This window comes from Limanda limanda, chromosome 3 (genome assembly GCF_963576545.1).
Source record: "Limanda limanda chromosome 3, fLimLim1.1, whole genome shotgun sequence".
Lineage (NCBI taxonomy): Eukaryota > Metazoa > Chordata > Actinopteri > Pleuronectiformes > Pleuronectidae > Limanda > Limanda limanda.
Window position 1 is genome coordinate 23,061,352 of NC_083638.1, and position 144,179 is coordinate 23,205,530.

At 39.5% G+C, this 144,179-nt stretch overlaps 2 protein-coding genes across 3 annotated transcripts in view; both read left to right on the plus strand.

The window, feature by feature from the left end:
- The first annotated feature begins 17,805 nt into the window (after positions 1–17,805).
- galnt18b (UDP-N-acetyl-alpha-D-galactosamine:polypeptide N-acetylgalactosaminyltransferase 18b) lies at positions 17,806–113,215 on the plus strand. Its single transcript, XM_061068815.1, has 11 exons — positions 17,806–18,043; positions 53,780–53,975; positions 68,482–68,648; positions 75,130–75,313; positions 75,910–76,107; positions 77,956–78,070; positions 97,640–97,825; positions 102,218–102,355; positions 105,909–106,004; positions 109,013–109,177; positions 113,069–113,215. The coding sequence occupies exons 1-11, from the start codon at positions 17,806–17,808 to the stop codon at positions 113,213–113,215; spliced, it is 1,830 nt and encodes a 609-aa protein (XP_060924798.1).
- Positions 113,216–137,238: 24,023 nt separating this feature from the next.
- The window catches only part of LOC132998562 (eukaryotic translation initiation factor 4 gamma 2-like), an 8,070-nt gene continuing 1,129 nt past the window's right edge, over positions 137,239–144,179 (plus strand). The window contains exons 1-21 of one of the 2 annotated variants that reach the window (XM_061068272.1): positions 137,239–137,438; positions 138,654–138,682; positions 138,894–139,000; positions 139,151–139,207; positions 139,918–140,043; positions 140,182–140,284; positions 140,369–140,503; positions 140,582–140,648; positions 140,737–140,888; positions 140,993–141,103; positions 141,190–141,372; positions 141,479–141,617; positions 141,711–141,874; positions 141,958–142,065; positions 142,187–142,297; positions 142,390–142,494; positions 142,598–142,813; positions 142,896–143,154; positions 143,270–143,474; positions 143,577–143,785; positions 143,899–144,020. In XM_061068272.1, coding sequence (XP_060924255.1) covers positions 138,680–138,682; positions 138,894–139,000; positions 139,151–139,207; positions 139,918–140,043; positions 140,182–140,284; positions 140,369–140,503; positions 140,582–140,648; positions 140,737–140,888; positions 140,993–141,103; positions 141,190–141,372; positions 141,479–141,617; positions 141,711–141,874; positions 141,958–142,065; positions 142,187–142,297; positions 142,390–142,494; positions 142,598–142,813; positions 142,896–143,154; positions 143,270–143,474; positions 143,577–143,785; positions 143,899–144,020 — 2,682 coding nt within the window. In that variant the 5' untranslated portion in view covers positions 137,239–137,438; positions 138,654–138,679. The remainder of the gene's footprint in view (positions 137,439–138,653; positions 138,683–138,893; positions 139,001–139,150; positions 139,208–139,917; positions 140,044–140,181; positions 140,285–140,368; positions 140,504–140,581; positions 140,649–140,736; positions 140,889–140,992; positions 141,104–141,189; positions 141,373–141,478; positions 141,618–141,710; positions 141,875–141,957; positions 142,066–142,186; positions 142,298–142,389; positions 142,495–142,597; positions 142,814–142,895; positions 143,155–143,269; positions 143,475–143,576; positions 143,786–143,898; positions 144,021–144,179) is intronic. The other variant, XM_061068273.1, reaches the window with a different exon arrangement.

Sequence of the window (144,179 nt, forward strand, 5' to 3'; positions counted from 1 at the left end):
TTAATTATTGCTGATGCTCTGAACGTCGTGACAACAGTCAATAAATGAACGAGAGAGTTTCCAAATTTGTATTTGTTGCATTAAATGGTTGTTTAGGGTCATTATAAAGAGAGTGGCCAGCCGACACTGCATTCATTACCCAGTGAAGACAAACAACCACTGTGCTTGTTCTATCAGCCGATCCACTATTCTCCTCTGTGCTCTTGTTTCTTTATCAAAAGGTCCGATCACTATTTGAAACTCTAATTTACTTCGTTAGAAAAATAGAAGACTATGTATTAGTGGCCATGCAGTCAAATAGAAATGACAGTATTCAGATTTTCAACATGTGGAAATTATAACTTTAGATATTAAGAGAATATAACTCTAGATGTGTGAGCCACACAAACACATTTCCAGTAGCCAACTGCAGTTTCTGACGGAGACTCATAGGTTTTTGCCTGTACAGATACACATTAGGTTGTTGGACTGCAATGCATTTTCTATTTTGCATTTGAAAACCCCTACCTGAACCCAACTGTTCAGCACAAAGTCTAAAGGACATCCTTTGTTAGTGTGCTGAGCTTTTTTCAATACCATGCACTTATAGAGGCTTAAAGGGGTGTGTGTGGGTGCAGGCAGGTAAGTAAGACTGCGGGGTTCAGGCAGGTCCGCACCTGAACAAAGCACTGCTCGGTCAGACACGACGTGGTGGGAGGAAACATAATGTATTAAGAGCCCTGGAGGAGTATCAGTGCTCAGTGAAGCACCAGTAACATAAGATCCACTAAGATGCTGTTTGATACACAAGTCTGCCCCAGATGCAGCTAAAGGAAACTGTTTGGTCCAAGTATCAAGGACACCTCTTCAGATTGTATTACTTGTGCAAAAACTGCTCTGAGAAGAGTAAAGCTCACACACACAAGAAACCCTTCATTAACCTTTTCATTTGCTTTCATTAATGTAATTATATTATAATGAATGTGGGATAATTGACAAGATGAAATGTTGTTACATGTCAATATGATAAGACAGAAATGTGAGAATAAACTTGGTATTCAGTACATGCATACTTAGCACTGTGTATTCACATCATATTTTTGACCTAATAATCAGTCTGTTATAGAAAACTAAACCAAACTATTAATAGTAGGGTGTTATTACAATATATTTAATAACTATTAGATTTCTTTTTAACTGTTAAGACTGTTAAATATATATTGTGATTTTATGAATGTTAAGATGATGAGACAGGGCTCAGAGCCATAGAAAAGTATGGAGTATTCATGCAACATTCAGTGAGGTCGAGATTGTAAAACTTCTGGAACTTCCTAGTGTTTAAAAAACAATTTTCTACCAATTTCATTGGTGTGATGTTGTTTCAGATTGATGCTTTTCCGTTCGCTTTGGTCTCTTTTTACCGGCTGTCGGTACAATAAAGATAAAGTCTGTCCAATCTTGATTAAATCCCCTACAAGGAGATTTTAACTGTTTATGAAACTGTCTTGTTTTGATATTGCTGCCACTCTATGACCTGCAACAACAAATGAGACAATCCCGGAGAAAATTAACAAGGAGAAAAACATTTTTTTTCCTCAAATGGCTCTATCACGTATCTTCAAAATGTCATTGTCTGGTACATAATTCTTGTGCTGCACAATATTACATTTTTTCCTTCTTTCCATTTATGTGTGTAAAGCTGAGGCCACATTGTTCTCTTTATAACAAGGTGGAAAACAGTTTCAACAAATAACTTAAGGGTGAGTTTTTACCTCTTAATGCATTTTACATTAGGTGTTAAATAACAGCATATATCAATGTAAATTCAAGTCTCAGCAAATTATATGACTGAAAGTAACCAGAAACCCTCCTGCTTATTAAGGATCTGTGTCCTCAACAACATAATAGTGCTTTGTATCAGCAGTTATACATGAACATAATAGACTGTCCACTGTCCTCTACATCTGTTGCCAGTTGAACAGTGACAAGTTGATTTATGGGACTTGGAGGAACAGCAATGAATCAATTAGGTTCATAGGATGTGCTGCTCAAGGTCACTGTCCAGTTATTCAATTACATCTATTCAGTGGCTGAATGTCAGATTAATATATGCAGAACGAGAATCAATACACAGCAAATTAGCAGATAAAGAACACCAACTGCCATTGTCTTCATCATGTGTCAACTTTGTAATTGATTTAGCTTTATCTAGTCTTTTGAATAGTCAAGAGCCACGTTGCTATTAAGTTAAACATTATTTAACAAATAGATTAATTTAAAACTACAGTAACTGTTATTTTTGCCTCTGGGGGCAGTAAAAACACGACATAGAACAATATACAATTTTAAGGTAATGGAAATTGTAAACTACAGTTTGTCTATTACAGAGAGCTACATTTTATAGTTAAGTTTCTGGCCACATAATCAAACGAACATTCAGTCCTTTTTTGCTCCATATTTGGTCTCCACCAACTCTTTTGGGTAACATTTAATAGATCATCTTTGATAGTGTCTGTCGGGCAGCTTGGTTTGGAACAGGCAGTAAACAGTGGGTATTCAGAGGGGTTTTCCTGAAAATGTCTGTTTGCTGCTGTGCAAACAAAACTGAGTGAATAAACCAGAACGGTAAAGTTGTGTGTTGGAAAACCACAACATTAACTGTTGTGGTTTTGAAGGAACTGGCTGTTTTCTGCACGTCTATGAGCGATACAGAGTTAAGACTTACCAGAGATTGGTCTCTCAGACTTGGAGTGCAGGGACTATGAAGGTTTCCCTACGATACACAAGTCTTCTCCTTCTCACCCCCAGTTCTCCAAAGTTTCCCTCCAGTCGGTGGATTGTATTGGCAGACCAACTATCCCCTCTTACTTTTTTCTAATTTTTGCACCAGGAGAGTGAATTTAATTAAGTCACAAAATGAATCTGTCACCTGCAGTCACGACCAATTTCTTCCATTTAACAGAGGGACCTGCGACTGAAGAGATTTCATTGATTGGTCCAAGGAAAATAAGAACTTCCATTTTGCTCAGCAAAACGCCTCAGACTCCTTCCCGGGAGGCCATTAACTCTGATCAGAGGCCGTAAAGTTGGGCAGATTTTACCAAAGTCAAGGCTGTTAAATAGAGCCTGTCTGTGGGTTGCAGGTTCCATTGATGATGCTATTGAACGTGCTCAAGCTGTGTGAAACACCCGTAGTGACCCAGCGGGGAGCTCAGGGAAAGAACTATTTAGCCAGCTCATTGTATAAGCAGAAACCATTACATCCTATTTGCAAACATAGGTATTTGGATTTAATGCTGTTGTTTGAGTGAGCCAATTTAAATTAACTGCTCAATATGGCTCAAGGACAAACCCTGTTAGTGTGTGTATGCGTGACTTTGCTTGTGGAGCTCCCACCTCTCTCTGAAAACACAACAGAGGATTAGACCAAGGCTTCTTTTTCACATATAAACTATATCGTAAACACTATATTGTTTCAAAACCCTCTCTCATTTATAATTTGCTAGTGTGGAACAGCCACCTGACTCACATGTTGTACTTGTGCTTATATTCATTATCTATACCACTTATCATTTGAGGGAGAGATGGAGCCAATCCCAGCTGCCCTGTTTTGATCATATAATCCTTAAATGTTTTAATATCATAACTGTTTGGTTCCAAATATTTTTCACAGTGTTATTTTTGGACACTCATAGCACAGAAAGTTTCAGAATTGATTGCCATCTTAGTTAAATAATGAAGAACTTAGATGTGACATAGAGGAAAAGACAAAACATGTTCACGGTACTACATTCATCCAAAACCCTTAAATTTCGATGATACTAACCAACTGGACCAATAATTATCCAACATCATCATTTCTAGGAGACAGGGGGGTGTAATTTGACACGGCTTGTTAAGCCCGCAAGTCCGGCTGAGTTTGGGACCACACAGCTTTTACAGGGGAACAGATGTTTGCAGAGTGCAGATCTATGCACATATTAAAATAAGATAACACACTGTTGATAGTGCAGCACAGCGTTTTCTGCAGGATGTTTTTTTCCTTTTTTTGAGATAGAAAAGAAGGCTGTGTTGACACTGCTGTTCCTGCTAAACTTAAAAGGTGAGAGTCGTGAGACCTCTCAGGTTCAGGCAGTGACTGAAAGGTCCCTAGGAACTTCACAGCAGTCTTTGCTGAGTTCTTGTCATTTAACCTTGTTTTACAGGTTCCATTCCAGTCTATGAATCAGATAACAGACACAAATTTATGGGTTTTTATTTCCAAGAATTTTACCCTTGTCATTTTTCTTCAAGAAGAAGTGCATTGGTGTATAATTTAACTGGCAGTGGTCCAAATAATGACATGATGGTTTGCATGGTGTGAAGACAGTAGTGTTTCCATGCAATTTTTTCACAACTACAGACAACTTCAGTATGTCCCTAGTAGAGAGAATGTTTTGTGTGTCGTTATAAAAGCTGCAAACACAATGACTATTTTGACCACTTGATTCTTGTTGTTCTTACTTGTTCTGGGTTTGTACCCTCATGGTTGAATGCACTGATTGTAAGTCGCTTTGGATGAAAGTGTCAGCTAAATGAAATGTAATGCATTGTAATGTAATGATCAAGCCCTGTAGAACGAGACAATACTAGTTACAGTCAAAACCAACAATTCAATGTTGAAATATAATTCTGTCATTGGATTCTTTATCAGGTTATAATGTGTATAGGAGTGACCTTCTTCATCATGCACACAATGATGACCCTGTTGGGAATATAACTGTGGTCAGACAGGCGTGTAGAAGTTAGACGTCGTGCTGACCGATCCATCCCCATCATGGGAAAATGCTTTCAGAATAATCTGTGTGTGCCACTTCCTCTGAGGCAAATATTACTGTAATTAAATCCATGTAAGAAATATGGAGGGTGATAAATATGAGCCTGACCTGCTTATATGGCAACAATCTCCATGAGAGTTTTCTCACTTAAATGTATATATATATACAGTAGGTCTTATTGAGGCATTTGACTCAACAATGAAAGGTCAGTCGGCTCTTAGAAGGACTTGTCATTGTAAATTACAGGCTTACCTTAAACATTTATGATGTAGGAAATAACTATATGCATATGTAATTAAGGAAATAGTAATTGTGTCGCTGTAGATGTAATTTACTGAATACAGAGTTATGAATAAAATGGCATCACTTCTTTGGATGTGATTTCTCTGGAGTGCAAAGCTGTGAAAACTAAGTTGGGATGACGATGAGATCCAGTGGGAATGAAATAAGAAACAAGTCTTTAATGCCAAGATTAAATTAAACCAATATTTGCCTGAGGGCAGACATACCTTGTTTGAAGTTTCATCCTTTCAATTTATAACACCTCATAATTAAGACAAATGAAAAGTAAGGCTTGTTGATTAATGCTCTTATTAGGTTACTGTTACTACCTCTGTGATCATAAATTCAAAACTGAGGGCTAATTGCAATTAGTGGAGTCCTACAAATGAGTAAAGAAGATTACCTGTTTGTTTCCTTCTCCTATAAATAGCTACAAATAGCTCATTGATGTCTCCATGTTTCCAAAGAATTACTTTATTAAGTAAAGTTTCCTTCCAAATTACATTTCATCATAATGACCTCTTTTGTCTTATCCATCTCATTTCTGCACATCTGTGCATGACTGTATACGTTCAAGAGTCAAGCAGCATATGGTGCTAAATTGTTTATTAGGCATGAATGGTTTACTGTATATTAGATGATGAATTAGCGAATATAACCACAAAGCCTGTGAGCGGCTATAAATCTCCTCCAAGAGTCTGTGTGAGTCTGCTGTAATTTATGGATTAATGCTGTTTCCTTCTGGCTCTGTTGTTTTGGGGGGAACCTTGGTCAAATACATAAGAAGTTAACTACTTAAAAAAAAGGATTTCAATGTATTTTTAGTAGAGAAAATGCATTGGATTTTTTACGATGTCTGGCCAAATGTGTTTAAGGCAGGTAGATTAGTGGTAATGCATTCATGAAGTGAGTGCATTACCACCATAGAAACAGACAACGACCATTGATCTGAACAGATGTCACAAGTCCTGCTCAGCTGTAAACAAATGTGTAGAGTTGCTTTACTTTGGGTTTAAAGGGCAGCATAGGTGTAGTGCTGCAGGAGCATCACATGTTTTCCTCCATAGTGAGGAAATCCAGCACTTGAAGATGCAATTGTCACAAAATCGTATGCCATGAAATGGACAATAAAGACAAATTTAATTGTCCAAGTTCTCATACATTAAGATGTGTTTCTGCATTCACAACATCAAATCGTGTACAGTTTAACACACAAGAAAAACATTCCACCTTGAAATGAAATGATTCTTCTCCCAAGCTGGAATATGAAGAAGACGAAAAACATCCTCTCGTTCATCCTTCACTCATCTGATGGTTTTCACAAAGCAAAACCGTTAAACAGCTTGTGCTGCCTCCACAGATGAAAGCTGCTTTATGTTTTCATAGCCTGTAGCTTAGTAGATGAGCCTGACCTCTGCCTGCTCTACAACGCTTTCTCTGAGTTGATGTTTTGAATGCAGCTTCATTTGCTCAATACTGCACATATAAATGGAATCCTTCAAAAACATGAATAATATAATATAATGGATTTTATTTAGACGGCACATTCAAAGCTTCTGCACAAAGAGCTTTCCAGCGAAAAGAGAGAAAAATTTAAGCCATAAACTCATGAATCCCCATGTTGTAGAACGTACACATTTTGGAACATGTCAGTATAGATATCAACATCGGCACCTTACATGGGCCATACATTTATAAATTGATGATTGTTTGGGATTGATTTGTAAGAAATAAAATAAAAACGTTACAGAAAATGAATTTGGTTTAAATCATTGGGAATAATATAACAGCTAATATAATTATATATTTTGTGAATATTAACTGTATCTCTATAAAAGTATATAAAAGCTAATTTAAATGCTGAATGATTGATTTATTCGTTAAATACCACACTTATCACCTATTACCTCCCAGCTATTGTTTAATACTACTTAGCTGGATGTCCGGCTGACAGCTGTGTAATATTCTCAACATGATTGTGTGGCCAGTTGTTGTTTACCGATGTATGTAAACTTGTCACCGTAGAAACAGTGTTTACATAACCTTCAAAATGAGCCATAACATATCCACGTGCATCACTCAACACTACACCTCCTGGAGGAGCTGTGCAAAATCCCAGTCTCCAGAGATTGTGTGCTCACGAACCTGCTTCACTTAAAGTAAATGACGCCTGCTATTTTTATATATCAGAATAAGGTCAGAGCTATTTTAGGTTGGAGCTAAACAGCACCTTCACATTTCAGAGTCTTAGTTGTGTTATATATCGACAAAGCAGGCAGTTCACAATCCTAACTTCATAACAACGTCTGATAAAAGGAAACCGCGTGCACTCTGCATGCGTCTCTCGGCAGAAATAAAGGTTAGTCGCTCCTAACCCCACCACCGAGCAACCAAAGAGACGGAGGGAGCTGGAGATGGAGCCACTAATCAAAGCTGCTCTGAGATCTGTAACAGCAGCAGCTCGGTGTGGAAGGCTCCTCCCTGCTCGCCCCGACGGCACATTCACACTAACCTGCAGTGACAAGCCGGAACAAAGATTCACATTTTAAATGATTTTACTTTTATGTTCTCTTGTCTAATGAACTTCAAATCAAAACTAAACCAGGGGCGAGTCTTTCTTTCTTTCTTTCTTTCTTTCTTTCTTTCTTTCTTTCTTTCTTTCTTTCTTTCTTTCTTTCTTTCTTTCTTTCTTTCTTTCTTTCTTTCTTTCTTTCTTTCTTTCTTTCTTTCTTTCTTTCTTTCTCTCATTCTTTCTTTCTTCCTTTCTTTCCTTCTTTCCCTTGCTCTCTGTCTTTTCGTCTCCCCCCTGTCTCTTGCTGCATTGCTTTGAAGTGCAAATCAGATTCCACTGATGTATGAGAGTGAAGTGCAGACTGTACACCAGAGACCATTTTACAGTTCTGAGGCCACGCACAGTGTAACCAGATGTAAGTGTATCTCTTTCACCAAGGTCAATAAGTCCTTATATAAGCGTATGTGAGTGTGTTTAAAGTCACTTTTCGAACGACTTGCCTGTTAAAATTCATGAGGCTTCAAAGATGTGAGTGTAACACTCTTTCTGGCTTCACCTGCGACTTGTCCTTCATCTCAGCAGCAACTGTAGTGGCTGCAAAAACACAAAAATATAAAGTTTTAGGTATTTTGTGTCAGCCTCTATTCCTTCTAAATACATTTCTTTCATTTCACTTTTAGCTTGAGATTTGCCACAGTTCAGTCGATGTTGTTCCTCCTTTGAGGGTTTTTATAATTAAAAAGCTCTTTGCCTGCATTTGAGTGGGAAGCAGCAGATTCTGTTATGAGACAGCTCTGATCTACTAAATATTAGAAACATCTTCGACTTCCTTCCTTTTTATACAACCTCCACCCAACCTTTAGCTTCACTTCAATTCATTACCTCCCTGGGCTTCACCGAAATGTTATAAAATTTTACAATAATCGCTCTAGCCTGGATGGACCTCATCAGTGTATTTCATAAAAAGAGCAAGTTTTAATAGAAATGTTTTAGTCACTCGGGCAACAGTAATTTCATATACTCGTCAAATGTTACTCACTGTCCAATCATATATGTTCATGTCCTGTCTCTAACACTCAGTGAACAATGTCTAGCATTGGTTCGTATCTGAATATTAGACCTTATATAAAGATTAACATGACAGCTCTCTAAAAGTGAAGCCAAGGTGTCTTGATCTCCCCCTGGTGGTTGGCAGCAGTGTAGGTCATAGACCAAACTAAAAAGTCAAAGTACCTGTCAAACTAATTTTTCTTAAAGATGGTTTCTGTCCTTTCCGACTCTGCTGAGTGCTACAGTCTGCTTTCAGATATGAATTACTACATCAACACTGAGTTTCCTTAAAAACTAACTTATCAGATAGTGGAAATGTTTTGTTTTGTTGACTTCCAATTATTTAACTTTGGATTGAGAATAATTTCATTTTCTGAATCAGGTGCCTGAAACATCGTGGTTGAGTTAGATATGTGTTCATTGGACGATGGGAAATAAGGATTCCTTCACACTTCTAAAACAACAAGGTATTGACAATATTTCTCTTGCCGTTTAAATAAAAATACAGGTTCACCCTCAACAGACAACCTATATGCACTCCTACATCGTATGATATGGAAAAAGGTCAAGTAAAGTAATTCCATGCTCTAAGGTTACATTTATTGATATGCTATGTGCCTGTGGAGGATGATTTACTGGTGCATGTCAAGATGGGTCGTGGCCACAAGACATGTTCATCCTATACTCAAGATGCTCTTCCTGCAAAAGCATGTGCTCTATGTGCATGTGAAAAAGAATCAAGTCTGCTGACTTATGTCTCATGTGTAACAGATATTACCCTGGAGAGCTCTATAGAGCTGCACATTTCTTTGTCTGTTTTGATTTCTCCTCTAATGCATGCAGAGAATGAGCATTGGCCCAGTGCTGTATTAAAGCACCTCAGCTGAGAATCATCGTCTGTATTGAATATTCCTCGTTGAGATGAATCGTCACCTACAACAACTGCATTGATAGTTATGGAGGGTCTTTGCTATAGAGTAGCAAGGAAAAGAAGAGAACAGTTTGCTACGAACATTTTCCATCAGCTACATGGGCTATTTTGTTGTATTTATTCTTTAAATATACCACCTAATTTTAATTTATTGTTTGCGATGGTCAGTTTCACAATGACAGGCACAGAATAGTGTCAAACTACGACACATTACGAGACAAAAATTAACAAAAAGTTTATATTTTAGTTAAATAAACTTTAATTTAGTAAAGGAGGAGTAATGTTGATGTTATAGCTGTTTGAAAATGGTCACATTACAAATTATTACGTGTTACAACTGTTAGAGTCTGCTCTCAGAGTAGATGACTGACCAATAATGATAACATATTCACTGAGTTTTATATCTCCCATGGTGGGTGTTGCTCCATCAGAAGTCATCGACTATATTATTTATATGTAGGATTAAAAGACTTTGATTCATGTTGAAAACAGTGCAGTCAGCATTATGTGTCAATACATGGCAAGGCCTGCATCTGATAGTGTTTTCAAAGACTCACCGTAATTGTCATTCTACACATTCAGCATTTTTGTACACTTCAACAAAAGCAATTGAGGCAATATTCAACAAAAAAAGTTAGAGTTATGTCCTGGAGAAGTTTGATCGGTTCAGAAAACAAAGATGCTGTTTTCACTTCATATATCGAACCATAACCAAACTAAAAAACGTGTGTTCACCTTAAAATGGTTTGCATTATGGAGACTTGCTTTTTGTCCTCATTAGGACAATATGTACCCAAACTGTGACGGTGTAAACAGACTGGAGTAACACACACACACACAAGCGCACACACACACACACACACACACAAAACACACACACACACACACAAACACACGCACACACACACACACACTAACGCACACACAGGTCAATTCTGGGACTTAATTTCCTGTAGTCCGACCCTGACCATAATTTCACCTTAACAACTGACCAAATTAATTTTTCCCAACAGGGGACATGACATTTGTCTCCAGTTGGACAAAGTGTCCTCAATCAACAGTTATTTAGTCTGAAGTGTATAAAAAATAGTCCATGACAGAGTCAATAGTGTTTAATTAATTCTTAGGTCAGTTACCCAAAACAAAGAGTTGCCATCTTTACTATCAGTCAAAATGATTTAAATGGATTTGAAGCATGATTTCCTGCCTTCTACATTTCCTACATTTATATATTTTTTCAGATAAATTGAGGTTTAGCATGAAATGCTTAGATTTGCTTGTAATAGTGAATCATTCCTGGCTTAAAGGTTTATAAACAAAGGGATTTAAAAGGGATTTGTTTTTTTTCTACAAAGCTCGTATTATTAGGATTAAACTTAGAGCACCCAAAGGTGAATACGCTGTAGAGCAGGAGTAAGTGCTCAGGGAGAAAAGGAGTTCTATGCTCATTTGTTGTGATAATTAGAAAGAGGAAACCAATCTGTATGTTAGAATGTTAAAAGCAAACATATAAGTATTCATTAAATACTATATATTCTGGACAATAAATAGTCCTAATTGACATAAATTCACCCAGACTTTCAAACTCTTGACATGACAATGAAACTGTTTACTCATCTTCACCCACAGACACAACAGTATAACTAGTCTTTATCAGACAGAAATCATTGAGCTCTAAATTTGATGGGAATCACTGCCTTATATTAAAATTCTTAAAAACCTACATACAACTTAATGTTAGGGATGTTTCACTGCAGGAAACGACTCTTTGAAATGACTTTTTGTAGCCGTTGTATGAGCTCAGTTTGTATGACTGCCTCAGATATCTAAGTGGGCTCAATAATTGTTTTTTCGCCGCAAAGTGGAATTATCCATGTCAAATGATTCATTAAGCCAAGATTATATGTTAGTTGCATTCCTAATCACTTTTCAAAGTAACATAATGAGATTTGTGAGGGCTCTATTTTTCTCTTCCACTATTCCCCTCATTAAAAATGGGCAAAGGCTGTCCTCAGTAAAATTTCGCTTCATGAATGCTCAGTTTATTGATAATTTTAGGGTTTTAACAAATCTATATCACTTCTACAAACCAAAGAAATAGACCAAAGACACAAAGGTAATGTTTTAATAAAATAATGTTTCATTTTTAGTTTTTCCCAAAACACATTAATAATCACAAGGAATAACCAGCTTTTCACTGTTATACAAGCACAATGATCTAAAATGTGTAATGTGCATTTGTTTGGACATGCTGCCATTGGATTTTGTGACCATTGTTGGGTTAAATCTAGCATTATCATCATTGTGAACTGTAGCTGTGGGGTAAAAACAGACACAGGCATAGCAACAGTAACTAAGATCAGCTGGGTTTAGAGGACAGTCAAGAAATTCTTAGATTTTATCTATTAACTTCTTTGAGCAACTCATTTCCTGCTGTTTGCTGTGTCAGAAAATTCTATCGGTTACAATTCTGAGTCTAGTATTCAACCTGTCCCTGGGAGTATTTTTGATGTTTTTGAAGTTTATCATGAGGTTCAGACATCACAGAACAACTTCATAACAAAGAGTCAAAATCTTTTAATTTTACCTCAGAAAAATAGGATACTTAGGATACAGGGCTTTCATTGCCCATCTTTTGCCCTTTTTATTTCAGCTTCCTTATTTTTTAGTTGAATTCCAGTATATTTTTCTGTCTCACTTTCCTAAATCAGCTCCATCCTACTTCACTCTGTCTTGCTCATGTGGAGAAAAAAAAAACAAGGCGTCATTTGCAGGGCAACAAACTGAGCTTGTAAACTCTGCTTCCTTTGAAAGCCCGTGTGAGTACACCCACCTTTATCCTTCAACATTCTGCCAGAGTTGACTGGTGCTTCTCTTCAAAACCCTCCGCCATCACTTCCTGACACATCAGTCAATTTTTCTACATCAAAAACCCCTCTTGAGTGCCTCCATCTTCTGTTCATTGTTTCACCCAAACAGAGGAGTGAAAGTTAAAATCAGTCCCCTCATTGATTACCGTCTGGGCGTACTTTCTCATTTTCAACCATTTTCCGGGCTCATTCACTTTCCAAAATTAAGACACATATTTCTTACTTTCTCGGTCCATTACAGCTGTGTGTGCCTATACCTGAAAGCTCAGGCTTCTCATTTTTGGTGGTATTATTTGAAAAAGATGAGTTTCTGCACTTCAGGCAGCCCACAAATACAATATGTCATTTCTCAAATGCACAGAGAGATGAGATTTTTAAAATTATTCTAGTTTGAAAAAGTGCTGTATTTCGAATGAGATTGCACCAGAAAGACGCAGCTTTGACTGCAACAAGATGAAGTTAGGGTGGTTTTCTCAAACCTTCCGCCAGATGAGGCTTGGCCACAGTATGTGGACACATTATCATGAATATTTTGTGCAGCCAGATGAGTTTTCGTCCAACTGTGCCGCAAAAATGAATACTTTATAATTTTTAATTATTAAGGTGTTACCAGCTCACCTCTCAACATGTATGCTTGAATCTGATATGAATGGTACAAACCATAATTTACAGTTCATGATTTACCCAGTCTAACTTTACAAAATAACATTATAACCTGAGCTTCTAAAATTAATTATTCATTTAAGGACTGTTAAATTGAATTGCGTTAGGTTGTCCAACTACCTGTGATATCTGTGTGTCTACCTCTTCTTGATTAAATAGACATGTAAGGCTATTCTGGTCCATGTTAGCTACCTTGTATTTCACTTGTTTCATCATGTATTACAGCACTTCATTTTGCCATGTGAATGATTATGATTAGAGAGATCTAGATAGGTTGCCGCCTTCTCTCTGTGACGTCCATCGGGATAGCACTTCTGATGAAGGGCTCTATAAATAAATTAGCTTGAACTTAATGTGATTTTCATCTCACAATTCCTGTGTCCACATCGCAGCCAATTATTGAAATATGTGGGCTCATCAAGAAGTACAAATATTCAAAACACACCAGCTTGGAGTAAAACAAATCTTATCACACATTTTGCCCTTCAGTTGTTGGCAGTGAAGTCTCATAATATCACTTGAATACATCTTTTTTTAACAAAGTAAAGTCCTAGAAATCAGATGTTGGTCACACAGAAAGGTCTGATATATTCTTCATAGACAACTAAATCCATGTGATTTCTGAGAAAATGTGTCATGTGTGATACTAAATTAAGAGAATAGCAGAATACTGTGCAAATGACCATGCTTACCAGATTGAATGGGCAGCTTCTCTTATTTGATATTTTTAAAGTAATTGTCTTTCCTATATCTGTTGGTTGAATGTGAGAGAATTTATGGTTTGGGGTTATATTCGGGTAAATTTTTTCCCCAACATCTGTAGCTGGTTGTGTTTACAGTCACATACAGTCCACACACAGGGCACCAAATTGAATTCATATTTATTTCATTGGTGCTTACGTTTTTTTTTTTCAAACAAAATGAATTGACTTTTGTCAGGCTCCTGTCCAACATTCAGCAGTGTGAAGCCGTTAAACACAGGTTAACTGAAAGAGATCCTGTGTCTCAGGGGAAATTTCCTTTTTCATGTAACCCCCCCCCACACACACATATACACAGAGTTCAGAGTAAAGGGTCATCTCCCCCACTCCATATGAAGGGTGAATTTGTGTCCGCCATTTCAACCATTTAATGGAGGGATTGTGAGACTATCAGGGGGTCAGTCTCAGAGCAGCACCTCTTGAAGGTACTGCTCTGAGGAAGGGATTCTTTTCCAGTCTTCATATCAGCCTCAATGTGGGCAAAATATTATCCATAATTCAAAGGCATGATTTCAGAGGAGGGGTTTAAATTTGATGTCAAATTTACTGTAATTTTTTACTTATCTTTTCTGTGCTGTCAAGGTCTAATACTTACATGTCGAGTGTGTGGTTTTCCAGAGCTGAGGAACTTACAATGGTAGTGTTTTTGCCTCTCATCACTCTGGCCCTCACAGTGATGATTATAGGATAACCTCCAGCATGGTAATTAATCAGCCCAGAAGAAGCCCATTCATTCAGACTAAATGTGACAGCTGCTTGGCTGGGTTGATCATTCAAGGGGAGGATCATAGGTACCTACTACCAACCTCAAAGTGTCCCTGAGGCTGGCTCCGATTCAACAGAAATCAATAGTGCAGGTCTAACAGCTGCAGGTGTATAAAGCGTAAACAGCTTGAAGTGCCTCCCTGACATAAGGACACGTTATTTTTTCAGAAGTGCCTTTACAGAGCAGCAGTCAAAAGTATAAAGTGAAACCAGAGACAAAACTATACTTGCCAATGTCACAGGAACATCACGCAGTGCCACACTGTCAGAAAACAAGCTCATCTTTGAATCTGCCCTTCATGGTGACTGGTGGTATATAATTGTTTCTCAATATAGTTTCAATCCAATTTTATTGTATTCAACGCTACACTGTGCACAAGAAGTGTTTCCCTGATCAGAGAGAAATTTGAGGTAATTTCTAGACCTGAGCTTGAATATTTAAGTATCAACTTTTCAAGTGAAAAGTTGGTCAGAACTTTAGGCCTGTAACAATGTTCTTTTTATGATTGAATAATTGTCAGAGCTCATCACAGTTTGACGGATCAATTAATCAAGGAGTCAATTGAAAGAAAAAGATTAAATTGCAGATTACTTTGATAATTGCTGAATCATTGTCAAGCTCATTTCCAATAAAAAAATGTTTTTCTTAAAAATAAGGATTTGTTGCCTTACTTTATGTTTTAAGTATTGTGCTATGGACTTTTGGTGAAAGACTGAGAGAAACTAACATTGTCTTGGCATTTGACAAAGTAATGGACAAGTAAAACACATCTTTAATTTTACTAAAGATTTTTAAAGAAGGCAGGAGATTTTCACTTGACGGGGATAATATTTGGCTGAGAACAATCATTTTTTATCTTTTCAAACATTAACTGAAGGACATACATTTTCTGTGTATCAACTTCATTGTTATAAGGACTTTTGGTAGAAGACTAGTCCAATGTACACCAATTTGGTGGCTGAAAATCCCACAAATAGTTTATTGACTTCCTGTAGATTCTCTTGAGTTATTAAACGAGCAGTAGGAGTGAGAAAACACTTTTCATCATGTCGATATAACTGAAATACAGAAAAAGCCCCTCTCATATTGCAAACCACAAAAAGTAATTTTTTTCACTCTGGCAGGTCTGTTAGCTGAGATGAATGGGCAGCATGCTCCTGCATTGATCATCTCACAGTCATAAATGGCTGCTGCTGAGGTCGTTACATCTGTATTACACAGGGAAGGGTAATAATGGGTGATGCTGATGCTCATTGTCGGACAAAACAAATTATTTTTACCCACTAATTGTTTTGAATGTGCATTGATTCACATTGGAGTTGAAAGTAATCTGGGTTTTAAGCTTCTTCTTTTTTTTAAGGGGGCATATTTCCAGCTGTCAATTCAATTTACTGATTTCTTCCTGTCGACCGTGCTCAGTAATGGAGGTGGTTGATAACAGCCGACTACAAAGACGACGATTCAATTGCAATTTGCTCTGAAGACTCAGTGCCTGTGGACAATGTGGCAAACAAAGACTTTTCTCCGTGTTTTCTTCCCATAATACTTTGAAAACATGTTGCAGTCATCCAGAAGAACTGTGGTAAATAATGCTGCTCGTTTAAATGAAAAAAATGTAATCATGCATTATGTTGACAGTATTTTATCATCGTTGACAATAATGCTTTCACTCTGTTGTGTTGTACCTGCACATTGGATGACAATTAACAACTGTTATGAGCAAATATTCATTGGCAAAGATGAAACACTGGAAAAATATCTGAATACACAATCAAGAACTTCAGTGGAAGAAGTAAAAAGGCCTGACGTTCCTTAGATGCTGCAGCTTTCATGTGCATTTAGTGGGTCAGTAGCTGCCAGTTGGGAGATAAATATAAATAATAAAAAATAGTTGATCTTAAAGAGTAGGAGGATGACTTGCAATAAATGACAAGTCAGACTGCCTCTGGGAAAAGGCTGGGAAAAATAACCAGCTGGCACATACACAGAATCCAGACACTGTGCTGCACCGTGCACACTCCTGCAGATATGAGAATTAGTGCGTGGTACTTTGCGAGTGAACATGGGCACAATCCACTCCCTTGTAGCTGTGCCATTAAATGAGCCTCTATTCTTCTCCTGGGCCACAGAAATAAAAAGAACCCGCACCAGAACCACAATAAAAACATTTCCCTCCCTACTCTGGGAGGGAAATTCACCAGGTTAAATTGCTGATCCTCGAGTTCACTTTGTCTGCAGTATTTTCCCTCGGAGCCCTTCTTCTGTAATTAGTTCGCTTGCTATCTGTTCCTGCGCTGGTCTAATTACAGACGCATATGAGATGAGAGCAGCCTCCTCTCTGCATCATGTGCGTCTCACACAGAGCTGGACCAGAGCCAGACCCAGAACATGACCCTCTAACACACCGGGGTTTCCCACGGAGCCCCGCTGCCTCTATCTCGTGGTTGAATCCAGTATTTCACTATTGCACATAATTGCACTATTGTGTTTTCTTCAGCTATATATATTGTTTTCTATTTTAAAAATTTTGATATGCTATTTTATACTTTTTCTATTTTATTTTAATTATTAATTATTGTAATTACTTGAGCCTTGCTAGAAGAGAGCCTGTGACTCAAGCATTTCATTGCCACCGACTGCTTAATGTTATTGTTGTGCATTTGATAATAAACTCTTGAATCTTGAATCTCAGAGATTGTGCAGGAAAGATCATATTTAAAGTACGTGCAGAGATGGTGTGTGTCGTGCCCACAGAACCGTGTTGGGAGCCGTGCGCGGAGCTGGTCCGGACTGATCCACTCTCTCCAGAGCGCAGCGGGGGGGGGGGCTGTCGGTCCTCAGCCTCCCTCCCATTGGCTGCAGCAGGATGCTCGCCGTCTCTCCCTCCTCCTCCAGCCTCACATGCAGCTGGATCCGCAGCAGGTTCGCATTGGAGCAGGAGCGGGAAGCTTCACCTGTAGATGTTTGACATTACCTGCGTAAAAATTCACCCACTAAGGCGCATCTGAGGCAAAAGGCAAAGGCGCTTTGGGATCTTGCAGCGGCTGGAATTAACTTCACACCCCCCCCCCCCCCCACCCAGCTCCCCCCAGTTCCTTTTGTTTTTGTGCGGGCTGCTGTCGCCCTGTGCTCCGGTGTCACGGGATAGCGCAGGCTGCATGGAGGGATGTCGGCATGGCTTGCACCAGGAGAACCAAAACTTTGGTGTCCACATGCGTGATCCTGAGCGGCATGACCAACATCGTGTGCCTGCTCTATGTGGGATGGGTAACTAATTACATCGCCAACATTTACATCAAAGTGCCCATGCCTCTGCCGGAGAGAAAGTTGGAGGGGGACAAAAGAGGAGACACTCTCCGGATCATGGAGAGGCTCGATCGGCTGGAGAATGTGGTCAACCAGCACATACAAGGTAAAGCACCCATTAACCAGTTTAACTCACTGCTTGGAAGAGAACTGGGCACCTCCAAGTTCAAGTTTCAGTATTAGGTTTAGTGTGATATGGACAGAGCAGGAACTTGATCTACACCTGGGTGTGAGGAAGGTGTGATAGATAGAGGACAAAGCTGCAAGTCCCCACGAGGATCACACAGAGGCTGCAACCCAACATGTTTGATAAAGATGCTGCTTATACAAGAGCTGAATAGATTTACTGCAATTTATCAAGTGCTATCTCTGCTATTAACGTGCATGGTTGAGTACTCTGCAAAGTAGATATCATCCATCTTCTGATTTACAGGCTATGAACGACTTTGCTGTTCAGTCTGTTAATTACATTTTCAAGGTTAATTACAGAGGTTTTGTTGAAACCATGTTCTGTGCCCCCTGCATCTTTTATACTCCTCCTTAACATGCAGCATGAAGCCTCCTCCATCGTTATTAAGAGCCACAAGCCAATGATGTGATAAAGTTGCATGCAGCAGCAAGTGTTTCGGTCGAATTTCGTATATCTGACTGAACTGGGTTTATGTATTAAGCTGTCAGAGCTAATTCTCTGCACCTCCTACGCAATTTGACTTGAACTTGTACTTTTAGGAATGTATGGAATCCCTTTTTTTTCTCGAATTCTTTCTTGCCTTTTGCCTCCACTCGCCATGTACAGTTACCACACGCTCGATCGCACACTGTTAATTTCTGTCCGTGTCTTTAAAGGAGCTATTCTTGTCATCACAAAGAGAGAGGGAGAGAGAGAGAGAGAGAGAGAGAGAGAGAGAGAGAGAGAGAGAGAGAGAGAGAGAGAGAGAGGAGGGGGTCATTTTTGGGCGAGTCCAGATTTCCAATGGCACAGTGGTGGTGCAGAGAAACCAAATGCAGACAGGAATCCTCACCTGCTCCCTTTGAGCACCATGGCCTGATGCTAAGCTTGAGTAAACATTCCTCCTGGAGGCAGGTCTCCATTTCACCTTGGCGCCCACAGGCCTCTGCGGGGTGGAGCTTTGTTCAGAGGTCCCAGGTGAATCCGGAGTACGTGTTTCTAATATTTCTGTGCTTTAAAAAACATTCACATTGTTGGAGAAATGTTTCGACAATGAATTCCCACTTTGGCACGCGTCACTCTTCATCATAGAATCAAGTAAATCAATGTAAATAATATATTTTGACGCATTCTGCTGTTGGATCTTTGGGAGTTTTTATGGAAAGTTTTGACAGATACAATCACACTCTCTCTCCATCCTCTCTTTTTCCACTCTTTTTGTCGAACTCTCCACCAGAAAGAGAAGAAGAGTGTTTCCCCTACATGTCGAAAGCTTCCCTTTAAAAACGAGCTGAGGCACATTGTCTTGTTATGTCACTTTTAAAACTAGGACAGCCGTTCTGTAATTAGTTTGGGTAAAAAAAAGAGTCATGCATATCAAACATTTTCACTTCTTCCGCACTCAATCTCTCATGAGCTCAAACACAGATAGCCAGCATCATTAACGGCTGCTCTGTGGTGTTTATATTCATTTAAGTTGAGGAACCTGTGTGTCTCCAGGCCCCTGACATGAATTTTCAGGGACATGACAGAAATCACATTAATATCAACAGTGAGTCTCTGTGCTTGTCATTTTTATTTTTTTGAGATGTGAAGTGTAGCACCGTTGTTGAGTCTGTTCCATGGGGCTAATGCAGGAAGACACTGTGGATGTCATATTTGCGACACACCAAAAAATATTTCCAACAAAGTGACCTGTCACTTCAAGTATGAATCATGTTTTCTGGATTTCCCTGATAATTGATGAAACCACTGCAGAAAAACACCCATAATCTGAGTCTGTAAAGGGCTGATGGCATCAGCAGCCAGTGAGCTCTGGGCAGAGTCACACAATCATTAGTGCACTTTTGACATCTCTAAAAATATTTCCTTCCTAAATCATGATGTGGGACAAGTGCAGGAATTGTATATAATCTGATTCAGTGCTATGGCTCACAAAATCACCTGGCCTGTCACCATAACTATTTTAGTTCCATATATTGTAGAAATAATGGCGATAAAATAAAATATTGTCATTTTAAGACCTTTTTTGTCCCCCACAGTCTCAGCGTCCAGAGTTCAGTCCGTGTCTGTAGCAAAATTAAATTTAGTTCAATCCAATTAAATCAGGGCTAAAACAAATACGACAAAAAAATGTCGGTGCGGGTTTTACCACGGATCTTCTCAAAGCAACACATCTCCAGCATCCATGTCATATGTCATCTAAATACAATATGTACAATGTACAGGGCTCTCACGGTACCGTAGGAGGTGAAGTTGGCTAGTCAGGCGGGAATATGGCGTTGGCCTTCAACTGGTAGCTAGGGAAACTCTACAGGGAATAAACAATGATTTCCTCATGACTCCGACTTAAGAGACGAGTCCTCTGATCAACACACTTTTGCAAAGGTAAAACAGACAATCCTCTCCTCCCAACCTCTTCTCTCACTGCTCTGCTGCCTACAGGTCACTTCCATGTAGTGGTTCAGAATACGCGGGGCTATGGTCTGGGGTTGTGATTGGATTATTGACAGATTGGGAACTGTGGAAAACATGGATGAATGAACTCTCTGATAGGTTGGCGGTGACGTGATCGAACACTGGTTGCTATACAATAAACAAACGGGCAATATCGAGGTTGGCAAAATGATAATGGTATTTTACATAGATAGAACTTTATTTTTTTATAACATAACATTTCATATCATCCCTTTATTCTGTTATTCCACAAATCACCTTTTACTGCAATATTTGTCATCACCTAGAAGGTACTTTGTGTTCTTCCACACAATATGGATGCAGGCAGTAAATGTGCAAGACGGCAACACAGACACACATGGAGGAGAGTAAACGTGACACTGAGGACTCTCAGCAGCCCAGACTAAATGCAGAGCTCCTGAAGGAGAACCTACTTTTCCCACATAGACCTGGTTTAACACAGGCCAGAAAGATCTGCTTTGCAAACTATACTGCTGACGCGTCCCCACAAGAGACTGAGACTAACCTCCTTTACCACCTACACAAGAATCACGTCAGAAACAGTACAGGGAGAGTCACAGCAGTTCAGTCGAGTGCTCAAAACTAACTCCACTCTCTGACGTTACAAGAGGCTAAATGGCAAGTATGAATCATCAAGATGGAAAGAGATGGTGGTCAGTAAAACTTAAATCTGCAAAGAGGTGGACGAGTAGTTATCTCTATCGTTATGAAATAATATCTGTTGGGACATGAGATTTTGGTCATATCGCACAGCCCGACCACACAGACACATGATTCACTCAGTTTAAGTGCTGTGGAGGCAAATCACCGCAGAGCAAAGCTTGACGTTGACTCACGGTGGACAGCCGAGGGAGCTGAGAAATCTCTGGTGTCATCTTCCCACCCGTGGACGGTGGAGGAATATTTCACCTCTGGAACCGTTCGATGAAGTGGCCTGTTACCACGACAAAGCAACATGGCAACGGCATAAACCTGACTGAACCTCTTTTTGTATTAAGTACAGTCAGCCGAGGAGAATTTATTGGGTAGTTGCACAGAGCAGGTTCCCACACGCCCACAATGAGGGCTGTTTGCTACACTCTCAGCTTCATGCTACTAAAAAAATGAGTGAAGATTGTTTGCAGCCTCACTCTATTACACTGGAGAGAGTTTGCAGGGAACCTTGCCAGGTTATGGTTTTATAATGTGACTGAAAAATTATGATTAAAGCGCTTATTCTTCATAGTTTTGGCATATTCAGTGAATGAAGTAACCCAATACATATACATAATATAATAATTTGTATGCCTCAAGTGCAACTAAGTCACTACATGTTTTGATATATTATCCAGGTGTTCAGTTTATTATCGGAATTCCACGTTTACTTTTGATTACTTTCGATTTTATAATCAACTGTGATTTTTTCAGCTTTTTTCTGTTAATTGTGTTGGTATTTGTTGACAAGCTGCTGCATACAATTACACTCCCATCGATATAAATCTGAGAAGTGTTTAATTAAAGTGAGCTCTAGCCAAAAGTAATTTTAATGACTCTACAATCATCGCTTATTTTTTTTAATTTAGTTTCTGGACTGGAAAAAAGAATAAAGAAAAGAGAAAGAAATAATTAATTTCCTAGATCCCTCATCCTTTTTAATTTATTATAAATGATTTCTTAATGATTATAGTGTTTTGTGTTTATCGCAAAAACTGAAGAAATTTTTTATTTACTGTCGCGGTTGGCAAAGAAAAACAGAAAATCTGCACAGTTTAGTTAACAAAATGAATTTTTTAAATGACTGAAACAATCACTCATCAAATCAGTTGATTCACTTTTTTGTTGTGATTGATTCATCAGTTGTTCCACTAATCATTATATTTGTTGAATTTAATTAAATCACTTTAATGGCTCCGTTGAATAATGAGAATCATTCATAGCAGTTGCTTTTGCAGACAAATCTAAACGTTCAAAACTGTATGTGAAAATCTGATAACGATGCTTTCAATACAGCATTTGCATTATTAGAAAACAGTCTGAAGTCAGATGTTTGTCAACGACTGGCTGCTTCAATAGAGATTTTATTCAGATGAATTCAGGAAAAGGCAGCTTGTCTGACTCTGACCTCTGAAGATGATTATTACCACAAGGCCTGCGAGAACTGGTCATTAACACAATGCATATTTGGCTGTAAATGATGGTGACAGTTCCCGTGATGGCTTCAAGCAAATGTACCCATCACGTCAATAGAGAAGCTCAGTAAATCAGCACATCCGCCGATGCTCAGAGGACAATTATATTTGGCTATTTATCCGATGTGATTTTCCACAGTGACAATGAATACAGCAGTAGAATAAATGAGCGATAGGGAGAAATAAGAGAGGAGGGAGCAGATAAATACACCTGGTGTGTGTGTGTGTGTGTGTGTGTGGCTGTGCATGTTTGTGCATGCAGGCTATGGTGTGCAGTTCAGGAAAGTACAAGTTAGCCTCATACATATTTCCAGTTTTTCAGTCTTTAGTCCTTTGGGAGAAAAAACTTAAAAAACACAGTTTTCATATAGCTTTTTAAGGAAGGCACCCTTGCTTCTCACAGAATAAATGCTCTTATCCCCATCATCTCTTTTCTGTTCACTAAAGTTTTGAATGATAATGTAAGTTATAAGATGCCTGAGTGGGCGTCTTAAAGGCGTGAAAAAAGGATAAAAGGCAGCCCAAGTTATCAAGGCAGTTTATTGACTCAAATATCTTCAGTGCGGCAGATATCCGTGAAAAGTCTCTCCTTGGCTTCATTTTCAGAGACCAGCTAATTTTTCAAATGTGTTGTTTCAATTTGTCGTGTGTTTTCTTTTGCAAGAAAAAGAAAATCATTTGGCCGCTCTGAGATCCTGTCACCTCAGCAGGTAAGAGACTGGTGCAACAAACTTCTCTCCTGCTGCTATGGTGAAGGTGGAGATGCTGCTTTTTTGAGCAATTTGTTACGGAAGCAGCATGATGGTAGATTTATTTATAATAGGTGTTGATGAATATTTTGGGATTTGTTCTACCACTGTTAATGAGGACGGAACCTCTTCATGTATTATGTTGACAGGGGATATTTACCCCAACTTTTAGTCAGGTTATTGGGTCACAGTGGCTCAATGGAACCAGGCAGGTGACCAGAAGGCAGAACCTGAGTGTCTAATGAAGGTGAATGGGAGACACGTGTTCTGGCAGGTGATGAAGGCACACACAGCTGGGGTCTGCTGCTGGAGAGGAGGAGGCTGCATCTGAGATCACTGGATCTGATAGTGACAGGCAGAATGATGAGGTGAAGATTCCAGCAGCTAGTTGAAGAAATAATCTGGATATTGCAGACACGTATGTACAATTCATTTTGTACACATGTGAAATCTAACACAATCCAATTGAACAATTCATAACTGTCAGAGCTCAGGGCGGCATGGTGGCGTAGTGGTTAGCACTGACACCTTCCGGTTTGAATCCCAGCCTTTCTGTGTAGCGTTTTCATGTTGTCCCAGTGTCTGCGGGGTTCCCTCCGATTCCTCTCACAGTCCAAAGACATGCAGATTGTGTGAATGTGAGAATGTATGGTTGCTCTTCTGTGTATATTGGCCCTGTGATATGCCTGTGACCTGTCCAGAGTGCAGCATGCCTGTCGCCATGTCAGCTGATTGGCTCCAGCTTCCCCCTGTGACCTTCCAGGAATAAGTGATAAATCCTGGATATCAGAGATTAGAAGAAATGTTTATTATTGAGGTTGTAGAACTGGGCTAGATTTAATATATGAGAGTATGTGATATTTTTCTCACTCCATGCACATAAGCAGGGCATAATTAGAAACACTACATAAGATATTCGACAATAGAAAACGCAATTCAATATAATATAGTGCAATACAAGAACACCACTTTCAACCTTATTAAAAGAGGAATTACAATCTCTCATGTTCTCTCAAGTTTAAAAATACATGTAGCATAGCTGCTTTACTGGACTCATTATATTCTATAGCTCTATCTACTAGAGTGCTCATTAAATGAATACTTTCAATATCACTTAATATAGAACAAATCAGATCGCTTCAGGCAAAGGGCCAACTCTCCTTTGGGGAGAATATAACTACCTGGCAACTTTCTTCCTCCTAATTAATTTCCTACCTGTTCTCAAGAAATGCTAATGACTTGGTTCAGCATGTGGCACCACGTCTTGTGTTCGATCAGCCTTAAAGGGCACGTGTCACTCCAGTGCTCGTCCCTGGCTGCCAATGATGATCGGCTAGAGAGCGATTGCCCTGCGAGGCGATCCTTCTCCACACTGGTCTCATCCGTGGTTCCTTGATTGTGTAACAAGCTAGTAAATGCTAACAGAGCAGGGGTGTCGCTTTCTGTCTTTAAGAACCTCTCTTCCAGAAGAACCCTCTACCCCAACACCTCGAACAACCTTAAACTCTCCCTATGCATTGCTTTACTCCATCCTCTGTCTTGTTGAACATATTTAGTGCTTTGATAAAGGCCTCCTAATGTGCTCTTGTCTTCCAAATGAATAACCTTCTGCCAGAGAATGACCAAATGCAACCAAGGTGAAGTTTAGCACAAACAATGTTGAACAGGCCCAACATTTAATGTAACTGTGTGTTTTTTAGTATCATTTATCTTAAGGGGAACGTTGAACGACTCTAACCTTGCCACTTTAGAGCCAACTAAGGGTCCAATTTGTAAAAATCAACACATTACATGAGAAAACATTTTTAAGGATGTGTTTATTGAAGAATTGTGACGAGCCCACTGAATGATGTAACACATGTATGTATGTACAATATTTATTGTTGAAAAATAACTTACAGTCACCACTGTTTCTTTTTGACTGTGATTTATTCCTTTGATATGCAGTTTCACGTGACATATTGATTGATTTGTACGTCTCCATGCATTAGGTACGAGGCTAGCAAATATTTGATATTGACGGGCTGAGTCATTCGTCTGATGTCATTGTACAGGTTCGGCTATGGAGGTTGAAATTCTTCACTTACATTTTCAATGAGCAGCGAGGCTGGACACTGGGGACACTGACACAGGCAAATAGCTGTTTTTATACTTAAGTGCTTATAATAGCTCAACCCTTTATAGAAGTTAATGAATTCATCACTCTGCAGTGACTGTGCTTCATTGGTTGGTTTTATACAACCAACATAAATTGGCTTCTCTGGAAAAAAAGAGTGGGGAGAAAAGGCTTGACCGCTCTTCACGTATAGAATTAATGTAACTTGTGTTTTCTGCTGTAGATTTATATCTAGGCTGATTTATCTCCCAGCACTTGCTGTTTGCACCCTGTTGGCCGAGCTGCAGCTGCTGTGAGGGAGGGAGGGAGGGACAGAGAGAAAGAGAGAGAATGAGAGAGAGAGAGAGAGAGAGAGAGAGAGAGAGAGAGAGAGTCTGAGGTGAGGGGCGTTGATATTAAACCCAGGGATATTCTGGGTGGTAATTCCAATAAATTGAGCAGCTATTGAAATGCAGGGATATAAATGCACTGGAGAAGGTTTGGTAATGAACACAATTAATTATTCTGACTCCAGAGGGCAAAATCATCATGAAGAGAATAAATTAGACACGTAAAAGCCTCTTACAAGAGTGTAGAACCGAAGGTCATCCCTTGACAATTTCTGCTAAATAGATCAGTTCACTTTTGCAAATGTAGTTTTTTCCCCCCCAATGCTTTTTTTGCAGCCACAACAAAAGTATGAAAACAACCATTGTAAGTCAGATGTAAATCTGGTTGAGACGATGCTGAATGAGATTTATTTTACGGCTCAAGTTGACAGGAAGCCATTTATCTCCATACACTGATATACAATGCTGTATTGATAAGTATTGCTTGGAGTTGGTTTAAGAAACACTGTAAATATTCCCAGTAGACTTACAGCTGCATTCAATTATTTTTGACCAGTAACAGAATGTCTCTAAAACACAGAAACACATTACTCATGCACTATCAGCTTATCAAATACTGCTGACAGCCTGCAGGATGAGGGTCGGCTTTTTCTTCCACTTTTTAATATAAAGTATAATACGTGAATCTTTGTCATCTAAATTCTCAACTTTCCAACCTTGTTTCCCACAAATTCATTCAAATACAACTAATTAAATGTATTGGTTACAATATATTTAGTAGGAAACATGATGCTGCCCTCATTAGGTTTTTATCACCGTAGCAAAGACACATCCACATTGAATGTATCATCCAAAGTGCTCCCTGCCAATCCAAAATCTGCAGCGCAAAACATTCACAGTCGATATAATGTGTTCTTTTTCCACAATACCCTGCTCCAGGCATTCAATTTCAATTTTGTAGTTATGTTTAGTCAATTCAAACCACTAAGTTGACATGAGGGAAAGATCAAGGTTTTTATATCAACACTGTATAGAAGCACAGGATGGGAAACTTCAGATTCAATAAATGAGCTGAAAGAAAAATATGAAAAGCCCATCTGTTCCGTCTCCGTCTTTACAAATCAATGAGTGGGCATTTCCTACAAAAGTGCCAAAACTGCATCCACCATCTCTGCTGATCCCGTGATGCTTCTTTGCAAACGCTTCCACGAGGCAACGCAGCCTCACAACGCAACGCTGCATTCTGAATGTAGAAGAGCTGATACAGTGAGTTTGTATCTTCAGCAATAAATGTACCGTCTGATTTTAGAGGCAAACTGCAGCCACCTCATTAGACTCACTTGAATTGACGCATACAAATATTTTGTTTGCTGGAAACAAAAGCTACAATGATATGCACCCATTGTTTTAATTTACATAAGTAACTTAATTATAAGACTGACAAGAAGCTGCAATTTTGGATTCACATTGTCTGTTGGGTTCAATCCCTTGATGGAGGTAATAATTAGCAGGGTTAGGCATAATCTGCAGAATGTATTCAATTGAAATTTGGTGGAAGGAGGGGTAGGGTTCAAAGAAGAACCAACTTTTGGAGCAGATCCAGATATATTTTTTGTCATTATTTAAAATCAACAATTTTGTCAATTCCTCATGAAATAATATACAAATATTTTTAAGGAGGCTGTTATCTATGAGACTGTTATCTGTTAGTGTGTTCAATTTGGTTGATTGAATTTAAGGGGACAGTCAGGCCTCGGTGAAGGTATCCGCTCTAGTGTCATTCTCATTTAAATCCACTAGATCCAGATCTGTAGTTTGATCTGCACCAAACCCACACACTCAACTAAAAATCCCTGATTTGTTTCATCAAGATTCACAAATATTTCCCTGAGAAATCAATGAATATGTTGAACAATGCGCTCAGTCTCTCAATCTTAAAGAAAGGGAAAAGAAATTCCGAAGTTCTTATTCCTTGGGTCATACGCCACAAAATTTCAAGGAGAACAGATAAATAGTTTTTGTGTAATCCTGCTAACAAACGGTGAGAAACTCACTTAGGTGAATTTATTATGTAATCAAACAGTTAATCCTCTGTTGTTTTTTTCCTAGCAGATTTTCTTGTAAAAACAACACACTCCTGCTGATTCATTAGTCAGAGTCCAGCTTCTGTAGCCTAAGGATATAAAAATCCATATTTGTAAAAACAAAAAAGAACAGTCACCCATATTTTCCCTGACAATCAGTATCTTCATGGTCCACTTTGATATTTTTTACACCTTTGTGAAACCTCGTGTTGATGCTGCAGCGTCGTCAGTAAAGGCAACAGCAGGAGAAAATTAAGTGTTTTGTTGCTTCGTGCTTTAAAGTTTTGTCAGCAGTTTTTTTGTCTCGCTCCTCTGCACTTTCGTTTTTCATAATTAATGGCACTAACAGAGGAAGCGTTCTCTGGTTCAAACACACTCATGCCATTATGTACAAAATGTTTTCATCTACTGATTAACAAGTGTATTTCGTCATTTCATGTGCAGCAGAGTTGGTCCGATAGCTTTCCCTTCCTCATTCTGATTTTGATACCTGAACTGTGTGTATCGATAACGAGATCTGATACCAGTGCATTTAAAAAAGATCAACTTTCATAACTAGTTTTAACAGCTGTTTGCTACTCACCTGGGTGGAAGTTACGAATGCCATCATTATTTAGGTCCTGGCTCAGGTTTCACCATAAACGTTCCATTTAGCAACAAAATCCCACATTTTTTAGTCCTGACCGAGGTTGTCGTCCAGATCAATGAACTCCACCGGTTTGTTGGTCATTTTTATTTTGCTTTACAACTCATTCACCAGTTAACATCTTATTTGCAATAAAAAGAGAAAAACATTTCTCAATGTATCATTTAGAAAATTGATTTGAACAATATCACATTTTTGCAATTCAATGCCTCTTTACTGCAAAACGCATCGCAATTTAATTTACATATGTGGTAACACAACGATCATTTCACATGCAGCATCACTTTAATGCACAAATAGGGCTTCAGCTAACTCTTAATGGTAATTATTGGTATTGCTGGTTATTTGAACAATTAATCAATTACCAAAATAGTTGACATTAAATTTTCAATGTAATCTCTGCACAGAATCCTACAAAACCATGACAGGTATTAAAGAAGACGGCCTCTGCCTGGTGAATTCAGCTTCCCATCCATTAATGTCAGATTTATAATGTGCAGCTCACGTTTGCCATCAAAGTTAATCTCTTCAGTTCTTCAGTAAATTCAATGAACTCATATTAACTAACCTCCAAACCCGACCACATTAACAGGAACATCTTTCATGCATTAGATCGATACTGCGTTTTCTCCCACTCAGCAGATCCATGTGGATACGTACCAGGCGGCGGAGTTAAACAGTCCGTATTTGATTCATCTTTATCGAGTCAGCTCTTAGTGATGTGGGGTTATGACGGGGGAGGGTGGAGACGGATCACAGGATAAGACGCAGCAAGACAGAAGTAAATTACTGCAGCCTGGAAACAAGCTCCATCAAAGCTAACTATAATTGAGATCTTCTATCAAAACACATTTTCCCAACCTTCACTCATCATTAATCCATTGCTTATACAGACTAACCCGGAACTTTCTTTATCCTTCACAAAGCGCTGCACTGACGAGCCACAGATCCTGTTTCAGAAATAACCACGTGTTTTCTTCCTTTTAAAAACCGACCGGTCACTCAAACAACAAAACATGTGTCTGAATGTACCCAATATATTTATTTATTTTTCTTATCACTGCAGCTTATTACAGCTCAGCCAGAATTACGACTTAGGTTCCTCCTGTGATTTGGAATAATTGCTGAAGTTGTATTGTTTTCTTCGTCCTATAGAATCTGACAGGTTTGTGATCTGCAAAAGAAAACAAGAAGCTCTATTTTCACAACGTTTATTTCAAACAAGCATTTTAATAAGAAATGTACTGAGCAGTGATTCTTACTCATCCAGAGCGCAGATAACATTTTTTGCACTACCCCACCAATAATTATAGTGGAAATTGGCCAATTACTTTAAAGGGAACTTCTGTTTTCTTCTGGAGTTCCCATTAAAATGTTGTGTTTTTTTGTTGTTTTTTGAAATTTCCAGAAAATAAGCAAGAGAAACTGCATTTTTGTAATATGTCAACAGTTCATTCAAATGTCCTCATTTTTGGTTTTCAATTTAAAATTGTGCATAAAAACAAATGGAGAGGCATTACAGAGATCCGAGGTTCTTATCACCACCACATGCTTAATTTTTCCCCTTTTTATACAACTGCACTTTTTTTACCCTGCAAAAATTCACCCACACAAATGACTTAGAAACGCTGTAAATACAACATCTCATATCTCTTCCCGCAGGTTTGAGATAAAGACAGACACACTCTTTGCTGCAGATAAACAGAGTGCGCTTCAGATCACAGTCTGAGAGAATGTGTCACAAAGTAGGTGCAAAACATCTTAAATCACACGAGACTCCTATAGCTCATTTTATCCCTTTTTGATTTGAGCTTTAGGCAGAACATTTATAGAGTTAAATCAATTATTAAAGTTTACTTGTCCAAAGTGAGATCCTCCTCCTCTACTCCTGAAGTTTTTATGGGTCCGTCATGCTTTAAACCACTGAAAATAATTAACATATTTTCATCTGAAATTAAGAGGTTGTAAAACTGTTTTACTCCATTAAGTTCTCAAACCACTCAAACTTTTCAGCCCACAACTCTGGATACACTTTACGGCTCTGCTGGCAATTAAAAATCATCTGAGTACCTGGAAATCTGGATTTTCTACATGACTCAGTTGTCCTCTGTTATTTCTGACTCATTACGCCTCATTACAAACTAGATGTGATGATTTGAGAACAAATCCATCGCTTTAACTGTGACGGATTCAGGTAAACTTAAATTTCTATAGAACAAATAAATAGTTAATTAATTATGTAGAACATCCAGAAATGTCTCCTTCTTAAATGCAAAGATGTCTCACTTGTGCTTTGTCTTACGATTGTGAACTGAATATTTTGGTCGTTTTTCCACACAAAACCAAATTCTAACTCTTTGATGACATTGTTCAGAACTAGAAATTATGTTTGATCAAGTAATAGTTATAGTTGCAGCCTCAGTTTAACTGTTGCAACCAGAAAATTGAAAAAGTCAATTTCTACTGTGGCACCTCTTAATCCTAAAACAAGTTTACTCGTCTCTTTTTGCTGCTACTACAAAACACCACTTATAGTCCATATAATTATGCTTTTTATCACTGCATGATTTCAGTCCTCTTATCCAAAATGTTGCACATTTAAACAAACAATTGTTATAAAAGAAATACAAATACATCATACATTGTAAGCTATTCGCATTTGCTCAAACAATATAAAGCTAATCAAAGCTCTTATTCAGATACTGCTCCTAAAATGTAAAGACACAATAAAAGGAATAATATTCAGTATACAGCATCTTGGAGAGACTAGAAGTACAAAAAACAAAGGGAAAAAGATAAAAGAAGAAGAAAATCAAAGAACTAGTAAAAACAAAAATGTATTCTCTTTCTGAATCCCGATCTTCTTTAGATTTACAACACAATGAAGTCACAACTGGTTTTGGTGGTATTATGGAACAGTTGATGCCCAAAGGTCTGCACCAGCTTCCCCTGCCTGTCTGTGCCTCTTCTGGTGCAAGTGCAAGCCATCAAATATTCACAGATGCCTCTAGAATGCAAATGCATTGAACAAAAATAGATCCAATCCATTTTAAGGAGGCGATTTGGTGCAGAAATGAAGTCATTACACATTCTCACAAAAGATAATACTCAGAAGTTGGTTTTTATTTGCATGGTGATGTCTCAGCTGAATTATACACTGAGGAAAACAACATTTGCTGCATCACAGCTCCAGAATTATCTCTTTACTCGACTGTCAGTTACCATCTGTAGTCCTCTGAAGGAGGTGCATTCGTTGTTATTGGAAATGTTGGCTTAAGGTGTGTATACTGCATAGTGTTCACTGCAGCATGCAGTCACACTACAATGTGTCTCTTGTGTCTCAATTACTCTTACGAGAAATGTGAAAGAAAGTGATCCAGGTTTTTATTTTCTGATTCACAAATCCATGAAAATCATTGAGAAAAAGGAACTTGGATTTTAATTTCACAGTGTTTTAATATTTTTAAACTCGTGCTTTAATTTACGCTTATGCCCGGACAAGCTGATCTCCACAGACCCATCCCACGTGCTCAGTGTCAACAATATTAAAGTACGCATAGGGGAATAGGTCGACATTTTGTGGATCCATTTACAAATAATGCACCACACAGGTCTACATAATAACTGCATAACCTGGTTTACAGCAGAGTCATGACGCTATAGCTTCTCCAAGTAATTGAATTTCAGCTCCTCAGTCTAAATAATACCAGTGCAAACCTCTCCTGTACACCAGTTTCTGTAAAATACTACCACATTAAATGCACAGGCAGATTAAATCATCCCTAGATTAGAAACTTAAAAAGCAAGGGAGCAGATATAAAGCTTAACTCCCTCTCCAGAGGTGAACAAGTGCTAAAGTTGCAGGTGCAGTGCAAAGGCTTTGTATAAAGATGGACAACACGACTGCTCCCCGAAACTAAAGCCAACACGCCTTGATTACCATCTGGTAGCTGGCTGCAGAACAGGTCGTAAACCTTCCTCCATGTTAGGAAATGGAACATGGCCCAAACCAATAACTCATCGTCCTCAATAGTGAAATACAATTTTCTCAAAGAAGGTTTCTGTCTATCGTGCAGCCTGACTAATTTATCCCTCACCAGATCGTATATCTTACCCCACATTTGGCTTTGATCATCAGGTAATTGCCTAGTTTGCCCTCATGGATGCACCATTGTTGTCTGAGCGCCTCATAAAATTTTTTTTTTTGCATCATAGGGAGGGAAAGTGAAATTGTCGTCAACCAAATAGGAAGAAAAAACAACAAACTTTCATGTGGCTCATAAATACTGAAAAGTTTTGACTCATATATTTTTGACAAATGATTCCTGCAGCTTATTTAAAAAGTTCCTCAACCGAGGGCCCCAGATAGCTGACCCAATGTTCCCCCCATGTCGACAGCCCTTGCCTTAATGTATATTTAATGTGATTTTGACAGTAAAACGTTGCTTCACCCTGTCATCCCCTTTTATAAGATTACACTCTAAAAGCTTTCGGAAAGCTTTTGGATCTTCTAACAAAACATGATAGGGGTTTATGGCCATCATGCAGCGCTTTGTCAGCCTGGTACAGTGGCCAGTGGCTGCCATCAGCAACCAACCAGCAGCCGTTCAGTCGGCCCGGCCAGAGGTGCAAACCAGCACTGTGCAAAAATCTCCCCCGTCATGTGCGTTTGTGAGCATCTGCTGTGCAGCGATAAGGACGAGGCTCTTTCACTTTTTTGCTTCACAGCGCAGGTTTTGGAGCTTATTATTTATCTCATTGTATTATTGTTGGAATAAATGTTAGATAAAATGGTCTCTTAACAGTTCTCTTGTAACGAGTACAGAGCAGAATGTAAAACAAGCATTTTTTGGTGGCGTTGGAAATGTAAGAACACATCTATAGTTAAACCTTCATATTTTGGTGCTGAGGCTCCTTTGCCAGCTCCTCTGAATCAGCAGCCTGGGGTTTAACACATGGACTCACTGGACTTGTCAGCGGTCGCTGTGATTCCACAGGCTGAAATACTGCTTCGGTCCCTGCTGGGGAAAATAACATGAACTGGTGGTTGGTGGGTTAACTCTGAGTGATGTGCTGAGGCAGTTCGTCCGTACCTCGCCTTAAGGTGCAAACAGCTAAATTATGTAGTTACTTTTTCAAGTAGTAACAAAGAAAGTTGTCACATTATGTAATGTATATCCATGGTGTTCGTTCTCACTTGTGGTCGTATTTAGTTAAACTATCCAAGAGTGCAGAGTTTCCGCTTATCCTCTGCTTTGTAATAATAAGTCTGTTACAGCTACAAAAGACGGCGCCCTGTACGTGTGGAACGTCCTGACGGGGAAAGTGGAACGAACTCTGGACCGGAACCACAACTCTGCTATCAACGCCGTGTCGTGGTCGCCATCAGGAGCCTACGTGGTCAGCGTGGAGAAGGGCAGCAAGGCCATCCTGTGGTCTGACATGTGATTGGCTGAAGGAGACAGAGACTCTGACCAATGAGAGGACAGTTGATGAAACGTTTCATCATGTTGACACAGACTGAGGATCAGCAGATGCCTTGGTCTTTAATCACATGTTCATTATGACTTGTTTACTTGTTGTTGTTGATTTATCCCAAAGTTAAACCTAAGGGTTTATTTGGTGGTCATCTTAACATAAGAAGTATTGTATCGAAAAGTGACCAAATCCAGCATCTACTAATGGAATCAAATTTAGATTTCCTCTGTCTATCTGAAACCTGGCTACATGAAAACTCACCAACTGCAGCACTAAACATACCAGGCTATCAAATGTATAGACGAGATAGGGTGAAATCAAAGGGAGGCGGGGTTATGGTCTATCTGAAGGATTGTATCCAATGTAATGAATTACTGCTGTCAAACTGTGATTTGGAATGTATTTGCTTGAATATCACTCTATCACCACAAATGTCTTTTATTCTTATTGTAATGTATCGCCCACCCTCCTCAAATAATGATTTTTATGAAAAATTCCAAAACATGCTCAAGGAATGTCATTTTAAGAAAGAGGTGATAATAATGGGAGATTTTAATGTAAATTGGGAAGATAGATCAATTAGAAAGAACCTCAAACAAATAACCGATGGGCTAGATCTCTCACAGCTGATTAAAGGTCCAACAAGAATAACCCAATCCACCAGAACTCAGATTGATTTAGTGTTCAGTAACAGACCGGAGAGAACCTCAAAAACGTACAACATGATAACTGGGCTATCTGACCACAATCTAACTCTTGTGGTCAGAAAGTTAACAAAAAAGAGATTTAGCTCCTCTACTAAGGAACATGAAAGCATTAGAATCCCCAAGAACATGCAAGAGTCTTTTAAAAACACTATTCATAGTTTTAACTGGAATGATCTGTTATTTGGAAAAAACCTGAGTGAGGGCAGTCAAATATTCTCAAGTAAAATTCAGAGTATAATTGCAGAATTTTCCCGTAGCATTAGGAGTAGGAATAAAAAGAACAGTCTTCCCTGGATAAATGCAGACATTTTGAAACTAATGAAAGAACGTGATCTTGCATTAAAAAAGGCCATTAGAACAAAATTTTATCATGACAAATATCACTTTGCCATGTTAAGAAATAAAGTGATAACAGGTCTGAAGAAAGCTAGGGCTGATTTCTTTATTGCTATAATTAGTGAGGCACGGGGTAATCCGAAAGTAATATGGACTCAGTTAAAAAAACTCATGGGACAACATCATAGCGCAGGAAGGTCAATTGAACTTGACTTGAATGGAAAGCTGACCAAGGACCCATCTGAAGTAGCAGTAGCTCTTAATCGATACTTTGTTGATTCTGTAGCAACTATTGCAAAGGGCTTCTCGACTGATCATGTTAATGTGTCTTCAGTAAACACAATGGAGCCAGCCTTCAGTATAAACACTGTCTCAGAAATAAAAATCACAGGTATTATTAAATCTCTCAAACCCTCAAAAGCTAAAGATTCATTTGGTATGGACTCAACGATGCTTAAAGATATCGGTTCATCATTAGCCAATCCCATCACTAAAATTGTTAATCTTTCAATATCCCAAGGGCAGTTTCCAAGTATTTGGAAATCTGCAATTGTCACGCCAATTTTCAAATCTGGTGATCATCATTCCGCCTGTAACTATAGGCCGATCAGCATCCTCCCTGTAATGTCTAAAGTAGCAGAAAAGTGTGTAGCTGAGCAAATCATACACCACCTGAACAACAGCTCATTCCCCCTTCATCCAATGCAATTTGGCTTCAGATCCAACCACTCAACCGAGACGGCTAATTGTTTTTTCATTGAGAAAATTAAATCACTGTTGGATAAGCGTGGCGTTGTCGGTGCTGTCTTTCTTGATCTCCGCAAAGCATTTGACACTGTGAATCACAAGGTTCTATTATCCAAGTTATCCAATTTTAATTTTTCTGTTGAGGCACGTCAATGGGTTGAATCATACCTTTTTAACCGAACTCAAACTGTTCGAATAAATAACCAGCAATCTGACACCCTCTCCTTGTCCACTGGTGTACCACAGGGATCCATACTGGGTCCACTTTTATTTTGTTTGTATATCAACGACTTGCCGTCTGTGTGTCCAGAGGCCCACATTCAAATGTATGCTGATGATACTGTGCTGTATGTGCATGGATTGACAAAAACCGAAGTTGCTGCCAAACTCACAAAGGCCATGCTGAAAATTACAGCATGGCTCAATCAGTGCTGTCTCCAACTAAATGTGTCTAAGACTGTTGGTATGTTCTTCTCCAAAACAAATGACTGTAGTGAAAACCCAGATGTTCTTGTGTCAGGAGAAAAATTAGAAATTGTTAAGGAATTTAAATACCTTGGCATTATTCTGGACTCCAACTTTAATTTCAGGGCACATGTAAAAACTGTCTGCAAAAGGATCAAATTCAATCTTGCCAATTTCAAATTTATACGAAACTCTATGTCCACCGAGGCAGCCATGATGTACATGCATTCAATGATATTCTCTCACATGAGCTACTGTCTGACGAGCTGGTCTCAGGCTAATCACACAACACTAAAACCACTACAGTCTTTGTATAAACAAACACTGAAAGTTCTGGACAAAAAACCAAGGCAATTCCATCACTGTGCAATTTTAAGAAAACACAATCTAGTGAGCTGGGAAAACATGATTAAGCACAAAAATGCATGTCTCTTTTACAAAATCATACATGGCATGGCCCCTCCTCCACTTAGAGAATTTGTAACTATTAGAACAAACCAACATCGGATCACAAGAGGAGTCATGAAAGGGGACTGCATTATTCCATTTAGGAAAAGTACCTTTAGTCAGTCAACCTTCTCTGTTGCAGCCTCACGTGAATGGAATAACATCCCAACATGTATCAGAGACCTAAACACATATCGGTCATTTAGTTCTAATCTGAAACAGTGGCTGTTTGATAATATGATCTGCCAGCACTAAACTTGACCCGCCTGCTCTTGCCTCCTTGTGTCAGCGTGTCTGTGAATTTGTCCTGCAACTTACTTTGTATGCTTGCTTGTTTGTATGCTTTTTGTAGCTCGTTCTATGTCTCTCCTGTGCTGCTTCATGTACTATTGTCATGTCGACTTTTTGTTAGTTTGTTGTGCATGTACTGTCTGCTTTGGTGGGCTACTGCCTCGATGTCTAACACATATAGATGTCCTCTATAAGTCCTAGTCTACCTTTTCAATTTGTGTTTGTTTGATGCTGACTCTTGTTTGTCCTGCATGCTTCATGTATTTTAATGCTTGAACTACTGAATACTTGTATGTGGTTATAATTAATGTTTTATCTGTTGCTTTTCTATGTTCTTTTTTAAAACTCTTTCTGTTATTTGCTTATTTGCTTTTTAGGGAGCCTATTGTTACATCTGGCCAAGGACTGCAGATGGAAACTAACCTTCTGGCTAAATCTGGCATATTTACAGAAATGTCTATTAATATGCACTGTCCCTGTCAAAATAAACAAACAAACAAACAAATATCCATGAGCATGCATTAAAATCATGTCAACAAACAATAATCTCTACTCGAACTTTACTAAAATAAGGCTTAGCTATGCTATCAACCACTGTCCAAGTGGTTAACATAGTTTGTTAGACAGGGTGAGACCCATCTAAAAACCAATCATTGTCATGGTAGACTCGTATAGGTGATCAGGACATGATGTACATATGTCATACACTGTGTTCCCTAAATTGCAATGTGACACCTAAACTAAACACATTTTTACAAGGGAAGAAAGACATAAACCTTGGCCCATACTTTCAGGTGTGGAAAGTCCTCAATGTTAATAGATCTAACATTAATGTTGGACTCATCCAGCAGCCAAACACAATCACAGAGGAAAAATCACTTATTGTTCAGAAGGTTCCTCCCAACACTGTTGCAGAAGTTGCACTTGTAGTTTGCTTTGTATTCTGTCCGCTTTGTATAAAACGGCTGTGTGTGAGTTAAGTCTGGAGACTGTGCTGCTCTTCCATCATCTGAAATCCATGTCTGCCTTTTTTCTTTTCATGTTTTGAGTCATTATGTTGCTGTGCGATGAATCCACGACCAACCAGCCTGTCTTCCTTTGTTGCTCTTTCCTTTCCTCTAACATTCTGACACTGTAGCAATACACAGAACCACTTCCTGCAGTACTGTGTTTTCTACATAAAGCATTTGAGGGTGTAGTAACAGTTTGTTGAGAGACAGAGGATTTGAAAATCGTTAAAAAAAAAATCTAGAAATACGACGTAGGTTCTTTCCACCGATGCAGGAAAGTTGCAAATTGATCAGTTTCTTAATCTCTGTAAAAATGTTATGTAAGGAAAAAAATGTTGTTGCTCTTAAACTTTTGACAAATATTGTACAGCCTATGACCAGTGCTATGTGGGCATGGTGAAAACGGACAATGTCTCAAAAACTGTTTAACCTCTTTCTAGAATAAGGTTTGACTTGCACAGTAGCTGCAGTATCATAGTTTCTATTTTCTTAAAAAAATTCATATTTCAACGTTAATCTGGTTCCTCCCCTGAATATGAAACTGTTTTCAAGGTTCACAACTGTTCCGATGTTCCACTTTAATGTTTACCAGTGGCAGCCGTCTGTCACTAGAGGCATGATGAGCATCATTACTGGCCTTTAGCTCGTTTCTTCACCCTGAACGGGGGATATGAAAGGTACGACACATTTAGCCAGCTGGTCTTGCGAGTGGAAACAGCCTGGGGTTATTTTTCTCCATTTCCACATGATTGAGCACGCCAGTTCATACTTGCATCTGTGGTGAGGGGTTTTATATGACTGAGGTTAATGACACGTGTGATTATGAAATGCATTTATACTGTGTCAAAGTTGCTTTTATTTTCCAAGTTTCTGAAATGTATTTATTCGGTTTTTACCATGTTGTATTGATTATATTCTGCAAGTCGATTTTGGACGACAAACACATCTTGAAATAGGTTTTACTTTTGCCTCTGGACACAAAACCCATTAACACCACTAACATCTGGCTTTTGACTGCAATGGGAAAAGCTACCCACGTTTTAAAACCTGCATCGCTAAATTTGGCGTAAAAGTGATATGTTTATTACTGACATTAACGTAATGACTACTGGACTTTTGAATAACTTTATCATATATACTTCTACAGGAAAACTTAGATATAAGTGAGAAGTCATTTTTGGAACTTCTTGTTCCCTCGCCCAGAAGTCGACCAATACATCAATGTATCTAACAGACAAAGTGTGTGCATTGTAAATGCTCTCATGTGATGATGGAGTGGTCCACATTAGGAAAAGAAAGAACAAATGAGGTGATAAGGATGTTAAAACTTTAAATGGGGATAACCCTACAGTATTTATTTTATTTTAGAAAATTAAGAATTTAACCCTTAAAAGATGCTAATTTGTAAAAAGTTCTCTCTCATGTTTTTATTTAACAACATTTAACATCTTCTATAGATTACTTGATTTTTATTCCCCATTAAATGTTTGACTTCCATCAAGGTTTTGGATTCTCTCTCTGAACCTTCAGTCAATGACTCTGTCCTTGATTTCCACCGCTCTTAATTTACAGGACGCCATGTTTACGTGCACATGAAAGCGATTAAACAGAAGGAAGGAGGCAAACAAACAAAGATGAAATAAAAAAAACAAAAACCCTCAAAGGGCTCATTAAAAAAAATCCCTCCAAGAAGGGCAAGGGCAACAACAACAAAAAGAGACACTGACTGATCAGAAAAGCAAGCGTGGTGCATCTTACCTCAGGTTAGCGCTGTTGGAAACGGTTCAACAAGGTAAGATAGAAACCATGTGGAGGCCTGTGCAACTGCAGATTTTCATCTCAAACAAAGAAAACACTAACGTTAGAGAATCAAATTACTAACAAAAAAGCACATCTATCTATCTATCTATCCCTCTCTCCATCCATCCATCACAGGCCGACCTGCAGGTCATTTCTCGTCATCTGAACAGAAATGACAATAACTTGACTGATATCATGGCCCCGGCCTTCTGCTAACTCGCAGATGGTGAGAATGGATCATCAGTTATCAAACCTTAAGAGCTGAATCATTTCTCATCTGAGCGTGTATCTACCCCACGAGAGCATTTCTACTCTCACTTTCTCTCACTTCCCGTCCTTGTCAGCTGCTCCAGCCACAATAATGGTTCTAGATCACCGCCACTGATTTAAACCCAGAGCACTGACTCACTCATATCGCACTTGTTTTAGATGCAGACATTTTCCCTCTGCAGCTTTTACATCCCCCAGGAATGCTCTTGGTCATCTCTGCTCTTTATTGTTCATCAAAAAGTCCAGACCAAAGGTGCCAAGTGTCGTGAGGGTTTGTGTCGGAATCCTAATTTTCCTGCAGCTGAGACAGAAACCTCTTTCTTTGTTTAATAGAAGTGTTTTCTCTAAAGTCGACATGCAGTCCAACCTGAGTCAAAGGAGCCCCCAAGCAGGAAAGTGCGGCCAATTTCCACAGTGGGATCAATAACCTGTCATCTTGCCTTAGATTGGAAATTCGTAGCAGTTCTGCTAATTCTTCTTCCACATCCACTTTGCTATTGTTAGATCCTTAAACACCACAGAAGAACACACACATGTCAGCATTAAATCTACCTGAAGTTTGTATTTAGTTGTTTCAAAATAACGTTCTATTTAACCAAAACACTGAATCCATGCATGCACACAAGAAAGACTGTTTCAGGGAAATTATCATTGTTTGACATACACCTTTTACTGTAAATTTGTGTTTACAAGCAGCAGTTCAATAATCAGATATTTCCCTAACCTCCTTTCTAATTGTGGAAGCACGGTTTACGTCTAATCATGATACAAGTAGCTGCCTGCGGAGCCGAGTGGGTGTGCAACACTGTCTCTTTGAAACTCATATTCACAAAGTGCAATTGTGTTTTCTCAATCACAATTTGCAACGTTTTGATTAAAAAATAATATGATTCAAGTGGAATCATATGTTACCTCTAAACATATTTGTTGTTTCAGAGTAAATCTAGTTTATTGGACACAGAGTTTGTGTGTCTCAGGAGGCTGATGGGGGTGCTGGGGCCCGTAGAGATCAGGCTGTCTTGATTCTGTCTGGATCTTTTGTTGGACTCTTTTACTTAGTTATCTTTATTGTGTTTGGTTTTCTGATTCGTATCTCTGTTTGCACCTTCTTTCTTCCGTATGTTCTTTATGTCCTGTGTTACAACTCTGCTGTTAACAAGGACAACAGGATCAGCAACGCTAGTAATTGATTATCCATGTTGCGTTCTAACCTGGTGGCCGAGGCTGATGCTGCTTATTTTCTTCTGGAAGGGGGTAATGTGATCGGAGACCAGCGGCTTTGATCGTTTCCAAACATCTCTTCTGTACTTTTCTGCTCGTTCAGACTAAAACGCAGCCTTTGAGTTCTCCTACTGAAATGGAGCCGGCAGCTTTTCGTTAAGCACATGTACATTCAAAATGTGAAACTCAGTTGCATATATTGTGACTAGAAGAAACGTATCTGGGATAATTACGTTTCTTTGATTCTATAACCTGATGATAGAAATCCGTTTCTGTGTAGATATGATGTAAAAATCTTTTAACTGAGAATAGAGAATTCAGTGTGAGCAGCTCAGTAGCTGCAGCAGACCAAACATGGAATGTCAGAGGACTCATTCAAATATTTTGTTCATTTCCTCTTCATCCCGTTGCAAACAGCGTGAAAGGTACATTTTTCGGACATTATCAGCTTTTCCATCGGGGCAGAGAACCTGCACCGACTAACAACTTGAAAAGAGACTCACAATAGCATTTCGTTTGTTAAGTGACCTGTGGCTTGTTTCCCTCCAAACTCCCCAAATGATAAATCAAGGATCTCTGCACCTGAATAATTGATGTATGCCCCGTAACAGCACGAACAGAGGCCATGATCAAAAACAAAACATAAAATAAAATACTGGATGTCTACGTCTGTCATCCAAATCCATGTAGGCTTCATTAATATAGAGTAAAGACTTCTGTTTCTATGCAGCGAGAGAGAAAAAGACAAACTTGGCAGTGTTTTAAAAATTCTGTTGCTAGTTGTCAGTGAAATATTAAACACAGAATGTCAGAAACCTTCTCACAGCTTAAGATCTTCTCTGATTCATTAAAACATGTCTTCATGGACTGATGCAGTTGTAGGCGAAAAGTCTTTTGCTTTTTTTGAAAGATCCAGGTTCGTCTTTTTGTTGTTATTCCATCCAGGTAAGTTTTTGTTGAAACTCCATGGGGTTTAACTGTGGAGTCGAACCAGCATCGAACCAGAGACCTTTTTCTGCCGGTAGTCCAAGTTTCTGCCACTAGTCCACTGCCTCTCCCTGGCAATGAATTAAAGCAAATTGTTCTCATGGAAAAGTTAAAAGAAAAAAGTATTCTTTCTTGGTTTGAATATTTGAGAGGTCACCATTAAAACATCCTCAGAAACATGAATTCCATGTGTGCAAGATTAATGACTTTCTTCACCCTGGGCCTTTTCATATACCTTCAAGTTTATTCTCTTCTTTTTTCGGGCTAACGCTCTGAAATATCTTTGCTTTATATCCTACACTGATGAGTGCTTTTCTGAGACGAGGCGACACCCTTTATAGAGAAAACAACCCCTGTGAAGGACGGCTGGTGTTAAACGCAGGACGCAGATGAAACTTGTCAAATAAAAAGGGAAAATACACGGATGCTGAGTGCAGAGGAAGTATCAGATCAGATATAAGGTTATAGAAAAGGCATCTCAGCTGACTGGATTTAATGGAATGACAAATCCATCTTTTCAAGTTGAACAGTGGAAATGAGAAATGTGGCGCAGGAGTAAAACGTCCGGAGCTTGATATCAAATAACATCTCATCATATCGTCTGTTGTATAAAAGAAGGAAAATATTGCAGCTTGTTGCTCAGAATCTGATGGATTTAATGATGTTGGGTTTTTCTAGGATCGTGCTCCTCCAGGATGAAAAAGCACAAAGAAAGCTTTTGTACCCTTCTGACGAGTACGAGTGATTTCAGCGCTTTAATGAGGAGAGATGAACAAAAGGGTCGAGATGATAAAGGCCGCTGCAAGTAAACATGACCCTCTTCCTAAATTCTGCCACCGCATATCCCCTCTTGGGAATAAACAGAGAGAAAGACAAAGCCATGCACCCCTCTCTTCTTTCGAGAGGAAAGTGTCAGCGTGACGTGCCAACTACTGATGCGTCCTAATGAGAGAACTTCCCCCCTCCCTCGGAGCAACTCTCAGATTCCTATACAGTGTCTATACAGCAGTGGGCGCAGCCTCCCACCCAGCAACAGACTAATTGGTTATTAGCTGTATTTACTGTCAGTGAAGAGGGTTCGTCAAGTGAGCAAAGAATAACAACATCATATAACGTGAAAGTAGATGTAGAGTGATCTCAGGCAGTTTGTAAGAGCAGCTCCTAGACCAACATGTATGTTCTAACTCTGCATGAATTTGTTGGTCGGGCTTGGGATGTCAAGAATGTTATCCTGCATTATTATAAATTTTAAATAAATATCAGATCTCTATTTATGCCTATTATTTTCATCAAGATCTTTATTATTTCTTTATAAGCTCAAACATGTCAAAAAAGATAAAAAGATAGTGCAAAAACTATTATTGGATCCGCCCCCTGATACACATTCGCACCAAAATGTAACATCTTCTGTCCTTCTGCCCTTTGTTAGGGGAGCTCGGTACCAACAAAGGGTCTGTGTTACGGCAAATTAAAGAGAAAGAAAGAATATTATCGAAATTGTGTGAAAATAAAATGTCAATTAAATAAAGATATACTATGAATAAAGGACTATGTGAAACATTATACCAACATTGCGTGAGCTGATGGAGCGACCGCAACATTCATCTCATAATAATCACCCCAAACTAGTTCTGTGATTTACAACAAACCGTTTGACCTGCAGAACATTTCTCTCATGAAACCACTTCCGTAGTTTATAATGATCTGTAATCTGCCATTTGAGGCACAAATTAAAACCTTACAGTGATGTAGAATTGTCTGACTGAAATGTGGCCTGCATCACTCTGTTCTTCTATTCAGTGCAAATAAGAACAGTTGCTGAATAGATGCAAAAGCAGTTATATAAATGTCTGCATATGAAAAAAAGACCTTGTACCAAGGCCCTAATTCCCCTCGGTCGTTTGTGGACTACTCAGGAAGTTATTTCTCGAAGATCTAAGTCCTTCGCTGTCTCGTTCTTTGGTGATTTGATTTGGAACCAGACGATGCGGTGATCTATTAAATCTTTAAATTGATTCTAAACCTCAGAGGCACACAGTGCAAAGACGATAAAATGGGAGTAATTTATTGTAATTGTGTCATTGAGCTTCCGTAAGGAGCCAACGCGTTACATTTCCTTGCACCTGCAGCTGAAATAGTGACGGCAAGGGTAAAAAAAAAGTTCAGTCATAAAGAGATGAGAGCATGAGCGTCTGTAAGATAAGATCAGTTCTATCTCAACAGTATTTCTGAACTGACACAGAACTGGAACACTGTTTATCAGCTCACCTGTCAAGTTGGAATAAAATAGACCGTCTTTGAACACCGCTTCACATTTAAAGAAATCTGTGTGAACGGGGCCGTCTGTGTCAAACTGTTCCTAAATACAAATCACTGTGTGTTTCCATTAACGTCCTTTATGTCAGTAGATTAAAGAGACACAACGTTGTGAGGTGGAACAATGTAACTTTGAGTTGTTGCTGTTAAAAATAGAAAAGAAGTAAGAAGCTGAGACATTCACCACAATGGTATCATTTATTTAAAGAATCTGTCTTCATCGCTGTTAGTTTGAAAGTACTGGAGGTGCCAGCACAGGGTCCTGCAAAGAACTTGAACTTTTTGTGCTGGGCCCCCTGCAGTTGCACACAATGCAAAAACTTTGCACTGGTAAGTTGCATACAGGCATTTTGTTAATTTTAAACTGGGAGAATAATAACATTTTTAATGGTTCTCGTATGGGCTTCAATACCCAATTGTGCTCACCAGTGAATGTGTGTTTGTGTGTGTGTGTTCGTGTGTGTGTGTGCCCGGATGAATTCTCACCAAACTTTGTTTGTATATTACTTAAGAGGTATATGATCCACTTCTTGAGCTGATTGGTTGAGAGCCTGGGCGTATATATGCTTGCTGCATGAATGTTTACCGTGTAAGCCTTATCCTTAAGTTTATGCTGAATCCTGCCTGCCTGCCCAAGACTGCAACACCTTTATGGATGTTTTAACGGCCACTGGCGTGTTAGTCCTCTTGGTGCTGCTGATGGTCAATCTAACTGTGACGGAGAGAGAGAAACAGAGAGGCAAAGACCGATGTTCACCTGTTCTTTTCGATGCCTTTCTGGCCAGTATTTACTTTGCGCCTCTGACGGCGTCCCGGCTCTGACCTTCGCTCGTTTTGCTTTGGGTCCCATCCACGCAAATCTCGCAGGAGCAGGCGCTTTCAACTTTTAAAAAGTAAACTGCTGATCCCATGAATTAGTGAGCAGCCTATAACTATAGGATGCTCACCTGCACATCCAAATGTGCTATCTGCACATGCAGCACTCTTCTCTTGCTCCTTTTGGGGATGGGGATGGCTGAGAGGGGCTGGCAGATTAGGCAGGTTATCAAGGGGGTCGGCACCCCCCCACGCCTCATCCACCTACAAATCTCCTACTGCATACAGGTACATGCAAGCTCAGGTTAAATCATTTTGTAAAATGAGCACTGATTCTATTGAAAAAGCGACTGGAGCCCTGATAACCTTCCATTGTTCTTCAGTATCATGATTATTAATATTCAAACTGTGCAGGAAACAGCTAGAATGAATCGACTGAAAAAAAACGATGGTAATGCATCTGGAAAAATGATCGAACGTGTCTGTGGCAGAATGTTTGGGGATTTCTTCACTATTCTTAAAACTGTCTTGAACCTGAAGAGTTGTGTTAAATAAATGATGAAGCTGACAGCGTCTTTGATAACAAGTTGTAGAAACACCTGTGTCCTGAAAGTTTCATGTGGCTGATTTGTTTTGTCGTTCAAATATATATTAGATCTTCTCCTCCTTCCCAGTCAGTGTGAATATAGAATGAATACTCTGACTGCGCCACAGCCTTTGATGTTTCGGCGTCGTGCTCCGCTCTCATTAAGTTGGATGTAAAATGACAAAACCACTGAGGATGAATTGCAAACTGTCTGCTTTAATTGAAGGGCGTTTACAGACAAAGGAATCTGTAAGAAGCACTGAAGCACTGAGAGGAGTCATTTAAAAAAATGTATCTGGTCCAACAAAAATCCTCATCTGACTTAAGTTAAATATTCAGTTTTGTTACTTTTAGTTTGTGGTTGAATAAGACCGAGAGAAGCTGCGAATATTAATATGGTAAAACAGAAGTTAACTGTAGTCTGGTTTCTGTAACAACATGCATTTTATATATTGTGGGGATGGTCAGAAATGGTTTGGCTCTTTACATCAGCCCTGGAATTCATGTTGTTTTGGTTTGATTAGATTGTTTATTTATCATTTCTATAGTACATGCCAATAATTGTTTTAACCTTTTACAGCAGCCAATTGTGTTTAATGTTAGAACATATCATCGTGTTACAGACAACTTAAACTTGATCCCAGTTTCCCAATAATGAATCATATTAAAAGTTGAGAGTGCACTTAAATATCTACACATGTTTTCTAGAGATGTTTTTAAAAAAGTGTGAAGTCACGAGCTTTAGTCAAACTGAAATAAATTGATTGTCAGCTATATCATATTTATCAGTTTCCTCCTTCAAACATTTGTATCTATTAAAATGAATCACGAACCACAGCTGTTCTATAAAAGACTACGAAGTCTGTTTGTGTGTGATGAAAATACATTTCGTACAGCTCTTAAATAAACATTTATAGAGTTAATATGAACTTTGATAAAATCGTTTTAAAACTTGAACTTAAATCAAATTTGCAGGAATATTGTCCTTTACTCATGCAGACACATGGGAGATGTTCTCATACACAACAAAACAAATGCTTATATGGTACTTTAACATGGCAGAATTAAATCCCCCCTTTCAGTACCACGGACAGCACCACCCGTCCAGGCATGTCAAAATACAGTTTTTACTTTCCTTCAATATTTAATAAAAAAGTATCTACTATTTCATTATAAGTAACAAAACTCAATACTAGGGCTATTAAAAAGCCGACAGTGAAAGTCTATATCTAATTTTCGATTATTTTCATTCATGCTCGATACTGTTCTCAATTCACAGCGTCTTACTTTAACATGTTTTGAAGATATTTTGTTGAATTAGCATTAATCAATATGAGTGGGATACATTTTGTCCCCTTCGCTGCTGACAATAATTCTGCAGAGGCCGGAGTTTAAACCCATCCTCCTGGTATGTAGCTCAGAGTAAACACTTTCACCAGGGGACATGCGTCGCTGATTAGCTTCTTAGATTCAGCACATTAAACAACATGTAAACGTATATCTGCAAATGTGGGTTAGGTCTTGTTGGATGTTGATGTTTTCTTCACTCTTTAGTTCCACTAACAACAGGATGCCTTTTCCTGACTTGTGCTCCAGCTGCAGAACAAGTTTCTTTCTTCTCTGCTCTGCGGTGAAGATTGCAGACTGGCAGCAGCTGTCAATCAAACAACCGACACCTACACACTTAGAACAAGAGCAATTCTGATGTTTCCGCAAAGTTCTTGTGTTTCTTCTTTTTGATCATGGAAACCATTGAAATAAATCTAATCTGACATTATTTTTGAGGACACAAAGGAACAACTGCAGTGCTCACCTGAATAGTTCATGGTTCTGGCTAAAAGTTAGTTCAAAAAGAAAACTTTGGTTAATTTACCTGCCGCTTCCAGAAGAGATTCCTCTTAAACCTGCATTTAACCTTAATGTGAAATTTTGAAAAAAAGGATTTAAATTGCGTTAGAATAATTTATTTTTCTAATTTCTACATTATCACTCATTTTATTTTAATTAAAGCTTATCAAGAAGAACATTTGGGTTCAGGACAAAAATATAGACTTACACAATTATAATGGCCTAACAGTAAAATCTTTAATTCAAAATGTGGTGAAAAGCTTCTTGAGATGTTAATCTTTGATCATTGTGCCTTCAGTTATGCTTAAGTATACACTTAGTTAGCTTTAACTAAGGTCAAAAAGCCTAATAGCGTGGAAATTACAATGAGTTAAGCATTAAGATGCTTCTGGGAAACCAAGTTTAGTCAAAAGATGACAATAACTAAATTCACAAGCAAGGAAAATTCAATTGCATCTCGTGGGCATGACAGTGTCTCAGCGGCATCTCTTTTTTACTCTCAGGTATATTTATTCTGAGCCATTGCCTTTATGCCTTCATCAAAAGTATCTGTCTGATCAATAGACATGAAAAGTCTTCATCAGCTGCTTCGGATGTGCTTTCATTTTCAGACGACATCAAAACCCACCGGTAACAAACAAGTGCTGGTCTGCAATGTACCGGACGCACTGGCAATGATCCATTATGTTACTGTGCCTTCAGGCTATAGCATAAAGACACACAACATTACCTGTTTTCACCTTTTACCTACATTCTGTAGAAAAGCAAAATACACACACTGTATCTCGGGCCTCTAAAAGCCCTATCAAATATATATATATATGGGCAACTCACACACTTCTGATATTTTGACAGAGGAAAAAATGGAAGATATTTAGCCCTAGTTGAATAAAATGAGTAAATACCCACCTTGTATCTCTTAAGTCCTGGTGTGTGCATTGTTGGGTGAGTGAGGATCTTCTACCTCCAGCATCTGTTTGACAGTAAAGATCCTCTGACTGAGATTTTACCTTTTCATTGATTTTCACTGAAACTGTTACGTCGGCCAAATGTTTCCCTCCGACCTCGGAGGATAGAGCGTCGGCTTCAGAGTAACCAACAAGTAAAGAATTCAGGCATCTTTGTAAAAGGTCTGCATCTAAACCGCCGCGAGTTAGCATAGCACGAGACGGAGTTATCTAATGATGTGTTGAGATTGATAATTCAAAATGCTTTCCTCTGGACTGCCAGGAGGGGATGAATAAATGTAATTTGATAGAGTCTTTGTGCGTACTGGGCAGTTGCATTACCGTGGAGTTAACTTTTATGAGATCCAATTTAATAATTTACCATGGGCTGCCGTGCATTTAAAAACACAGCTAACGTAGGACCCGGAGGTTTGTTGTTCCTCCTCAGTTTGTTCCCCAGCAGTTTTGGTCTTTGCCTGTGTTAATGACAATGAGTGTGTGCACGTTGAATGTGCATATTCTCCTGCGCCTCTCTCTCTCTCTCCTCTGTGGCAGACAGTCGCCTTGCTGTGCTGTGCACGCAATGGAAGCACACTTAGTGCTGCTATCCACACACGCCTGGAGTGCTGCTGGGAAGCTTAGGGACTACTTTCTCTGTCTGCACGCACACACGCTCACACACGCACACACCAGTTTCTGCCTCAGGTATTTGGCTGCGCTTTGCTTGAGTTAGCACCAAGGTTAGTTTGCTGAATGTGTACTCAAGAGGAAACGCTTCTCCAAACAGCGAGGTTACGTAAGTCACATGACCTGCTTGATGAAAAAACAAGTCATGAAACAGTATTTTCTTTGATGTGAACCATGACGAAGGTTGCACTAACATGCTTGCCGGACATCCATTGTTTGTTATGACACGGACACAACATGCTAAACAGACAGAGTTGCCAAGGTTACCTTGTCCAAACAACACTAACCTGGTGTAACCGCTGCTTCAGGGATTCACTGCTGAGCGAACTGTCTCTGAGGCTTAATTAATCACCACCACATGAATGGGCCTTCAGGCGAACTTGCCAGGACTGAAAGACTCAGAACTTTTTATCTTGTCCTTAGTCTAATCACAGCGTTGCCTTCTAAAGAGCTGAGACACTTTTCCTCTGCTCCACGGCAGAGAACTTTGACAGCCGTGTTGAATGTAAGCAGCTGAAGTCTTTCTGCCTCAGGCTTGAAACGTTCATGCTGCACTTTTCTCTCAACTTGGATGTTGGTTGACTTTTGGATTTTAGAATGTTTTTAACAGATTTTGTTTTTTTCAGCTACGTTATTGTCAAATTCATTGTAAAAGATGAATAACTGTTTGTGCACAACACGGGTCCACATTTGGTTGTTGTAAATACAGATTTTGTTTTTTTTATTGTAGCTGTAAGCCTTTGGACTTAAGAGCATAAATAATCATATGAATCAGTTTGGTTTTACAGGAATGTCACAGTTCGTATTGCACCTTAAGCTCTGAATATATTAGTGTCAACTTTTCACTCAGGCTGCACACAATTTGGAGCTTAAATTTATATGCAGAGTATATCACTTCAATCTAACATTATGTGAGGAAAAGTAGTATCTTTATATTTGTTTACCCAGCTTCCAGTTTAGATGTACGGAAGAGGATTAGGGACACTGTGGAAAAAGCAAGTGAGTTCTGAGTTTAAACTCAGAATTCTGACTTTAATCTCAGAATTCTGACTTTAAACTCAGAATTCTGACTTTTTTCTCAGAATTCTGAGTTTCAACTCAGAACTCACTTGTTTTTTCCACAGTGGCCCTAATCCTCTTCCGTATAGATGCCATCTCCTTCACAGGACGTTGTCTTCGTGGCCTTCATAGAATGCAAAGGCCAAACTGAGAAGAGATGGCCTGGTCTGCTGAGGCTCTCCATGATTGCCGTCACAAGCTTGTGCCGCCCTCTGTCTAGCAACAGGGCGGAAGTTGAATACAACAAGAAAGTCACATTCCCCCTTTTTTTTTACATTCGTTCCATCAGCTGTTGGGTTGGATTTAAGCATGATACTAGCATTGGACGTCTCGTTACTTGCTTGTGCCATCAGCTGAGATTGGTTGGGCCCGGGAGGGGGATCCATCCATTGGAGCCTTTATTTCTCAGGGATGAAAGGAACCATTTGAAGAAGCTTGCTACTATGAAGCATTGGTCTTCAAATGCAGCCGCTGAAGGATGCCCCCCCCCCCCGCCCCCCCCCCCCATCACTCACCTGCCTCTTATTATCTGTGATACTTCCATGTTTCTCATGCCTCTTTGCTAGATGGTCTTTGTTTGCTTTATATTGTTTATCCTTGTGTTTGCTTCTGTGTTTGTTTGACTTCAATAGTTTCCCTGCTTTTTTAATTGCTGCCACATTCCCCTTGCTTTGTTTGCATTTTTGGACTGCCTACCTGTTCATGACCTTTAGGACTGTCAGTGAGAACTTTTTGAACTCAGCCTTGCCTCCAGTGAGTTCTCTGTCTCAGAGTCTTTGTCTTCTTTGTCTTCCAGCTAGTGAAGTGATGAAGCCAGGAAAAAACCCAGTCATCTCATTTTCCTCCTTCGCACTACCCTGTTAAAACTTACATACCGTATTCCAGTAAGAACTTACATTAGATCACACATTGTATGTGCAACTGTACTGATACATCCTAAAATAGTCACTTACTTCTCAGACTCGGGATGCCATCAGGATATCTTCACATAAATATTGGCAGTTCTTTTTGTTTTGGTTCATAATGTAACCTCCTCACACCGGCCTCCATATTGCTGTCTTAGTTCTTATTTGGCTCACACAGTATGTCACTCGCATTTTAAGACAATCTGCTCATGAACATCAACCTTTCCCAATCTGCTAAAAACACACACACACACACAGACACACACACACACAACTTAACCTTATTCTCTGCATATGGGCTGAAAGTTGTGTACCTCCTCTCTTCACAGTAATGTTGGTATTTGAAGATTGTAATTTCATGTTCATTTGTCACTGTTTAATTTCATGCCAGAGATAGAAAGATTTTAGTTGCAGTCCTGAGTGTCTATTCCTCTTTAATCTGATCGTACCCTTTTTCATCACATTTTTATCACCGTCCTTCTTGTTGTATTTTATTAAACTCACAAGAAACAGATGATTTTTTATATTTGGCAGTTTGGGAATTATTCTTGATAATTTCAGTCTGTTAGCAACAACCTGAAATACTACAGCTTTGTAATGAACCTGGTATTTTTTTTATAACCTTATACATTTTCAATTAGGTTTCATTAGATTACATTTTTTACTGATTAGAATGTTTTTAAATAACAGTTTGCCATTATTATCGATGATATCAAAGTCTCCTTCACTAAGGTTTTTTCATTCAGATAAATTATTATTAAAAAAAGTTCTTATAAATGTTTAAAATATGTATGCTCTGATTCACTGGCAGATCTAGAATTTTGTTTGATTATATGTCTAACGTCTGTGCACAGCTCCTGATTCAGTAAGGTGCACATTTAAGTCACTCCCTGTTAACTGTTAGCTCTGCAGCTTTGAGCAAAGCCTCACATCATTGAGCGTATTTTGATAATTGTTCCTTGTTCATGGACTTTGTGTTCTTCAAAAAAAGATTATTTCCTTCTGTTTTCAGTAGTATAGATTATATGAGGCTACATTTGTTTATATACACTAAACAAGAGCAACAATCTTTGTGACCATTCAGTCCAAATCAAAATTTCCCATCTTCACTGAATCATCAGCCACCTCTTACTTCCACAGACTAGACATATCAGTGTGTTGTGCATCAACAGTAAAGCTTTGCGATGTTCAAGTGTGACTGTGACACGTTGCATAATGTCCTAACAGCTACAAGGCTCAGTGAAACTGCTGCATTCATTAAAACCTGTGAAGAGCTTGTTGTGATGTTTTTCATTTATGGAACAAAGAAATAATGCTACACATAGATTTCGCAAACAGATACTGTATTTATGCAAGTGCAATTGTCTTAACCTGTGCATGTACTCTTCATGATGAAACCACTTTGTCTTTATTTACTTTCTCTACTGCATCCTTGGCATTTAAAGCACCAGCCTGTGGGTAAAGCTCCCGACTCCCTGTCGGCTGTTACAATGTTTGCTTCCATAAAGTGCATTAAAACATCTTGGAAGCGGGACAGAATTTTTAACAGATGCTACCAGTGCTTTTATGGAGTCTGGACATGAACTGAGTCTATCAATAAGGACCAGGAGCAGTAATGTTGTCACACTGAGCTAGTGTTTGTTAAATGCCTCTGCTCGCTGCGCTGTCACTGCTGCTCGGCCGTAAAATGAGTCAGGACTGGTCTCATTTTCAGAGCTCTCTGTATTAAAGGGGTTCTAATGCACTGTGAGAAAAACACGGAGACGGCGACAATGATCACACTTTAAACTTGATTAAAGGAAGCTGGTGTGTCTCACTCTGGAGATAAAGTTGAGGGAAATTCAGTTCACTTTCGGCTCTCTGTAGGTCAAAGAGAAAAGTCTGCTACAGAACAGTTCACGCAGCTGCTGGAGATTGAATCTTTTGTTCAAGGGCACAACAGCTTCTCGTCATGCTTCTGTCGAAGGACAGCCAGTTAGTCCCTGTAAAGAAAAGCCCTCACCTGCGACCTGCGTACTAACATTTCAGCGCAAGGAAAACAGCATTTGTCACAGTGATTTTATTAGCACCATCATAATTCCACATTCCTGAAATGTCACCTTACGCACAAGCTCACCGGCAGGTTGAGAAGCCGTGGACCAGGCAAATACTGATGCTATTTGTCTTCCTCTGCCTCCTAGAGACTCCAGGGAGGGGAGAGGATAGTCAGGCGGACACGTCCTTCTCTGATTCGTCGCTGTTCGCTCACTGGGGTCAGGATCTGAGTCCGGAGAACCGGCGAGTGGCGTTGAAGATGTTCCAGTACTACGGCTACAACGGCTACCTCAGTGATCGTCTCTCTTTAGACAGGCCAACATCAGACCTGAGGCCTGAAGGGTAAGAGGGAAGGTGGAGTGGTGCTCAAACACTGGTGTCATCTTTATATACCAGCACACACTCCTTCTACACTATATACTAACAGTAGCCTGAGTAGATCAATTATAACACCGTGGTTTTCTGACATAATCTGAATTACAGATAAAACATTATTAAAGGCAGATTTTTTGCCTCACTTGGTGGTTGAACTTTCACTGAAATACATTGAAGACTCTATTGTGAGATCAATTAATAAATATGTTTTGTGTCCACATAGGAGTTGTTTACATGAACATTTCCTCTGTTACTGTAGTTTTATGTTTTGCTATGATAATGATTTTAATGATCCAGAAAAGTATGGCTTGAACACTAATGGTACAGCATCACATTGATGACACCACAATGAAGCTGTGCTTTGAGCTAAATGCTAACATCACAATACGAAAATGCTGGTGTTACATAAACATAATGTTTATACTACCCATTTATAATCCTCTTAGTTTTACATATTGTGACATTTGTTAATTAAACACAATGTGCAGCAAAGGCTAATGGGAATCTAATGAAATCTGCAGGTGGTGGTGGCAACATCGGGGAATAAAGTCGAGCGATGTGCAACAAAACTTATATTAGCACCTCAAGAAAAGTCAAATGATTTAAATTTAAAAGGATTCATGATCGGGGAATCATGTGCCACCAGTAGATTTTGTGCCAGTTCTTCAAGTAGATCACAGACAGCAGGTGAGATACACTGATCAAATAGTCACCAAAGTCATGATGATTCATCCACTGAGACATTGAATGTCAGAAGATTTTGGTGACTCATTCAAAAGCTGATGAGATGTTTAAGTCTGGACCAACTAGCCCACCAACAGACAAACATTTTTCTGTTATTCCCAGAAGTGTCGTAATGATCAAATATTGACAAATGTCACTGCTGCTCATTATGCAACATTGACCCCAATGGTCCAACATACCAAGAGCTGTTTAAGTCATAGCTGGCTCAATATAACCAAGGATGTGTCTATTAAACGTCACACAATTGTGAATGCATGCCCATTACACTGTCATTTCCCAGAGCCCACTGTGTCATCTTCAAATTGCTTGTATTGACTCACAAATAGTCAAACAGTGAATGGATTAACTGCTAGACTGAGAAATTCTTACATTTGTGAAGCTGGGATCAACCTTAGAATTGAACAGTTTCTTCCTCAGGTCCACCCGACCTAATGTCCTGGAAATTGGTTCATTAGTTGTGGAATAATCCTGCTGACAGACAGACAGACAGCAAACAAATGGGGTAAACAACAACTGCCGTGGTGAATATCAAAATAGTTAATTAGGTTTATGTCAAACAAGTAACTTGCTAATGATTTTGGCTCCAGCATCAGTGGATATACTCGATCTACCATTCGACTGCTCTGTGTTTGTTATTGAGTTGTCAGGACCTTAGAACTCAGGAGACAGTTACTTCACAGGAAAAAAAACACACTTGTGGTTCCCTTTAAATCACTGAGTAAATCTAATTTAAAACCAACAACAGATTATAGCCTGTAGCATTCAGTAGAGCTACCTGCAGTTGAGTTACTTATATGTGGACAGATGAAAACTCTTGATAGACTTGATTAGGGTTCCTTCTTCTTCTCAGATCCTCATGGCTGCCTGAAGTCGGCAGGACAAATATATGTGCATCATATCTGCAGCTTATGAATTAATGCACATGTCCTCATGTTGTTATTTATGCACTGCGGGCACTTTGATCAACTAAGTCCTTCACAGGGGATTTTCCACACCATCATGCTGGTTCACTGCGACACAGATTTTAACCCAGCTTTCATGTACACATCACCAAGGTTACGGCAGCACACACTGCAACATCTTGGCGCAAACGTCTGCACAGCTCAAAGATCTACAGGACACTTTCTCCTCTGCACATCCCTCCCCTCACCCCATCCATCCACACTAATACTGGCTCTGTTATGCAAACTGTTCCAGGGATTATTATCAATCACACACCTTGTACCAAATGTAGCACCATGTTTTTCTGTAATTAGATCATGCCGTTTTCAGAGCAAGATGTGGTAATGCCCATGGGTAAGATGTCAGAATCCCAGAAAATTAACTCTTTAGAAATGAATCAAATGGTCATATCAATAAGATTATGATAAAACAATCCACATATATCTTAATGGAGGAGAACATGATATCTGATTAAAAAACTGTCATCCAGGCATTACCTCAAGCTTTTAGGTCATTTTTCTACAGAATTCTCTTTCTGCATTTAAAAAATAAACAGGCATCAGCTGCCTCGAAGAGGTGGTTGGACTGCTGATTAAAAATGAAAATGTAGGAAATTTGAGGTCACATCCGGATCCGGACCAAGATGGACGCTTGAGACATTTCTCCGCTCCAGGCTACAAACAAATTAATAACTTTTTCCTTTTAAACTTAGCACCGTCGGTCGAATTGTACCCCAGCGATGCCCAAACCCAAACCGCAACGCCATAAAGATTTTGCTATTTTTTCACCGTCGGGCGCTGCCGCTAAGAAGAGAACCACTCGACAAACGGCCCAGTGTATCCCGAGCGAGGCCAGCCAAGGTGAGGCCAACGTTCCAGAGCTAACGCTAACGGATCAAGCTACCATGGAGCAGATCTTAGCCGAAATAAAGTCTGTGGCCTCTCGGGTGAACCACATGGATGAATCAGTCAGCGCTCGCCTGGACACCATTGACAGTGCACTGAACGAAATTAAAGTATCTGTCACTTCAGTGGAGAGCTCCTTGTCGGCTCTGTCTAACCGAGTGACGGACCTGGAGAAGCGCATGGAGGAGGTCGAGGAGAGGGTCTTAATCGGCCTGCCTGCTGATTACCCCCCACTGGAGATTGAACGCGCACATCGGGCCCCGGCTCCCGCTCCGGCCCCGGGTAAGCCCCCGAGAAGCGTCCTGGTCCGCTTTCTGCGAGACTCCCAAAGAGAGGCTGTGCTCAGAGCAGCGCTAAAGAAACGCGACATCCACCATGGCGGCTCCCTGCTGCGGTTCTCCCCCGATCTGTCAGCGGAGGTCCTGCAAAGGCGGCGTGAGTTTGACACCATCGGGAAAGCGCTGGCTCTTCATAACAAATACCGTGGATTTGCCTACCCAGCCCGCCTCCGGTGTCTCCACGAAGGGCAAATTCGCCTTTTCGACACCCCTGAGTCTGCAGCTGCATTTCTGGATACCCTTAAATGAGGTAATTTGTTACCAGTTACAATGGAAAAGAACAGACTTTACATGCACACGGAGCCCCCGCTGAACATTGTGTATTTTTCTGTGACCACCACATGAACTTTGTGAGAATAGTTTAATATCAACGGAGCTGATTGATCGACTCGTAGTTTTTTCCCTTGGGAATAAGGTGTTTTTATTTTACTCTCATTTTGTATTATACTTAGAGTGATTTCATACTCTACTGCAGTGCTTTTTTCCCCTTTTTTTTCTCTTTTTGCTACAAATACAGCACTTGCACTTTTAATTTAGTTTTGTTAATTCATATATCTTTATCGTATCAGCTCTGTGTGTAGTCTGTATTCAAAGAACACTTTGCACTAATGTTGTGGTCCAGGCAAAACTTGGAAACCCATTACTCGGGGGTTCCTCATAGTGCTGTATATTATTCAGCCTGGGGTGTGGATAATGTTTTTGGTGTCCTAGTTGTTACTGTGATCTACCTGCTAAACTAGGATTTAGACTAGGCTTAGTATGCCCAGTGACTTAATTTGGGGTAGTTTATTCCTGTCGTTCGGGGACAGGATAGGGGAGGGTAAGCGCTGCTGTTTATATTTTTCTTGTTTCATTTTCCTTTTGTTGGATGATTGGAGTCTAGGTTTATTTTCTCATACAACTGCCTGCATTTTGACTCATTCCCCCGCACTCAGCACCTGCTATTTAATCACTTTCTGGCTTTGCGGCTCTCATGTCTAGTTCACTTAAACTTATAACTTGGAATGTCCAGGGTCTGGGCCATGTAATTAAAAGGAAGAAGATTTTAACATATTTGAAAAAACAAAAATGTGATATAGCATTACTTCAGGAAACCAGGCTATCTGATACAGAACATTTGAAACTTAAGAGGGACTGGGTAGGCAAAGTTTACTTTTCCTCCCATTCACAGAATAAAAAAGGTACAGCCATTCTTATAAATAAGAACCTTCCCTTCATCTTGGAACATGAAGAAAAGGACTCAGAGGGGAGATTTATTTTGATTAAGGGTTCGATTCTTGGACAACATATAACTATTCTCAATATTTATGCACCAAATATTGATTCACCCCAGTTTATGTCGCAAATGATTTTGATGTTTAACCATCACTGCAAGGGCTTGGGCTTCCTAGCCGGCGATTTGAATTGTATAATGAACATCTCTCTGGATAAATCCTCTCCTGCAAACAAGTCTAACCCGAGAGCATCTGCTGTCCTTAAAAACTTATGCACAGATACCGGATTGATAGATATATGGCGACATTTAAATCCTAAAAGGAGAGACTACACGTTTTATTCAAATCCCCATAACTCGTATTCTAGACTAGACTATTTTTTTATTCCCAAAGACTTTTTACACTCTGTCCAGACTTGCTGTATAGATTCTATTGTCTTATCAGACCACGCTCCGGTACATCTATGCATTAACCCATTATTTAACATTCCTAGAACTCCCATTTGGAGATTCAATTCGTCATTTTTAAATAGTGACTCTTTTTGCGTTTTTGTACGGAACAACTTATCACAATTCTGGCTCGACAATAAAAGCTCTCCAGTGTCCTCTGCCACGATTTGGGATGCAGCTAAAGCCACTTTACGTGGTTACCTTATATCCTACAGCTCTCATCAGAAAAAGGTTTTAGAGGAAAACAGAAAGAATCTTGAAAAAGAATTGACTAGGCTGGAGCAGATACATAAACAGTCACCTACTCTAGCAAACTTAAAGGCGCTAGTCGCTGTTAAGACTGCACTTAACTTGGATCATACTCGCCATGTTCAGAAACTGTTACTTTACACTAAACAGAAATATTATGAATTTGGCAATAAGTCCAGTCGCCTGCTTGCCCACCAACTGAAAAATCAAAATAATGATCGCTCAATTAATGATAAGAACACAGAATGGGGATGTCACACATGATCCAACGATTGTCAATAGTACTTTCCGGGATTTTTATAAATCCCTGTATAGTACAGATAAGGCTGACGAGGCTGACATTGCTTCATATTTGAACAATGTCCCTTTACCTACTATTGCGGAGGAGGATCGCTACAGCCTAGACGCTGCATTCACTCCAGAGGAGGTCTGGGCTGCAATTCAGTCTATGCCAAATGGGAAGTGTCCAGGCCCCGACGGGTTTCCACTGGAATTTTTTAAGAAATTCTGGCCAGAGATCCGCACAATTTTTATGCCTGCCGTTAATGGTATCTTGAGAGATGGCATGCCCCCCTCCTGGAGATACGCTTCCATTAGTTTACTTCTAAAAAAAGATAAAAACCCTTTAGATTGTTCATCATTTAGGCCTATTAGTCTCCTCAATGCGGACTACAAAATTATGGCAAAGGTACTGGCTCGGAGATTGGAAAACATCCTTCCGAAAATAATAAACCCAGATCAAGCGGGGTTTGTAAAATCAAGATATGGCACAGACAATGTACGTCGCGTTCTTAATATTGTTCAATATCTTAACGCACACAAAAATCCAGCACTTATAGTCTCCCTTGATGCCGAAAAGGCTTTCGACCGGGTTGAATGGTCTTTTCTGTTTCCGGTGTTAGCAAAATTCGGCCTGGGCTCTAATTTCATTAACATGATTAAAACCTTCTATACAGACCCAATAACCTGTGATGGGAATTTTGTATTTAGACATGTTCAAATGTAACAGATTACATTTATATAGAAAGAAGTTTACTGAAAGATGTATTTCTGTGTTTAAGACTCATAGTCAGAGTTTAGCTCAAGTTAACACTATGCATAATACTCTTGAAGGGCCTTATAGACGTGGCCTTCTCAGTCTAGTGTGAACAAAAGGTTTCTCAACAGGGGCCAATTAAGTCTTCTGCAGCATGGAGCTTCAAAGGCTAATAGGTGTGACCTGCAGAGACAGGAGATCTCTGAGAAACTCACAGGGTCTGGAACAAGATGCGTTTAGCATCTTGTTCAAACTTCAAAGAGACCGCCAGAGACCAATGTCTGGTCTTCCTGTAAACGACATGGAGAGAAGCTGATTGGACAAATGTATTTTACTGTGGAGAGGAGGGATCTGATTGTATAAATGGAGTGTACTTTTGAGAGCTCATTGCCATTGCCCTCATATCTGTCACCGTGATGTTTGAGCTCTGTGCCATTGAGGTCAAGTCTGTTGTCGTGACTTGACCTTTGTAAACCGTCCGCAGACGGTTTGAATTAAACATCCAGAATTGATAATTGCTTGTTGTGTCATGATATGTAATAATTTTTCCATTACATTTGGCTGTTGTTGGCAGTGACATCCACGTGAGCGACTCTGGCTCTCGGTGCTGAGGGTAGGTAATTGCGCCGGGGCAGTACGTTTGGAACTAAACCTTTATTATTTCAGTGGGCCTGATGTTCTGAGAATCCGGAGTGCTCACTGAGGTGGGCTAAAGAACCGACTGGGACAAGCAGGCAGTTTCATTCTGGTAAAGTATAATTCTTGTTTTTAGATCTTTTAAGGAAAAAGGTCCAAAGAAATTCACTCATTCAGGGAAGTGAGTTACAGACGTGTATATACTAAGGAGGTCTTAGAGACCGGTATAGGATTCACAATAAGCTTAATAGGTTAAGATTCTTTTCAAAAAAAGATCAAAATGTTAAACAGGGTTTAGCGAAAGAGTTTAATGCTAAATTACTTTAATATTGGGCGCTGCGGCATGCTCATAGTTATTGTAAACAAGCAGAAGAGTAGAATATAAATATATAATAGTATTATTATTTTGAAATGGAGGAAAAGCTGTGACAGAGAGACCTAGGCCAGGTCTGTATCGTCTCAGCATAGCTATCTGTTGAAAAATCTGATAAATTCCCATACATTTTATACCTGCATGTGTCTTGTTTAAGAGAAATGTGAAATTAAGTTTTCTCTAAGGCGATTTGATTCATGCAGAGTTTTAGAATTGTATTAGAGGAATTAAAATTAAAACTTAGTAATTACAAGAGGTGATTACAGTGGCAATATTATAACTGAAGGGGTTTTTCTCATTGTCTCTTAAAAAGTGTTTTGAAGGTGAAAGGTTACTATCAACGTTACACAAATGTTGATGATTTGATACAAGTAACATGCATGATTTGATGAGACTAATCTGAGAATTACAGCTGAAAAAGAAAAAGTGAGGAGTGAGTGAGAGAGGATTTCTTGGAATTCTCAACACTGGAATAAGGTGAGTATAATTTCAATCATATTTGGGATATATGTGTAAGTTTTAAAGGCTTATATCAAAAGAAAGAGAAAAAGATTCAGATCAATCTTAAAACGAATTTGAAAATAGACGTTTTTTAAGAAATAGGAAAATAATTGGCTTTAGAAATTAATTCTGAAACATTAGGGTCTTTTCCATATCAGTAGAACTTAAATTCCCAAAAGATTCGTATTCTACTGAATAAATCAGAGTTTAAATTGATAAACAACCATTACAGAGATGAATTTACCACAGATTTCTTCTCCTACAGTTCAAGATATGGTTCTGAAGTATGGTCATTATAGTGTTACACAGTTTGGCTTGTGGGTAAAAAACTATGATTTTCCAAACACAGGGAACATAACTTTAAATCAGTTGAAGCAACTTAAGATCAAATTGCTCATTGAACAAGAACGAAGCAAAGAAGCAACAAGAGGGAGAGATGTGGAGCTATTTGTGCCAGACTGGAGAGCATTTGAGTGTTGGTTGACTGAAGTCAACATAAGAGACAGTATACAGAAGGAAGTAACCGAAATAATCTCCAGGTATCAGTCTCTCCAAATAGGTTCTGATCTGGATACATTTCCACTGAGAGGGAGATCATGGAGACAGAGCAGCCATCAAGAGCAGACCATGATGGAGAGAGAGAAGTTCAACAAAACTTCATATCGTAAGAACACAGCTGCAGACACCATGTGAATTAATGTTACACATAAAGCATATGGTTAACATTATTATAGTTAAAGTAGAAATCAATAAAACTAATTGCTAAAAACACACAAATTAAATCTATTTTTAGGTTCAGGAACTAAAAGCACCAGTAAATATGTGTGAATAGTGTGATATTACTTTTAGAATGAATGTTATATAGCTCATAATGATAGAAAAACATATGCAAAAGTTGTAGATAGATCCATTTTTATCATTGGGGTTTAATAATGTGGTTAGAGGCTAAATGCAAGACAAACATTTATCTCTGTTGTCACTTTACTGCTGGGTAAAATTTAGGGGGAAGATAGAATAGTATGCTAAATTTTAAAACAGCAGGGCAGTAGTGGAAGACAGAGTTGAATAACATCTGCATTTATTTAAACGAGAAAGGGGGATCTGACACAAGCGTATCAATGGATGATCCGAGACAAATTTCTCACCTCTAAATTAACATCCTCTTGCAAAGAGCAAGGGGAGAGATCAAATTAGAGCACAAATGGTATTTACTTAGATTTATCTAAACACTTGGTAAGACAAATTTAGTTTAAAAGGTTATATAGTAAGTAAATTAAGGATAAAATAAGTTTGGTTGCATTTACAATAGTAAATACGGTGTTGTCTCAGTAGTTTTTGATAGATACATTGGCTATAAGAAAAGAAAATACATTTAATCAAATTAAAAGATTTTAAAAGGAAGGTTTAAAGTTAATCGCAAACGATTTTCTTTCATGCTAAATCACATTGGGGTTTCTGAACACATTTCTGCATGAAAATGTATTTCTTTGATGTAATTGAATGACATTTTTAGTTTTGTTGTAAACATTATTGATTTTTCTGAGTTGATAACAGGTACTATCATGTTTGTGAAACGGACACATATATGATTTTGGTCTGATCAGAAGAGCAGACGCAATAGAAAAGAATATCTGAAATCTTCTTGTGGAATATGAGTAATCTTTTGTTTAAACAGAAAAACTTTTTCCTTTAGGGGAAAAGCAACAGATGCAAAGTTTCAAGCAAGTCTCAGAGCAATGGCAGCTTCTGAGAGAACAGAATAATGTGATATGTGTGATACTTTGAAATAAGACTTTACTAGTGTCATATGCTGTAACAATGATATTTGCTGGAGAAAATAACGTTCACTTTTCAACAGCTAGGAGGTTCAGCTATGATACAGTATTGTTTTGGATGATAGACATTACTATTTACAAATAGAAAGTTTTTAACTAGGAAACTCTTAACTTTATCAGTAGAGCAGATTTAAATGGTTAACAGCTGATTACTGTGAAACTGAAGTGTTTGATGACAGGTTTTCAGCATCACAGTGTGATAACGAATGACAGAGGGGTTTTACGACTCTGTTTGAAACAAAGGAAAACCGTCCCCATCATTACATGCATGGACCAAAGAGATGCAAATATGCTAGTGGCGAGAGTGTCAAGATTTACACTGATAGCTTGTTTGCATGGGGGTTCTGCATGTGATTTGGGCTGAAGAAGAAATTCATGAGATTGACTTCACACCATTGTCTTACCTTGACTGTGTTACTGGTTGCAAACAGTATGCAGTCTGTAGAGGACATGGAAGGCATTTGAATGATTCTTAACACTGACATTTAATGTGGGTTACAGGAGCGGTTAGCAAGACTACATCGAACTAAATTTTTTTTAGAATGCAGATTTGGGTTCATTAGTTTAGGAATTACGTAGTCTTGATAGACTGTGTTTTGTTTGGTGGTCGATGGACTTTTGATGTGGGATATGGATGATTTTGTTCAACCTGTGTATGTTTTCTCATTAGGTTGGATTGACACATGACTGGAGTCAGTGTGTCAAGAGAGAGGAGTAACATATGCTGGATATAGATGAATTGGGTTATTGGGTGTACACAAGAAACACTCTAAATAATATTCAATAAAACTTTTTTAACAGAGTTATGTAATTTGAGTTACAAATAAAATAAGGACATCCAGATTCTACAAGATTGACATCCACCTCAAAACAAACGGTTTAATCATTTATAGAGAGGTTTAATAAAGATTAAGTTAAATAAAGTAGGTTAGGGAAATAAATAAATACTGTTTTGTTTTATGACATGATTTCTATGCAAGCAGAAGTGTTTCCCAAACATCTAAACAGGATTCTCCAGCGGTGAAACAGATACTGTTCGGAGAACTCATTCCATGATGGAAGATTTCAAAAGGATGTCCGCTGACAAGGGTAACATATTCATAAGTATAGCATTATGGATACTGGTGAGTATGAGTATCAACACAAGGCAACATCATGCCACATCCCGCCAGGGATGGTATAGTGGAGAGAGAAGGAAGTAAAAAACAAACATAGCAAACACATTGAAAAACACATTGAAAAACAAACTGGTAGATATTGTTTTAAACTGTTTCCTGTACTCTTTAAAATCCACAGGCAGACGAGGAGATTCTATCTAAATCCATGGAGAGAGGACTGCGTGACCTGAAACCAGGAGACTGGATTGTGCTTAAGGACGTGCGGATGGAACGAGTGCAAGCCAAATGCCTCTCAACACAGATGACAGGAAGGTCGCAGAGGTCAACCTGGAGATGAGGGCCAACGCAGGAGGATTTCCAGAGCCAGGGGTGGATCTACAGGACGGGAAGTGCTTTGTGCCAGTGTGTGTGAGCTTCAGTCTGAAATTTTTAGGTGTTGCAAGGAGAGTCAACACATTTGAAGAGCTACACGCTGAACACAACCGCACCAACAGGAGATCAGCAACACATGATTATACGACTGAGAAGCATTCAAGGGAAAAGAGATGGTTTCCCTGCTCACGAATGCTTGGCAGGAACAACATCAAATTTCTGATCATCAAAGTCAGAGCATACAAGATGTCTCTGAAACAAGATGTTCTTCAACAAGGAGGTGTTCGACACACGATCAGGACGAAGTGTGGCACCAACACAGTGAACATTTTGATAATATGATGCACATCATTTTAATAATTGTAAAATACGTTATTGAAGTTTGTAGAAACTGATCATTTTCAATTGTGTAACTCTGTTGTATTGTTTTTGCACTAAGACTAGTGTTACTTCTTTAATTCACATATCCTGGAAAATTCCCAATCTAAATGATGAGATGTTATAAAGATGTTGATCCCAGATTGATAAAAAGGGAGGAATTGTGATGGGAATTTTGTATTTAGACATGTTCAAATGTAACAGATTACATTTATATAGAAAGAAGTTTACTGAAAGATGTATTTCTGTGTTTAAGACTCATAGTCAGAGTTTAGCTCAAGTTAACACTATGCATAATACTCTTGAAGGGCCTTATAGACGTGGCCTTCTCAGTCTAGTGTGAACAAAAGGTTTCTCAACAGGGGCCAATTAAGTCTTCTGCAGCATGGAGCTTCAAAGGCTAATAGGTGTGACCTGCAGAGACAGGAGATCTCTGAGAAACTCACAGGGTCTGGAACAAGATGCGTTTAGCATCTTGTTCAAACTTCAAAGAGACCGCCAGAGACCAATGTCTGGTCTTCCTGTAAACGACATGGAGAGAAGCTGATTGGACAAATGTATTTTACTGTGGAGAGGAGGGATCTGATTGTATAAATGGAGTGTACTTTTGAGAGCTCATTGCCATTGCCCTCATATCTGTCACCGTGATGTTTGAGCTCTGTGCCATTGAGGTCAAGTCTGTTGTCGTGACTTGACCTTTGTAAACCGTCCGCAGACGGTTTGAATTAAACATCCAGAATTGATAATTGCTTGTTGTGTCATGATATGTAATAATTTTTCCATTACAAACCACAGTTAATACAAATGGTTTGATGTCTGATGGCTTCCCGGTGCGCAGGGGTTGCAGACAGGGGTGCCCCCTGTCACCTTTACTGTTTATACTGTTTATTGAACCTCTGGCCGAGGCCATCAGAACTAACCCTGATATATTTGGGATTGGGGTGGGTGAGGAAAACCACATTATTTCCTTATTTGCAGATGATGTCCTTTTATATATTTATAAACCTGAGAAATCAATTCCGGCAGTTTTGAAATCTATAGCCACATTCAGTGCCCTGTCGGGTTATAAGATTAACCTGGGGAAGTCGGTTGTTACACCCTTTGATATCCCCCAGGATATGTCTATACAATCTCCTTTCCAAGTGTCCAGGAGGGGTTTTAAATATTTAGGTATCTTTGTCACCCCTGATTTAAATAATCTGTTTGAAACTAATTACTCACCTCTAATTCAAAGGGTTAAGAACGATCTGACAAAATGGGCCTCGATACCAACTTCTTTCCTCGGGAGAATCAACACTATAAAAATGAATATTCTTCCTCGATTGAACTATTTATTTCAAAATCTCCCGTGCTATCTGACCTCTGCATTTTTTAAGTCTCTGAATTCTCATGTATCTCGCTATATCTGGAACGATAAACATCCAAGAGTTAAGTTCTCTACTCTTACTAAGCCAAAGGATCTCGGAGGCTTGTCATTGCCTTCTCTACAACTATACTATTGGTCAGCACAACTTAAAATGATGTCAGAGTGGTTTTTGAATAGGAAAGATTCCTTATGGTTGGGTCTTGAATCTCAATCTTGTTATCCCAGAAAACTTACTTCCCTTCCATTCATCAATAATATAGATCATTTAAATCATCTCAAGAATAACATAATTGTTTATAACACACTACTAGTCTGGCGAGACGTGAGGAAATACCAGAATATCCCTCCTGTCCTCTCTCTCCGATCTCCCCTGGCTCTGAATCCAGATTTACCAGCACAGATTAGGAGTATTGGTCTGATGGAGTGGGCATCTAAGGGCCTATCTAACTTTATGGACCTGTTGGACTCCGACTCTGTTAAACCATTTGAGCAAATCAGGGCTGATTTTAATATTCCTCACAAAGACTTTTATAAGTATCTCCAAATTCGTCACTTCATAGGGTCCCTTCTGAGGACAGGCAAGATTCGCATGGGACTGTCAGAGTTGGAAAACACAATAATTCTGGCTAAGTCTCCCAAAAAACTGATATCAAAGATTTATGTTTCACTTTTTTATTTTGAATCTTCAGGTTATGACTCTTTGAAGCCGGTATGGGAGCGCGACCTGGAGGTGACGTTTAACCCTATAGACTGGGACAAGATCTGTAGTGGGGTTTTCCCCAAATGTACCTCAATCTCCATACATGAACAGAACTTTAAATTTTTTTTTAGAACCTATTACACACCTGTTCGCCTCCAGAGAATGTTCCCTGACACCTCTAACCTTTGTTATAAATGTAAAGTACATAAAGGTACATTTATTCACTTGTTTTGGTCATGCGACCTTATACAGACTTTCTGGAAGGGGGTACACTCTGTAATTCAGGAGGTCACGGGTAAAATATTCTTGCTGACTTCCTCTTTCTGTCTCCTCAGTCATACCCCAGACAATCTCTTTGATGCGGACACTAATTCTTTGTTGATAATTCTTTTATTTTTGGCTAAAAAATGTATTTTGCTGAGGTGGTCAACCCCTCAGGTCCCTACAGTCGACATGTGGATATCGCAGATTTCTGCTCTTTTCCCCATTGAGAAGTTGACCCACGACCTCAATCACAAATCAGTCAGGTTTTGGAAGATCTGGGAACCGGTGCATTCATTCTTACAAAAGCCATAACTCATATTCTTTTTCTGGAAGGGGAGGACTAACTGCTCTTTTATTTTATTTGTTTCATTCTTTTTATTTTATATACGCTATTCCCTTGTCTATCTCCTGTCATCCTGCTGATTGTGTATGTATGTATGTTTGTGTATACACGGATGTATGTGTGTATGTATGTATGTATGTATGTATGTGTGTGTATATATATATATATATATATATATGTGTATGTATGTATGTATGTATGTATGTATGTATGTATGTATGTATGTATGGGTATGTGTATGTGTGCATATAAATATATGTATATATGTGTGTAAGGATATATACTGCAGTGCTCATTGTTAGTTTGGGGTGGGATTTTTGTTGTTGTTCTGTTTGTTTTGTTGTCTGTTCTGTTTTTCTAATGTTTGTTCTATAAAATGGTTAAAAACCAATAAAAAGAATATAAAAAAAAAAATGAAAATGTCAGCATGTAGCAAGAAACAATATCTTGAAAGGGCCTGACCAAACAATCATTCATTTACTCCCCCACAACTATTGCAGTAGCACAATTATTTTATTTCTTGATTTCTCGATTTATCCCATCTATGAAAAAGGGGTCCTGTTCTCATCTGCCCAGTACCTGGGTTGGCATGAAAAGCTGACATTGCCCTACTTTCTCTGGATCAACGTCAATTTGATCTGTGAATACTTTTAGACGAGATGCAGCTCTAAACGTCGCCTCACCACAAATTTGTTGTTTGTCGTTCACAGGTGCAGAAACCTCACTTATCCTTTAAACCTTCCTCAAGTGAGCATAGTGTTCATTTTTGTGAACGAAGCCTTGTCTGTCCTCCTGCGGTCCATTCACTCTGCTATCAACAGGACGCCTTCCCATCTTCTCAAAGAGATCATCCTGGTGGATGACAACAGCAGTAACGGTAAGCAGCACCATTTTATAATACAGCAGTTAAATTCCTGTGTTCATTTATGGCACAATGCGCATGAGTTATTTTGGTTTGTTTAAATGCACAGTTTATGTGGCAGTATAATAAGAAATGTACTCTTTATTTAAAGTGTTTGCAAGGTAGTGAAAGTGTAAAAGTGAATAAACCAGTGTGATTATCTTTTTCAAGATGGGTGTACAAATGTATGTCTCTTAAATTCATTGAAAGGGTCACTTCACCCAAATCAACCAATATCTAAATATAGAAATACAAAAATATGAAAATGTTGCTTTTCCATTCTGCTATCTAGCCACTTAGATAGTTAGATGTAATTTGAGAACATAGTATTGTATTAATGTCTCAACAATACAATACTATGTCTCAAACAACATTTCACTGGAACCACTTTCTACGGAAAAAATAGTCCATATAAAAACTGTCAGTATTATGTGGCAACCGTAAGCAACCTCTGCAGCCTCACTGGAAGACTACCCTTGTCTCTGCTTGTCAGAGTTTCCAACTCATGGAGCTACCTTCAGTGTTTAATCTCAGCTGTAAAACTGACATGTTGAAAATAGAAAGTCTGCTTTTGTTTGCGTGAGGGGTGGGGAACGTCCAGCTACTGGGTCATATGTGGCCCATAGCACATTTCATGAATATAAAAAGAGAAACACAGATACACAAAACTAATTCCTGTGACAGCGATATTTTTTTCTTTAATAAAAGACAATAGAATAGTAGACAAGCATGTCCTAGATGGTAGTCCCATCTGGCTTTAAGCTTGCAGGACAGATTCAGGATAAATTAAACTCACATGTCAGCCTCAATGTTTTATAGCTGCACCGCAAGCATCATGGCAACTGTCTGAAAAACAAGAAAAAACAAATGGTTCAGATTTCAGGAAATTTTAAGAAATTGTAAGAAAAAAAAATAAAGATTTCACCCAGCTAACCACTATTGTGCATTACATATATTGCTGAGGGAGGGACATGATGTATTTGATGTGATCTCTGAAGACATGTGTGGTACTGCTCAACCAGGGGTGAGGATTTGTTGGAGAAAGTTGTTTTATGGCAAAAATCTGCGAGTAGCATCATGATTACTGCCATCTGACATCAGCCACTTTACCAAAGAGAAGCAGAATTTAGTGTGATTTATGTTTTCAGTACTTTAGTATGTCTCTTGAATGACGTTATAAAAATGGAAATGGCCCTTAACAGGAAAAAGTTTCCCCACCCCTGGTCAAGATCCTTCGGAAAAAAAGAATTCAGGTTTTGAAAAATGTATAAACCTTATAAACTCTGCATTAAATGTGCTGTGTGTGACTCAAACCGTTGGAATCCCAGAAAGTAATATTCAGCATTGTTATACTACAGGAATCTATAGTTTGAATATCGTTGCCTCTTGTGAGGTGAAATCTGTATCTGCGGTATGTGTCGCTCACGGCCTATAGACTCCTTAAATGTTTTTAATTAGAGGCTGTGTTCACTGGATTTTACCGATAGATGAAAAACATTAATTAGCTGCAAAGCCAGGATATTTTCCCTGAGGCAGATAACAATCCAGCAAGGTGATGGAGTGTTTGCACATATCTTGTCTGATTTGCAACCCTAAGTCACACATTTGCATGCGTTAGATGTAGAGTAAACAGCATCGGGATTAAATGATTTCCAGAATATGCTGAAAATTAAAAAAAATGCTGAGCTCTGTTAACTTGTGATTGCTGAGATGACTGATGAGTGAAAATACAGATAGGTGAGTCCTCTGCCATGCAGACCACAAGAACTAAACTCCACTTATATTGTGAACAGGGTTAGACTTAAACTGCATTACAAAGGCAGAAAGCAGGCTATAAAGGCTAATGATACTGTGCCAAGGTTATAGGCAATAGAGTTTTAAATGGGCTGTGCCGCTTGTAAAAAGGACTGAGACAACCATTAGGGGCAATCAGCATCGGAAATACTAGAACTGGGGAGAATATGTTTATCAGTCAATAATGCAAAGAATATAGTGCGGCCTGTAGCTTTCTGGAACACAATATAGACATTGGTTGTCTTGGTAACTTATCTCAAAGCACTGGAATTTGAATGATCCTTCTGCGTTCAGGCTATTTTCAACGAGAAAGTTGAATATATCTGAAGTTAACCACTTATTAAAAAATCTAAATTTGCGAACCCTAATGTTTACTTTCACTCCTTCTAACTCAGGCGAATTATCACATCACATCTCATAATAATTCATATTTCACCAGATAATTGAGAGCTGTTGCCTTCAGCTCCTTCAGACATCCAAATCCTGCACTGACATTTTGCTCATGGCATTTCACCCTGTGTGCCTGAGCACTCTGTCACAGTGCGACTGATAGGCCCAGTGTTATCATTATTACCATGACTGTTAATCTTATCTGTGCTAAATGTCGTTAGCCTGTTGACCCGTGATGCTGCTGAGATTGTTGAAGGGGGTCATCGACCACAGCCCCCCTCCCAGGCATCCTCCGCTTTATATTAGTCATCCGCCACTGTCATGGCTCACCTCCGAGACGCATTAGCATGCAGGGGAATGTGTCGCCGTCAAGGGAGAGAAGGGCAAATTGACCTAGCTGATTCCGCCGTAATTGGATAATGTCCCAAGCTGTGGCCCGAGAAAGGCTCGTCTGTGTACAAGCAGGGTTCTGAGAAGGGCTCACTTATTGGAGCAGCTATCAGACGACTTAGATTTGTTACTTTCAATGAAACCTTAAATCATTCAAGACTCAAAATACATTTTAATTATTATTGTTATTGTAAGGAAATCACAGAGGACAGAGTTGTGCTGAAGGTTTGCTGAACTGAATCCAGTCCAGTGCTTTCTACATGTCTTTCAGTCATAAGTAAAAAGTTCTTCAAGTAATAAAGAGGAGAAATCTGCAAAATGAGGAAGCTTTCGGCTGCTGCATCAGCATCACCATGGTAAAAAATTATAATAATATAATAATATCAAGGAGTTTTGGATTGAGGTGAGAATGAATGTTTTTGTGATGAGCATCTAAATTAAATTAAAATATGTTTTGTCCATGAAAAATGGCCGGAAATTGTAAAATTGTCACTGAAACTCGGTTTCCATCTAAAATGGAAAAATACTTCCTGGTTTACGAAAGCAGGAGAAAGAAAGAAATTCATCTTTTTACATTTTTACTGATTATTTTTCTGTCAATTTCAGCTTATCTTTTCAGCTAAGTCTTTTTGTCGAGAGTGACCTGTATACGAGGTTAAGCTTTTCAAGCATGTGACATTTTTTTACTGATCAGATTCTTTGGCTTCTCATAATCTCATAAAGATGATTCATTCATCACCTCAGGTGTTCAGAGAAGGTCCAGCAGCTGTTTGAAACCAGACCGATTTCCAGCAAGCAGTCGCTGCAGGTGCAGCCAATGAAACCTGAAGGTCACGCAAAAGCTGGAGGGGGGTCAGCAAAAAACAACTAAGCTGTGTGTACTGCACTTGCTGCCAACTATGAATTACAAGAGGTGCTGGAACTTGAGCAACATGAGTTTCACGTTTTTTTAACAAACTGCCAGGGGCCGTACAAGACTGGAATTGTGGAGGAAGGGTGAGAATCAGTCGGTTATTTTAGACGGATATTTTCACAAATGCAGAATTGAGAAGTGATAAATTGGCAGGTTGGGTTGTGCAAACGACACAGCAACCGTGAGACTTGCATTCATGTCGATTTACCATCTGCTGTGCTAGCAGTAACGCCTGCATGGTGATGAACGATTTTAGTTTGAAAAGGCGTGAAGGGAACACTGAGTATCCAGCACCTCGACAGAACTAGTTCAGACATACAGTGACAAACAGCAGTGAAGCAGCGAGCGAAAAGCAAGGTTTCAAAAATCTTTTTTATCAATTAAACATCCTATGTATGGATATACACAGAAATGTATATGAAATGTACAGTATATATATATATGTTTATGTATAACTACAGTATATATGACACAATTACATTCTCTTCACGTTTAGAGAAAAGCTGAACAAAAAGATTTTAAAGCCATATCAGGTTTGGAAGACACTTCAGTCTGAATGTACAGGTTTTACTTCATGAATTTCATACTCAGGTAGTTATACATACACATTTTGTATATCCCACTTAGGGGGATAGAGGTAATTAAATGGTGTGTTATTTGTCATTTTGCCCCTCACCAGTACCTTTGTTCTTTATCTTCTGAGACAAATTTTCTGAATGTTTTCCTTCTACTGTGGATAATGGAGCTGGATTGGCTGCACGCTGATTTTAGAAACTTGTTTGCATGTTGTTCCGGTCCAACTCGATCACAAAGCCTATTGCTTTCCAGCTGAGCTTCAGCAGGATATCAGTCCCGAGAGATTGATGACTGTTGGCCATCAGCCGTTCCTGGCGTAATGAACTGTGCTTTATTTTGATTTGCTGCGCGGCATAACACTTCATATTTCTTATTCTTAATTCACTCGCACAGCAGAATGTCTCAATTATTAATGGATTAAGAGTTATTATGGATACAGTAGACTGACGGAAGGTCGTCAGCAGCAGGCGTGCAGCTACAGCAGCTTTTCTTTTAGCAGAAGAGTCCAAAATTGTTATCATCATAATTTTTACCCCAAAAAAACCCTGTCAGCCCTCGTTCTTCTGATTGAAGTCTTTCATATCTAATAAAGGGCAGATTTCTACTTGCGGATGTTAGCTGATTGCAGTTCAACAGGAAGGCTCGAAAACGGCTCATTGCTCGCCCCTCCCAGTGGGATACTCTTATACTTCACCTACATGTAAACCACCACAGTCCCGTGTTGCATGTAGTGTATGTGAGTGACTGTTATTCTGCTCCAGATAGCAGCAGTAAAAATCAACATCCCCTTGTATGATTAGCATCTCTGACTCATATCTTTCTTTGACATAATGTATTTATTTCTATTTTCATTTAGATGACTCAAGAGATCAGTTTTTTGCCAGAGGGAGAGTTAGGACATATTATTGTAACAGATATAACAGTATATTGTAACTTAAAAGTACCCTTACATCTGTAACGGGTTTTAAACAATGATATTAAGTCACAGTTACAGGCAGAGGTACCGAGTGAAGTATAAGTAAAATTAATAAAAAGGGAAAGAGAAATGAAAACAACAAAAACAAATAACTGGAGCCGTACAGGACTTTGACCCACATTGCTCTTACGCATATAGAAGTGGAGGAACAATAAAGGCAGTGAAGCTGCACACAGCAAAACACGGCTGTGAACAAAGCACAGTTGTAATGGTTTTGTGGGGATGGAAAAATATCCAGCATTTGTTCAATACACCGTGTGGAGGAGCAGTGAATGTAAAGATATAACAAGAGAACTCCACAGAACTCAGGTCCTTCATATTGTTCTTGACATGAAAAGTCAGAATGCCAGTCACGCAATAATACATTGATTAATGATTAATTTACAGGCACTGTGATGTACTGTGTTTTCCCATATTCCTAAAAAACAACACATGCTTTACCATATTACGTATTATTAGAATCAGAAGAAAAATCTCCTTAACAGTGGTAATTTGGGACAGTGCAGAATATTCATTTTCAAGGAACATATGCTTTAGGTATTTCCTGTAACCCGGATGAAAGGATGTTCACAATTTTTGTGTAACAGAAACCTTCAGTGTCTTAAATGATCAGATTGACTACTTCTTCACAATTTTTTTTTCCAGTATAGCTGTACTGGAAAGCCAAAGTTTTTCTCCACTCCATAACAAGGCCCTCACCAGCAGAATTGCTCTCTGGCTGCCCGCAACTGCTCCACGTTCCCTTTGAACTGTAAAGGCTCACCACGGGTTAAAAGTTAAATAGTGAGAACACCGCCTCAGGTAATTTATACAAGGAATGATGAAACTCTGTGCTGATTTAAGTTCTCAAACTTTGTTCTGGTGGGAGTAAAGTATACAGCTGTGATCTAATGGTGTTGCGTATACTTCCTTGCGGCCTCCTGCTGACATTTCACACCTGAAAAGGTATTTTTGAACCTCTAATGCACTGCAGTAACTTATCACATTTTCTAAATGCCAAAAATATTGCTACCTCATAGGACTTGTAGGGGGAACAATGATTCTTTTATCCTGCAGGGTATGTCATCATGCAATATATTGCTCAGGTAATAATGGAGGTAAACTCGGAAGCCAAACATTAAACTGGATGGACTTCCTCCGCCTTCTCCCCCGTGCTTTGAAAAGCATTGCAGGCTGAGTCCTCAATATTGCAATATCCAGTTATGACTGCTAAGCCCCATGGAGGTGAGCTGTGCTGCTGGAGCTGCTGGTCCAGTGTTCAAAACAATGAAGCATGAGTACTTTTGACCCTATAATATACTGCCCAGTGAAGGAGGACATGACAGAGTCTCTTGGGTGGAAGTGTGCTCACAAGCAGCAGCGTCTTAGTGTGTGTCTCTGAATGTTTGTCTTTGTGTGTGTGTGTGTGTGCTTTGCAGATGAGCTGAAAGAGAAGCTGCAGGATTTTGTTTCTGAAACCAACAGCCAGCATCCAGGATTCATTAAGATGGTGCGGCATGCCAAGCAGGAGGGTCTGATCCGGTCCAGAGTGAGCGGGTGGCGGGCCGCTACCGCCCCGGTCGTCGCCCTGTTTGATGCCCACGTCGAGTTCAACGTCGGCTGGTGAGTCACTATCGCAACGTGAGCAGCATGATGTCAAGACGAGCAGCGGGTCTTGAGTCCTAATACTGTGACGGTTTGGGGGAGAAAATAGAAAATCAGTGCAGTCTGTTTTCTGTGTCTTTGACAAAAACGAATGAAGATACAGACTTAAGCTAATGTTGTTTTAAATGTCTATGATCCGAACATGAACCTTTTGCAGACATAAAGTATATAAAGAGGTATACATCACAGAGCCTTTCCTGATATTACTTGAATTTAAACATTCTATATTTTTAACTATCTTTAACTATTTTCTTTTGAATCAGATTATTTTATTACTTATTTATTTTAATTACTGCTTTGAGTTTGTATCTGGACTTTTTACGAGCGCTGTATACATAGAATAAAGACAATTGATTTATTATATTGACTATAATAATACCATCTTCACAATTAATGCATTATTATCTTGTCAGACATGCTTCTCGAAGGGGAAGACGTGCATATTTTGTAATATTTAAAATTAAATGTTTGCAGAGATGATCACCAGAGTAATGGATCAAGTCTGTCAAAACAAATCCACAGTGAAATGACATCCTCTATCTGTGCATTTGAAGGGCTGAACCCATTTTGCAGAGAATTCAAGAAGACAGAACCCGAATCGTCTCGCCATCGTTTGACAACATCAAGTACGACACGTTTGAGATAGAGGAGTATCCGCTGTCTGCCCAGGGCTTTGACTGGGAGCTGTGGTGTCGCTACCTCAACCCACCCAAGTCCTGGTGGCACAAGGGCAACAAGAGTGCACCGATACAGTAAGTGAACTAAGTCTTGAATTAAACATGATGTGATTAATATGATTTTTAAAACTTAAAACAAATATCTCTGATCATAGGGTAATTTTTGTGCAATGTCACATATCTGCACTTGTTGCTGCTGTCACTATAGCAACTGGGCTAAGCACAAACATAACCTGCAAAGAGAACAAACAAAAACTGATCCACTCTTATCACATAATAACCACTTGAACCTTAATTACAACAACAAACCAGGAGTTTAAAAGGGGATTCTAAAAAAGTTTACTGTAAGAGAATTGCAGACAGATTTGTTTGTTTGGGTGGCGGGTTCTCACAGATAGAGCAGAGCAGTGGGTCGTAGCATCCTGCAGAACTTAAGAGTGGGCAGGGCGGACTGGGGAACTGGCTGCTTGCAAATGAGGACACTGCTGGATGTGGAAGGTGTAGAGGCGGGCAGGCGTAGTGATGCTGAAGCACAGGCAGAGCACAGGATTAGAAAAAAGAGCTGGTGAACACAAAACATCCTCGCAGAGAGCAAAAGACTTGGCCTTGATGTCTGTCCACGAGCCGAAGGCTTCACTGCAGCAGCTTGTTTGGATTAGAAGATCAACTGCTGATGCCCAGGTTGAACTGGCAAGAAAAGCAGGAAGCCACAAACACACACAATTACTCTAACTTTAACCAAAGTTACTACATGCCTCACCCAAACATTAACCTAAACCCTAACCCTTACTCTAACTCTAACTCTAACTCTAACCTTAACCTAACCTAAAAATATGTCTTTACTTACGTTACGGGGACTTGCTTTTGGTCCCCATTAGGAAGACAAGCCCCCATAACATGACTGTAACAATATTTACCACAACCTGGATCACACACACACACACACACAACCTTGGAGTGCCGCTGCTAGCCATTTTGGTGCCCTAAGCATAACTCCTTTATGATGCCCCTACCACCCCCAAGTTAAACATTTTATTAAAACGAAAAAGGAAAATCTACTTTGTAAACACAGTACACAGAACAGCCAAAACATACATACACACAAGTATTGGGATGTGCAAAATCTTCGAAGGAAATTAAATAGTCATCCCAGATCTTCACAGCTTTGCTTTGTTGCAAGTAAACAAGCCAACTTCTCATGATTTTCTCTCTGTTTGACAGTGTTTTAAATTGTAGGCTACTATTAAACGCCCTTCCATCTAGTCCCCTTGGAAAATTAAAATCTAATGGGATTTTAAATGGACCTCTTCATACTATTTCCACACGATCCGCGTCTAAAACTTGTGGCGGCCAAAGAGCCTGTTTTGTGATATATATGCCCAAAAGGTGCCTAATATTGCTATACTGAAATAATATCGGCATTATAATTGTAAGCTATTTTATTTAATGACGTTATTGTTGAGGGTTGATTTGTATTTCCTGTTCTAAGCGGGTTGTTGGTAGTGACTCTTATTTGGAAAGGGGGTTTTAAAGGAAGTGGGTTCTGTGATGAGTGAAGTTGCAAAGTGAGCGGAGAATAAACGTGTGTGCTCTCCCGAGTGCATGACCTGCTCTTGTGTCCTCTGTCGGCTGAGGCCGGACCTATGATACAACCAAACGCTCAGCTACATAATTTTAGAACTATGATGATTTTTCAGTTGCCTATTTCTTGGTGCCCCCTCAGGACTTGGTGCCCTACACACAGCGCGTAGTGCGCGTTATGGGAGCGGCGGCGCTGCAACCTTGTACTTCTCTCTTGGGGAGAATACTCATAGTGCATGCCCTAACTCTACAGTATAACATTTAGAAATTGGACAGAAAGACAGAGGGAAAAGGGGAAGGTAAAACCAATACCCTGACATCTATTCACCTTTATTCCCGCAGGAGCCCGGCCCTGATTGGCTGCTTCGTGGTGGATAGGCTGTACTTTGAGGAGATTGGTCTGCTGGATGAGGGCATGGAGGTGTACGGGGGAGAAAATGTGGAGCTTGGCATCAGGGTGAGTAATAATGTGTCTTGCTGTGGCCACGGGCCATTGTTCATCTCTGTAATGTGTGTAAGATTAACTATGATAATGACACTCAACAGTGGGCTGCTGCGATATTTATTGCAAAAGTTACTCAAACGAATGTAAAAGGATAAATACACATTTTGTTAGAGATGATATATGTGTAGCAGAAGGATGGTTTATCTGCACTGGCTCAAAGTAGAGTACAGAGCCTGTGGCCTGGCTTCATTTTTAAATGATTATTTAATGATATCTTTAATATCTTTGGTTACAGTTGAATTATATTTGATGTCATTTCTTTAAATAGACTTCGCCAACAATGAAAGGATAAAAGTTTGTTTTCGATTATTTTTGCATACTGACGGGAATCAGACTATAGAAAGAATTTAATAAATGCTGTTCATTTATGTGTATTATTTATAATTATGGAGAAGAATGTAGATCTATGACATACAGGAATAATCAGACTTTTACCACCAAGGTAAAAAATGTTTGATCAATTTATTTTTAGTGTTAGTCTTTTTGGTGTCATATAGATCATTTGACAATTATATAATATTGCCAACCAGATCCTTTAAACACAGGGTAATAATGTAATGCTAGGACATACATCCTCTGAAAGGAACAGGAACAAACGGGAAAGAATTATCCCTCAGCAAGTGTGCCCTAAACCCACTGAGACGTGCTCTCTCTCTCTCGTGTAGTTTTAAAATAAATAGTCACTACTAATTAATTCTGAAGTCTGAACGATCACCTTCATCCCCTGGTCATTCTGAAGAGACACCTCTGAGAGTTGTCGGACTTGTTGTCATTGTTGCTGTCAGCAGTGATGTGTGAAACATTGTTCTGAGCAAATACACGTACAACGTGTGTAGTGGTGTTGTTCTCACAGTGTTATATTTCATTCGTAAACCATGGAAGTCGCTTTGTGTGCACTCAGTGCAGCAGTACCACAGGCGGCTCGACCACGGGAGGAACAATCCTCCTCAGGGAACGCTGATGATAGCTCGCATCTACTGTACAAAGATCATTAATGAAGCTATCAGCCTGTTCAATGGAAGCAAGGAGTGAGAGACGACTCCTCCCCGGCGCCACCATCACTCGATTTGCACCGCGAAGAGGAAATGGAGACAGGCTTGCAACAGGATGCCCAACATGGAGATATCCGTCCTCGCTAATGACAGAGATGCAATCATCAGTAAAGAAAAGCAGATTAGCCCCTCAGTCATTTTTCCTCCAGAAATTACATGCTTTCGAATTCCTGGGCCTGATAATAGCCTCGCTGGCTGCTTTATGGTCTGACACTCGGATGATTTTATCACAAGCAGTGGGCTCCATAAGTCTGAAACCAATTTCATATTCACATCGATGGGAATGTAGACCTGGGTCCTAGCTCCCTTATCAAACAGTTGGATGAATAGTTTTGGGTCATTGCTTGGTTTCTCATTTCAGAGTAGGTGTCGCTGTCCTTGTTGTTTCCTGGATTGGTTGTGTTGGACTGAAGGAAGTCGCCCCTCGTCTGCAGGTTCATGTCGTTTAGAGATCAGAAATTCTGTAAGAAAGGGTGAAGCATTAAGCTGAGGACGACGAGATGGGAGAACCCTGGGTTGGCCTTTGATTAGCATCCCCAGAGAGACTCATCAGGGTTGGTGGATGGGTAGGCTCTGTCTGCCTGTCTGTCAGTTTGTCTGCCTGTCTGTCTGCGCGTTGGTCATGCCTCTAGACCACCTGCCAGCACGCTGACTGGCTGCTGACAGATCCTCAGAGACACTCAAACTAGGCCAACAGCTTCAGGCTTTGGCTGAGGCTTGAAAGGGCTGTCCTGGGTAGTGTGAGGGTGAAACCAGCCGCTGCTCTCAGCTCACATTTGGTCACAAAGTGGAAGATGAATTTTTCAACCACGGTGTACAAGAATTTGTTCCTTCAATAGTTACAGTGACACTAATATCTATTTTATTATATGAAACATCCTTCTGTTCTGTGTGTGTGTGTGTGTGTGTGTGTGTGTGTGTGTGTGTGTGTGTGTGTGTGTGTGTGTGTGTGTGTGTGTGTGTGTGTGTGTGTGTGTGTGTGTGTGTGTGTGTGTGTGTGTGTGTGTGTGTGTGTGTGTGTGTGTGTGTGTGTGTGTGGAAAAACGTATCAAATGCTGATGTGCTGCGTGATATGAAATAAGCAATTAACATCTAATCATGCTTTTGACGTGTATAAGAATGTTAAGCAGACCCAGGTCTTTCTGATTTTCTATCTATATATGTTAATGTAAGTAGATATCTTTATGTACAAATGTAGAATCTGTTCACATTCCTATTGACAAAACTAGAGAGAGGGCCGAGGTAAACAGCTGCAGAGGCCCAGTTAGACCCACACACCACGTAGTTTAGAAAATTAACTTTTTACTGCTGCTGCCACAATCTATGACATTAAGATCTCATAAAACCATCGGCATGTTGAAAATAGGGTCAAGCTAGAATGGCACTCAGTAAAGTGCATATCTCGGCCAAGTACCAGCAGACCCCTTAAATTCAATCAAGCTGCACCAAATTGCACACTCTCATAGAAATCAGGTCCTTAAAATTGCCTGATTTGTTTCATCGAGACCCATGAATCCTGGCAAAACGGTGAAAATGTGGAAAAAACGTCCAATCTCGCAACGTTAATGGAAGTGGAAAAAGTCCTGGATCTGTACCAAAATTCTCTGTGACCCATATCACATCCCTTTACCAAGTTGCCCGGTAATCCATCCAGTAGTTTTTGTGTAATCCTGTTGGCAAACAAACAAGCTATGAAGGTAACAAATAAATACCATTGAAATTATGGTAATGTGTCAAATGTGAATTTTATCCAGTTTCAACAGACAGCTACACACCTGGAAGAAAAACCCTCGGCAACATCCACTTTGAATGATGCTGTGCCGACAAAAACCACAAGGATCTGCTACATTAAATCATTTCACTTCAATACATTGAGTCCTCAGATTTGCAGTGTAGTGACACACCAACAAAAGTCCAGTCAAAGATCATTAGAGACTGAGTCATCTGCCTCGGAGGTTCCACTCATCTCTTTTTAGCTGGGTACAATGTGTCCTGTCGGAAATGACATATATCAAATTGTATACTGATTTTTTTCTTTCTTCTTTTTTTGAATTGTACCACCATGTTCCCTTTCAAATACATAGTTAGACCACAACACGAGCTATGGCCTGTTAAAGATATCCTGCTCCACTGGCTGCTTGAGCTTCAAATCACAATGTTTTTGTCATTTGATTATCTGGGATGCCAAACCTAAGAAATTGCAGCGAAACACACAGAAAAGTAGACAGGATCCTGAAAGTGAATTTTAGTACAAATGATTTCCTGAAACGCCTGTGAATGGTGGGTAATTTGCCAGTTACGGCAGGCTGCAACAATGCGTCACTAGAAAGACCAAAGCACACATCATCACTCTCTCCAGAAAGGTTGTGTTGAGGAAGGAGGATCATTGACGTGTGGGAAACCAATTATCATGCAGCTCTGTGCACAGTATTCATGAAAGTTGCAATAAAGCATCATTACTGTCACGGTAATGATGTACAGAATAGAACTTACCTGTATTTGGAATATGCGGTTGGACTATACATTACATATACACAATGTTTTAATATTTTATGACCATTTTAAATAGCAAAGTGAAACATGATTCTACTAAATATTACATTGTCACTCAGATTATAATTGTAGAACAGCACTGATTCAGTTTTACGTTGCCCCTGCTGCTGAAAATCTATTGCACCACCGCTCTGAATTTTCAGACCCAACAGAACAATCAATGAGAAATTATTTTGTTGGACAGAGGTAATGTGAAAAACAAAGCTTTCTAGTAAAATAATGTGAAATACCACAGCTTACATACAGCAATATGTTATTTAACTTCAGCAATAATTAAATCCTACTTTAATTAATCCTGATTTACGGTACACTTAAGGACACTTGTACTATTTACCTACTTCAATATCAATGTTAATATTTAGAAAATAGTATTTTGAATTTTCGTATTCGTAGCCATCTTAATCGTATGCAACTACCAGCACCATGAATGATAATAAACCCCAGTCCGCTCACATAACTCTGACTCACTTTAATTACTCGTTTAGAAAAGAAGAACAAAATTGAATTGCCTGAAAGACTCCACAATAGATATTAAAAATTTCAAATAACTGTTTTAAACCACAAAAGGCTTTTATTTTGTTTAAACAACGTTCATACTTGTTCCTCAACCTCTGTTTTCTGAAAGTGTTAAAGAAATATTAATACAGTAATACAACTGTATCACAGCTCCCTAATTATTTTGATCATAAGAAAGAACTTTCACTGTCACAGTATGTATTGAGTATAAGCAACGATATTCTTTTATATACATCAACTATAGGTCATTTCAAGTCATTCTCAGTATAAGGTTGTGTTTAATAATAGAAGCAAAGTTTATTTTGGCTTCTTTGACCATATCATACAATTATACTCTAGTCAAATCCTGAGTTTTTTCATGGAGAAGACAGAAAATCGAGCGGATGTTGGCAGCTCAGTTGTTTCACCTGGCATCGAGAAACAAGTGCACAGTGGGAAAAAAAATCTTACCGGAGCAATGACAAATCTCATCCAGGGAAAGAAGTTTTGACAAGGGCGTGTGTTTCCTTTATGGTCTGGCTGCCGTGAGCAGGAGGGGGAGTGATCTACAGTAGGAGGGTGAACACACTGTGGCTGCAGCCGTGTGGATGAGTTGTGGCGACAGAGTTTCAGGAGCACAGAGTGGAGGCTTTTTACACTGTCGGTTGTGGGTTTCGGGTAAAATGAACTCCTATTTAATATTTCAAGGTGTCTACTCCGAGCTTTCGTCCTTTATGTCTGAATTCAAGAGGCTATTTATCAGCGGACAATCTTTCTGGATTCACCTCCCTCCAATGACTAATTATTCATGGTTTAATTTTACCCTGCTGAAAGTTATGTATGTGGAATGAAAGTGGATTTGCCTTGATTTACTTAATGTTATACTTAAAAACCCACACAGGTGTTGTTGTCGTTGGGGATCTCTAAAGCTTTCACCACTCCCTTCTTCTTCTTCTGCTGTTGACCATCACGATGTCTGGTTGCTCAGCTATTACCATTTCATCCGTCTGGATCTGGAAGTCCCACAGGATCGTAGCTCTGTGAATCTCAACCACCTTATGCAGCTCCTACTCAGCACAGATGTTCCTGTACACTATGCCAGCCACTTGGTAATGGCATTTCATCTGCCGCGTACCAGCTTGCATCCTACACCCTGCTGTTCTGAGCTGGACTGTCTTAGTGACATCTGTACACAGCCTGCATAAGAGACCCTGTCTGCTGTTGTAGACCTTGGCCTCTATTTATCTAAGTGCCTGTTCTTATGCTGCCATGATGAGTGCCTCTTCCTTTCAGACCAACCTTTCTGGCCACTGGTAAAATTTATTTTTATCTGTCGATGGTACGTGCCGTGCATCCCTCTTCTTCCTCCTCCTCCTCCTCATCATCATTTGATCTATTCTATCTGAGGTATTCAACTTGACTCTCTTCGATGCCGTCTGTCCACACATATCAAGCCCGAATGATATTCTAATGTCATTGCTGTAGATCCCGGTGATGAGGGTCAGTCAGAGTCGATATCTTGCTCATTCCTGGCATACAGCTTGATGTCATCCATGTAGAGGAGGTGGCTGATGGTTGCTCCTCTCCTCTTCTTCAAACAAAACCATCAAGTACCATCCGAGTGATGGTACTTGGTGATGTTTTATGAGTCTAGTTAGTTAGGAGAAACATTTTGTGGTTAAGGAAATTTTATTAAAGACAACTGTGTAGGTGTAGGTTGAGTACCTGCTTGATTAATGTGGAAATGTGTGACCTCGGAAAAAATATGTCACATGCGCGAATGTTGATCTTGTCTTGAATTCACACTTTCTTTTTGTGCTGACGATAACAATTCTGAGGAGGAAGTGAATCGGTCTTAAAAATAAGTCATGTCCCTCATTACAAAGCGTTTCGTTCTCAGTGGATTTCATTTCGCAGCCACGCAGCAGAACTGTACTCTGGTTGTTGTTCCGACTGCAGCTTTTATTTGATAATAAGCACCTCTCATGTGGTTGTAACTGGTGGGATTACAGATGTGCCAAAAGATGCTTGTCATTTACTGCGTTTTACTGAGTTAATTTCTTCATTTTGTTGCTCCTGGAGGTAGAATCTGTCTGCAGCATTACAGCAGTGACAGCGTGGTTTTTTTTTATATTCTCAAATGTGTCCTGTTCACTCATTTTGAGTGAACAGGATTGTGAATTACATAAATTGCTGCCTGGTTAATTTTATCACCCACACTTTATGAAAGACCTTGAATTACAAAAACATGAGCAAATAAATTTTTCTGCAAATACAAACTCAAATGAACACACCAGTGGTTGCCTGTGCCTTCATATGTGAAGGCAGAAGGCCTAAAGACATGTAAAGAGAAAAATAAAAGGTTAGTGTTAGTCCAACAAAAACAGCCCCTGGATAATTAGACACCACAACTAGTCAAGAAAGCCGTCAACAGCACTGCCCTTCTAGAAAACTCCATGTTTTCAGTGAGATAGGATGTGATGGTAAGTGATCCATTAATAATTCAAGGCTGGAAATCTTCACTTGGCTGCCTGTATGCATCCTGGTTTCCTGCAAATTACATTTATATGCATTTATTCTTCATTAGCAATTTATGTTCAATGGCAACATACAGAGCCAAGTGAGGGTCAGTGAAATCCAAAGGATGTAGGATGAGCATGTAAACTATTAACCCTTAACACTGGCAGTCTGTTTATGGGGGGTGATTTTTACAATTTAGGTAGTTTATCAATTAATCAATATAGGCTGTTTTTTTCCGTCATGTTTATACATTTAATATCAATATTCTAGATTCTAAAAGTAGATTTAAGAGGTAGAATAAAAATCCAAATGAAGGCCCTATATTGCAGGTATGTCTGTAAAGTGAGTTCCTTTCTGTGGAACGGGGCAGACAGTAGATCCAGGTCAAATACAGAGTTCAGCAGAATCTTTACATGGAGGCAAACGAGGCCCAGGGTTCCGCAGATGCACTTAGAAAGCAGGAGAGGACGAACCTGGAGCTCAGGCCAACAAAGAAATAGCCAGTGCACAAGATAACTACTCCTCTCCTGTTCTGGATCATCCAGAGATCTCACTGTCTGTCGTTTTCATGCTGATTCCACATAATGAAGAAGCAGTGGCACTGTATCTTTAATCATATCCAATAGGGAAAACTTATATTTACAAAATAATGGACTGCCAATTATGAAAGTATGTTTATTATAGGGCTGAATCAATTTTTTTTTTAAGATTATTCGTTAAATAGATCATTATCCCCATTTTTACATTTGTTGTTTGGCTCATGAACTGTCCAAAAAAAATCCCTGATTAAGATGATGATTCAGATTTTGACAGTGTTGTCCAACCCACAGTGAAAAAACTAATATATTTATTTTTTTGCTGAAATAAAAGAGAAGCAACATGAGTTAGAAGCAAATTTGAGCATTACTTATTACTTCTCATGTAATACTTGATTGTCAGTTCCAACATATAATCTGTTGCACTGCTGGGATCATATATCTTTCCCAGTGATGATATGTTGTCTAAGATGGTTCTATATATTTAAACATGATAGGAGTCAGGTGGTCATACTGGAGCATAATGACATGGAAGACGTGGGCGAGTGGGTTTTGTATATTTTTTTGCATTTGAATCACTCTTTATCTTGCTGGTTCAATTAATGGCTCTAGTGGGTGTGAGGTACGTCCACCGTGTTCTCTCTCTCTCGTCTAAACAAGCCAGTTGATCCCTTAATAATTTTCTCATCAATGCCATCACTTAATAGGGTTTCTTTCTTTGACTGTTAAACATAATGACAGGGAATTAAAAAAGGGTCCATTTACCAAATTTGTGTAGTTATAAAATCCAGCTTCCTGTTCACATATTACATTTCTGTATGAATGTGTGATAACCAGCCGGAGACACTCATCTCAGTGAGTTTCTGTAATATGAGTTGTTCAAAGTTTCTTAATTAATTCAAATAACATAAATTCTGCTCTGAAATGACGAGACAACTTTAGCGTGTGGAGTTTTGTGATGTTTAGGATTTTTCCTGTCTGTTGTCTTAATGACACTTTAAAATGCTTGAACGTTTTCCTCGTGTAAAATGAACATGTATTTCTTAATCCAATCAGGCTTTAATGTAGTTTTCACAGTCAGATTTGAACCTTGAATCAACTCATTTTGAACATTTTCCTTCTTCCTTCATCCAAAGCTTCGAACTCTGATAACGCTCCTGTCAGCCATGGCTGCTTGCATCAAACATATATGTGTGGTGACGTGATAAAGGTCTCTCATGTATAGTGATCTGTGTCAGGTTGCTTGGAAACTGAAATTGCATTTATATAGAGTATGTCTATTAAGAATTTGGCATTTAAAGAGACTAACGGTGTTCTGTTGAGACAAACATTTTAAATATTTAACAAGAAAAAAAATGAAACAATATCAAATTTTCATCAAGTGAAATATAACAAAGGTTCAATACACATCAGTATAATACTTTTGCATTATGTAGGCAGCCGAAGGAGGTATAACACATAATTGTTCTTCCTCTGATTTATAAAATGTCCTGAACACATACCACCACCAAGACCCAACATCCCCCTTAGATCCAATCAAGAGACACCAAATTGCACACACATAGAGATCAGTTCCCATAAAAATGCTTAATTTTTTTCTATGAGTATTCACTGGGAAAAGAGTGAAAAGGTCAAAAAATGCCTTCTCTCATCTCTCTACTCTCTCTGCACCCTGATCTGGATCCACACTATCATTTAACGGCTTCTTCCCTGACCCCAGGGGCGTTTCTAGGATTGAAAGAAAGGGGGGGCTTAGCCCCCAAGGATGGGTAATGTTTGCGTGCGCAGCGCGCGCCAATTTTTTTTGGGCTCATTTTGGGCTCTGGATATCCATTGTTTCAGACAGTTAACTGATTATAAACAACATTCTATAGGCACTGATATTGTTTTAAAATACTAGAGATAGATATTATTGCAAAGAATAGAGAGCTGTCGATAGTTATTTCTTACATTTCAAATTTGCTCGTTCACACTCTTGCTCACAGGAGACATTTTCTAACAAAATAGCTAGCTAGCTAGCTTAGTGTTAACATAGCTCATTACAATATTCCCTTTCATTTGCCTCAAGTAAACCTAAATTTAAGCAGGTAACAATCGTTAACAACTACAGATAGCCACATTCTGTAACTACCTGTACTTGCAATTTCACTCCGTGCATCATTTACTATGAGCTAAACTCCTTGGCTGTAATCCTGCGGTCTTGATGAGAGACGTTACTTGGCAGAGTGAGAAAGCCAGCGCAGCAGCGATGCAGACTCCCCAAGGTCCTAGTGCCCGGCCTTTTATTGTTAAGTATGATGAGAGGCTAGTGGGTTGTAATTTGAAGGGGGAGAAAACATACAAACCAGAAACACTCACATATGTAGCATGTTAGAGTTATAAATAACTTGTCCATGTGTAAAACAATAGTTTAATTAAAAAATATAAAATTAAAAAAAAAAAAATCCCAATAATTATTTGGGGGGACTGAAGAACATTTTAGGGGGGCTTCAGCCCCCCTAAAACAGGCCTAACGACGCCCCTGCCTGACCCTTACCTCGTCTCTCCTCCAAGTTATGTGATATTCTGTCCACTATCTTTTTTTGTAATTTTGCTTAAAAACAAACAAATATAAACATAATTGTTTACGTTATATCACCCAGCCAGACAAAAAATCAGGAATTGCTCAGATCAACACGAGTACACGTCTGGGTTTTGTCACAGTTGTGGTCCGGTTTGAGAGACGCAGGCTGACAAAAGAAACACATCACTTTTCTAACTCAGCTGCCCAAACTGTGTTTGTGGAGGCTGAAGATCGGCAGCAGAAGAAGAGAATAGAAGTTTTGCGCCTCTCTTGCGCTACAGGTGGAGTTTTTTATTGTCTGTAAATGTTTTAGTTTGCTGCGAAGAGGTTGGGGAATTTATTTCTTTTCAGACAGCAGACGGACCAAGCTGCTTCACATTCAGTGGAAACTCTATAGGCCAATTGTCTGCACCGCTTCAGCTCCGTGCTCTGGGCAGCAGGGGAGGAAACGATAGCTTCACCCCAGAAGTGAGTCTGTGCTTTGATGTGAAGGGTTTTATGATCACAACATGCTGAGGAAAGGTGAAATGAATGCAGTGGGAAATACTGTAGGCATTTCAAGTTTCGGTTTCTGGGTGGACAGCAGAGGTGATGCAAGGAGATGAACGCAGATAGCTCCAGATAGGAAGACGGAGAAGGTATCAAATGGGGAAAAAAGGGGAACTTCCTGAAGCGGAATATTGAATCACAAGAATATCTGGAGCAAAGAAAAAATCCTATAGTTGTGGTTATCTTGTCAGGAGTCTGTAGGATCATATGTTTCCTCTGCTGCTGCATTTCTTTTCAAGTTTGACAGTTATCATTGACAAGGTGTCACCACATTTTCACATCACATTGCTTGTAACATCATCGCTACACATATTTCCTGCTAAAGGAACAACGGAGGCTGTGGCCATGTGGCTTTTTAAATCCCAATTTGCAGCATTGTCATTATATTTACTGCTAAAATGTTTTTATGCAACATATGACACAAACTTTCTTCCTTTGTGTCCACCTATATTTTATTTGCACTGTCTGGTTCTATGTCAAAATGCGTTTCGTTTTACTTGTACTTGTGCAATGGCAATAAAGTTGAATCTCATCTAAAGAACAATGTCAAGACCTAAAGTACTAAACTGAGCGACTTAGAAAACTGTTAGAAACGCTGCAGCTTTTTTGAATCTCTCCTTTGCTGCTATAAAAAAGTATTTTCACAGATTTATGCCCTGCTCATCATATCCTTAGATCTTGCGGTGTTCAAACGTCTGCCAGCTTTTATTAGGGTGTCTGATGTTCATAATGAAAATCCACCCTTCCTCATCATACCCCACCTCCAGCTTGCAGTGATGACTCATGGCATGACTGATGCGTGAACTCGTCGTTCTGCAGATCTCCGTCCACTGCGGCTTGAAATGAGACCATATCATCTTTTTTAAATCCTCAGGGGTCTCGTGTGTGTTCACGGCCCTTACCGAGAGATAACACGTCCCATAAGTCTCTATCTCTGACTAGATGTGTAATTCATGGTATACAGGGGCCGTGAAAATACTTTTCAGGAATGCATTGGTTTTTTTATTCTAGGGAAAGAAAGAATATATTATCATGTCATCACCAGATAATGTACGAAGGGAATAATCTAGGTTTTGTAATAGAGCATTTATGTGGGAAAATATTTCAAGTAAATGGCCAATGATATTAATCATATGCTAATGAGGGGGTATTATGAATATAAAAAGAGCTCTTACCCATTTCAGGGACCTAGTGAGCCACTTGGACCGCAAAGGCCAAACTGGAATCATGGTGGTGTGGCAGATTTCCTATTTGAGTCACCAGCTTGTCCCGCAACATTAGCTACTTTGCTGCAGGTCAGCCACCCACATAGCTAGCTCGTTAGCTTTGTCATTAGAATTCATTGAATCCTGGGATATGTTGGCCCAAGAGAGATCCACCCATAGTCATTGGATCCTTCGTTGCTCAGGAATGGAAGGATATGTCGGCCATTTGAAGTAGCCTTTGAGATGGGACAGCCTAGTGGTGAAGCCGAGACGCAATACACCCTTTTCACAGCAGCCATTTTATTGGGCTTCAAATGCAGCCTCCAAAGGATGGAACCCCTGACTTGAGATAAAGGCTAAAGTTACTGTTGCTACATGTCAAACTTATATAGTATCAAACGTTTATAATATCTGTGATTGGTTGAAACACTCTGCCCCCTGCTTACTGTCTTTAACAATGCACTTGATGGTGCAAACTGGAATTTGCTCTTTATTTATTAGTGTAGGTCAAAGAGGTCATTGTCAGTTTCTGTAAAGGATAGAAATCTACTTACCTAGTAAACCTGATATTTTTTTAACTATTTTGATGTTATTATATTATTCTGACTCAAGAATTTCCTTTAGCACAATAAAGTCTTGTCTTGTCATAACTGGGTAATATTGTTGTAAAATGTGTTCAGTTATACATTTAATTTAGGGTATAATTAGATTCATTTTCTATTAAAAAGCTTTTCTCCTTGAGTTTGTTGGAAATGCAGAACTTAGAGGAGGGGAACTGCACAAACAAAGATGTGTGTGTGTGTCTCAGCAGAACAATACTGAGGATAAGAATGAGCAGCAGAGAGATGTCTTTTGCTGCAAGACAGGATTGAGACATTTATTTTCTATCTTCAGCCACTTTTTTTTTGTAAATGTTGAAATCCATTCTTACTGACAAAGCTTCATGCTGCTGCTTTTCTTAGTGAAGAAGAAAAACAAAATCACGTAACAGGCGCTTTTCAAAGCCGGCAAAGACTGAGTGGCTGACACTCCAAAGACAGATTTTAGGTCGAGTACTTTCAGGCTGTGAACTCTACACAAACCGGAGGTTGTGGAAAGTTCAGGGAATTATTAAGAAGATTGGCAAAACAAACATTAAGTGCAAGCTTGAATTTTTCCTGTAATTGATTTGCTGCTGCAGCACAAGGCTGCATCATCATTATGACTCATATCTGCACAGAGTTTGTGAAATAACCTTGTGAGTAGTCCCATCAAATTCCACTTACATTCACGAGATGCTCAACTTGTAACTGATACCACTCTAGACAGAATAAATGAATGAAGTACTTCCACTCACATTACATCTACATTAAAGCTATTTAGCTCTTGCTTTGATCTAAAGCAAATTATCATGAGGGCAGCAGTAGAATTAGCTTATGGGATCGGCCTGATACGGCCCTGATAATAGATCCAAGCAAACACTGCTGTAATGTGAGACCGCTTCTCTGCCAGGAAAGTTCGACAAAAAGAAATTAGAGGAAGAGTGGCTCGAGAGCGAGGAAGATCGGATTTAGACAGGAGGATATTTGCGGGAGGGTATGGAGGAGAGGGGCCTGATACAAGAGGGATGTGGGTTATTTCTTGAGGAGATGAGTTCCGAGTTTACAAGGAAAAGGCGAGGTTGTGCCGCGCTGACTTAGAGTGTTCCATGCCATGACGACCTGAATTTTAATAACACAATGTGGACTCTAACGTGGAGTGGTGATTTGTTTGTACCTCAATGCTGATCCACTGTGATAGCAGCCGCTAAACCACACGGAGCAGGTGTCAGAAGTTTGGTTAACCTGATTATTATTGGACTTTTGGTGCAGGAGGGCAGTCGTTCTTCCCAGCACCATCTCAAAGCAGTGAAGTGTAGTGTGATTGTTTGCTGAAGTGCTGTGAAGTGCTTGAATGAGTCACAGTGCAAATTCAATGATGGGTTTGATCAGAAATATAACTTTAAAATATGAGAGCGTTTTGAAGAACATCCGAGCCCTCCATAGGAATGGTCGACTCCCACTATCTTGACACTAATGACCCATTTCTTGTAATTAATTTGAAGAAGGCAGCAGATAATTAGTGGTTAACTACAGGGATGTCACACGGGCAAACACTCTGAGGCGTGTTTTTCATTGTCACAGGGGAAAGATGACACTGAATTATATCCGTGCTGAGGTTGCACACAGTGAGAGGGATTCCGCTAATGTTCCAATGTTTTAGCTTTTTTAGCTTGAACGAATATGGTGTGGGTTTAGTTGGGTTTGATCAAGGAATAAGGTTTTTAATCACAGCAACAATCCCAGTGTCATCCTTGGGACACTCGACATATCCATCTTTTAAACTAATGTGCTGCTATCAGCACAATGCAGTTCAGCAATGCACAACGTGTTCCCACTAAAATGGAACTGGCAGCATTTCGGTAGAAGCCTCCAACACAGAAGCCTCAAGTCTTGCATCAGTCACTTCAGTCCAGACTGAAATATCTCATGTTGGAGGAATTTCAGAAATACATAGTGCCCAGAGGATTAATGCTATTGACTTTTGTGATCCCTTTACTTAGGAGCCACCAAAGTCACATCCACATTTTTTGTCATTTCGGTTGTTCGTTTTTTTGTCAGATGATACTGCGTTTGATGTTATGTTCTCTGACAGATGGTGATTAAACACACATTTACTTTAAAAAGAGAAGGATGTCGGCTGTGCTTTCTGTTCTTCACATAATGACACAGTGCACACAGGGGTGTCAAAAGTCAAGTCAAACTTTATTGAAATAGCCCAATATGCCTAATCACAAATTTGCATCAGGGAGTTTGACATCTGTTCAGCTTCATGTTCTGTTCCGAGACCCTCGAATTGGAGGAAAAAACGGAAAAGCAACAGAGGAGGGATCCATTCCAGGACGGACAAAGAAGCAATAGGTGCCATGTGCACAGAATAGAGCAACAGAGTAGATTTATAGTATGGACAGCCAGGATGGCAACGTTATAGACTGTACACATTAGTGAAGAATATGATCTGTGAGAACATTGTGCATCATCCAGGTGCTGGGAAGAGATAAAACCTGAGCCAAACGACCTCCTCTCCCACATTAAGACCTGGAAAAAGGAGTGATGCAAGAGGCAAAAACCAAACACTCGCACAGAACACAAACACACAGAGGGAGAGTAAGTGAAAAGGAGGAGGCTGGAGGACGAAACACCCAGAATTGAGGCAGGAGAGGGAGAGAGGTCTCAGGGCAGCATAGGGTCCAACACTGCAGCGTGGCAGCCCACCAAAATAAGGACATTTGTTTTGAGGTATTTGTGGAACACTTCGCTCTCACCAGTCAAAGGGATGATACTCAGATTTCTGTGAATCACATATGCTGTGACTGATACATCAGGGAAGCTTTCCCTCTGATAGTCTGGACTCTGAGGATTTCCCTGGCTGGACATATTAACCTATGCCTCCTGCACACTAGAGGATTTTCATATCAGATTTTAAAACCATGGAGGACTAAAGTCATTTCGACAAATGTAACACATTTTTACACACAGTAGAAGATCCGGTGGAAGCGCAGGACCACACGCTTGACGTGACGATTTCATACTTGGAAACTTGGAGAAACTTGTGTGATCAAACGTGACTTCAGAATAAAAATAAACATGGAGGGGAACCGCTTGCATCATTAGTTGTATGCATGTTTTTGTAACATTTTGCACAACAGAACTCATTAAACAAGGACTCATACCACTGGCACAGGAAAATAGTCTTATTTATGCTCTAGGCATTATTTCAGATCGAAACACAAGAATGCAACATGTTGCTGTCGCTTTCTGTTCAGCTCACTCTTATCGGCTGTTGCAGCTTTCTGAATCATTGTTCCCGTCATACTACACAAGTCTCCCCGATTTTAGATTTGTAAATATCAAACATCTTTAATACACACAGCTCAAAACAATTCTGATTCAGTCTGTTTCTTTAAGACTTTTAATCCATCACAAGTCAGGATAATTTGGCCAAATAACCAGTTCCGTTCAACGCCCCACGGTCGTCAAAAGGGCGGAATCTGACCCCTAATCGTCCCAATTATCCTCTAGCAAAAGAGAGAGAACTCCAAAACCACACTACTCGTAATCGAGCAGACTCTAGTCACCTTTAACCTGCCGAGCACTAAGTCTCAAATGTCAAACCTCATTTAAACCCCTGCGTACAGCTCTATAAGGCTGCTGTACATCCAGTCTTCTCTCAGCAGAAGTGATGTAAGCTGTTGATTAGACCGGACCGAGAAGGAGCCGGCCGCAGCGGTCAGTCTCTCAGAAACTGTCCCGGACAAATGTTCATCTCAGCACATATAAGTGATTTCTGAGCCTCCTCCGCAGGCGCTGCTCCTGACATCTCTTTTAACAACTCCATAAAAATGTAAGCCTGTAAATAGAGGAGCACATCTTCATTCCCTCTGCAGAGCGTTTGAATTGCTTTGAGATACCATTCAAATTCTTCAGATACTAATCAGCAGCCGGATTCATTTCCTGATTCATTCCGCTTCAAGCTTTAATTCAGTTTTTTTTTCTTTATCCATATCCTGTTTGACGTTTTCATTTGAAATGAAAACAGAAGGGATCAAATAAACGTTAATAACTTACTTGTTACGGCTGTCAACAAATGCAGGAGAGAATGTATATAAGAAATTCACTCAAATGGGTTCTCATTAATAACCATTACCACAGAACAAACTACATTAAATCTTGATTTCATGATGATTAGAAATACATGAAGGGAAGCACGGGTTAGGCTAATAATGCAATTATGTGAAGTAGTGATGTAAAAAATTTATAAAGCTGCATTGGTTTGTTTGTCCTTCATTGACTTACAGACATGATGCTGTAAAGCAAATAAAGATAATATAACTGTATATACACAAAATATTTATCATGCCGACGATGTCAGTAGCTGGAGGCATGTTATTTTCGGGTTGTCTGTCCGAACTATTCTTTTGAACTCGGTATCTGAAGATCTCCTTGAGATATATTTTCCATTTTCAGTTGGACTCAAAGCGGAGCAGATTAGATTTTGGTGGTCAAAGGGTCAAGGTCACAATGCCCCAATGTTCTTGTGAACATGATATATCAGCAACTCTCAAAGGGAATTCCATTAAAACAGACACAAACTTTCACCTGGACCTAGGGATCACTTGAATCGATTTTGGAAGCACTGTGACCTCACACACCATTTCTGCCTCGTGAACATGTAATCTGAAGAGCACCTCGAGAGGATCCTTTTAGATTTGACACAACTGATCACTTTGACTCACAGACTTTCTTAATACCCACTTACGCAGTTTTTACAAAGGTTCTGACATTCACCAGTAAATCTTCTGAGATTTGTTATGTAAGAACAGAATCTACGCACCCTGAAGAGCATCTCAGCTGTCAAGGAAACTGAGATGCTACTGTAAAATAATCAGTTGTTCTTTTAATTTTACAGCTGTATAATAAGATTTAAGTTGACACAAGGTTTTATTATTTTTATTCAGGTTTTTTGTGTTATTTCATATCCACTGCAGACACTACAAAATATAACTTTTTTAGGGTTAGAGTCCGGTGCAGCCTCGTCTTTTGATGTTGTCACACCTGACTTCTTTAATGTTCTTTTCAGTTTCTGTTTTCTGTGTGTGCACACGACACTGCAGTCTCACGCCCTTTTAGTGGCTTTGGCAGGGTGTTTACCTATATGCTTATTGGGAAAACTCGCTTTAGACTTACGAAGACACGGCATTCATCAATATAAGAACACGATTGCAAACATTTCTGCAGTTCAAGAACGTGTCATGAAACGGCCGTAGAGTTTTCTAAAATAAACTTCTTAAGATCAAAGATATTTGTGAATGAGGCCAAATGTCATGTTGGCCTCATAAAACAGGTTTCTTGCCTCTTCAAAATGATAATTTTCCAATTATAACTAGTTGTCTCTCGGACTCAAAGATCAACCGATTAGATTTCAGTGGTCAAAGGTCATGTTGACTTTCTTCGTGTGAGTCTGGAAGAAATTCATGTAGACTGAAACTGTGGTTGGCGAAGGTATAAAACCGCAGGGCGTTTTTTTTTCCGTATTTATGAGGGAATTTGTCATCATTAACATTTGCTCAATGACGGTGTCACAATTAGAAAGGCTTTGTCTAGATTCTCACCCCGGGGTCCTGACCCTCCCAGGGGTCTTCATTATGAGGCGAGTGAGTGCTACAGGTCTTTAGTCATCAAGGACACAGACTTCTCCTCCTGGATTGTGGGACATTAACATTTCCCATCATGGGGACTCATTTCTCACAGCGGAGAATACATTAGGTTGCAGAGGTGATGAATCACTTCTGCTTATCGGCCAGTACAGTACATGATGTACATCGCTGCACAGCTTTTCACTCCATAGCTAAAAAACTAATTTGATTCTTGTACAGAATTGAAGGATGTTTGTCTTCTGTCAGCTGTGAAATGATTGTGTAGTCCACAGTCATGTCCTTCCTTGGAGATATGGAGATATTCTGTATCTGACGCTGCCCCGTCAACACCTCAGCAGTTAAACCCTGCGTATCACAGGGCGTTAGTTTTGTAACAAAGGACAAATCTCACACTCACCGATGTCCTCTGTTCCACTTGGTTAGCTGGACGTCCTCACAGTCAAGAAGAAACAGTCATCTGACGTTATTCAACCATAACGCTCTACTGATGAAACTCCCAAACTTCTCTTTTAATTTTCTTTTTTTTGCACATTTGTGTTTGCGTACAAATGTTTATTCTTATGTACAAAACAGATTGTTATTTGCTCGTACAATCTTTCTGTGCCACTGCACGTCTATTTAATTGTAATTTTTTTCTTTTTTTTTCTATTGCCTTTTTCTATTTCTCTATTCTCTTGTCTACCTCATTCTGACGTGCCTGCTGCTGTAACAACTGAATTTCCCCGGTGTGTGGATCAATAAAGTTTAATCTTATCTTATCTTATCTTGGCTAAAACTGGTCACTTCATCCATCCAGTGACTACCTAACCTTGGATATCACCTTCCCTTGATTTTGGCAGAACTGGGTTCAGGTATTTTTCATCTTTTAAATGGAGTGAGCTGCAATCTCCTACGTTGGTGATTTCAAATATTTGGTTTCTGATCTTTTTCACAAGTCTTCCTTGTAGTGTTGCTTTTATCTTTGTTGTGTGGTATTTATTTGCTGATTGTGAATGTCTGCTGTATTATATAAACAGTGGATACAATTTACAAAAATTAAATAAACCCTCCAGCCCCATGTCTGTTTTTCATTCTGATCAGTGCAGCACTGGTCCCAAGGAGCTGATTCCTGTTTGTATAATTTATGATCTCGCAGTGCACAAGTCCATGATGTTAAATGTCTGTGACACAACCCAGGACACAACCAGGGTCGTCTCGGAAGCCTCCGTCAGCTGGATGGTTGCATTGATTATTTTGGATTTGTACATTCGATTTTCTCGACAACCGCTCATCCAAAAAACTTTCCAACAAACTGAACTCACTTGAATCCTCCGAAACACGCTCACAAAGTTTGAAGTTGTTCATAAGAGACGAGGCAGACAGAGATTTTCTGTTTATAGTTTGATGTTCAGATCAAAACAGAAATACACAACACGCACTTAAAAAAACAGTACAAAAAAAAAGAAAATATTAAAATTATGTTATTCACATCATTGTGTTTCCCGGCAACACGAGGGAGCGAGTTCAGCTCAAACTTTATACTTTATAAAGTGCAGTTCAGACATTTCTTCCCTGAAAACTAACTTGTACTGTATGAACATCAGGTGCAAGGTTTACACACAGTGTCACAACAACATCTGTGCGGCCTCTGTTACAGCTGTGGTTTCACATTTGAGAGCTTGTGTGTCTGTGTCGTGACTTTTAACTTAGTGCGAGACCTCGGTTGAATGTTTTTTAACCGAACTCTTAAAAGTAGAGCGGACTCGTTGCTTGGCTTTTGTTGTCAGTCGTTGACAAATCTTTTCTCTGTGCTTGTGATGTTTAAAAAAAACAGGTGTGGCAGTGCGGCGGCAGCGTGGAGGTCCTGCCTTGTGCTCGCATCGCCCACATCGAGCGCGCTCACAAACCCTACACGGAGGATCTAACGTCGCACGTGCGGCGAAATGCCCTCAGAGTTGCTGAGGTTTGGATGGATGAGTTTAAAAGCCACGTGTACATGGCCTGGAATATTCCCGTGGAGGTGAGCGATCATGTTCATCACATCTTTGTTTTTCTATCCTGTTAAATTTGTTATTGTCCTCTTCCAAGGTAGGTCTGAATTTAATGTATTATCTTGTTATGCTTATCTGTGTTCAGTCATCTACAAAAAGAAGGTTTCATGATGTCGTGCATTCTCGTCTTAACAAAACCAAGTAATCAGATTTTAGAGAAATGCAAAAAACTGTGGAAAGCAGGGTTTCAAGAAATGACTCCTTAGTTGTTTGGTCACTTTGAAGGTCCCTGGTTTTTAATCAGCAACTGTTTTGGAATCAGTGCTCAGCCTGTTAAGAGTTTCACTGCATATCCTATTTTCATATGAACTGAGTGTAAATGGAAGTGTGTTATAAATGTTTTTACCGCACATTATCTTCTTGGAACTGAAAATATTTATTTTTAAACAATATTTGTGTTGGGATTAAATCTGGATTAAGAAAATGTTAATTATAGTAAATAAATATTGTCCTTTGAAAAAAATATTTATCTTTTGCTGACAACCATTTAAAATACAACACCATAAGCTGAGAGTTGAATTACTGAGGAGAAAAATACCCTTAAAATTGCAAAATGTAAAATAGCATTAAACCATCAGGAGCTTTGAAGTTCCTTCAGTTTCTAAGCTTTACAGACAGTGAGGCTGAAACAGCCATATTACCCAGCAAATTTCAGATGTCAGCTAAAACCATTGAGGCATTGTTTGTTCAGAAAAGGAGAAAAACAGAAGCCGGCCTCAGTATCACCTGCTCCTGTCTCACCACAGATGGGTTGACTCATGTACCAAACGCCTCCAGGAGGCTCAAATGTAATGATTTCTCATCACTTCACAAAATTGTCTGACATAAAAACATGCCCCAGAACAAATCTAGACTTAATATGATTCAGTAAAATTTAAACAATAGCAGTAAAGGAATTGAAAGAAATAATAACATTTTAAAAGGTCAATTGAAGAAACTAACTGCTTTACAGATGTGCATTTAGACCACAATGATATGTACAGAAATAATAGAATATGTGCATAATTTGTTTTACTCAGTTTTATATTTTATTACATAAAATATATTCCTTTGAATCCTTTTATTTGAGGATTTGTGGTATTATTTCACATATTGGAATAAAGCTATCTTCAGTGTCAACATGAATATGATACAAAATGTACAAGCTGCACACTGTCTCCTGCTTTTCACAGCTGTGGAGAGGATGCATGTTTTTATTTGATCTTCTGGATCATCTGGATTGACTGAATTAAAATAAATAATGGCACCATGTTGCCTAATGTTAAATGTAGGATGGCTCAAAGGCTAAGTCAAATGTTTATTCACTGAAGCTTTTTTTACATCTTCTGCATAATCTGTTTGAATATGTAAATCCGTGTTATGAATAGATGAACATCTGCAGGCAATTCACTCAGTCAATAATGAGGCATTTAACACAGTCCCTACTTAAGAAGCATGAAAATTTAGCCCCAGCTTCAGCCCCTGGATTTAACTACACAGTAAATTTGGTTTGGGTAAATTTACCTCTGAGATCAACACAGTGCCAGCGTTCATATTAACCTTTGTGTCTTGTTCGTTTCTCCCCCCTTACTTTGGTGCTCCCGGTCAAATTTGACCGGCCTGTTTTAACTGCCCTTACATTAACACAAAAACCATTGATCGTCACCAAATTGTATTTAACTCCCTTTTAACCTGTAAACAATGTTTCAGACTACTGGTTACATGAATAACTGCAGTGAATAGACACAGAAATTGAAAGTTGTATTCCAAAATCCCCTCTTGTTCTGCCTCCTCTGTCCTGGGGGGATGAATACCAGAGCAAGTTGCCATCCTTCGACTGGAATGTCACCTCAGGTGTGTCTTCCACAGGGGCCTCTTCCCCAGGTGCCTCTTCCTCAGGGGCCTCTTCCTCGCCATATGTTGACTGTTCGGTCTCATGATGGTCTGGATCAAAATCAGGATCGTTGTCTTCTATTTCTGAAACATCCTCCTCTATTTCTGGTTCAACTCCAATCCCGTCTTCATCAGTTTGAAAAAAAAGGTCAAGAGCCTCTCTGACAGAAAAACGTCTGATCGGGCGCCGACTCATTGTGTTCAGAGTAAAATAAGAGCAATGCACAAGCAAGCTATATATAGGGGATCTGTGAGAAGATATCATACGTTTTGTATCGAAAGTGTGGTTCACGTGGGGGGATGGACACATTAGCCCGGGAAAGAGCCAGGTTCCCATAACAAACACCTAATTGGTAACTTTGAAGTGTTACACGTTTAGTCTGGAAGGTGTGGTTCACGTAGGGGGACAGGCACATAAGCACGGGAAAGAGAGGACACATGGTCAGTCTGAAAGGGGTTCACGTGGGGTGGAGTGTGTGTGTGTGTGTGCGTGCGTGTATGTGCGTGCGTGTGTGTGTGTGTGTGTGTGTGTGTGTGCGTGTAGGTGTGTTTGTGTGTGTGTGTGTGTGCGTGTAGGTGTGTTTGTGTGTGCGTGTGGTGGTGGTGGTGGATTTGTGGTTGTGTACTATCTGATGAATGAACACAATCTAGGGTCACCAATTCATTTCCTATGGCGGTCATTTTTGACCGGGAACACCACAGGTGTTACAAAGTTGACTAAACAACTAAAAATTCAATGAAAGTAGTGATCAGCAATTGTAAATGTTCAAATGCCTAGTGTGGAGGATATCATAAGCCCTTGAGACAATAAAATGTAAAACACAATATTTATGATTGATCGAAATGGAAATCGGTCAGATTTGACCCGAACACGACACAAAGGTTAAGTTATAACATGTAATATTATTTGTTAGAATTCTACTGCTATATTTGTTGGAGATGCTAACCTCTAAGATGCAATTACGTTTTTTTAATACAGGGTCTAGCCCCTCCAACAGGCCACAATTTTATTAAATACATTTTCCTGTGTGCCAATAAGTGAAACCATATAAGTGGAGAACAACCCTGGGAGCCCCTGACTTATTCCTAGCAATGTGTATTTTATGATCTTATTAAGTTTGTCTATGTACGATCTTAATCTCAAGAGTAACCTAAGATTTATTTATATCTCATATGAAATTCATATGAAAACAAATCAAACTAAATGAGTGCAAAGGGAAAAAATCATGTGAAAAACAAGTGGATATAAATGGGTTTGGAGAATGTCAGTGCTAAAATCTGATGCTTTAATATCGGAGGTTTCAGTGTATATTTAAGTAAATATCCAAAAAATCACTCGTTAAGTCACAGCGACATGTTTACCAACTTGAAAAAGTACATAACACACGAATGTGAGTTTTTTTTTAAAAAATTGTCTCTGTTTAACTTGTCCACTATAATTGAAACTTCACCAAATAAAGCCGTTTTATTTCAAGTTAGTAAAAGCAATTCCTATTGTAGTGTAGTTTTCTATATGGGTTCATCAGTGTATTTTGGGGTTTCCCTATGTAGAGCCAGAGAATTAATAACTATGATTTCAGAGAGACAGGAGAGAGACAGCAGGACCAGTTGTTTACCAAATACATGTATCCAGGTCAGATCTATCTGGATCATTGATCTGCATCAAATTCACCTGTTCACAGATGTTTGCACTCTACATATGCCTGAGTCTTTTTTTAAACATGAATAGAAACAGTTTTGCTGTAATCTCTGTGTTGTTTGATATTCATGGTAAAAGGTCCCGGGGTTTGCCATCAGGGCCAATAGTGAGAACATCTGTTTTATCCTCATCCAGTTTTCTAAAGTGTCGACACATCCAGCCTCTAATTGCTTTCATGAATTAATTTAGTCTGTTTAAATCACTGAGATCCTCACATTTCACTCACAAGTAGAGCTGAGTGTAATTTGCATATAAATTATAAGATATATTCAAAACAGAGAATTAGAAAGCTTCATGGAAACATACAGATAGAAAATAACACAGGTCCCCGAACAGACCCTGAAGGGCACTTCACAGTCCAATCAGTACCAGTCATTAGATTAATGTCGTAGAATAAAACAGAACTTGTGCCTGAAACAGGTAGAAATCAAAAACACTATTAAGTGGAAATAACGTCCGTAAGTGCTTTAAAACCGTAATTACAGTCAGGAGTCTCAGGACTTACCGGTGATGGAAATTTACTTTTCCATCAGTGTTAACGTGAGAGTGGGGCTGAGGCGGGTTGTGTGAAGGAGCTGCTGCCATAATACTGTCAAGGGTTCCCAAGTCTGAAAAGGAAAAAATATCCAAACCCTGTAGAGGATTAAAATACACAGCAAATGGCTCTGAAATGCTTCTTAATGGACCATTGTCACTTCTTCACAAACATTTTAAAACATTCTTATGCTTTGTGTGGAACTATTTGTCTGCGTGTGTGTGTTGGTGTGTGGTTGTTGTTGGATGAATGCAGGACTCGGGGATTGATATCGGCGACATCTCTGAGAGGAAGGCCCTGAGGAAGAGGCTGCAGTGTAAAACCTTCCGATGGTACCTGGTCAACATATACCCCGAGATGAGGATGTACAGCGACACCATCGCATATGGAGCAGTAAGCCGCCTCCATCTTCATCCCGAATTCAATTCAGTGGCAGCAAAAGCTCAAAAAAGGCTTTTAAAAAAATGTCTGTAAATCATTCTAATTCCTGCTGGGATCCGGATGGCTGCAGTCAGGAACACAAACAGTTCAAAGACGACAACTTTGACTCTTTCCTTCCTTAAAATCTTACTAACTTTGTTACAGTGGTTTTTTTGAGACAGCTATAGACACATATATTCGTGAATTCTAAGCTGACTTTAAATATAGAGGCAGAGGTCTTTCCAGCAGAATTGTTTTACTCGGAGACGCCAGAGGAACTATCAACCAACAGGGCACGTTGGCAGTGTTTCTATTTTCCCCCTAGTTGTTCTCAAACAGCTTTATTTCCACGGTCCTCCCACCTTGCATTACAGTGACGCACCCTAATACACGGTGACACACATACCGCAGTATTACTTCACTGCTATATGGGATCTTCCCCCCATAGCGGGGAAACAGAACGACCTCATTACATTCATGTCTCTGACACTGTTGACCTCATTATCCTTTATTTGTGACATGCATCTGATGGGTCAGCCAGTCCCCAGTGGTTTGAGGAGTTACTGCCTCAGAGCAGATCAGCGTCCGTGTTCAACAACAGAGCAGTAAAAACAGAAAGCACCTACGAATAAATTATGTTACAGAAAAATACATTTTCCAAGTCCTATTCGTTCCGTTATCTCTTGATATGCTTCGTATATGACAACAAGCATGTTCAGTGGTTTATATTGAATCCCTCTCGTTTCTCAACTATGTTTCTCTATTAGCTGTCAGAAGGGTGTCTTGGAAGAAGTGTACAGTATCTTCAGACGATGATTAAGAGGCAGAAGCCATGTAAAACATCTCTGTGAGGTTGAACACAGGCAGAGTGATGCTTCGAGCCAACCTCACCATCTTTATTAAAGAGTGTGGTCTTTCAGTTTGATAGCAGCACTTGGTTTCACGTTCAGATTCTGTAAAAACCCTGCTCTCACACTCAAACATACCCTGCTTGCTCTCAAACTTCTTATTCTCGAGTTTACAGTTACAAACATAATTAATGCACCTGACCTGCAGGGATCCCATTAAATTAGTCAAGTTTTTCATTCATGGATTTTATATTTCATTGCCAGCAACTGCTTAATGTTATTGTTGTGCATTTGATAATAAACTCTTGAATCTTGCCAATGAATATAAAAATTACACCTCCTGGGTGGATCTGCCTTGACACAGCTGGTGGCAAGCTGCTCTTCATGTCAGATTATGTTAACCTGCTGCGTATTGTATAATATTACTGCGGACGTAGATGTGCTGATGCAGCACCAGCAGAAAACAGTCCAGTGCGACATCCCCTGTTATGGTTGATATTTGTTCCTCCATATCAGGGGCAGAGACTTTACCTTGCTCTCCTCCTGTTGCCGTTCGTCAGTGGCCTCGCTGTGTGGAGATGATGATGAGACTTTTACTTTCTGCATCTCTGCATTCAGGATTTCAGTCTCTGAACTCATAAAGCTCTGCTTTTTACTCTTCAATGTCATTTTTCATGATTGAACAATTCTGACATTGGGCAGGAAATGTAGCCTTGTGTGGTTTTATACTTCTTATGCTAATTTGGGCGTCTTGTGCACTGACTCCAAAAAGAGCAGTTGGCCTTCATCATGTATGTCATTTGCACATTTTTCTGAAGATGGAAGTTGATGAATCTGACATGGCATGTTTATACTCACCATATGAACAAAGGTAGGAGAAATTTATTAAAAGAATAAAAATTTCTGCTTGCATAAGACCCGTCCTCTTCCTGGTGATCCAGCGTGTGTGGCACAGCGGCTTCATATTCACCAAACCATGCCAACATCAGAGCAGTCCAATCTGGATTAAATTTGAAGCTCTTTTAATTCCCCTCCGTGCATCTCTTATGTTTTATTCAGAAATATGTCACATTACAGAAAGCAAAGAGGCTCTAACTGCTGCTTCACTGTGGTTGATTTAGTCTAATCGTGCCTCCACAGGTGTCTCTCATCGTGTTGCATATTTGTTCGCCCACACAGTAGAAATGTCGAGACCTAAGCTATTGCACGGGACCATGTGCTGCCTGTGGATTTAATGATTATCAGTCAGATGTAGACGCTTCACGAGCCAATGGGGAGATGAATCATCACAAACCGTTCTTTTGATCTCACGTCTTTACCTGATACACCACTCACGCACACACCGCCGGCCCTGGAACTCCCTGCGGTGCAGTGTGCATCTCGCAATCAGGCAAACCTTTGTCATGAAACGCATGAATAAACCTCTGGGCCTCAAAGTCTGAGTCATGTTCATCAGGCGGAATGGATCTGATTTACATTTTCATAAAGAAATAAGCGGATTCAGATTATGATTCACATGTTAGTTTGCTCAGGTCCAGCTTCCTCTCAATGTTCTGTAAATATCCTTTCATATTAATATCCCAGTGAAGATGCTGGTTACTACTGTTTGATGTCAGCATCTTTGGTTCGTAATGCTCTTTTCTCTGTAAGCATCACAGCAAGCAGCTTGGATAGTAATTTATTTCCTCTAGTAGAACGAATGCACTGCAGAGGGCATGGGGTGCATGTGGTAGGTGTATCTCCCACCTTTATTTGTAGAAATCATATGAGCAGCACTGCTCTCCAGGGCACCATGATGCTTTCTTCATCTAACGACTTCTTGCCTTCATCAGAATGGTGTCTACAGTTATTTATAGTTTCCTTTTTAAGTATTATGTCCATTAGTCAGAATGTTCATTGTTTCAAAATGATTTCAGCCTCTCTTATATTTCTATTCAAAGTGAGGTGACATTTTTCAATACAAAATCTCTCATAGTTCATGTATAACCCCAAAGTTACTTCAAAGACGGTTCTAAATGTTCCGAAAACAAAACCCTCTTTTATGACTTTATGTAATTGTCACAAAATAAGCAGCAGTAAATGTAAAAAGGGAAATCTGAATCTTTATTATTATTTATGAAAGAGGTGGTGAACAGAGAGCATGGTAACACTAAATGTAACATTTTCTGTTTGTAAATTAAATAAATTGTAACCTTGGTATCTCTTGATCGTACTCCCATTAATAATAATGTTTATTGCAACCGAAAATATTTGTCTGACGAAACCACATAATTCTGTCCACTTGAACCCACGGAAATCTGTGAAGAATCTACAAATACTCTGAGGTCTATCTGTGGATACATAGACACAGTGCTGCCACTTCTAAATCAAAATATTTATATATTGAGATCTTTGAACTGTTTTGTATCCAACTGCAGCTGTTGATTATTATTTTCCTTATGGATGAATCTGCTGATTATCTCTCAATTAATCAATTGATTACTGACTTTGCCTCCTGAAATATCTTTGTGTGTGTGTGTGTGTGTGTGTGTGTGTGTGTGTGTGTGTGTGTGTGTGTGTGTGTGTGTGTGTGTGTGTGTGTGTGTGTGTGTGTGTGTGTGTGTGTGTGTGTGTGTGTGTGTGTGTGTGTGTGTGTGTGCGCGCGCGCGCGCGCGCGTGCGTGTCTGTCTTTCTTTCAGCTGAAAAACTCTCTGAAGAACGACCTGTGTCTGGACCAAGGACCTGACAACGACAATGTTCCAATCCTGTATCTCTGTCACGGGATGACGCCTCAGGTTAGAGCCCTCCTGAGCCCCCTCCTCTCTCTCTCTCTCTCTATCTCGCTCTCTCTCTCTCTCTCTCTCTCTCTCTCTCTCTCTCTCTCTCTCTCTTTCTCTCTCTGTCTCTCTCTCTCTCTCTCTCTCTCTCTCTCTCTCTTCTCTCTCTCTCTCTCTCTGCACCACAGTTTCACACAGCGAGCAGCATATTCCCAGTTTTAATATATCACCACTATATTTTACTTGCATCTTGGGCTTTTCTTCCTCAATAAAACCTGTTCCGTCATGAAAAAAAAATGACTTGTCTTTCCGCTGCTTTTTCGATTCAATCAAACTCAGTAGCCTTACCTTATGAAACAAGATTGAGTTTTCTCTTTTGCCCTTTGCAGAAACCGTCCTTGTTATTTTTGAATACATATTAAACTCTTCTCCATTTTTCAAACGCCTTCATTTAGGGGTGGCATGTCCTAGCTGAATACTGAACGCTCAGAATAAAATACCACATTATGGAAAACACATCATGTGAAATCCTGCTTTAGAGGTTAGAACTTTTTCCTCTCTCTCTCTAGTTTTCTTCGGTTTAATGCCAGTGATTCAGAAAAACGGATCCCTCACAGGTTTATTTCAGCGTTTTCTCCCATCACATGGTGTTTTGTTAAGGATGTTAAGGAAACATCTCTGTCCAAATAACTGCGAGTTTAAGTGTTTTCAAATGTTAGCTCTGCTGATGATCATTTACAGTCTCCAGCCTCCTCCAGCTCCTATCGATCCGTCCATCCCATTACGTCTGAGCAGATTGTTTTCAGAGATTATTCAACCTTGCTGTGACAGTTATAAACTTGTCTCCCAGAGTCAGACTTGATCTCACATTATCCCTCTCAGCTCAAGTGAAGCTATTGGCAGTTCAGTCGCTTAATTGACGTTTGCGTTGTGTAAATTAAAACTCTTTCAGGGGGAAATCTTTAGTTCAACGCTTGTATTAATCTTGTGGAATCTCACTTTCTTGAAAACACTCATTAGTCAACTTCTGCTGTCCTTTATGAGACCTTGATAACTTGACTGGTTGTTCATTATAAATATGTTATGTGCTATAAATCTCTCATGCATCCAGGCATATCAAACAAAGATTGGAGCAGCACCAGCATTCCTAATGAGAATAGGGATCTCTTTTACAAGACAAATCTAGTCTGCTCTATTTTTATATTTCAGTGTTACATCATCTGGAGGAATTAGCCCAATTTGCCTCTGTAATGGTTCAGACACACAGAGTGGTGCAAATATTTGCTGTAGTCAGTCAAAACGGGATATTGTCAGTGCCAGTTGCTTTTCAGTGCAGGTGCTGTGGGAGAGCTGGGTTTTTGTATCTGAAGCTGCTGCGGTAAAAGCAGAACATCAACGTGCTGAAAGAAAACTGCACAGGCATGCGTGCAGGGATGAGAATTACAAAGCTAACAATCAAAAGCGTGGCTGTCTTTACAAGATCATGTTGTCAGCAAAGCGACAGCGCGGCACTTCAGCTCGAGCAGAAATAAAACATACCGACTTCAGCACAGCGACAATAAGAAAAACCTCAGACACATACGGCCTGGCAGCCTGCGTCGCATAAACACAGAAATCACTCTCGTCAGACTGTTCAAACGTCTGTGAAGGAGGCTGCTGGAGCGTTATCAGACAAATAAGAATGGAGTGAAAGGATAAGAGTCAAAGACGGATAAGCAAATGGGGCACTGGTTTGTTATATATTTTACTAGATAACATTTTGGGGGTCCTGAGTCAGAAGTTTCCAGTCAGAAAATCCTGATCCCACTTGATGTAATGACTTCTACTTTAAGAGACTCTGCTAAATCGCTCGCTCGATATGAATCTGACTCCCCCCCGTCTCGAGCCTCTTTATCGTTCAGATTCTACAAACCAATTAATCTGCCCACTCTTGAATTTTGCTTTAGTTAATTTGTTTGCTGAACTCGCTAGTGGCCATCAAAGTACTTTTTTGTTGAGGTAAATGTACCAGAAAAACATTGTAAAATCCCTTTAACTGTTAGTTTTGTGAAAGCAGAGTATTATCAGTAAATTGTGCTCCAAGTAAGTAACATAAAAGCACTCACAGCATATGTGACATTAATAGATTGTTGTTACAGATGCATCAATATTTACGTCTCAAAAATCTGTCTTTTTATGAAATGTTGGACAATTTGCCTCTTTTGAATGTGTCTTTGGTGAAGCGGCCAATAGATCACAGCCATGTAAAGGTGCCCCTGACAAGATAGTGTTTTCCTAAAGGGGGACGAAGCCAAATGGGCCTGGAGAAACTGTTTGACCTTTAAAACTGCTTTGCTTTTCATAAGCTTGTGCAAAACCGGAGGGAAAGGTACAATACTACATCTTAAAAAGCTGTACGTCCTTTGCACCAATTACCAATCTCATATATTCATACACGGCACATCCTTGTTGTTCACTTGTTTATCATTCCGTTCGCACTACACCAAATTAAAGCCAGTGTTACGCCATTAAACTCTGGGCACCGTGATGCAAATACAATAAACACATTCTCTCTCTCTTTTCACTCTCTCTCTCTCTCTCATGCTTACGTCTTTATTTTTGTCTTTTAAATGCCCGACATGCTCGCCCTGCAAATGTTTTTTTATGTTTTTTTAAGCTTCATTTGAGCAAACTGTCCTACAGGAAAGCAAGGATTCCGTCATAGAGGGCACCGTTATTTGGGTTTCTCCCCAATTTCCTGAATTAATCATGAGCTGCTTTTGTGTGCCTCTCCTTGTCTTCCCCTGTCCTCCTTTCAGTCAGGGTAGCTGTATTAATATGCATTTTTAGTGTATGTAAATCAACCTCATGGACGTCTCTTTCATAGTCAAGACAACCGAAGAGCCTCATTTACTGCATAATTTATCACCTGTATGGTCACATAGAGCTGAGGAGAGGCCATTATCTAAATGTCACCTCGGCCTTGTGAGCATTCGGTGTATCGCAGCACACAGTTTGTTCACGGCAGGATGTGGTGTTTGTTGCAGAATGTTTACTACACCAGTACCCAGCAGCTGCAGGTCGGGCTCCTCAGTCCCACTGTGGACGATGACGACAACAAGTGCCTGGTGGATGTGAACAGCCGACCTCGCCTCATCGAGTGTAGCTACGCCGCGGCCAAACGCATGAAGCTCCACTGGCTCTTCACTCAGGTGACCACGCACGGCCCGGCCCCTCCCACACACACACACACTTTCAGATTACTGCCATTAAGCATCCTCAGTTAGTGTGATCTGTCAAAGCAACAAGTGGAGGATGTAGGTCGCTTAATCGTGCAAGTGGTTAACCGTCTGTCCGGAGTTCAGCTCCATCCGGCAGCTCATTCACATGAGTGGAGCCATATGAAACTTTGTGTTTAAACAGAGCGAGCAGCCACGTTGCAGAATGCCTGATGACAGCGAGTGAATTCGATTTATAGCAGGCTTTAATTTGGGCTCAAAAGACCTCATATTGTTGCCTGCTAAGCTGTCAGTGCAGTTTTAATTATAGATGTATGTTCCTCTTTTCAGCCAAATGTGTATGCAATCCCAAATGTGCTTCACATTAAACGCTTGTTATAATGAATATAATATTCTTTTGACCGTATCTCTTATGGACGGCTGCTATAGATGTGTACATATGGTTTTGTAGCATAATTGGCAGAAGGCATGAAAGTGTTTTATGTGCTTTTACACATCTCCTCACTTATTATTTAGTTTGTATAATTTAGTAAGAGGGAGTCGGCAAGCCTAGAGCAAATCATGTCTCTGAAATAAGGCATCAGTTACTGGATGAAGGTTATTTTATTTATTTTTTATTCAAATGTTGCTGCATTCTGCACAGAACCTGATTAACTGGAGATATTCTTAATCTGCCTCCACTGTAAATAACTCAAAGTGGTTTTTAACAGCCTCGGTTTGTGGATTTTGAATGTGGAATTAAATATGTGCATGGTTGCATGTTTATTAGTCACGAGTTAGTCCTCATTAGGAAAAGCAAACACATGTTCAGTGGGTGGGACTGTACGGTTCGGTTTGCTCATGGATATGTGTGGGTAATACCTGGAACAAATATCTGTTGTTCTGTATATAGCATAGTGAATCCAATGTAAACCCCATACCATCCTAACTAAAATAACAATGCTCTGTGCTGTACATCATATATACAGTACATTCATTATCTAGCTCCTGGAGGCTGTTATAAGAAGAACGCCAAAATGTTGTATGTCCACGACTTGGCTGAGAAAATCCCAGAGCAGCTCTTTCTATCAGTGTTTCACATTTTCATAGATTCTCGGTTTCATTTATCTGAATAACAGCCCACAGCTTTGATTCAAACAGATCTGGTGTCGGGTTTAGTGATGAGTTGCCTCCTGTTGGAGAAACAATGAGCCAATCAGAGCTCCGTAGGCAGGATGAACAATGCTGACATCATCGCTCTGTGCAAGATAAAAAAACTGGGTTCACTGTAAAGGCAAGTGGAAAGACAGATCAACAAGGTTTTTAGAAAGATTGACCAAAATGTTCAATTCAATTAATACACTTTACCCAATTAACTTGGTAAATCTCATCTGGGAAACAGTCCCAGAAGCTCCAAAAGAAAAGTTTCTAACCAGAGGTGGAACAGTAGAGCAGACACTATATTTGACAACTTATTAATTCTAATCAATGTTTTCTGAAAAACTCTCTAGTGAAGCATGCGGCCCTCACCTTTGTGTTGCTTGTTGAAGTTTTTCAGTGCAGAATTTATTACAGCCGTTGTTGCTTCATTACTACGGTCAGCTCCTGAATATCAGGGGCAAACCGAGCGTCTCTCTGTGGGAACCATGTTCTGGTGGCCTCCAATTACTTACAATAGTTCAGTTTTCATAGAAAGTTTACGTCTATTTAATTTATTACATATTTTTTAGAATCAAAATGTATTTTGATCACAGTTGGCTGGGTGGGCCAGTGGGTACTGTGGGGGGGCTGGTGCTGCCCTGACGTATTACTGCCTACACATCTGCCTTATTGGCAATAAAAAAAACATGTAATAGTTCTATACATTCCAATTTTTCAGTTGAATGTAATAATAATTGAGTTTTTAGTTTTTAGTTTTTTTCCTATGCATACAGTAGTTTTTAAAAAGAGTGTCTTATCGTGTCTGAAGCTTTCCACCACATCTTTGGGTTGCGGCAGCACATGGAGTTGCTCTGTTGTCATGGCGATATTATCATCTTTGCAGTTCGCTCATTCACAGCTCGGCTGGAAGCTGTTGTACCCAGAATAGAGATTCAATACACAGAGGATCTAAATGAATCTGGCTTCCTACAAGTGATACACTTTAGTTTAATGTCTTGATTGCACTTATGAGCTGGCTCAGGGCGTCGTTACATATTGGCCCATAAATGCCTACTTACAGCAGTTAATACCAATCTGCTATGTATAAAGAAAATGTCTCTTGGAGCTCAGTGACAAAAGAATAATTTAGCTCACAGTCTGAACAACCAGTCCCATCTTTAGGTCTTTTTCTCCCCAGTCCCTCTTCATTCCTCTTGAGCGATTGGCAGGAGCTTCCTCCTCAGAGCTCTCTCTCTACGCTGTACTGAATGTTGATGGCTTCCTCTTCAGTCACACGTCCTTTTTAAACCTTGACACTGTAATAGAAAAAATGCCTGACTCATTTCATCAGGAATGAGCGGATGTGCTCCCTCAGCTCAGACAGGCAACAGCTGTCTTACTGAAGTTTGTAAATTGTTGGACCTTATTTTATTTTTGCTCTAAAGGTTTTTCCTCTTCCTTCAGGCTCCATATATATCAGACCTAGGTCTTGGTTCCACATTTTTCTGTTTGCCACGTGCCCCTACATATTCACTTTAAATTAAACAATAGGCACTATATTAACGTACTTTGAATGCAAAGTGGCTAAGGTTTATGGGTTCAAAAATAATTGAACAGATACACATGAAGTGAGCAAGTAGATTGCAGGTCATCATTCAGCAGGATATGAATCTCGGAGGTAGGGTTGGTAATTTGTTCCTGAAACACGTTTTATTTTATTTGTTGGAATCATGTAGCCATCTACATATGGTATGAAAGTCAAAGTTCAATTAGCCATAGCTTTGACGGGAAGGCAGATTGGAGGGGGTGGGATGTATCAGTGAAGCCGGCTCTCACTTGCTTTTCCAGGATTACCAACCCGAGCTTTAAACATACAGCCATGACAAAAAAAAGAAGCTTTTCAGGATCAGGAGAGTGAATATACTCAACTGCTCTAGTCAGTGTCATGATCTCAGTGCGCCTGAGGAGAGCTTCACTTGCTGGAGACCAGATGAAACAGAGCGACCCTGCTACATGCAGGAGCTGAAGGAGGCTTCAGTGAAGCTCTGAGAGAGCATCACCAGGGATTCTACAAAGTGTCCGCTGAAACCTGTGGGCCATTCACTTCAAATTATTTTTCCTCAAAACATTAAGTGTGATGAATCTCTCTGACTTCATGCATCTGTCTAAGTATTTTGAGCCCCTGCGTCTGTGGACACCCTGTGTTAAAGGAGCTGTATCGCCGACACAGTTCTTTCTGTACTGATGTTAACCAACTCAAATTAAAGCTGAGACTTGGCACTTTAATGCAGCGCCTGTTATTTGATGTCACACTGAATGTGCTGAAGCTCAGAGCCCGTAGAATAAAAAATGTGTATCTGTCCAAATACCACTTCAGTACCAGATGTTTTTGTTTCTGTCGATCGCTCTGTATTATGTCTTTTTTTTCTTTTTCGCTCTTTTCATTCGGTCTATTCATCGTGTGCATGCTCTCACAGTCTTGGCATTGCACAGAAGAGGGCTAATGACTACACTGGCAATCGCATTGTTGTGTTTGCCTGGAAACCATGTTGATGTTATTTGGTGGGCCACGATGAGGGCGGTTTTGAGAATCAGCCAAAAACGCCCAGAGCTCAGGCCTCTCCGGCAGCTCCCATCCGTATCCATTCACAACAGAGTGGGTTTAAGAGGAGGCAAGTTACATAGATGTTCTAATTGTTCTTCTGGAGCTCGGCCCCATTTTAACCAGCCTGTTTGTCTTTTCAGGGAGGATCCATTCAGAACAGGAAATCAAAGAGATGCCTGGAGCTCGTGGCGAGCAGCGACAATGAGTTCGGCTTCCAACTGGCTCTGCAGAAATGCTCTGGACAGAAGTGGTCCATCACAAATGTTCTGTTTAGCAGCTTATTATGATCGACTGCTGAAAGGAACTCCTGACCAAATAGCACATCGATTTTTGGAGGGATGTGTGCACATGTGTATGCGCGTGTCTGCGTGTGTGACTGGTGCATGGTTGACCATGTTTTTTTTTTAGCATTGCGATTTCCTCTGATGAGCAGCCAACATCACATCACAAATGTTAACAAATTTTATTTTGCCTAAAGGATCCGCCCTCGTTAGGGGACATTTTGCAGATTTGACAAGGTAGTATATTTAGTATATTTTGTGGTAACAACAGTACAGTCAGATTTTTGTTGACTTGAAAGATGTAATGGGTTCAGTATGTTTTTGTACTTTGTTCATATTTGCTACTGTGTAGCGAGTTCTCGGAACCGGTCCCTGCTGTAATTATGTTCTTCTTTTAGTGTCTCAGGTTTGTAGGTTTATTATGAGATTCATCTGTACAGTTGTGGGAAAACGTTGGAATAAATCTGAAAACATTAGATAATTTTCTAAATGTAAATATTTCAAATGTTTGTCATATAAAACAGTAAATTGATGATTACTGATGTAATCTACTTAGTGCAAGTGCCTCTTTTCTTTTGTTTTTAAGGCACAATTTATTATTCACACATTGATAAGAGACGTACCCTTGGCATTTAATATGAAAGGACTGGAATCTGCCGTCAGTTTCAAATAGATTATTGACTCTCAAAACTTACTGATGTGAACCGACAGTTCAATACACTGTAAAAGATAATAACGCTGGGAAATATTCAAAACACAAGGAAATCACATCTATGAACAAATTCATATGCATCAAACCATAATACCAGAAAAAAAATCAAACAGCACAAACAAACAGAGCAAACAGAAACAAATACAGAAACGCTGCAAATTGCACAGCAAAGATTTATTCATCAAAAGCCATTTTCCAAACATACTCAGTGTATGCTAATTCATAACAGATATGATACAGTATATATCAGCCATTTCACACATACAGTTATTCACATGTAATTGTCCTATATCATGTGAGTTTTGTATTCAGAAACCAGCGCAATTAAATAATTATTTTAGAGCACAACTGGTCAACTTAAGGATGAGGTTCACATACATTTTTACATCTGTCTTAAAAGAATAGTCATGTGACCATACATACCAGCTGTTTACCCTTATCTTAATTCTGTTTATACTGGCTTTAAGAGAGTGTAACTTAATCCATAATAATTCCCATAAAACCATGTTTTCTTTTACTGTTCTGTCAAATTGGTGGTGATTTCTTTATTTGTCTGTTGCTCTCACAAAACCACCATAGATTTGTCTACAAAGTTGAGCCTGTTGTTGAATAATGTACACACACTCTCACTAATGTGCACGCACATCTATAAAGCACAGGGTCGTGGAAGTGATGTCGTCGGTTTGTATCCACAAATGCAGGAGCTGAAGCCGAGAAACGGCGGCGACTTGTGTGTGCACCTGGGGAGGAGACGAGTGGTACAGCCTGTTTTCGACATGCCAGTCCTTATTACTATCCACATTCAATCAGCGCTCGGCAAACCATGGCATCAAATATACATGCAAACCCACTTTCATCAAAAGGCCCACTAACACAGCTTGATATATGCAATGTGTGCGCCTCTGCCTGCTCAAACTTTTGAATGAAAGAAATTCAACAAAGCAGTATCCCCATGCACATCCCAGCAGTTTCTTCTAGTTGACCTCCCATCCTGACTGCCTGCTGGTGCACTTCCCGAACATTCCTTTTAGCTTGGAAATAACTGTAGATACAGAGTCTGTGTGTGTGCATTTGCTCAATATTCTATTATCATAAATACATTTATCACCCTTGTTGATTTAGCACTTCTTCTTGTGCCATAAAATGACTCGAAAAAGGGGGTAGTTTTTTTTAGGTTTGGCACAAAGTACACTGCAGAGACTTCAATTCCCTGTAAATCTGGAGTAAAAGACACATCTAACTGTATCCCATGGTGATTGAGATGTGGAGCTGTTTCTGTGTGAGCATGAGTCACATGCACTATCTCAGAAAAGTGCTGTCCTGATTTCGATGAAGGCGTCGTGATAATATATCTGCTATGCCTTCCAGATCTAGCTTTGCAAAATTACAATAATTTTCCCTGTTATGGTAATTCCATTCTGACCTTTAACAGATACACCCCCTTACTTCCTTCCTGAACGGAATGGTGTGAAAATTGTGTTAACATCTCCACATCGTCACAGGAGACAGTTTTTTTTCTTTTCAACTTAAGCATTTCTTCAGTTGAAAATTGCTAGAAATGTGATTTGGCCTCATGTAACACAAAATGAGCAATAACTGCATGGACCGAAAGGGCATAGTGCACTATTTCTGGGAACTAGATGTCTACTGTGCATGAGAAGAATTTTCTCTCTGGAAAATAATCCTTGAATCGCAACAGTTATGTGTTTTCCCCTTCAATCAAATCTTTTTGCTTTGCTAAACTAAGTGAAGACTTTAAACATGCTTTTGAAATAGTAGGCTTTATTTCAGGTGAATGTTCATATCACTTAATGTAAATTACAGAGTAATTACTTGGGACATTTGATTATCAGTGAAGTACTTTGCCTACATCAGGTCAAATGTAAGTTAAGTCAAGTCAAGTCAAGTGTTTAGGAAATAATGAGGTTACAAATTAGTGTTTAATTAGGAACTTTATAGTGTTTTTAAATTGACCTTCATAATATTCATTATCCAGTTAATATCTAACATATTAACATCCTGCTCAAACATTCAAAAATCTATTGACTTGTTTTAATATTTATTGATTTTATTATACTTTAGTTTTATTTGTACAAAACCAAACTGTACAAATTTGAATGTGGGGTTTTACAGCAGTTTATACATCCTACTGTTTTTGGCTGAAACTCCAGCATAGTTTGGAATGTCTCGTAATAATATTGTACCGACAACTTTTTGGGGGGGTTAGACAAACAAATATTACATGTTAACCAATGAGTTAAGAGTTGCTGTCGGGCAGGTTTGTTTTTATTGGACAGAACAGGTTTATACTGTTTCCAGTCTTTATGCTGAGCTAAGCTAACTATAACTCTAGCTCCGTATTTGCCATGCATACATAAGATCTATGAGTCAGACACCATTAATATTCTCATGAATCTGGACAAATAAACATAAAAATGTCAAACTATTTCTAAGAATAAAATCTCAGTCACTTTCCATCTCTCTCTCTCTCTCTCTCTCTCTCCCCCCATCAATCTCTTTACTCTACCTCTACGATTCATATTTTGGTGTCAGTAGGCTCTGAGAGGCTTGTCATTATTTTCTGCCGTATGACGCAGAGACATGAAACACAGGGTAACGTGTTGCTCGCAGCCTTGGGCGATCAGGGGAGTCAGCTGGGTTTTGGATACCCCGGTGAAAGGAAGCTGGTTGTCAGAAATGAGGAAGCCTGAACACTCCCCAGGATCCAGAGACGCATCTGTCTCTGTTATCTCTCCTGCAGGTGAGCCACAGGTAGCTGAGGGGAAGCTGTCAGTTCCGCAGGGCGTACGGGATAACACACACACACACACACACACACATAAACACACACCAAAACAGGCTGTGTTATAAAAATGAAAATAAACATAAACCCTGCCAAAGATGAAATGACTCTTCACTTACAATCTAAAGCAACAATAGAATGTTTAAACACCCAAAAAAACGATTTGCCAAGAGAATGCACGTGGATGTGAAATCTGTGCTGGCTGCACAGACCAAATGTTCCACGTGTGAATAAATGACACTGTTAATTGTTTTCTGTAAGAGCGAATCTCAGCTGTGCCCTCGTTGCCATGGCTACAGGCCGAATGCTGCATATTCCCAGATATCCCTCAGGCGTCAAACCACAGGTGAGCATATCAGCTGAAAAAACCTGACAGGGTTTAATTGCCTGTAGGGGTATATTTAACTTTAATCTTTGGAAATTTTTTGTTGCAGTTGCAGTTTTTGACCTGTGCAAATGAAGCAAGTGTCAAAACTATTTGTTTTGTTGGATATCTGTCTGTGCCGTACATGAGGTAAAAGTGCAAATCAGAGATTTACAGCAGAAATATAATTCTTGACAAGAGTAAAAATGAAGTGGAGGTTGAAAATATTTACCGGGAAGATGTGTTTTAATACAGGACATTTTAAATAGGTTACTAGTATTTATAGCATATTGTAAAAACATTCATAAATTGTTAACGTTCAACCATTTATATGCTTTAAATGTAAGCACTTTAAATTAAACAGCTCTTCATTCTTTCAGATACTATTTAGTGTATCTATAAACTGTAGTAGTCTAGTTTTGTGATGAACTATATTGTCTATAAGTGAATAATAAAATCACCACTCAAGTATATTAAATAATGTATAATAGTATAAATGTTAATAATTTTAATGCGAAAACAAATTCTAAACTACAGACTACAATGGAATCATGTCGTTTTATTCTGTCTACAGAATACTTCAAGCAGCTTTATTCATCAATAAGAAGAATGACCAATACGTTTATAGTTATAATAGCTTCTAAAGCTGCATTTATATTCGCTTTGGGAAGTTATCACATTAACACAACTCTGACACTGTTTTCGTCTCACACCAACTTCACAGAGAAATATCTGTTCAAACTGCTTTAACATTTAATAAGTCGCACTGATCAGCATTGATTCGATTCCCAGTTGTGGAAATTACTTTTTTTGTCACATAGAAATTATATTAAGACCTGTCAAGATTTTATTTACATAATGATGAATATCAGTAATTACTTTTTCACTAAGTTAACAAACTTCACTTCCACATTTTGAAAAAGGATCGCAATTAACAATTCATAATTTTATCATTTTAAGAAATAAGAATTCTTATTTTACAATCAATACATCGACCACTTTGCAACAGCTTTTTTTCCCATTGTCCCTCATAGTCATTTTGTTGATCCACCAACGAGCCTGAATGTTACATATCTCAGCTCTGCTAGTCAGTGAAGTCATCAACACTGAGAAGAGATTTTCAAAAGGCTTATCGCCTGAGCAGCTGGGATCCCACTCTACTGCTCTTGTTATATTCCCTAAGTGTTAACAAGTGAGAGGATGTAGATAGTGTGACACTTCATCCATTGCAATCAAACTGTCTCCTGACAGTGATAGATGAGGATCCACGAGGAAGCCTCTGAATTAGATTAAACTGTGAAAATGACTATTGACTGTATTATCTTAAGTCTATTTGCTTTTAGCTCTCAGGACTTTCTAACTGGAGTTAAATCTTTCTTCCTCTGTGGAAAGTCTTTGTTAGTGTTCTCCATGTTTCGAAGCAGACATCCTCTGCCACTGAATCACTCAGGGTCAGAGGTGAGGGCTGGCTTCTCAGAGCTGAACACAGGAGCAGAGCCAGAGTTCAAGATGTTTTTATCAGCATCAAGAGAACAGAATGTATGATACTGGGAATGTGTCTCTGATTCCAGCGAGTTTGTTGTCCGGACCAGTCCAGTAGATCCACATCCAGAATGGAGAGAGTCAGACTGAGAGGCTGACTTATATCTGATTGAATACATGTGACAGTGGCTGGCTGAGTGTAGCAGGGCTGGCAGGGTGATCCTGGATTCAGGCAAAATCACAACAGTTAGTTTCAGGCAGACTAACCCAACAGAGTACAGGAAGCAACAGAAGTAACAAAAACATACCGAATATTATCAGAGGGTCAAACAATCACAGATGATTATCTTGATTTACTTTGTTTAAATTAAAGCTGAGTCTGTTGAATATATCAGGCTCAAGGAAAACAACCTGTGTTGCTCAAACCTTGAGTAAAGAACCGAGTGAGACTGTAATTCCTGACATGATGTTCCTCTTTAGAAGTTCCCTTAATTAAAGCACAATTAATTCAGTTATTCTGAAGGGCGGCCTCAATAATCTATCACTGCTAGATGCAGCCACAGAGCCTTTATATTACACCAACACACAATCACTCCAGTATAAGCTGGTGAGTTTTTTAAATAATTCTCTTATGTGGGTTATTTTACAAAAGAATCACAACATGTTTGGAGGTGTGTGGTTATCTTAAAAATGGTCTTATAAATAAAACTACACGCAGATAACCCTATCCCAGGTTAATTGAGTTTTTAACTGATATATTTAAGAAAAATAAATAAGTAAGTCCAATATTATCTGATTTGATCGGAGAATAGCTCTGACTTTGGTCTTTACTATCTATATTACTATCTGTTGCTGAGCAGAAGACTTGCAACCAGCTGGTTAATGTGGCCAAAACCAACATAATGAACCAAAACTGTGAATTTCTAGTCCAGATGTTTAAACAATGAGCTGAAGTTTGTTACAATTCATTTAAAGCTAAGGGGAGCTGTATATTTGAGTGATATTGTAGGCAACTCCTTCCATATTCAATATTTTTTTTTTGTCATGCGTTAGTGTTATGAAATATTGGTTATGGTCACTAAAGGGTGTTTTTTTCTGAAATATAACTCATTGAAGATAATGGAAAAATAACTTAGGCTCAAGAAAAGGTTTTGCAGTAAAAAAAGTACGATAATTAAACATGTCTAAGCATTATATGTAAACATTAAAAAAAAGAATTTCTCACACTAATGTAGCTGTATACATGTTAAGAGTTTTGTAAATATAACATCTGCTTGTGGGCATATTTTGTATCATCTTTACTGTTTTGTACTATATTGTTGTTCATTATCTGTTTATCCACTTGACTTGTTGATTAATACATTAGTGTTAGATAATTTTTTACTGTGTATGTCTGAGGACAGAAGTCATGGAGACATGTGGCTCAGTGAAAGCCTGTTAGTCAAGTCACACAGGAACAAGGAGAGAGTGGAACTGCACAGGTCAATGAAAATTTAATCACACCTCAAAGGCTTATTCCATCTGTGTCACACATACAGTACATTTTCACATTATCGTTTGTTTGACGTTTGAAGCTGCGAACAAACACGCTGACCTTGATGCAAAATGAATCATTTATTGGCAAACGGCATCTGTCAACCAAAGAGCGGCGACAGTTGGAGCTTTGGAAGGAGAGAAGCTCATTTCTATGGCCACCTGGCTCTAAAGTTATCATGGTTACACGCAACACAATAAACTATAATCCTCAGTATATTGCAAGACAAAATCCACCAGTAGTCTATTCCTGAATGTCCTTACAGAACTCAATTAGATGAGCCCTGGAAAACAGATTGCTTTCCACACCGAAACTCACAGAAAAAGATATTCACACCCCCCCCCCCCCCCCCCCGAACAGCTGGCTCACACAGACTTTTAAAGATCAATTTCCTGGTTCATAAAACAGAGGTTACATTCATTTTAAGAGATAGAAAAATAAGATTGCTCTCGTGTTGCCATTTTCGGTAAAATTATTCATAAACGGGAAGAACATATTTTTGGAGATTCGGTGTGAGCCTCCAGGCTACACTGGGGATCTTGTTTTATGAATCAAGTACTTGTAAGATACTGAGCATGTCTAAGTATCTAAAAAGTTCTCAACTGTGGGCACAGTGGGGAGAAAAAGGAGGAAGAATAAGTAAACAAATAACTTGGAATTGATAAGAATGTTCTCTCCCCCCAAAAGAAAGATTTTCTTCAGAAATGCATCTTCCCACAGGCACATTACAGTGTCAGCTGTGACTTATTCATACAATTACCCTTTGCCCTGTAAATCACAGGCTGCAAGTTTACTTACAGACAGATTTGTTAAGCTTTACCTAGAGCTGGGTCAGCTCCTGTTTGCAGTCGGCTGGCTGTAACTTCACATACATGCTATAGGTTTTCATTATTAACCACAGAACACTGTATTTTATTCTAATGAGAAAATTACAAATTATTACAATTAATGTCATGTATTCTTATGGAATTATATACACAACCAAAAACTTATTTAAAAAAATAATATTGGCATTATTATTATGTTACTATGACACTATGATAATGATGTCACAAAGAGATGCATATTATTCTCATTCCTATTGATATTCCTATTAATATTTACTATTAGTCATTGGTTCTGCATTATTCTGTGTAAACTTTGGATTTTTATTTAATTTACGGTACACTTATACTTCTTTTTTTTATTTCTTATTATTATTTTAACTTGTATTTTTAGACTTAATTCTGTATTGGTTCATTCACTGTATTCTATTTTAATATCAAGAATTTTCCTCGGAATTAATAAAATCTTATCTTATATTATTTGCAACCAATCTGATTATAGGCACAATCTCCAGTTTACTTAGATCAAGCATCATTCATCATTATATGATATAAATAATGATGATGATATCATAATGAAATGTAGCTATTACAATATGAAAGTTAGAACTGCCTGATTGGGCTGATTACGTCAACTATCAGATATTCTTCTTTTCAGTATGTTTAAAATCAGGCTTTGCTAAATCGATACAAGCTTTATCACACAGTGATAGCTTTCAAGTACAATATGGCAGCATCAAAACCAATGTAACAAAGAGGTAAGTAACAGGTATTCCTCACTTTGACCAGCACATAGCTTTACCAGTTCAGTTACAGCCTGTTTATTTGCTCACAAAGTAAAGAAACAAAGCAGATTCCCAAAATGCAGACAAGAGATTTTAAAAAGGAGGGGTGTGCACGGATTGATCAGTACCCAGAAAACCCATTTGGAAATTTTAGATGACTCTCTTGCTCCATTTGTAAACAAGGCCAGGGATTAATTTGGGAGAACCCGACACAGTTTGTTAACAATCGCTTGTTTAATATTCTTCACACGCTGCCATTCTCAATGAAAACAAATGACCTGAGCGGCAGGAGACACTGGGGTGAGCAACTCTGATCTTGTTTTCCTGGAGTAGGAGATGTGACAGATTTTTAGATGCTGAAACTGTTTGAAATGCAAATTGACTCCGTGAGTAAGAAACAAACACCCACGAGCGAACGTACAATATGCAAACTCACAAACAGGTGCAGCCTTGTGTATTGTAATGGTCACTGTTGCGTTGCGCTGTGTTCTTGTGAGACTACAGTGACTCCAATGAGCAGAGATGTGTCCTGCACAATAAACTTCAGCTGAACCCCACTCTCCAACTTCCAGGTAAGGCGGCTGATCGGGGCTGTGTTTGCACAGCTTGACGGGTCACGCTGGTTCATGAACGAGGCGAAGGTAGGATTGTGTGATTGATGGCCGTGGTGAATGACTGTTTTGCAACTCAAGCACCACACACCCTGCTATCAGACCTTGGTTGTAAAGAAAGAACTAAACCATAAATCAGAGTTCTGGATTTACTGACCGCTCCTTTTTATGACCATCACCTATACAAGCACCTGGAATGAGATTCGTCTGAAAAGGAGCTGGTCATATTCTGAGTGACAGGATGAGGAATTTGCAATTTCAGGGGACCTTGGCATCCGGCCAGTGTTCCTACAGATAAAACCAGCAGAAGTGTTTGGAGCTCCAAATAAAAAGTGCTCCATCGTGGAAGGAGATGGCCGGGCAAACTCGGTCAAGACATCCTTAAGGGCCGAAATATTACTGCTCTCCCCACTTCACCTCAGCCCTGACCTGGATTAATGTATCGGAAAGGGACAGACTCACCTTTTAAAGCATCACATCAAGGATATGATCTGATTGGATTGATTCTTGTTGTTCTGGGTTTCTACCCTCATGGTTGAATGCACTTACTGTAAATCACTCTGGATAAAAGCTTATACAATTTTATGCAGTGTTTTAGATTAAACTACATGAAAATAAATACATAAAGTTAGTGCTGCTGAATTAGTAATCAAATAATCACACAAAAGAAAATGTATTGGCTTTTTCTCAGCAAAATGTCGAACAATTGATAGTTTCTGCTTTTTTAATGTGAGATTCACCTTTTAACGAAACACAGTTCCACAGTTTTGGATCAGTTCGTTGAGCTCTAAACATTTACTCCACCTCATCCACACACACCATTAACGTGGAACTGATCACATTTCCAGCAATGCAAAACAACCTATATGGCCCTTCCTTCTATTCTTCTTCCTTCCTTCTATGCAAAACACGTAGCATAATGAAATATACATAATAGCAGCGATATGAAAGAAAGTAAATGAATAAATAAATGTAATTGAGGGGACAAGGAGGCTGTGGTGAAATACATGCTTGTCATCTTGTGATATCATGTTTTGGGTTGAGAGTGAGTATCAGAAATGTTGCCTATTTAACCTTAAAATATAATTAAATTTCAAAACTGAAAATATTGTATATTCTTGGATATATCTGGATTACATATAGTGCAGGATGTCTTATCTTTTAGAGACTGAAACCTGGTGCAGCTTTGTGTCGTGATGATTGGAAACCGTCTCTGCTTAACACGGAATCAGCACAGTCGCACAGTCGATTAATTTTACCTTACAGCTTGCAGCCACTCAGGGTCAAGTGAGTAAATGATACATAATACGAGCCTCTCGTCTTAGAAGAAGGGTTGGTGACATTCTTCCATTTCCATTTTCTTTATACTGTCCCGTCCAGTAATTCAGGCTGATTATGAAGTTGCACTGAACGCATCAATCGTAACAGTCTTGTTTAACTCTAGTTCAAATTAACCAATAGATAATGAAAGTCATCATTCTGCGATAAAAATGTCCCCTCGGACAGCTTCATCATTATTTATGACATGATTAGATTTTTTTAATCCGGATAAACATCTGTTCTTGGTGATTATATTGGATTGTTCATTCAAACTGGAGAGGGTCATTACAGAAGTAATGAAGCACAACAGACTAGTGAGCTCCAAATCGAAGGAGGCTGATTTAGTCACAACAGCCAAACGAGTGGGAGGTGCGGAACTAGTTTGAGATTAGGTCGCATTTTTTGTCCTGACGCCACATAAATCTCAAATCAGACCTGAGGAGGAGCAATACAATAAAATTTACCTCAATCAAAAAAAACCCCACCAAGGTCTAAGTTTTGAAGGAGCAATGATTTTCTTCTGTTTGCCAAGGTTGCTGCAAACCTGTCAGTGCAGTGTTGGTTACGTTGTAAAATGGTTTACTTATTGCTGCCACTGGAGCTTAAAGCCTTGAGCTCATTTAAACTCTAAATCTCCCCTCAAGGACAAAACAATGCTTACGTTGTGTTTTCACTTGCTTCTAGCGATGTGGTGGAAGCTCAGTAGATTCTCTCATAATTATGCTTTCACCAGGAGAAAAGAAATTAAGCACTTTTTTCATCTATGTTTGGCATCTGCATTACACTGAATATTCATGGTTTAATTGAGTGAGTAATTAATGAATGTCTTATGGGAGAGGATAGAGTAAACATGAGTTCAAATAAAAGGTTACAGGGAGGTGAGCAATTAGCACAAGTCACATGTTTAATTACCACGGCCACACTGTGTTGTCAACACTTAATTCCTCAAAAACTGAACCCTGTATATTCAGGTTGTTTGTAGCAAAATAATAGGTGATACTGGCAAATGTGCAAAAGTCAGTTTGTTTTCACTAAGACTGGACTGATTCCCACAAAACTTGGTGGAAGGATGCAGCATGGGTCGGAAAACAACCAACGATATTTTGCTGTGGCTCCAAATTAGGGATGCGGATCAAGGATTTTTGATATTGGTTTCCCTTTCATCAACATTTTCACTGTTTTCCCAGGAAATACTTCATGAATCTTGACTTTTTTTAAATCAGACATATTTAGGTGACATATATCTATGATCTTTGTCAGACGTATACGCTCCACTGTATGCCAATTTAAAGTTGTGTTGAATTTGAGTTAGTGTTTTAAATAGTGTAACTCCACAAACATAATGAGAAACAAAATTAAAAAGCAAATTTCAATAAAATCATTCATGAGGAGAGCTGATCTGGTGGAGCTTCCATGTGCACATGACTCCTCAAAGGGATGAAATGTTGTGAAGATTTCAGGGGTCATCTATTTACAGGGAATAAGAAAAACGTGCCGACACTGAACTATCTTGCTCGTCAGATATACTGTGGGAGCTGCTAACACCTTAATATCCACACCTAGAAACCCTTTCGTTGGAAAATGCTGCTTTCACCCTGCTTGAAGCGACAGCTGCTGTTCAAATAAAAAAATTAAAAAAGTATTGCACCACAACAACAACAGGAAATCACAGAGCTGCAAGAGGGTGTTAAGAAAAAATCAAATTAAAGAAAGGAACAAGAAAAAAAAATGTGTTGTTAACATTTATTCACACATTTCTTTAGCAAGAGAGGTGGGTGTAATGTACAGATGTGATCCACTCGTCTGTGCAAAAAAATTGACTCATTAATTTCACAGTGCTGTAAAAACCTTGTGCTCCGATCCAATTTGTTCCGACAGAAGAATCTGGTCACAATATTATAAAGTGTACTTTTTAATGATCACCTGAAACAGCCGAGCTCTGTAGTTTTTTAATTAAAAGGGCCAGATATTTGGTGTGTAATCCGTACCTATGGCAGCAGGACAGTGTTTATGGGATCAGATCCAAAAAACTACATTGCCCACATTCATCTTAATGAAGTGTGGTGTGTTTTTCATAGTCTCACCACGATGGAGGAGGAGACAGCGAGGTCAGGTTCTGGGGACTCCCACGCAAAGCTGAGCAGGATCAGTTCACTGTTTGGTGGAGCCACAATTTACACAGAGGGGCCAATTATACATCCAGCAGCTGTAAGGTGCACGTGTTAGTAACGCCTTGTTTACCATAAGCTCTGTAGCTCTCAGCAAAGCCACACATCCCTGAATATGTTTTGAAACGTTCTCCATGGACAAGCACATTGTGTACTTCATAACATCACATGTGTTGCTCATATTGTTGGTAAGGGACCGTTTTGTAAAGACTGCTCACAGGAGAGGTGCACTTCAAGGGCCAATTAGATTTCAGCTGGCTCCACCGTTGGATTCGCCCTGGAGTTTGTTTTTTTCATGGGATTTATCAGTAAAAACAAACAAAAGTGGATTTGGACCATAGTGGACAGTTTAAAGTTTATTAAAGAACAATTTTTCTCAATCATCATGTTCATATTAATGTGGTGGCAAACACAGATGATCATTTTGTCAATTGCTCCTCCTAAGCAGCAGCACGATCGACCGCCAGGCTCACAGAGTTCAGGTTACCGCACTTGGGTTAAGTGCCACAGGCAGTGATCTGTACCGATCACACAACCCTGTTACATTTATAGTTCCTGTTCTCCCCCCTCTCTTACACCCCTCTCTCACTGCTCTCCTCCTTTCACAACAGAATTACAGCAATCTCTCTTCCTCCCCCTGTTGCATTGTGTGGATGCCTGCAAGCGAAGAACATCCACAAAACCACGGCACAAGTGACAAGTCAGCGCCGCGCCACGCCAACAGCATAACACAGTGCCCGGGGAACAACCTCACATCCTGTCACACAGTGTTGCTGCGCTAACTGAGCTCAGAAGAGTCTGGTGCCTTTACATGTGATAACTATCGAAAGTGACACAAAATCTTGCCTCCACAATAGTGTCATTGTGAAGCCGACACGTGATAACACCTCTGATCTGAAGGGGGCAACATGTTGTGTGACACCACCACAGCATCCTCTTTTAATGGATCATAAACTTCACATGACATTTCTTTGTCACTTTGTCACTCATTATAACGGCAGCAGGTTTATTAACAGGTTATTATTTTCATCCCACCAGACAAGATGTTCTTATTGTAATTACTCATTCCTGCATTTTTTTAAATAAATAAATACACCCACAGTGATACTTTATGACTTTAGATGAACAAATTCTAAGAAAAAAGACAATCCCATCACATCTGGGGTGAAAAATGTGTTTTGTGGGTCTAACGATACATATTTTGTGTAATTATCCAACTGCAAATTCACATTGTTTAGAATATTTCAAAGATCCATTTCTAAAACAGAGCTTGATTACTTTTTAACTAATTCACACATATTACTATTGCTGATGATTACTGGACACGTATAATCGAAAGTGCATTTCTGAAGAGAAAAGTGTCATTTTTTACCTAAAGGTTCTGAGATTCCAAAAAAATGAAATTCCTCTTTGAACAATAGCTGGCAGGCTTTCAGAATTAATACGATTTTGATAAATCAAAGCTGTCAAGTCTCCCTGACATTCATTTGTGGAGAGAAATGATGTGATGTTGACTCGTGTTGACTTTACAATTTGCAGGGAAATAATTAATTTTCAGCCTCTTCCCATAAAAGTGAATATGAATGAGAGTGCTGAAGAGACCCTCGTCCTCCAGCCAGAAGATGAGAAATTGATTGCCAGAGTCTTGAATCATTGATATTGATTATTGCCTATGTGCCAAACTAACAAGCCTGTCCTTGATCGTGTATTCAGTGCTGACAGAAAATAATTTTCTGCCGTTCACATTCATGTGCTCACACAGATGCACACAAACACACATATATGCAAACAGACATGTCGGTGCAAGTTGGACATTCGTGGAAAAAAAACAAATGTCTCCAGCTGAAAGATCAAAGACGGGCTCTGTGTCTCCCTTTGTACAAACATTAAGTTAAAATATCCCAGATAAAAGTTCAGTAGTGAGGGAGGTTTAGAGCCCTGCATTAAGACCCCCCCGACCAATCACCTGTCAGTCTCACCCGGTTTCTATTGTTGCATCAAATAACTAACTTAAACCCAACTCACCAAAGAAATGAACCCTTGGACATACATTAGTGTGATAAGTGTGATTACAGAAACCATCTTTGAAAAAAATGTATTTAATTTGCTATTTGAATTTTTTATTTGGTCCATGACCCATCTGCTTACTTGGAGGAAGCAGGTTTTATTACCCCCCAGCCAGGGTGCGATCAAGATGAATTGACTTTACTTTCCATCTTTATACACAGTCTATGGTCCAGATGCTTTACAGGTATAGAATTATACCTTGTGTGTTAACATGTTTCTCTAAATCCAGCCAATGTGCACATATGAGCATTCACACACGGCTGGTGCATATTAACCCTTCAGGATGATTAGAGCTCCATAGCCATTGGGTGAAGAGGTCAACAGGTTTAGAAACCACCCATTCATGATAGAAGGGGAAAAATATATTATTTTCAATGCAAATTTACTTGAGTGAACTCTTGGCATACAGAACATGAATCACATTAAGAACAACCATAACTTGGCTGAATTATTCATTCATACTGGCCTATTGAATCCCCTCCCCCAGGCACTCCCACCCTACAGCACAGTGTAGGTTGTGTCAAAAAGCACATCTCTGACTCGCTGCTGCTGTTACTGTTCTCCTGAGCAAGGCTTATCCAAGACATGCCTCTCATTTAGTGAATGGTGGTTTACCCTGTGTACCGTATAATTGGCTTTTATTCACTGCTGACGGAGCAGCTCATACATGTCAGAGAGGATGTGTGGCTCCAGATATTGTACATGAACATATACAGGACTCTCAAACTTACTTGTGATGAATGTGTATTTTATATTCTGTGCACAGGCTGCATGAATATGCTGAGGCAGAGCAGTGGTGGCCGTCTTGTGAGCCAAATTGTGTTGGGCTTGAGGGACTGTCTGAGTCATCAGTGACAGACCCTGCGTCTGATTCCAGCTATGCTTACTCTCCGGCAGGGTTCTACCTGGGGCCCTGACGGTATTAGCATGAGATTTGCTGGAGAAGAGAGTGCTCCCCGGGGTGAAGTTAAAGTGTTTTCTCTGTAATAAGCCAAAAGTGGAAAAGAGACCAAACACTGAAAGTCCAATTTTGTGATTCCGTAAAGCAGTTTCATCAAGAAAAACACTTGTTTTCATCCTGTACGGTTAAAGTACTTTTTTCTATTACACTGTTTTCGACAAACCAAACCAATAGGTGTAAAATTCAAATGCAGTTTTTTTAACTTTGCACATCACAACTATGAGAATCACATTGTTGGTCATTGTCAGCAGATCAACTTTGTTTGTATACGGAATGAAATATCTCAATAACTGTTAGAATCAACGATCAATTATGTACAGACATTCATGCTCCCAGAGGATGTGCTACCAAAAGACTAATCTCTTTAAACATATTGTAGATGATGTACATGCAGATTTTGTGGGCGAGGGACAAGATTTTGGAGCCAATAACATCTGCTTAATTCATCTATACGTTCATATGCTGATAGCTATTACTAGAGAACGCCAAACTGTTATCTGGACCTAAAATGGCGTAAAACAATTTGTATTTTGTGTGGAGAAGTGTTCCACAACGGAAGCCCCAAATTATTGGCTGTTGCCCCCAGAGGGGCAGATGATAGCTGATGGGCTCCGAGACTGTCAAGAGGTTGAAATGTGTTAGTTTAAGCTAAACATTTCATCTTATATATTTGAAGTTGGTAAAGTTGGTACCTAACTCTGTCAGAGTGTGAGTGAAGGATGGACACCAGCTGTCATGTGCAACCTTTGTGCGACCTTGCTTGGGACAGTGTCCCCACTCATCAGACCATCAGCCAGAAGGTGACCAAGGGTTTATTCCCCAAATAGCCAAACCCACTAATCCAGGTGACAATGTATGGTACAAAGGCCAGAGGCATCTTCGTGGGACAAACAATTTCTCAGAAAAATAGAGAAGGTGCCTCTTCCTCTGCATGGGACCAGTCAACGTAATGTACTGTCCGCCCTGGGTGAGATTTACTGGCATTATTCTGTGAGGACAAAAAAACTAATATCATGGGCGGCAGAAAAACCTCGTCCCTCAACATCCAAACAAGTAATAAAGTAATTTATCAAAATCACAGTATGGCAGCAGCTCTGAAGCTCGGTGCTCTGGTCCGGGTCTAAAGAAAATGTGTAAAAGCTTTTCAATGGGAACTCATCATTGCTTTCAGATCAGGGTTAAAATACAGAAATCAAAAGTACAATATGCAACTTCAGCCGCTAGGGGTCTCTCAATCAAAACAAAACAAAAGAGCTAGTTGGATGATGGGATCATGGGATTTGGAAGGAAAAAAAACAGCCGACTACCTAATTGACAAGCAGTATGATTTACATTCATCATGTGTCCTTAGCCACAGAAGTTATGGCAGAGATGGACAAAGTCAAAATGGAAATGATGCAATTAAAGGGCGTCCAAAATGTGCCCGAATGACGAATGAGATGTAAATAGAATTGGGGATATCTCTGGATTTGCACATGTTTGGAATAATTTAAGGGTTTTGTATTTTTGGGGTAAGGTAAGTTAACAAGTCAACAAAATATACAACATAATCGTTTTTAGACATTTAATGAAAAATTGTTACATATTTAACAGTCAGAATGTTTTCATGTCATGACTTTGAGGAAACTTAACGTGGTTGTTTTTTATAAATAATTATGAAGGAAAATACATTTGAGAAGAATGTGATTGTGGCCTTCAGGCCTCTAAGAACACATTTCAGAGCTTGATTAAATTTAACCATATCAAGGAGAGTTATACAGGGGAAAAAAATAATTTGTCTTTGAAATATTTCAATAAACACTTAATGAAAAAAGAACCAAATTGCTCAGAGAGTTTCAACTCTTAGATCCTTAGACCCGAGCTTAACTCTGCTAAATAAATTAATGAGTGAATAAATAAACAAATAAAAGGGTTTTACCCCGACACAGAGGATGTTTAGCTGAGGGGTTCGTCAGTCATGCGTCCCCCCACAAAGTAAATATAAAGAACATTTAAGCTTTTTGATTGTTTGATTTTTTGTGGTCTTTGTGATTTGACCGTCACGTTTTTGTGGCCTCCTGTTGAAAAGGAGGCAGTGTGTGAGTCTATCAATCCCACAGAAATTAGACGAAATAGAAACGTTCCTGTTCACTGGTTTCCTTTTTTTCAAAGGTTGTGCACAACAGGTGAGATTGGTCAGCCCTGTCGCCTCAGTGCACAAAGGTTCCCAGTTCAAATCCCAGGGTTGGTTTCGCTGTCTGACTTCCTTGGGGCTCGAGCAATGAGCGCCTCAAAAGTCAAGTCCACCCTCAAGGACTTTGAACCGCAGGGCCGTCCCACTGGGAAATCGCCAAATTTTTGAGGGCTCTGCTGCAGACTTTCTGAGCCCTTCATGCAAAATTTCATGCATCAATGCAGACTTTGCCAAAGGGAATCACCCACAGTTCATCCAGCGAGGGATCCCCTGCTGTGTTCTCACATGTGATTCTTCTGTCTCTCTTTATATTAGTGGGCCAGGCAGAGACAGTCCGCAGAAAGACTGAAGGCTCTCACTCACACATTTGCGTTCACACAAACACCTGAGGGACAGCAGAGGACCTCCGGAGTTCAGTTCATGTCTGAAAGCAGCTCAGGGTGTAGCCCGCCAATTGACTAATGGCCGCGCAGATTGGCTCTGGCTATCCCCTGGGACCCTTAAGGGAAAGGCCGTATAGATAAATGGTGATACAAATACAGTATTTATTATTATAAATATTGACCAGATATGAGCTGGAACAGACTAAAGATGCCACTCAGCATTAACTAAAGAAAGCTAAGGTTTTTTGACAAATCTCTGAAGTCTGAGGATGTTAAAAGCCTCAGACCATCACTCAATCCCTTACTCCCGTTTGTTCCACAGTCTTTTCAGCAAATTGCTCAATATTCATTATCCCATACTGTTTACAGCAGAGTCTTCAATGTTGTTTCTGGTAGGATGGAAACAGACCAAGATTTTGACATAACTACATTTCACATGTAAGACACCATTTCTCTTTCAGCCCACATACTAAATAAACTGTACAGAAGCTGTTGTGCTTCATTATGCTGCATATTGTTCATTGCATCAACATGTATTATGTTAATCTGCATCAAATTATGGAAATTATGTTTATCCTCTATGATGCTTTAACACATTAAATCATTTAATGTATTTAATACCACATAGCGTTTCCATCTACATAAGGATTATGAGATTCATTAAAGTTCATGAGACTGAATAAGCATTTACTTTGTATTTAAACAAATGTACGTGAATTCACTTAATTCAATGTTTTTCTTTTGACTGTCTCTTGCTTTCTTCTCATCGCAAATCGTGTTTCTCTGTGCAGGTGGAGATTTATTGACACTGATAGCCTACTCCCACATGTACCAGCTTTAGTTTAGTTCCTGGAGCGTGTTACACATGTTGACAGATGTCTCCCAGCATAGACTCAGTCAGGGAACGATCCCTGTAGACTGGAGTGACAGGGTGACGTCTCAGATGAGGAGCTGGAAGTCAAACTCTATTCAGGCTGAGGTAATGTGACCAGGCCTGAGATGTGTTCTCAGGGAGGGAGAGCTGAGACGTGCTCCTGTGGGTGTGTCTGTGTTTCTGTCTGTGTTACTGTCTGTGTTTCTGTCTGTCTATGTCTGTGGCTGTGTCTCTGTTTCTCTCTGTCTGTCCGTCTGTGGGGGTTTTTCTGTCCGACTGTTTCTATGTCTGTGTCTGTATTTCTGTCTCTGTCTCTGTCTGTCTGTCTGTCTGTCTGTCTGTCTGTCTGTCTGTCTGTCTGTCTGTCTGTCTGTCTGTCTGTCTGTCTGTCTGTCTGTCTGTCTGTCTGTCTGTCTGTCTGTCTGTCTGTCTGTCTGTCTGTCTGTCTGTCTGTCTGTCTGTCTGTCTGTCTGTCTGTCTGTCTGTCTGTCTGTCTGTCTGTCTGTCTGTCTGTCTGTCTGTCTGTCTGTCTGTCTGTCTGTTTTTCTGTGTTTCTCTATGTCTGTCTGTCTGTCTATGAGACAAAGAGGGATATAAGATGTAATAAAGATGTGATTAACGTTGTGGTTATGTTGTAGTGTATGTGATACAAACATATGACAACAGACTTCCCAACATCACATTTAAATGAATGTTTAAGAGCTCGTTCCAGTTGTCTGGTTCTCACTTGGTCGATTAAGATATATTTAGGATATGATATATGTAAAGGAATTAGTCCGGACGTCTTCATTAAGCACAACATGCTTGGACAGAGCATCACTAACCATGCCTGAGCTGCACGATATCAGTCCAGTTGTTTCTCAGAAATTATTCCATATTTAACTCTTATATAAAATAAATGAGACCCAATTATACAACCACCTATCTGATTGTACTGTTGTATTTTTTTCCAAAGTCTTTAATAATCGATTTAAATGATTATCAAAATAAATATTGCATCAAATCATGAAAAGGCCACAGAGAGTATCTCCACGCTAAGAGAATGGTCATGTGTGTTTTTACAAAGACCTTCTACTACCTCACAAATTACCACTTGGAAAGTAGGATAAGTTGCAGGAAGCACTGTACCACCATCTACTGGCGGGAATGTACAACTTAAATTAGTGATTAGTTTTCATGAGTCATTTGTTCAGCTTATTCAGTCCACATAAGAATGTTCAAACCTCAGGCTTGATAAACATAATTATACTTTGTTTGCTTTACTCAAACCAACTTTAGTTTAAAGAGGCTCAATTGATATTGATTGATGACGACAATTAAATTCCAGATTTCCTTTTTGTAATGTTGTTGTCATAACATAATCTTGTTCTCATTAATACAATTGTCTCATAATAAGCCACAGAACAGGGAGAATGATCAAATAAACAGCATGAAACAAACATCTCTGAACAGGATGGGATTAGGTGTATCAGAGTGTGTCATGAGAACGCCTGCAAGGAGAAACATTTTAATTTTCTCTCAGTGATTAGATAACATAGCTGAATAAACGCTTTGTGTCCTTATTTTTATTCTCATATATTCATCAGACCGAGAAACATTTGTGGATTTGAGGGGTTTGACGAGAAGTAATGATCTTAAGATCTTAGACATCAGACATAGTCACAAGACAAATCCAGGCAGTTGTGAGATGATTCAAAATAATAAGCTGATTTCTGTGTTACGCACGTAAATCAGGTCACATTGTCATCCACAAATTACAAGTAAGTAAGTAAAGCTTATTTGTAAAGCACTTTCCACAGACAAGAGTCACAACATCCTGGAATATTACATCCATATTTAAATGTGTTTAATTTTCTGACTATCTTTAAATTTGAGATTTTTAGGAGTATAAAATACTGATATGACACAGCTCAGACATATACAACCAATTACAAGAGTAACAAGTTAAGTGTCATATGCCAACAAAAACAAGAACCACGGATCAAAAGAAAGGTCTTCCCCATTTAATTATGGGGAAGGCCTTTCTATTGTGTGTTTCACATCAGAATCCGGCTACTGCTACACTGTTTAGTTATGTCAATACAAAGTGTTCTAGACTATCTGGAACTGCAGGTCTGACCATGTCACAGCAAGTCAATGCAAATAGAAATGCACTGACTAGACACAATCAGCTTATCATCATACATGCAGGTTCAATATCTTTGCACTACAGTTGCTCAGAGGCTCAATAAAAGCTCACGAGTCCTCGCTAATGTATCAGTGTCTTCATTATTTTCATCGTCATGACAGCAGAGGTTAATGTTGCTCTTATCTTGCGCAGTGGGCGGCACAGTGTAACCTGAGCCTCACCAGCCCGATCTCACCGAGTAGTCACTTACTGGCAGATGGAGGAAGTGACTCATTTCGACACGTCAACATGAACGGTGATGTGGGTATCAGATACTCCACACAATGCCCAGAACATCTTGTGAAACTGTTCAACCCCTCCCCTTCAATTCTACTGTAAATAGAAGCCTGAGGGGGGAAAAAAATTAGGTCATGAGATAAAGTGCAGACTGAACCAATTGAACACAGAGTGTAAAAACTCTATAAACTGTGCTCTGAAAGGAGTTGAAACAGATTGGCCTGTCCTCCTAATGGTGGTGCTACAGGAAAGGTCAGGTGATCACTAGCAACATCTCTTGGGACACATAAATATTCACTGAACATTCAATGGAAAGTTTTCCATTAGTATTTTTTTAAAGGTCAGGTCGTCACCAAAATAATTTTCCTCTGGGGATTATTAATATCTGTCAAATTCTTGCAATAAGACGAGCACTGGTGAAGACATCTTGCTCTTTGCACAGAAGTAGTTTAATCCTTTATACACAGTAAAGTCAAAATGCTACCTCCAAGCTGGTTCTTATACCATTTGGGCTTTGACTAGACTGAAAGATATGAGTCCTATAATAGACTTGATCCTCCTGTTGCATCCATGAGGTAAAATACTGAATCCCTTCTGGCTCCTGGGTCAATAAATTGTACTTGTAGATTTACAATTCAATCAGTTTTGTTCTGATTTGTTGGGGGTGTCTTAAAAGAAAGAGAAAACAATGGATCGTTTTTATAGGCTGTTTTTAATGGGGAAAATCACAAACAAACAATAAATATAACATTGAGTTGTCAACATTTTGACACACTGACATTCTTCAGAGCCTTTGCTAGAGAAAAAAGGAACGCAACGATACATAATCTAAAGCCCTGCAGAATTAACCACACAAACCCCAAAAAGACTCCCTTAATTTGACTTTAAACATGAAAAACAAATATTATTAAATATTAGGGTCTAAGTTTTATAATATTGCTTAATGAGTCAATTTTGTATTTTTTAAACTGGCTCCCACTGTTTCCAAATGTAAGAAATGTGACAGTGCAGAGTGCCTGACATGAGCATACCTCTACTGGGTAGTCTGGACATAGACTGATCAAATGTTATTTTGGGGGTTTTAGGCCTGTTTTGGTCAGACAACAAAAGCAATATAAAGGGAGCTTTGATGCACGACTGGAGATGATCCGAGACACATCTAAATATCCCTGACAACAGGATGGAAATTGACACCAAAAGAAGCAACTCAACTGGCAAAAGCAGAACTCCAGCATGCTGACGTTGTGGGCCACGTTCAACAGGGAAGAGAGGTTTGGGCCTAGGTCGTGTTAAACTAGGTGACTTCTTCAGAGCCACAGAAATTGGTAGCCCTGGAACTCCAGCGTCAGGAAGAGGTAGCAAGATGTGCAAAGGCTCAACTCCAGCTACCCTCAGGCACATCCTTACTGGTTTTAAATAAAGTCTCTCTCAGGGTATGTATACATGAAGAAACAACCAGGTACTCGAATACCTTCAGCAACAAATTAAACAATGAGAACTGTTTCCAATGCCTTGCTTGGATCAGGAGGAAAGATCCCAACTGGGCCACAGGATGCTTAGGACAGGCACCCAGATCTGCTCAACCTGTGGTGGGCCTGCCTTAGAAGAGTGGTCTTGTGATCTTAAGGCCGAAACACCTGATTACACTAAGGTGCACAACTGAAGATATGTCCCTAGCATCCTCTGGTGGTCACTAACATCTGCTAACATCCAATGGTTGTAGGCAATAATTAGTGTGGTAGAACATACTGTGTTTAGTTAAAAAAGGCAAACAGGTAATGATGCCCGATCTACTGAGCGTGCCACATGGCCTTCATAGTGCTGCCATACAAGCCAGTAGCCAGTCAGATTTACCTTTAGCCTCTAGTGCACACTCAAGTTCGGCCTCTATCATTGATCACAAGGCCAAAACACTTGATGGTGCACAACTGAGGTCATGTCCCTAGCATCCAGGTGGTGGCCACTAACACCTGCGGACATCTCCTGGTAGATGAGAACCTGATTTGTGCAGAGGACCTTCAAATGTAGTTTCACCATCATGTCCTATATTCAGAAAAGAAATATGGGTTTTTCATTATTTTGGGGATATTTTTGGACACTGATCAACGAGAAGAAAACTGTGCATGGATGGTTTCAATAGATCGGGCTGTCAGTATTACAGTTATTATGTTGCAAATAGTTCCCTGCCAGAGGGGATTTCTAGACACAAAGAAAACAAATCTGATAAAATACAACTTTCAAACAAATGAGCAAACAAATAAACTAAAACAATCACGATCAAAATTTGAGCCGATTTTCTAATCACTGGCCCAATCATGCCCCCTCCGCGCAGGGCCTCGGAGAAAGTGTTTCCGGTCCTGCGTGTATCGGAAACCGCAGCGAAGGCTTTAAAAACGGGGGATAAACTCAGATGAACTCCGGTTGACGTGCTGCGATCACGTCTCATGTCTGAATTGTGAAATTGTCGGTGCTTATCAAATTTTTTTCTGTGGCACCGCCGGTCGTGACATCAGTGGGGCGGGCTGCTGACGTAGGAGCCGGGCGCCGTACAAAGCGCAGCTGCATGTGACGTAGCGGGCCAGTGTCTGTTCTCTCTGGAGCCGCTGCCACCTCCGATCCGTCGTGCCGCTGCTCCTTTGAAACAAAAAGCCTTTCAGGGTTAAACACGACCTTTTCCGCACTCTCCGTTTCCCACTCTATCTGTATTTATTTATTTCTCTTGGGTTGCCAAGACAACAACTAAGCTGTCGTCCCCTTTGTAAAGGTGAGTAGCTATTTGCCCTGTTTTTTTAGTTTTTTTTTCCCGGTGCCCGGCTAATGTTAGCTAACCGACCTGTCTGCGTGGATTTTCCGTTTAGGTCAACTGTCACGTAGCAATCGACGCGACACGCAGCTGAGATTGCGATGTATCGCCGGCTGTTTTTGTTGATGTAAATAAACTGGACCTGTATCTGGTTCCTGTTCGTCGAAAGGTCGTGCGGTTTCTGAGAATTGTTGACGGCTCGTTAGCATTAGCTTACCGGTGGCCTACTTAGCAGCCTCATCCACAGACGTCGCAGCGAGGACTTCCGGTGTTTGAACAAAGACCTCATAAAATCAGCTGTTTGTTGGCCTCGATATTCCCCAGACCCCTTTTTACATCTGAATCCACATCGATTCGTGTGGATTAAATTAATAAATACCAACATTTTTGGTTTTTAAAAAAACGGATTTTACCAGATTTTAACAACGGATTTTAACTGTTTTCTAAATCACCGTTATCGTCGAGTGAGATTGAAACGTGATTTTGAGTAAACCGAAGTGGTTGCGAAAGGTTAACTCAAATCGCAGATCGGATTATAATGTCCCCGACGTCGGATCTGGATAAATCCAGCGCACATGTAATCCAGGTCCAGTGTCGAAATCTGCTTCTCTCCCCCGGGTTGTTTCCGGAGTTTCCTCTTCGTCGCTGTCCTCGATGACCGGGGATCCGTGTAGGTGGGGTAGTTAATGCGAGTTAAATCAGGTCGCCGTTAGGTTATGTGAGGAAGAGGAGGAGGAGGAGTTGAGAGTTAAATCCGGGGTTAGGAAACACGTCGACGCAGATCGTCCACCGCGGTGTGCTAAGCTAACCCGGTTTCACTTGAACGTGCAGGCCCTCAAGTGATCATCGTTCCGATCAAATCAGTTCAGCTGTTATTAAAGATGAAACCATATTAAAACGTATTCGTCGTCATTTTAGCATGTTTGTCTGATGCCGATGACATCAGGGTATCTTCGGGCCTTCACGCCGGCAAAAGCCTCGGCTTCACTGTCCCAACAGCCGATTAAAGATGGCTTCTACTCCCAAAGCTCATTCACATGTCTTTCACCTCTTATTGTAAAATCATGCCTTAGTTAATGTTTCTTACAGCACATTTCAGTTTTTTATTTATCTTCCTGGTATCTGTATCATTACATTCATGTTGACCTTAATTAAATTAGGTATTTTTTTTTAAAGGGTCAACCCATCTTTCCGTGCATTTGATGGTGAGCATTTATTATTGTATGTTCCTTAGAGGAATTGACATTAATTAAATTAATGCACTTTGGGACTACTTGTAGGATTTCACATATTTATTGATATGATTGACACAGATATTAGGTAACATGTATGTGGAGTTGAGATGTCATAGGTAGGGTTGAACTACCTTAAGTGAATGTTTTATTAAATCAAATTTCTGTGTCTGTCTCATTCCAGAAACCCTTTTCCCATCCCAAATCTAGAAATTTATTCTTTTCAGATATTCTTTGTCAAGCCGCCAAAGTGGAGAGTGTCGTTGCAACAGGGGGTCCTTCTCGTTTCAGGTATTCCACTTAATTAGACTTGGTGAACTTACTATTTACAGACAGTCCTCTCAAATAGCTCACTTAATAACTTGGGCTCACATTTTCATATGAGTTAAAACAGTTTTCCTTTCTTTTTCTTTTTATTGATTTATTCTTTTGGTATCGCAGTGTAGGGGGAGAAGGTGGGGGTGCACCTGAGCACTATCCCAAGACTGTCGGCAACAGGTGACTTTCCAAATTTTCCTTTCACTTGGAACACTTGGTCACTAATCTTTGTTAGATATTAAATCCTTAAGCTTCCTCACTGGCCTTCAATTGCCTTCTCACATTATTTTATGTCGGCACATCTGGGGAAAGTGGGTCTTTACTGTCTGAATACACTGATGTATGACTACACTCTGACAGGATGCTAGTCTCATGTTATTAAGATGAAACCTCATTTGAACAATTAACAATCTACAACAAATTGTTTAATTAACCTTCCACTTTGACTGGCTCAGTGGGTATATGTAGCACTGACATAATTGGAACAATAAGCAACTATTTTGACAATCTGTTAAAGTTGTTTTAATCAAAATGCCATGGTCGGCTTCCTTTTATCACTTCGAATACTAAAATGAACAGGTTAACTTTTAGGCCGCAAAAAACTATTTGACAGCATTGACTTGATCACTGGAAATTTGAAACAGAAGAGCAACTGATGTCAGATGCTGGAAATGTGATTAGTCTCTGAAAAACTTGGCATTTCGCCAATTGTCACTAACTAAACTACCTCAAACGTTGCTTGATAAATGTGGTTTTTAATTAGTGAGATTTTAACGACATTGCAGTGTAGCTTATACACCAAATATCAGGGCTAGCTATTTGATAAGTTTGCTTTTTCCTGATAAAAATATTTCTGTTTTAAGGTTTGCTTTGTTTTGTGTTCATTATAGCGAGTTCCTGGGGAAAACCCCAGGTTCTAGCGTTCAGAGATGGGTCCCTTCTCGAAACACTAGACGAGAGGTAATCTCCTCACACAACAAAGGACTAAATGATGTAATCTTTAGGAAAGTGAGAGGGTAAGTTTCCCTTTAAATCCATATTTGATACAAATCTTGCCGACTATAATTTCAGGAATGATTGTACCATCTGACAAAAAGTGTCATTTTAAGCAGGGCATTTTTTTAACCACTCTTCCTTTTTCCGCTGCATTTCAGCATATTGAATAAGCTGACTCCTGAGAAGTTTGACAAACTATGCCTGGAGCTCCTCAATGTGGGTGTAGATGCAAAGTTTGTCTTGAAAGGAATCATCTTGTTGGTGAGTATTTTCTTAAAGCTCGTCATCTATGAGTCCTTTAGCCTTTGAAATGAACCTTCAATATGTCATATCTTCTGTTTTCAGATTGTTGACAAAGCCCTTGAGGAGCCCAAGTACAGCCAGTTGTATGCTCAACTATGTCTACGCTTATCCGAGGATGCACCAAACTTTGAAGAACCATCAGAAACAGAAAATCCAGCAACACAAAAGCAGAATACTGTGAGTGTTTTTAGAATGGAGTTTATTGGTATGTCACAGAGTCTGGACGTGTAAACCTGAACATTTTCTGTTTTACAGACCTTCCGAAGACTTCTGATCTCCAAGCTTCAAGATGAGTTCGAGAACCGTGCTAGAAATGTCGAAGGTGGGTCATTTGAATTTAAGAAATGTCAGATTAAAAAATTGCAAACTTGGCCATGTCTTTAATGGATTGATCTCTTTTTTTTCTGTAGTCTTTGAAAAACACGATGGCCCACTCACTTCCGAGGAGGAGGAGCAGCGTGCTATTGCAAAGCATAAGATGTTGGGCAATATCAAATTCATCGGTGAACTTGGCAAACTCAACCTTATCCACGAATCGATTCTACACAAGTGCATCAAAACAGTAAGTTCTGTCGAATAACATGATTTTTTTTCTGGTCATAACCGTATTGGTATTTAGGTGAACGAAAGAAAAACAATCTAATGAAATGTTCATTTCTCTTTAAGCTGTTGGAAAAGAAGAAGACAGTCCAGCTTAAGGATATGGGGGAAGATTTGGAATGCCTCTGTCAGATAGTGAAAACAGTGGGACCTAAACTTGATCACGACAAGGCTAGGGTGAGCACCTAAAAAGCAAATGGAAAAATGGTTGTATGTTTAAAATCCCTTTGTTGCACTTAATAACCCAAAAAATCTCCTTCCAGTCTTTGATAGATCAGTACTTTAGCCGCATGCGATCCTTAACGAACAACATGGAACTTCCAGCGAGGATTCGTTTCCTGCTGCAGAACATGGTGGACCTGCGAGCCAATAACTGGGTCCCACGTAAGGCCCATATTGACAACGGACCAAAGACGATCAACCAAGTTCGTCAGGAGGCAGCAAAGGTTAGTCTACCAGGTTCATTTTAGCATAATAGGATTTAGAATCATCGTTAAAGTGGTCTACTTCTCTGTAGTGTGCATGTAGTCATAGTTTCTGTTTTCTTTACAGGATTTGGGCCTTTTCATTCCACATTCACATGATGGAATGAGGAATGAATTCTTCATGGACAATTCTTCCTTTATGCCGAGGATGAAGTATGATAGGGAAGGTCTCGGTGGACTGGCTGATATGTTTGGACAAATGCCTGGTATGTCAGTTTATTCCGTCTTGAACAACAAGATAAGTTCTATTATTTAGGAGTTGCCCTAACTGAGTTTTCTCTTCAAATTGTTTTTGGTAGGAATTACCATTGGGACAGGTCCAGGGGTCATTCAGGACCACTACTCTCCTACCATGGGACGTCACCGCACAAACCAACTTTACAACGGCCACATCGGAAATGGAAACGGTTCACACCAGCCCCAGTTTGAAGCAGGAAACAAACAGTTCACAAAACCAAACCAGGTACATGCAACATTGTCAATGTTTGGTTTTTGTTACCCAGTCAATTTACACATTGCTAACGCTCATGTTGTGAAATCTCACAGGGGCAGGGTTCACCGGTCTTCAACCACAAGCAGAATCACTCAGGGCAGATGCAGTCTAAGGAAATGTCTTCACGATTCGGCAAGAAAGGAAAACTCAATGCTGATGAGGTACAAGATTTTCTGTTTTGGCAAAGATTCTTCAATCCTAAATTGTGGCTTTTTTCACATTACAGATGTGCAGCAATATTCTAATGTGTCATTGTGGTAAACCTTGTCTTCCGCCCTCCAGATCAGTCTGAGGCCAGCACAGTCCTTCATCTTGAGCAAAAAACAACCGCCAAAGATGCTGCCACACATGACCATGATGCCCAATAATCCCCAAGGTGCACCGATGGGACAGGTAACATTTTTACTCTATAAGCGTATCATTTCAACTGATTAGGCACATGAAGGCTCTGGGAAACAAGCACTCATTTGGCTTTCTTTGTTTAGTCTCCACAGCTTGGCTTGAAGACCAATCCACTTCCGATTCAAGAAAAACCTGTTAAGTCCATCAAAAAAGCTCCTCCAACGAAGGAAGAGTTGCACAAACTGACGGTACGTTCCTCGCAGGTCACTCTTCACTTGCTTCCTGGACAATGAACTGAGCACATTAATAGTTTCCTAGCACATTCAACTTTATGGTTCCTTTTCATTTCAGGAGACACTGATGACTGACTACCTGAACAACAAGAACATCGAAGAGGCAGTGAATGCAGTGAGGGAGATGAAAGCTCCCAAGTATTATTTGTCTGAGATGCTGAATAAAATCGTGGTTCAGTCCCTTGACCGGTCAGATGAGGATAAAGAACAAGCAAGCGCCCTGATTCACGCACTCTGCACAGAGGGCCTTGTCGCTGGTGAAGACCTGATGCAGGTCAGTGTTGGTTTTTAAATCTATTCACTCGTTGCTGTCCGGGTTATTCTGTACTGTAATATTATTACATTTTTTTTAACAGGCGGTTCTGAGTGTCCTGGACCAGTGCCCCAAGATCGAGGAAGAAGTCCCACTGGTGAAGTCTTACCTGGCCCAGTTTGCAGCGCATGCCATCGTCGCTGATTTGGTCAGCCTCGCAGATTTGGCCCATCACCTGGAGAACGGTGCACATTTCCCCCTTTTCCTGCTCTGTCTGCAGCAAATGGTCAAACTGAAGGACCGTGACTGGCTGACTGACCTGTTCCAGCTGAGCAAAGTCAACATGCAGAAGATGCTACCCGGTGCGTCCAAATATCACTTAGAGTCTTTTGTATTGATACATTTAGTTTTAATGATTGTTACAGTTATTGATATGAGTCAACTCGTGTTTATTTTAATTTTTTTATGCTCCCATAGAATGCGACCAAAACAAGGACCGGATGCTCGAGATTCTGGAGGGAAAAGGTCTCAGCTTTTTGTTCCCTCTGATGAAACTGGAAAAGGAGCTGCTGAAACAGATTCAAGTGGATCCCTCCGCACAGTCCATCTACAAGTGGATCAAGGACAACATCTCCGCTAAACTCCACACAGACAAAGGCTTTGTCAACATCCTTATGACCAGGTACAGCAGCGTTTAAACCAGTGTTGGCTAGTCTTAACGCCAAACAGTACAAATTGCCCCTGGAGTATTACACAGTATATTAATTGTCCTCTTGTGTCCCAGCTTCTTGCAGTACATTGCTTATGAGACCAACCCTGATGACGATGAAGAGCAGCTTGCATCCCCAAGCAAGGAACAGCAGGACGAGGAGAAGCAGCTGCTGCTGTCTTTCAAGCCGGTGATGCAAAAGTTCCTGCACGATCACATCGAACTCCAAGTCGGGGCTCTGTACGCCCTGCAGGTCCACTGCAACACCAAAGGGTTCCCCAAAGGTACGTACACTTGTGGTTCACAGCCACTGAAGTGGGTTTTGTTAAATGCAGAGAATTCAGCTACCATTTGTGTAGAAGCTTTCACGCGCCTAATGATTCTCTCCTGTTTTTAGGCATGTTGCTGCGCTACTTTGTGAACTTTTATGACATGGAAATAATTGAAGAGGAAGCCTTCCTTTCATGGAAAGAAGACGTCACCCAAGAGTACCCAGGGAAGGGGAAAGCATTATTTCAGGTACATTTCTAATTGTTTTTCCAATAGTTCCCAACAATAACTAGCTAGTATTCTGGCTTTAATATCAGTTTTTTAAAGTGTGCGTGTACCTGTACTCGCTGTCGAAAGCTTCTACATAGAAACCATCAGTGTGCTGGTCTTTCATATAAATAACTTGGC

What these genes read in the sequence shown, in the direction of transcription:
- galnt18b (XM_061068815.1), top strand. Translation starts at nt 17,806, where the DNA reads ATGGCTTGCACCAGGAGAACCAAAACTTTGGTGTCCACATGCGTGATC. An exon ending in GGATGACAACAGCAGTAACG is followed by an intron (nt 68,649 to 75,129) that starts GTAAGCAGCACC and finishes TGTGCTTTGCAG; the next exon opens with ATGAGCTGAAAGAGAAGCTG. An exon ending in AACAAGAGTGCACCGATACA is followed by an intron (nt 76,108 to 77,955) that starts GTAAGTGAACTA and finishes TTATTCCCGCAG; the next exon opens with GAGCCCGGCCCTGATTGGCT.